Consider the following 144,179-nt stretch of genomic DNA (forward strand, 5'->3'; position numbering starts at 1 on the left):
AGCATGACAATAGAAGAGGTAAAATCTTCAGTTAACTCAAATAAGAGTCGAATAGGCAATAAGAGTGAATCCTGAAAGCAATTAATTCTAATTAAAGCATGTAGAGGTGAAACTAGTAAATAGGAACCTAATCATATCAAGAACAACTTCATACTCAGTGAATATAAGGACCTAAGAACCCTAAAAGGCCAACTTTCCACAAATAAGTCTGAGCACACACTCGTCACCTCGCGTACACAGACTACAGTCAACATAGAAGACTCAAATCCTAAGGGAAAATCCCCCACATAAGGATAGGCAAGATACTTACCTCAAAGAAGACAAACCGATACTCAAAAATAAACTTCTCAGGTGACATGACCTCCGGACGGCTCAATTCTAATCAAAATAACTTCAAGCATAATAACACTCCTAAGAAACTATTACGGATCATAAAGCTTCAATTTTTATTAAAATCTAAAAATCGATCCAAAAGTCGACCCCCGGGCCCGTACCTCGGAAGCCGAAAAATTTTACAAAACCCAAACACCCATTCTAATATGAGTCCAACCATACAAAAATTATCAAATTTCGATACCATTTCGTCCCTCAAATCATGATTTTTCATTTTGGAAATTTTCTTCATAAACCACCATTTTCCTCAACTCAAAACACAAATTAAATGATAAAAATAAATATAAAATCATGAAAAATATAAAATTCTAGGTGAAGAACACTTACCCAATCAATTTTATTAAAAAGCCCACAAAGAATCACTCAAAATCGAGCTCCACAAGTAAAGATATGATAAAAATGGCCTAACCCTCGGAATAGAGAACTTCTATTCTGCCCAGGTGTTTATGCATCGCGAATCCGGAAGAGCAATCGCGTTCGCAAAGAAGGAAAATTGAAACTGCCCAATTGTGCTTCGCGAACATGACAACACGTTCGCAAACGCGGAGAGGAAAAATCTGATGGCCCAGCGACTGCTCTTCGCGAATGCGTGAAGTAGTACGCGAACGCGAAGAATGAAATGACATAGCTATGCGAACGCGTAAGAGACACGCGAATGCAAAGAGAAAAATGATCACTAGTGCTCAAGGCCTGGTTTTCACTTCGTGAATGCGTGATAGGGAATGCGAACACGAAGAAAGGGGAGAGTAGCCAAAGCCATTGGAATTTTTATTTTATACATTGGAAAAATACGTTTTGTTATTAATAGACTAGGAAGGTGGCAGAACTTCGCAAACGCGAGAGGATGACTGTGAATGTGAAGAGGAAATATTTCACCCTCCAAAATAACACTATGCAAACGCGAAGGAAAGGACGTGAACGTGATGAAGGAAACCAGATGACAGATAGCAGCAGTTCAAAATAGGAGGAAATGACCCGTAGCCCATCCGAAACACACCCGAGGCCCCCGAGACCCCGTCTAAACACACAAACAAGTTCCATAACCTAACACGGACTCGCTCGGGGTCTCAAATCACATCAAACAATTCCAAAAATACAAATCGCACCATGAATCGAACTTAAGAACTTTCAAATCTTCCAACTTCTAAAACTCACGCCGAAACCTATCAAATCAATCCGGAATGACGTCAAATTTTGCAGGCAAGTCCCAAATAACATAACGAAGTTGTTCCAACTCTCAGAATTGCATTCCGATCCAGATATCAAAAAGTCCACTTCCGGTCCAAATCTCTAAAAATTTAACTTTCGCCATTTCATGCCTAAATCAGCTACAAACCTCAAATTCACATTTCGGGCATGCTCCTAAGTCCAAAATCACCCAACGGAGCTAACGAAACTCCATTCCAGAGTCATCTTCACACAGTTCCGATTACGGTCAAAATCCTAAGATTTAAGCTTCTGTTTTAGGGACCAAGTATCCCAAATCACTCCAAATCATCCGGTAACTGAATTCAACCATGCACGCAAGTCAATACACATAATACGAAGCTTCTCAAGGTCTTATGCCGTCGATCGGGACTTAAATTCTCAAAACAACTGGCTGGGTCATTACAGTAACTATTCAGGACATGACAACATCCTTTTTAGTAACTGAAGTAAAGCAACGCTAGTATGAGGATCCCATGTTAGCTCACTATAGGGATACAACCCTCAGAAGGAGAAGACACCATTTGAGATTATAGGAGATGGAGTCCTTAGATATCGAGGACGATTATGTGTCCCTATTGTTGCAGGGCTACGCCAGCAGGTTATGGGACAGACTCGCTATTCTCGTTATTCTGTCCATCCATGAACAACAAAGATGTATCATGATATCAGGGAAATATATTGGTGGGACAGAATGATAAAGGATATAGCGGATTTTGTTGCTCAGTGCCCTAATTGTCAGCATGTTACGATTGAGCATCAAAAACCCGGTGGATTATTGCAGGCTATGGGATTCTGACTTGGGAGTGGGAAGTAATTAATATAGATTTCATCGTAGTCTTACGTCGTACCTAGCGTAAGTTCGATTCTATATGGATGATTGTTGATAGACTTACAAAATCAGCCCATTTTCTGCTCGTTAGGACTACATATTCCGCAGACGATTATGCAAGGCTTTATATTAAGGAGATAGTATAACTTCACTGTGTCCCTATATCTATTATCTCGGATACAGGTGCTCAGTTTACAGCTAATTTTTGGAGGTCCTTTCAAAAAGGATTGGGGACTCAGGTAAGTCTTAGTACAACATTTCATCCCTAGACAGACGGACATGCTGAGCATACTATTCAGACACTTGAGGATATGTTACGGGCTTGTGTGATAGACTTCAAGGGTAGCTGGGATGATCATCTTCCGCTTATTGAGTTCGCGTATAATAATAGCTATCATTCCAGTATTCAGATGACTCCATACGAAGCTCTTTGTGGATGGAAGTGTAGGTCGCCTATACGATAATTTGATGTTAGGGAAACTAAGTTAGTAGGACCAGAGTTCGTACAACAGTCAATCGAGAAGAGTAAGCTTATATAGGAAAGGCTATTAGCAACTCAAAGCCGTCAGAAGTTGTAACACCTCAGAAAATTTTGAAGTATTTCAGTGTATAGCCCCGTAAATTTCGCAAGTGAATTCAAGGTTCATAGTGCCAAAGTAGGCTTATGTGTTTGAGGATGGTATAAAATCTTCGCGGCGAGCTTGTGATCCATGGTTCGGACTTTTTGGGTTGAACAATGCACCGAAAAGTAAAGGAAATTTTTTGGCGGAAAAGCGTGTTTATGCGGTCCATTATGCGACCGCATAATCACTCTGCGGGCCGCATAATGGCCGCAGAAGTGAGCAGGAGAAGGGCCAGTCTAGGAGCAATTATGCGGTCAGATTTGCGACCACATAATTGTTATGCGGTGCATTATGCGATCTCATAACAGTTATGCGGACCGCACAGTGACCGCATACACGGACAGATTTTTGATCATTTGGGTCTGTAATTATGCGACCAATATGTGCTCCGCATATCCATTATGCGTCCGTAGCTCCATTTTTGGGTTTTTAAAACCCGACCCTACTTCGTTAAATACACGTTTGGGGTTATTTTTTAGCACAAATCTGATGCTTTAGAGAGAAGGGAGAGTGTTATAGAGAGAGAGAGAAGAAAACCCTAGCCTAATTATTCATCAAGTCTTGCTCAAATCTTGGAAGATTAACAAGGAAAACCCACAAGTTCTTCATCTAAGAGGTAAGGTTCCATACCCTAGTTTTCAATTTTGAATTTGGGTAGAAAATGGTTGATTAGGAGTATGATTCATGGGTATGAGATTATTATTTATACATGCATGTACCAATAAGAATTGTGGGAAGATTGTTTAGCTGAAATAAGTAAGGATTGGGTTGTGGAGTGAAGGGAATCTTGTAGAAGAACCTTGTGATTAAATTTGCACACCTAGTGTCTGATAAAATGCTCAAATGAACTGAGACCATGAATATCTTCCTAATTGTGGTTCAATTTTGTTATGTCTCAAAATAGATCGGGATTACTAAGAATTACGGATCATTCTAGAGTTAAGGAAGCTCGATTGAGGTATGTTGGCTAAACTCTCTCTTGGAATTGAATTTCATAATGTTTCCGTAAGTTTCTAAGTATGGGTTACCTATTAAAAGGTTATGGCTTTGAGTCATGTTTCAATGAAAGATAGTATGCCAAATTGTGTGAGAAAATCTCAATATTCTTAAGACTCTTAATTGCTCATATGTGTACCTTAAGTCTTGATTTGGAAATGTCTTGTTGTTGATAATCTATAAAGATGGTTGGGAGTGAAATAGGTTAATTGGGGATATAGAGTGTGGCCAGCGTGCCAAGAATTTATGTTATGATTGTGTCTAGTAGTGCAAATGATTTGAGAAGACGCGATAAAGAATATGAAATGATCCTCGACTCAATTGTTTAAAAATGACTTCGAAGATAGAATTACCTAAAAGCTTTTGTACTCAATTCATGCCCATTAGTGGTTGCTTTAACTAATGCTTTGATTTATAAATATATCCAGTATGATTAGATTTCTATATACTCATGTGTTGAAATTGTACAATGTTATTTCTGGGGATGGTTGATGTTGGGAATTGAACTAGAAATGTTGGTACTTGGAAATTATGTATTTCATTAATTCTATAAACTCGTAATGTTTTAGAAATTATGAATAAAGCTGCTAATGGGAATGAAAAGGAAGTTGTTAATAAAATATTTTTAGTGATTGATTAATGGAGTACATCTCATCTTTATTCATGGATGAGTTTGGGTAGAAGGAAGTCTAATAGGCTTGCTCGGTCAGGTTCTCTCGGTTGAGCACTGGTCGCGCTCCCTGAGTTTGGGGTGTGACAGAAGTCTTATGCGGATAATCGACGACGAGACTTGGAGTTTCAGGTTGATGATTGGGTATTCCTAAATGTATCACTGATGAAAGGCGTTTTGAGGTTCGGTAAGAATGGAAACTTAGCCCTCGGTACATTGGACCATATAAGATCATACGCAAGGTAGGCAGGTAGCATATGAGTTAGACTTACCTTCTGACTTGGAGTCTGTACATCCAGTCTTTCATGTGTCTATGCTTCGTAAATGTGTCGGAGATCCTTCTAGAGTCATGTCAGTTGATGATGTTCAGGTCACAGAGCAGCTATCATATGAGGAAACTCCCATTGCTATACAGTCTAGACAGGTTTGGAGATTGAGGACTAAAGACGTAGCTTCGGTGAAAGTACTTTGGAGAAACAACAATGTGGAAGAAATGACTTGGGAAGCTGAAGAGGACGTGAAGTCTAGGTATCCTCGCTTGTTTCCTCTTCCAGAGGAGGATCTGACTGATACATCATAGCCTTAAGGTACGAGTATGGATTCTTGTGTTAATTATATTCATTGGTCGTGTGAGGCCATTGTCGTGATTGATGATTGTGGCAATATGTGGCATTGAATTATTGAGTTTTCTATAGGAAGGGTTGATAGTAGTACTGTTACAAAGGCAACTCTGCCAAAATTTATATAGATCCCGGGGAGTTAAACATTCGAGGACGAATGTTTCTAAGTGGGGAAGGATGTTACATTTCGCGTTTTCGTACGTTAAAGTTTTGTCGTAAGTTAATCGACGTAGGCTCGAGAATGAGATTTATTTTTGAGGTTATAAGTATTTATGCTATTTATAACATGTGGTAAGTAAGTACCGTGAAGATTAGAGGGTAAACGAATCAAAGAAAATGAGTTTTGTTGAAGGTTGTCAATTTGGGATAAAATACGGTTCGAGCTATAATACTCGGTATTTATGGACTAGTAGTGTCATACAAGGTACCACATGACCATTAGTAAGGTGTATAAGGTACGTTAAATGTGAGTAGTATTTTAACTAATTTGGGATATTTCTTAATTATATGAAAAATTAGGTAATTATTGATTTTTTGTGGGGGATTAACTAATTAATTAGCATCTTTGGATAAGCCTAATGGGACTCAACGTGGCCGCAAAGGCCTTAGGCAAATGTGACTCTTAAATTCATATAATAAGGTGGCACATTTAGAGTGTTATGTGGCTAAGTACCACATGAGTGGGGCCCACACCCACTAAGGTATAAGACCTCTCTAATTCACAAAGAGAGGTGCTTATATCTAATCTACAAGTAACGGATCTTCAGAAAAAAAAATTCATACGAAGTTATACTACGTAATAGCAATGGGATTTGCAATTCTAAGGGATCACGGTATAATCTTTCTCAAGAACATCATACGAATTTTTTCCTACTTCGATCCGCCGTTACGTGTCTTTTTCATGATTAGTATGTGTTAGAGGGATTTTCAAGAGAATCGGTTCAGGTATGTTAAGGCTACCCCTTCTTTCTTTTTGGCATGATTCATACGATACAAACGAAATGAGCAAACGCACAGCTTTCATAAATGACTCTATGCATAGAAGTACTCGGGGTGTCTATGTTCTTGATTTCCCATGTGTCTTATTATTACATATTCTGTTTATTAGTCTCAGAAAAATACGTAGTTGATAAAGTTTATCCGGAGGCATATTGATCTTATAACATTCCGAGAAATCTTATTAACGTATTTTTTATGCATTTTATTCATTTATTCATGTACATTGACCCATGACCAGATGGCGTTATATAGGCGTATATTATATGTATATGGGATTTGGGAAAGGGTTACAGCGTTATATACGCACCACCACCAGATCAGTTGGTATATATTGATGAATTTGCCCACAGAGGCCGAGATGATATGAATGGGATGCCGCCAGAGGCTTGATGATGTTATGTACACATATACCTATGCATGATACAACATTTATATGCACATGCATGAACTTATAAATATTTCAGGATTCACAAAGTTATTTAGACTTACAGGTGGATTCCTTTACTCCATGTTTTTTTATGTCTTTTATGTACTGATTTTCATGCCTTACATACTCGGTACATTATTCGTACTGACGTCCCTTTTTGCCTGGGGACGCTGTGTTTCATGCCCGCATGTGCAGGTAGATAGGATGACGGTCCCCCTTTTTAGGATCTTTGATCAGCGAGAGTTGGTGTGCTCCACTTGATCCGGAGTTGTTACTAGTTTTGGTAATGTCACGTCCCAACCTCGGGAAGCGCGACCGGCGCTCAACCGAAGAAACCCGACCGAGCAAGCCTGTTAAATACTTTTTACCCAATTAACCCATGATCAAGAAAAATTGTAATTTCATTAATTATACAGTAGGAATCTCATTCATACAATCCTAAATCGTTTCATTAGTCATTGTGCCTTTAAGTCTCAAAATACACATTTCTTAAAATCTGAGAGGAACAAGTGATCAACACAACATATACTTGGTTAACATTCCCAACACCCATACACAACCCGCATAGTGTCTACGGAGCCTCTAAAGATACAAAAGAGAGTAAACATGGTGCCGGTAACAAGGCCCCGATTATACCTCAAATAGTGACCATAATATAAACAAAAGGTATAATATATGACCCAGGAATGAAATGGGGCTCACTAAGTCTGCTGAGAAGAGGATGCAGCACTATCTGTGATTAGCACTGCCCGCTATGTAACCACATGCATCCATTTAAAGATGCAGCGCCCCAGGCAAAAGGGACGTTAGTACTGTCGAATAGCACTAGTATGTATAGCTAAACTCCAACTCAATAGAATGAATAATAATACAAGAGGAACAGTCAAAAATTCAATAAGAGCTTTCAAATAATATTAAAACATCAATTTAAAGGTCACATAAGTCTCCCCACACCTAGGGCATGGGGGCCTCCACTGCTGCGGGAATCTCCCTCTTGATCGGCCATGAAGGTGGGGTCCCCTGCTGCCCTGATTGGGCCTGAAGCGACTCCCCTGTTGTTGATTGTTCCCCCTGGAGGTGCACTGGCTGAAGACTGAGCATGAGACTGGGTTGGCCCTAATGACCCTCACCTGAAAGCTGATCTCCCCCCCCACCAAATGACTCCCCAAAGTTGCCCGTGGACCGGGCCTTGTTGGTACCCTCTCTCTCCATTTTGTTCTTCAACTTACGGTTCTTTGTAGCTTGAGCTAATGCTACCATCCTCCCATAGTTCATATCTGAATTTAAGGCAGCTGTAGCGGCCTCATTAATAATCAAGGGGCTTAGGCCCTGCATAAACCGGCGCACTCTAGCCTCCATAGTAGGCAACATGAGAATGGCATATTTTGACAGGCGCGCGAACTAAATGTGATACTCCCACACACTCCTACTCCCTTGCTTAAGATTCTCAGACTTTGCGGCACAGGCTACCCTAGTCTCGGCATGCAATAAATGGTCTATAAAGGCATCAACAAACTCACTCCATCTCACTGGAGAGCTCCCCTCCTCCCGAGAGTCCTCCCACAGCTCAAACCAAGAATAGGCCACCCTTTTCAGGCGGTTGGCGGCCAACTCCACTCCCTCCATCTCTGTAGCATGCATAACCCGGAGAGTCTTATGCATCTCATCAATGAAGTCGCACCTTCAGTAGGTGTAGGAATTGGTGTGGCCTGTGCCGGTGTAGTGGAATCAGGTAGTGTAGCAGTCGGGGATTATTCTCACCCCTCGGGTGTTCACCCGCATCCTCAAATAAAGGGTCAATTTCCACTCCTAAAGCGGCGTTGGCTCCTTGGCAAGTTCTTGCTCTCTTCTTAGGTGCCATATACTGAAAGTTAAAGGAATGCACGAGTTAGAGGAGGAACAATGGCACAATTAGTTTCATCACACGATCCAGAATATCAAAGAAGGGTATTGTTCCTAAATGTCCAAGTAGCCTCCAACTTATAGATGTGGTCGACAACACACCAATAAGAAGGACTCTTCTAGACACGGCTCCGAGACATCCTAGGAAAATTTAAAACCTTAGGCTCTGATACCAAGTTTGTCACACCCCAACCTCGGGAAGCGCGACCGGCGCTCAACCAAGGAAACCCGACCGAGCAAGCCTGTTAGATACTTTCTACCCAATTAACCCATGATCAAGAAAAGTTGTGATTTTATTAATTATACAGTAGGAATCTCATTCATACAATCCTAAATCGTCTCATTAGTCATTGCGCCTTTAAGTCTCAAAATACACATTTCTTAAAGTCTGAGAGAAACAAGTGATCAACACAACATATACTTGTTTAACATTCCTAACACCCATACACAACCCACATAGTGTCTACGGAGCCTCTAAAGATACAAAAGAGAGTAAAGATGGTGCCGGCAATAAGGCCCCGGCTATACCTCAAAAAGTGACCATAATATAAACAAAAGGTATAATACATGACCCCGAAATGAAATGGGGCTCACCGAGTCCACTGAGAAGAGGATGCAACACTATCTGTGATCAACATTGTCTGCTATGTAACCACCTGCATCCATTTAAAGATGCAACGCCCCCAGCAAAAGGGACGTTAGCACCATCGAATAGCACTAGTATGTATAGCTAAATACCAACTCAATAGAATGAATAATAATACAATAGGAACAGTCAAAATTTCAATAAGTGCTTTCAAATAATATTAAAACATCAATTTAAAGGTCATATAATTTTTCAAGTCAACTTCCACGTTATTAGGTTGGGTGATCTTTAGTGCCGATATTCCACAATTCACAATACCTCCGTATTCTTACACAGGGTTCGATCTCGGACCGATCGGCTAGGACATCTCATTTGAGACATTACCATATTTTCATTATAATTTCCAGCATAGTGCCACCATGTGTGCGGCATGGCATCGGATCACGACCCGATCGGCTAGGCCATCTCACCCAAGACGTTACCATTTTCAGTCAACCATCTCACATCATACTTCTTTCATATCTTTCAATTCATTGGCACTAGTGATCACGATTACAAAGTCATTCTTGGCACTTGGCCATACTTCATAATTCCAGGACCCTTTTCCACATTCAATATCATTATCATTTTCAACAATAACCAGGCTTCCCATTCAATTTGGGAATCTTAGGCACACAGAGGCTTTTCATACAAATTGGGCATAACAACCTTTATTTCGATCTTGACATGAAGTCTTAATGTTTCTAACACATATTCCACATTTTTGAACACATCCTCAATAACAATATAACATGATGAAGCATTTAAAATAAATATTGAACTTACATCTTTCAACACAAACACATTAGAAATCGCCAATTCTATAATGATCAAGGGCTTACTCCAATTACATGAACACCGTGGGATTCAATTCTAAGAAGAAGGGGGTTTAGCCAACATACCTCAATTTAGCTTCTTAAAACTCTAAGATGTTCTGGAATATTAGCCACTTCAATCTATTTTAGCAATATAACAAAATTGAATCAAAATTAGGAAGATGAACATGGTTTTAGCTTATCTGAGCATATTATCAAACACTAGGTGTGCCTCAATATTTTAAGCCCTTTTTTGTGGAAGATTCCATCTTTTCCCCACCCACTCTCTACTATTTTTAGCTCACAACCTTCCCACATACTTCAAGGATACATGCATGCAAGACAACAACCCCCACACCCAATAATTTTCTCTCTAATTACCCCATTTTTGCAAAATTTCGAAATTGAGAGCTAGGACATAGATTCTTACCTTTAGGGTGAAGACTCCCTTTGTTAATCCTCAATGATTGAGCAAGAATTGATGGATAATGGTTAAAGGTTGCTCCCCCACTCTAAGAACTCTCCCTATTACTCTAAAATATCAGGAATGTGCTCAAAATGGTCTATGAGGTGTGTTTTAACGGAATAGGGTCGTGTTTAAAAACCCCAAAAATGAAGCTCCAGAATGGGTTATGCGGTCGCATATGCGACTGCATAATGGTTATACGGTCCGTGAAATGACCGCAAAAATGGGGGGCTAGAACAGGAAAAGAACTGACCTGGTCTGTGCCTACTATGCGGGCCGTAGACTTGTTCTGCGGTCGCATAATGCACCGCAGAACAGTTCTGTGGTTGCATAGTGCACCGCAGAACCTCCCTCCGAAAAATCCCAAGGCGGTATATGACGACAAGAATGCGGTACGTGAAATGGTTATGCGGTCGCATAATGGCCGCGAAATTAGGCATTAAAAATGCCCCAAAAATCTGCCCCACTCTGCGACCAGTCTGCGGTCCGCAAAGTGGTTCTGCGGCCGCAGAATGGGCCGCAGAAATGCATACTTCTGCCCAATATTTTCCTTCAACTCCCAGCGCACTGATCAATCCAAAAGGTTCGAACTACTATTATTAACCTCTACGCCTACTTTGGCATCATGGAACTCGGGTTTTTAGGAAAACTTTAACGGGGCCTTATAGGTACACTATTTTTGGTATGTACATATGGGAACGACGGGGCCCCGTCCCGTCCTTTATACAGTTGTACACTCTATTAGAGATCTGTAGACAGTCATGTATAGTTGGATAGTATGTGGCCTTGTCGGCTTCCAGTTTTGGATATATAGTTGTCTATAGCATCCTTGTCGGCTCGCCCTACTATATTCCGTATATATATATATATATATATATATATATATATATATATATATATGTCTTTTGGGCATGTTTTCCTCACATACGTTATTCAGCAGTTTATTGACAGATGTTATTCCATGACCTACCCGTAAATCATGTTTATTTATATCGTAGATGCATGCTTAGGGGTGTTTGACAGGTAGGACTCGGGCACTCATCATGGCCCATCGGTTTGGGTCATGACAAAAGGTCGGTCAAACACCATCTCCAAGAAGACATGGCCGAATCAAGAGATGAAGAGTTCTTCTAGACCTCAAGAAGACAAGGATAAAGGTAAATTTGAGAACAAAAAGGGAGGTAAAACCTTTAACCCTAAACCTTTTACACCTTCTAGTTCTATTCAATGTCATAAATGTAAAGGAAGGGGACATATGATGCATGAATGTCCAAGTAGAAGAAACATCATACTTAGAGAAGATGGAGGATATTAGAGTTAAAAACGTGAGGGAGAAGAACAGGGAGATGTGAGTAATGATGATGATATAGAACTACCTAATGATGGCATGATTGGAGTAGTTAGGAGGATTATGACTATCAATTTGGGAAGCAATAGTGAAGAACAAAGGGAGAATATATTCCATACTAGGTGTGGGATAAAGGGGAAAACTTGTTCTATGATCATTGATAGTGGTAGTTGTGCTAATGGGATGAGTTCATACTTTGTGAAAAAATTGGGACTTGCATGCATGAAACACCCTACTCCCTATAGAATCAAATGGTTAAATGATAGTGGTGAAGTAAAGGTAAACAAATAATGCATGATTTCATTCAATGTTGGTAGAATTGAGGATGATATTCTTTGTGACATAATTCCTATGCAAGCTTGTCATATCTTACCGGGTCGTCCTGGTAGTATGATAGGAATATTTTTCACGATGGAAGGAAGAATAGATATTCTCTGGAGCTAAATGGCAGAAAATTTACTCTTGCACCTTTATCTCCTTCTCAAGTGTTTGAAGATCAAAAGAGATTAAGGGAAATAATGGGAAAACCAAGGGGAGGGATAAAAAGTGAGCTTGAGGAAAAAGAAAAGAAAGGAGGCCAAGAGTTAGAAAAAATAGAGATGGTCGAGAGAAAGAGAGAGAGGGCATCAATTTAAGAGAAGAGATAAAAAGGGTTTGAATGAAAAAATAGAAAGTCTTGGTGAGAGGAAAGAGGCTAAGGAAAGGAAAAACGAGAGTTTCTATATAAAAGCCAAAGAGTGTTTAAATGCAAGAAAAGAGGGGTTGCCCATAATACTACTTACTTACAAAGAAGCTTTGATTAATTCTGAGTTACTAACTTCTTCTTTGCCAAGTAGTATTTCTTCTCTTTTGCAGGATTTTGAAGATGTCTTTCCTGAAGATATTCCTAATGGATTGCCACCTTTGTGTGGAATAGAGCATCAAATTGATTTTGTGCCTGGATCACAAATTCCAAATAGGCCTGCTTATAGGAGTAATCCTGAAGAGACAAAAGAGCTTCAAAGTCAAGTTGATGAGTTGCTTGAGAAAGGCTTTGTGAGAGAGAGCATGAGCCCTTGCTCTATTCCCGTCCTACTGGTACCAAAAATGGATGGAACTTGGAGGATGTGCGTGGATTGTAGAGCAATCAACAAGATAATGGTAAAGTATCGCCATCATATTCCTCGTCTTGATGACATATTGGATCAATTACATGGATCCAAAATCTTTTCAAAAATTGATCTAAAAAGTGGTTATCATCAGATTCGAATGAATCCTGGAGATGAATGGAAAACTGCTTTTAAGACCAAATATGGGCTTTATGAGTGGTTAGTTATGCCTTTTGGTTTGACTAATGCACCTAGCACTTTCATGAGATTAATGAATTATATCTTTACGGATTTTTATGGAAAATTTGTTGTGGTGTACTTCGATGATATCTTGATCTTTTCTAACACTTTAAAAGAGCATGCAGAACACCTAAAACAAGTTTTTGAAGTTCTTAGAAACCAACTTTTATTTGCTAATCTTAAAAAGTGTACCTTTTTTGTGGATCGTGTGATTTTCTTGGGATTTGTGGTTAGTTCTAAAGGAGTTGAGGTTGATGTATAGAAAATCAAAGTAATAAAATAATGGCCTAAACCTAAGAGTGTAACTGAAGTTAGGAGTTTTCATTGACTTGCTTGTTTTTATAGGAGGTTTGTGAGAGACTTTAGCACCATTACTTCTCCTTTAACTGAAGTTATTGAAAAGGATAAGAATTTTACATGGGGAAAAGAACAAGATGATGCTTTTAACTTTTTGAAATAAAAGTTATGTTCTGCTCCATTGTTACAATTGCCTAATTTTTCTAAATCTTTTAAAACTGAATGTGATGCTTCTAGCAAAGGAATAGGTGTTATTTTGATGCAAGATTCTAAACCTATTGCCTACTTTAGTGAGAAGTTGAGTGGAGCCACATTGAACTATTCCACTTATGACAAAGATCTATATGCTTTGGTAAGGGATTTAGGCACATGGGAACATTACTTGTGGCCGAGAGAGTTTGTTATTAAAACTGACCATGAATCCTTGAAATACTTGAAGAGTCAAGGTAAGCTTAGTAGGAGACATGCTAAGTGGGTTGAATTCATTGAAACATTCCCTTATTTAATTTCTTACAAACAAGGAAAAGAGAATGTTGTTATTGATGCACTTACAAGAAGGTATGTCTTAGTTTCTACTCGGAATTCTAAATTGATGGATTTTGATCAAATCAATGGGACTTTATGCTAATGATGTTGATTTTGGCAAGATTTATGCAGACTGTAAGTTGGGTCCTTTTGAGAGGTTTAATCTCCAAGATGGGTTTCTCTTTAAGGAAAATAAGTTGTGTATCCTTAATTGCTCTTTACGTGAAGTATTAAGGGATGCACATTGCGGAGGGCTTATGGGTCACTTTGGAGCCCCAAAGACACTAGACATACTTGCTGAAAATTTCTTTTGGCGTATATTTTGGGGGAAGTTAGGCACTAAATTGTTCTTTTCTACTTCTTGTTACCCACAAACTGATGGACAAACTGAAATAGTTAATAGAACATTAGGAAACATGTTGAGGGCTGATTTGAAAGATAAATTAACTTCTTGGGAAGACCACTTACCTATGACTGAATTTGCTTACAATAGAACAATCCATTCGTCTATAGGTATGTCCCCTTTTGAGGTTGTTTATGGTTTTATTCCCCTTACTCCCCTTGGTTTATTATCATTACCTACTAATGATATTGCTAGTCTTGATGGTAGGGCAAAGGCTGAGATGATGAAAAAAATCTATGAACAAATAAGGCTTGCAATTGAGAAGAAAAATAAGCAAACTTCCTTGAGAAAGAATAAGGGTCGAAAACAAGTTGTTTTTAAACCTGGAGATTTAGTTTGGGTTCATTTTAGAAAAGAGAGATTTTATTTCAAAAGGAAGTCAAAGTTGCATCCTAGAGGAGATGACCCATTTTAAGTCCTTGAAAATATTGGAGACAATGCTTATAAGCTAGACCTTCTTGGTGAGTTTCAAGTAAGTGCTATATTCAATGTTGTTGACTTGTCTTTGTTTGATGTAGGACCAAATTCGGGGACGAATTCTCTTCAAGAAGAGGGGAATGATAGCATCAAGGATAAGGATAGAGTTTTGGAAGATCCAAGAAGGCCATTTACAAGATCTCAAGCTAAAGAGTTACAGACAAAGGTTGCTGGACTACAATGGAAAATAAAGAAGCTTTTAACTTGTGGAGGACGAGCTCAAGCCCAAAGAAGATGAATTGTACAAGTTTTACAATTATTTGGTGGCCCAAATTGAAGTCCAAGAGGAGAAATATTGGGTCTCGAACTCGGTCCTTGAAATCTAGAAAAAGGGCACCCAGAAGAGCTCAAAAATGAGCTTAAAAGAGGTCCAAAAGGGGGTGTTTGAAAAGGAGCCCAATTGGAGTCCAAACCAATGGCTCAAACTAGTAATTTTAAGGCCCAAATTTGCCCCAAAGGGATTTGGCCTCCCCCTACCTAATATTGTGACTTTTCTTATTTCTTAGCAACCATCTTACCTAATTTTAATGACTTTTGTTACCCCTTAGCAGTCCCCTACCTAAATTTGATGACTTTTGTTACCCCTTAGCAACCCCTACCTAATTTTAAGAACTTTTACTCCTATAAATAAGGAGTTCTTCTCATTCATTGAGGCACTTCATTATTGATTAAGAATATCATACTTTGAGAGTTCTTTTGAACCTTTGTTACTTATGCTTTGAGATTTATCTTTCAACCTTTACTTGTTCATAGTTCAAGGTAGTAAGATTACTTCTCTATTGTGATATCTTAGATTCCTTTGTGGTATTTTTAGAAGGCGATTAAAACTAGTTATTGATTGTTGTCTCAAGTTACTCGTAAAGCGGTCAAGATCCGAATCTATTATTTTGATTTGTTTTTAAGTAAAGGCGTTTGATTTCTTCAATAAATCAAGACGTTATTGCTTGGTCTTGTCAAGGTTATAGAACTTGTGTTCTTGGAAGTTCCTGGAATTCTTTCCTTGAATTTTCCCATAACCTTTATTTTTTGCACTTCAATTCTAGTTGGTCAATTCCTTATTATTATTGCTTCCGCATTTACTTCTCAAATTCTTACTCTAGTGTGGATTCACGAACTTATTGTTATCACCTTGGAGAAGGTGAAATTGATTTAGGAGCAGCCTTTTACAGCGCGTCCAGGCAAAAGAGTTATGCTGACAGGAAGGTTTGTAATGTGTTGTTCATGGTGGGTGAGAGAGTTTTGCTCAGAGTTTCGCCCATGCAGGGTTTGATGAGATTCGGAAAGAAGGGGAAGTTGAGCCCTCAGTATATTGGTCCATTTGAGGTTTTGGAGAGGGTTGGTGAGGTGGATTACCGACTTGCTTTGCTACCCAGCTTTTCGGGAGTCCATCCAGTGTTTCATGTTTCCATGCTTGGAAAGTATTATGAGGATTCGTCACTTGTATTGGTTTTAGGCTCGGTGCAGTTGGACAAGGATTTGACTATGATGAGGAGCTAGTCGCCATTTTGATAGGGAAGTTCGCAAGCTGAGGTTGAAGAATATTGCATTGGTGAAGGTTTAGTGGAGGGGTCAACCGTTCGAGAAGGAGACTTAGGGGATCGAGTATGATATGCGGAGCATATATCCTCACCTTTTTGGCATTTCATGAATAACTCTAAACCCATTCGAGGACAAACATTTCTTGAAGGAGGGGAGAATGTAATGAAATAGCCGGTCTTATTGTGAATTTTAGCCCGTTTCCCCTATTTGATGCTCCCGTATGTGTATTTGTTGTTATGTGACTTGCGGTGAAGGTTGGCATGGGTTCGGGGAAGTTTTTGAGTGAATCAGAATATTTAGTTCCATACTTGGAGGCTTACGTTTTAAGAGTTGACCGAGGTTTGAATTTTGTGTAAATAACCTTGGAATGGTATTTTTATGGTTCTAATAAGTTCGTATGGAAATTTTGGACTTAGTCTTACGTCCTGATTGGGATTTGGTTATTTTGGGCGAAAGTTCACAATTTGAAGGTTTGGAAGGTTCATAGGTTGACCGGGAGTTGACTTTATTGATATTGGGTTTGTATTGTTGTTATGTGAGATTGAATAGGTTTGTTATTTCATTTGGGACTTGTGCGTAAAATATGAGATCATTCCGAGTTGATTAGACGTGGTTCGGGACGTGTTTTGGAAAGTTGAAAGTTGATTAGTTCTTTAGGCTTGAATCGAGGTGCGATTCCTGATTTTCATGTCATTTGTTTTGTGATTTTAGACCTCGAGTAGGTCCATGTTGTATTTTGGGACTGATTGGTGTGCTTGGACGGGGTCTCGAGTGTGTTTTGGATGAGTTTCGGATCTTTTCCATGTTGTTTGGCAGTTCTTGTCTATTATTTGCACACCTACAATGTATTGGGCGCAAGTGCGAGTTCACAGATGCAATGCATGGCTGGGGGAGGCTAAGTCCACAGATGCGGTGATGGGAGCGCATATGTGCTTGCGCAGAAGTGGATGCACAGAAGAGATAAGGAGTTTGCAGAAGCAGATGGATGAGAGTTAAGTGACTTATGCATCTACGATGGGTTTTTCGCATATGTAGTACCGCAGAAGCGGGATTTTTTTCTGCAAATATGGAAATTGCTGGGCAGAGTATATTTTTTGAGGGTTTGGTTATTTTGCATTATTTGGAGTTTTAGAGCATGGCTAGAGGCAATGTTTGGGGGGGTTTTCACTACAACTTGAAGGGTAAGTAATATCTACTTGATTTTGATGTTAGATCTTGTTTCCGAATGGATTATTACACCTAGATTATGTGATTTAAAGGAGAAATTTGGGGGGGAGGGGGGGTTCTATTGTTTTTGGACAGCGAAAAGTGGTGATTTGGGGGTCGATTTGAGGTCAGATTTGGATGAAACACATATATATGGCTCATATTGGAGTGGGTTTTCGGGATTTATGAGTTTTGTCGGGTTCTAGGGTGCAGACCCCAAGTTGACTTTTAAGTTTACTTTGTGTATTGTATCAAGATCAAAGCTTTATTGTTTAGATTTGTTTCCTATGGCCTTATTTAATGTTGTTGACTTGTTTTCGGCTAGATTCGAGCCGTTCCGAGGTCGATTGTCGCGGGAAGGGATTTCTAGAGTATTGATTTGCTTGCGTGAGGTAAGTATCTTACCTAAACATGGTTTAGGCACTAGTTTCCTGATTTATTAGTGATGGCTATGTGTTATGGGTGGCACACATGTGAGAGGTTTAGCCTATGTGCGTGCACCAGGGTTTTTTTTTTCACGCTCAGTGTAGTGCTTAGGCTATGTTATGCCTTGAATTGATTGCTAAGCTTCATGCTATCATGCTTATTATGTTTGTACCCCTTTGCAAGTTAATTGAATCATGTTAGAGGTTTTTCGTTGGTTAATCTCCTGTTCAAACATGTTATTTGTTATTTTTGTGGCGTAATCGGTTAATTTGAACTATGGTAGTACACTCTGACATGCCTACACCTTATCATGTCACTTATATCAGTCCATGAGTATGTAATTTGATAAACATTTTTTATGTACATGTATTCTTTTATATGCTTTTCTGTGTGATATGGACTGGGTTGATAGTACATGAGTGATTCGTGTGAATCTGGGTTATGATAGAATGTGAGTGGTCCGTGCGGTTATTAAATAATATATTGCACATGAGTTGTTTGTGCAGCGTGTGGATAAGGATACATCCCCCTAGGGTTACCCTCTCATGTTTCTCTCTTTATGGTTTACACGCGGGATGAGGAAAAGTGATCGGAGTTTGGTTATTACATTTCTTCTCTACTTACAATTCCCTTGGTGTATACATGTTTTATTCGTGTGTCTTCTCTATATGCTAGATCTGAAATGTATACATGCCTCGTTGTGCATATCTTCTCTATATGTTATTTTGCTTGATTAGTGAGAGCACGGTACGTATCTTCTCTATATGTCTACATGTGCACCAAGACTTGATAATAGATGCATATCTTCTCTATATGTTGGATAGTTAACTGATAAAGAGCTTGGCACATTATCTCTTATGCACCGAGGTGAATTTATTTTTGTTTTTTGATTTGATGTTATTATTGTGTACTTGTGAAATTTATGAGTTGTGCAGGTTACTAGCAAGTATCATTAATAATTCTTGCCTCTATTACCTCGCCGGTGTTAGTTATGATACTTGCTAAGTACATGGAGTCGGTTGTACTCATACTACACCCTGCATTTAATTGTGCAGATCTGGGTGTTGGACCGAGCCGAGAGCCGCTGTGATTGTTCTTGTGAGTTGCCGAGAGACGAGGTAGAGCTGCATTTTGACCGCAGTCTTTGGCGTCCCTTTCCATTTTGGTGGACTCGCAAGTCATCCCTAGGAAAGGAAGTTTTTAAGTACCTTGGGTCTATTATACAGGGAGATGGGGAGATTGATGAAGATGTCACATATCGTATTGGGGCGGGATGGATGAAATGGAGACTCGCGTTCGGTATTTTTTGAGATAAGAAGGTGCCACCAAAACTTAAAGGTAAGTTCTACTGAGTGGTGGTCAGACCGACTATGTTGCATGGGGCTGAGTGTTATCCAGTCAAGATGCCCATGTACAGAAGATGAAGGTAGCAGAGATGAGGATATTGAGATGGATGTGCGGACACACCAGGTTAGATAGGATTAGGAATGAGGTTATTCGCAACAAGGTGGGTGTGGCCTCTATTGAGGACAAGATGCAGGAAATGAGGCTTAGGTGGTTTGGACAAGTGAGGAGGAGGAGCACAGACTCCCCGGTGAGGAGGTGTGAGAGGTTGACATTGGAGGGCCTACGGAGAGGTAGAGGTAGGCCGAAGAAGAAGTGGGGAGAGGTGATTAGGCAAGACATGGCATAGGTTCAGCTGACCGAGGACATGTCCCTTGATAGGAAGGTGTGGAGGTCGAGGATTAGGGTAGTAGGGTAGGTGGTCTAGATTGTTCATACCGGTAGTATTAGTACGCATTCTCGCATTCTGTTGGTAGTAGGTTTCTATGACTATCCGTCATTTTCTTTTATTTTGGTCATCTTATTATCTTGTTGTTTTTATGCTGCTTTTACATGGCTTTTTGGTGTTGTCCCTTCTTGTCTATTTTTTCATTATCGTGGTGCTTATACTTTTCTGATCCGAGGGTCTATTGAAAATAGCCTCTCTATCTTCACAAAGTAGGTCTGTGTACACACTACCCTCCCCAGACCCCACGGTGTGGAATAATACTGGGTATGTTGTTGTTGTTGTATATTTTATTGATTATTTCTTGAACATATGCATACATCCTTAGGGATAGAGATGTTGATATAGATTGATATGATTATGGCATATTGGTACATTATGAGGGGATTGATATTTGATATTGTTATGGCAATTGTAATATTAATATGGTATGGCACGATAAATTTTCGTATGGCCCTTGGATATGGATGCGTCCCTCCAGAGTGAGGTAATTACCCATATTTGTCACGACCCAAACCGATGGGCCGCGATGGGTACCCGGTACCTTACTCAACCGAGTACCAACGTAACGTATATTTCCTATCATACTATCATAGGTATATGCGTACATAACATCATCAAGCCTCTGAGGGCATCCCATCATATAATCTCGGCCACTGTGGGCAAAATCATCAACATATACCAGTTGATCAGGTGGTGGGGCGTATATAACGTCGTAACCTTTTCCCATATTCCATATACATATAATATACGTGTATATAACGCCATCTGGTCATGGGTCAATGTACATATATAAATGAATAAAATGCATAAGAAATACGTTAATAAGATTTCTCAGAATGTTATAAGATCAACATGTCCTCGGATAAACTTTATCAACTACGTATTTTTCTGAGACCCATGAACAGTAGATATAATAATAACTCACATGGGAAATCAAGAACATAGGCACCCCCAGTACTTCTATGAATAGAGTCATTTATGAAAGTTGTGCTTTTGCTCGTTTTATTTGTATCATATGAATCATGCCAAAAAGAAAGAAGGGATAGCCTTAACATACCTGAGCCGATTCTCTTGACAATTTCTCTAACACACGTCTTTGCAAAAAATACATTACGGCGGATCGAAGTAGGGAAGAAATTCGTATGATATTCTTGAGAAAGATTGTACCGTATTCCCTTAGAATTGCAAATCTCGTTGCTATTATGTAATATAATCTCGTATGGATTTTGTGGCTTTCATCCGTTACTTTGCAAACATATGCATTTCCCTTTAATGAATTATGGAGGCCTTTTATCAATGTGGGTATGGGCCCCACTTGATAAGGATTACCTTGCCAACCTTTCCTAGAAGTGCCACCTAGCCATCTAAGCTAAGGAGTCATTGTTTGATCTTAACAATTAGACTCCTTGCTGCCACGTTGATGATGTTCCCACCCCAATAATTAACCACCAATTTCTTAATTATCTTGATAATCTCCCACCAAAAATTATTAATGGGAAATGCATATGTTTGCAAAGTAACGGATGAAAGCCACAGAATTCATACGAGATTATATTACGTAATAGCAATGAGATTTGCAATTCTAAGGGAGTACGGTACAATCTTTCTCAAGAACATCATACGGATTTTTCCCTACTTCGATCCGTCATTATGTGTTTTTCACAAAGACGTGTGTTAGAGGAATTGTCAAGAGAATCGGCTCAGGTATGTTAAGGCTATACCTTCTTTCTTTTTGGAATGATTCATACGATACAAACAAAACGAGCAAAAGCACAGCTTTCATAAATGACTCTATTCATAGAAGTACTACGAGTGCCTATGTTCTTGATTCCCCATGTGAGTTATTATTATATCTTCTGTTTATGGGTCTCAGAAAAATGCATAGCTGATAAAGTTTATCCGAGGACATGTTGATCTTATAACATTCCGAGAAATCATATTAACGTATTTCTTATGCATTTCATTCATTTATACATGTACATTGACCCATGACCAGATGGCATTATATACGCGTATATTATATGTATATGGGATATAGGAAAAGGTTATGGCGTTATATACGCACCACCACCTGATCAGCTGGTATATGTTGATGGTTTTTCCCACAGTGGCCGAGATGATATGATGGGATGCCCTCAGAGGTATGTACGCATATACCTATGATAGTATGATACGAAATATACAGTACGTTGGTACTCGGTTGAGTAAGGTACCGGGTGCCCGTCGCGGCCCATCGGTTTGGGTCGTGACAAAAGTGGTATCAGAACAGTTCTGTCCTAGGAAGTCTACAAGTTGTGTCTAGTAGAGTCTTGTTTATGGGTGTGTTGTGCACCACATTTATAAGCAGCAGGCTATAGGGCATTTAGGACTGTCACTCTTTATTCTTACTCTAGATCGTGTGGTAGAGCTCGGTTGTAAGAATTCAACCTATTAAACTCTATTTTATTCGTAATACAACAATACCTACATCCAGAAAGACAGTTGGTAAGAGATTGCATGTGGATGTGGAAGAGTTGAGTCAGAGGAACTCGATTTTGCATGATGCTTATGATGAGTAAATGTAAGGATCATCGATGATGTGAAAAGACGTCAAAGATGAAGAGGTAAAACATCTATAGGTAGATCGTCGTAGCTCTAAATCTTATTACTCCCCTAAATGGGGGAATATGGAGTGATGTGGCATTAAATTAGAATTTAGTTGTTTTAGTAACTATGGAATGGTAAAGGAAGAATGAAATAAAAATGAGAAAGGGATGAGATTGCACTTATTCAAATCCTACACACATGCTATGATTCCAGAACATTATGCAAACACGACGTCAAGGAGGGGAAGTAAGGGTTCCTGCCCGAGATGTTATGTACACCTATACCTATGCATGATACGATATTTATACGGACGTGCATGACATTATAAATGTTTCAGGATTCACAAAGTTATTTAGACTCACAGGTAGAATTCTTTACTCCATGTTTCATCTATGTCTTTATGTACTGATTTTCATGCCTTGCATAACAACAACAACAAACCCAGTATGATCCTAACATGTGGGGTCTGGGGAGGGTAGCCTGTACGCAGACCTTACCCCTACCTAATGCAGGTAGAGAGGCTATTTCGAATAGACCTTCGGCTCATGAAGGGGAAGAAGAAGAAGAGGAAAGCAAGGAAGGAAGAAAGATAGAAGAGAAAAGAAAAAGGGAGAGAGAAAAGATAAGTAGTACCAAATAATAGCAATAGGGAATACAATACCTGAGGCGAACAAAACCACATAACATAATAAAGATCTAAGAATATGAATGGACATGCATGCTACTAAGACTATCGGTGAACAACTAAAAACTACCCACTAACCTTCTACCTTAATCCTCGACCTTCACACCCTCCTATCAAGAGTCATGTCCTCAGTGAGCTGAAGCAGTGCCATGTCCTGTATAATCACCTCTCCCCATTACTTCTTAGTCCTACCTCGACCTCTTCTCAAACTCTCCATGTCCAACCTCTCACACCTCTTGACAGGAGCATCAATGCTTCTTCTCTTAACATGTACGAACCATCTCAGCCTCGACTCCCACATCTTGTCCTCCACGGAGGCTACTCCCACTCTATCCCGGATAGCTTCATTCTTAATCCTATCTCTCCTGGTACACCCACACATCCATCTCAACATACTCATCTCTACTACTTTTATCTTCTGCACGTGGAAGTTCTTGACTGGCCAACACTCAGCCCCATACAACATAGCTAGTCGAACCACCACTCGATAAAACTTACCCTTAAGTCTTGGCGGCACATTCTTATCACATAAAACACTAGAAGCGAGCCTCCACTTCATCCATCCCGCTTCGATGCGATGTGCGACATATTTGTCAATCTCCCCGTTACCCTGGATAATAGACCCAAGATACTTAAAACTCGCTCTCTTGGGGATAACTTGAGCATCAAGCTTAACCTCTACGTCTGCATCATAGGTCCCATCACTGAATTTGCACTCCAAGTATTTTGTCTTGGTTCTACTCAGTTTGAAACTTTAGACTCCAAGGTCTGTCTCCAAACCTCCAACCTCGCATTAACTCCTCTTCGTGTCTCGTCAATCAACACTATATCATCGGCAAATAGTATGCACCAAGGTACCTCCCCTTGGATGTGTCGTGACAGTACATCCATCGCCAAGGCAAATAAAAAAGGGCTAAGAGCCGATCCTTGGTGCAACCCCATCACCACAGGGAAATGCTCTGAGTCACCACCCACAGTCCTCACCTGAGTCTTAGCATCATCATACATATCCTTAATCACCCTAATGTACGCTACCGGAACGCCACTAACCTCCAAACACCTCCACAGTACCTCCATCGGGACTTTATCGTACATTTTCTCAAGGTCAATAAACACCATATGCAAATCCTTCTTCCTCTCCCTGTACTGCTCCACTAATCTCCTTACCAGATGAATACATTCCGTAGTCGAATGCCCCGGCATGAATCCAAACTGATTCTCAGAAATAGACATGCACCTCCTCACCCTGGCCTCAACCACCCTCTCCCAAACCTTCATAGTGTGACTCAACAACTTGATACCCCTATAATTGTTGCAATTTTGGATATCGCCCTTGTTCTTGTAAAGCGGAACCATCGTACTCCGCCTCCATTCTTCGGGCATCTTCTTCGTCTTAAAAATAACATTAAATAACCCAGTGAGCCACTCCGAACCTGCCTGCCCCACGCTCTTCCAGAATTCCACTAGGATTTTGTCTGGCCCCGTCGCTCTGCCCCTGCATATCTTACGCATCGCCCCTTCCACCTCCTCTACCGTAATCCGCCTATAGTACCCAAAATCCCACCGACTCTCAAAGTGCTCCAACTCACCCAGCACAATGCTTCTATCCCCCTCCTCGTTCAATAGTTTATGGAAGTATGTCTGCCATCTTCTCCTAATAAGTGCCTCGTCCATCAACATTTTGCCATCCTCGTCCTTGATGCACTTGACTTGGTCTAAGTCGCGGGTTTTCCTCTCCCTCACCTTGGCCAATAGGTACAACTTCTTGTCCCCGCCTCTGCCCCCGAGCTCATCATACAAACGAGCAAATATCGCATTCTTAGCCGTCGTAACTTCTAACTTTGCCTCTTTCTTTGCCTTTCTATAACACTCCTGATAAGTCCTTTTTTCCACCTCATTTGTACTCTCCACTAGCTTCAAATAAGTAGCTTTCTTAGCTTCCACTTTACCTTGAACCTCTCCATTCCACCACCAGTCCCCTTTATGACCCCCAGGAGAGCCCTTCGTGACCCCTAAAACCTCTCTAGCAGCTACCCTAATGCAATTCGCAGTCTTGAACCACATACTAGACGCGTCCCCCCTATCGTCCAGGCCCTCATAGCCAATAATTTCTCCCCTAACTATTGAGCTTTGTCCTTTGTCAAGTTACCCCACTTGATCTTAGGTTTCCTGCACCCCGCCCTCTTTCTTCTACTCCTCTTGATCTCCAGGTCTATAACTAGGAGCCTATGTAGGGTCGTGAGGTGCTCACTTGGGATGACCTTGCAGTCAGTGCACAGACCTTTATTGTATTTCCTGCAGAGAAGATAATCAATCTAAGTCTTGCCCATTGAATTCCGAAAAGTGACCAGGTGCTCTTCCCTCTTCGGAAAACTCGAGTTAGCTATAACCAAATCAAAAGCTCTAGCAAAATCCAACAGTGAATTACCTCCCTCATTCCTATCCCCAAAATCGAACCCGCCATGCACATCATCATATCCCTTAGCACTAGCCTCAATATGGCTATTGAAATATATGCCAATGAACAACTTCTCTGTGTGCAGGATACTACGTACCATCTCGTCCAAATCCTCCCAGAATTGCTTCTTGACCTCCTGGTCCAAACCTACCTGAGGAGCATATGCACTAATCACGTTTACAGTAAACCCACCAACTACCAGCTTAATACTCATCAACCTATCATTTACCCTCCTAACCACGACCACGAGGTCCTTGAGGTCCCCAGCTTAATACTCATCAACCTATCATGCCTTGCATACTCGGTACATTATTCGTACTGACGTCCCTTTTCCCTGGGGATGCTGCGTTTCATGCCCGCAGGTGCAGGTTGACAGGCTGATGGACCCCCTTTTTAGGATCTTTGATCAGCGAGAGTTGGTGTGCTCCACTTGATCCGGAGCTGTTACTAGTTTTGGTACGCTGTTTTGATATGTAGATATGGGTATGACGGGTCCCAGTCCCGTCCTTTATACAGTTGTACACTCTATTAGAGGTCTGTAGACAATTATGTATAGTTGGATAGTATGTGGCCTTGTCGGCTTCCAGTCTTGGATATGTAGTTGTCCATAGTAGCCTTGCCGGCTCGCCCTACTACTTTCCGCATGTATATATATATATATATATATATATATATATATATATATGTGTGTGTGTATTTTGGACATGTTTCCCTCACTTATGTCATTCACATAATTCAATAGTTTATTGATAGATTTTATTCATGACCTACCCTTAATTCATGTTTATATCTTAGACGCATACTTAGGGGTGATCGATAGGTAGGACTCGGGCACTCGTCATGGCCCATCGGTTTGGGTCGTGAAAATGTTACATTGGGCTCTATGAGTACAGATGATATGTGTATCATGTTGAGCACGTGATATACATATAAATATTCATTGAGTCTCGAACATACATGATCATCCTAGACTCATGTAGAAATATTCATATAGCTGCTACTTGGTGCATATCATCTTTATATGCGTTTTGGTTATCTTGTTTGAGAAGTATGTTTATCTTCTCTATGATTTTACACCTCGTTGGTATATCCGTTTCTCCTGGATATTTTCTGTGACTTCATGTTAATATGGACTATCCAGGTTGAGAAAGTGAGTATCATGATTTTGTCAAAATCTCGCCACTACTTCTTTGAGATTAGACTTGATACTTACTCAGTATACGTTTTTATACTCATATTACACTTTTAAATATTTTTGTGCAGACTTTGGCATTGGCTCCAGTGGATTTCAAGAAAGTGCCTAATAGCTAACTTAGGAGACTAAAGGTAGTGTTGCGTGATCGACCACAGTCCTTTGAAGTCACCTTCTTTAGATTATCATATTGTTATCTTATTCAAGACAATATCTCTATATCATGACTAAGTTGTATTTAATCTTAGAGGCTTATAATTTTGTATTACCGAATTTAAACTATAGTTGGATTTTTCGCCTTTGGTATTGTTGGATTTAAACGTATTTATGCTTTATCTCTATTATGTCAGTAGATTGTCCTTTATTGTCTTATTTTGGTTAGTTGTTATTGTTGGTTTATCTAACTAGTTGGGGTTATGTGCCATCATGACCATTGTTGGAATTTTGGATCGTGATAAAGTTTGGTATCAGAGTTCTAGGTTCATAGGTTCTACGGGTCATGAGCATGTCTAGTAGATTCTTGCGAATCGGTATGAAGACGCCTATACTTATCTTCGAGAGGCTATAGGATATTTAGGAAACTCCAATTTCTTCTTTCTCTATCGTACAATTTTATTTCATCCTAAAGTTTGAGTCTTTACTCTTCTATTCTCCTACAGATTGTGAGAACATGTGTGTCAACAGCAGCTGAGCAGGAGCCAATGCCCCAGGTTGTAGCTGCTACTCAAGGTACAGGCTGGGGCAGAGGTAGGTCTAGAGCCCAAACTAGGGCACATGCAGCAACACCTAGAGATGGAGCACCTGCAACTATTTATGCTCGTACTAAAGCAGTTTCTAAGGAGCTGATAAGTGGGGATTTTGACTACTTATTAACGCCTTTTAGCTTTAGTTTTAGTCTAAAAGCATTGAATTGTGTTCCCGAAACTAATGAAATTATGCAAAATTGTAGGAATGCTGAAAGTTGGACTTTCGAGATTAAATCCGACTCAAAAAGGAGTAGTCTGAAGCACAAGGCAATAAAGGCCGCAGAAGCACAAATGTGCGGTCCGCAGAAGGAATTCGGCGGCCGCAAACAAAGAGAAAAAATCTAGCAGACATTTGCGCAAAGTGCGGACCGCACATGGATTGTGCGGCCGCAAAGCTGGGCTAGGAGTCGAAGATCAGAGAATATGGAAAAAGACCAAGTCCAGGAGACTGTGAATTGCGGACTGCACAAGAATTGTGCGGCCGCAAGCCTGAATCTGCGGGCCGCTGAAGAGTTGCCTTGCAGCCGCAGTCCACAAATGTGCGGTCACAGACGAATGCCTTGCGGCCGCAGTTCAGAAATGTGCAGCCGCAGTTCAGAAATATGCAGCCGCAGAACTCCAGCTCCTGCCAAATGAAGAAATTTGCGGACTGCACATGGAATTATGCGGCCGCAGAACCTCCCGAGGGGCATTTTTGTCCGAGATTTTTTGTCTTGTATAAATAGACGAGTTTCACAAAATTAGGTCAAGTTTGAACCTCTGAAGTTGTTGTAGCCGCTTTTCTTTACTATTTTAGGAAGTTTTACTTTGCTTTGGTGTGTTTACAATATATTTAATCATTTTAAGCTTCCATTATGAGTTTAATTAGTTTTTCTCCCTTATTTTCTTCAAACCCCATTATGAGTAGCTAGATTTTTACTAGGGTTGTGACCCAACCCTCGAGTGTAAACCTTATGGGTATCTAATTTAGTGCTTGTTATGATTGGGTGTTGATTATTTAGCCTAGATCATGCTTCACTTTTAGAATTAATGGTTGCAAATATTGATTCATGCCTATTTGACTTAGTATATACTTGAGAAAGAGAGACCTAGTCTAGAATAACTTAGCTAACAAGGAATTGGGTCAATCGAGAGATTGATTAACCCAATTAAAGGGTTCAACCTAGAGATAGTAATAACCCGACTTGAGCTTTTATCAATTGTTTTGGGTGATACCCATTTGATCTTGAGAAAGCCAAAGTGGGCAAAACCACTCTCTGACCGAGAGGTAATGAGTGGGTAATTTAGAATTGATAGTTATAATATACCCTAATCAACAAAATAAGCATTAAAGTCTTTATCCCATTAAACAAACACCTAGGTCAAGGTCATAACCCTAGGCTTTTTATCCATTTAGAAAAACCGTATAAACAACTATCTCTAGTCTTCTCTCTTTATTTTTGCAATCATTAGAGTAAAATTAGAAATAGAAAACAAATCCTTATTGTGGAAGTGCAATCTAGATAATCCAATTGCTCAAATCGAAATATATACCCCTAACTCCCATCTTAGCTCCTTGTGGATTTAACCCCGACTCTTAGTTGGGTTTCTATTATTGCATATTGTGGATTTGACCCCGACTCTTAGTTGGGTTTCTATTATTGCATACGACCGTTTCATATGTCTTTCGAGGTATGCTTTGGATGTGATTAATTTTTGGCACCATTGCCGGGGAGTTAAAAATGGTGTTATCTATATATTTGGGTGTGTTTTTGGATTATCTTCTTTTCCTTCCGTGTTACTAACTTGTTTGAGAAATCGTAGGTACAACCATGGCAAACAATGAGCTCGAAAATATTGCTTCGGGGGATGTGGACGTCGAGGATGAGCAAATTGATGAGGTTCCTCTTGAACCTCAAGTCAATAGAAAAGGTCGAGTGCCTCATGACAATGTCCCCGCTCCACCCTAACCTCCACCACGAGCGGCTCCACACCGGGTGTTACCCAATAAAGGATATGCTAGTGCAATAGTCCCTCCCCGTATTAGGGCGGGCAACTTTCAAATCACCAATGTGATGCTCACTTTGCTAAAGCAACGAGGTTTCTTCACCGGTGCTCCAAGTCAAAATGCATACAAAAATTTGAAGAGGTTTGTGGACACTTGTTGGGGGAGAAAACAAACAAATGTCTCTGAGGATGCATTGAAGCTAAGGCTTTTTCCCTTCTCTCTATGGGGGAAAGCTTTAGATTGGTTGGAACGTTTGCCGAACCATTCCATTCACACTTAGGATGAGTTGGCGGAAAAGCTTATTTCTAAGTTCTTCTCTCCGGGGCACATGGCTACACTTCGGGATGAGATTTTGGCATTCAAGCAAGAGTCAAATGAACCACTTCACGAGATATAAGAATGCTATAGAATAATGGTTAAGGAATGTCCCAACAACGATATGATGGAGAATATGATTCAACAAACTTTCTATCGTGGGATCAACACAACCAACCAATATGTAGTGAATCAACTTGCCGGAAGAAACTTTATGACTATGCCTTATGCGGAGGCGTGTGATATTTTAGATGAAATGGAAGAAACATCATCGGCATGGCAGTCCCGGGCTAATGTTCCTTAAGGTGATCCCAGCATAATCCACCTTCACAAAGAGTTGCATGACCATGGGCAAGCCATTGTCAAATTGACTACCACCATGAATCAATTAGCAAAGGCTTAACTTCAACAAATGCAAAATCCTAAGTAAGTCACCATGGAGGGAATGAACATGATGGTGAATAAAAGAAGGACCAAGGGTCCACAAGTACAACATCGAGTGGAGAATTATGTGCAAGAGGATAATGGTTTTGATCAAGAGATTTCTTACAATGAACAATAAGAGGAGGTGCAATATGTGAACAACTTTCAAGGGCAACAAAACAACTTTCAAGGCCTAAACCAACAACAATGGTGACTTCAAAACAATCAAAGAAATTGGAATTCTAACAACCAAGGAAATTGGAGTGGTGGAAACAATCATGGGAATTGGCATAACAACAACAATCAAGGAAATTGGCGGAGGCGTGTGAGATTTTAGATGAAATGGCGGAAACATCATCGGCATGGAAGTCCCGGGCTAATGTTCCACAAGGTGATCCCAACGTGATCCACCTTCACAAAGAGTTGCATGACCATGGGCAAGCCATTATCAAATTGACTACCACCATGAATCAATTAGCAAAGGCTCAACTTCAACAAGTGCAAAATCCTAAGCAAGTCAATGCCATGGAGAGAATGAACATGATGGTGAACAAAAGAAGGACCAAGGGTCCATAAGTGCAACATCGAATGGAGAATTATGTGCAAGAGGATAGTGGTTTTGATCAAGAGATTTCTTACAATGAACAATAAGAGGAGGTGTAATATGTGAACAACTTTCAAGGGCAACAAAACAACTTTCAAGGCCCAAACCAACAATAATGGCGACATCAAAACAATCAAAGAAATTAGAATTCTAACAACCAAGGAAATTGGAGTGGTGGAAAAAATCTAGGGAATTGGCAAAAAAAAAAACAATCAAGGAAATTGGAGTGACAATAATCAAGGAAATTGGGGGGGGGGGGGACAATCAAGGCGGATGGAACAATAATCAAGGCAATCAGGGGTCAGGTTTTCAAAGGCTCCCAATGTATCAACAACCGAGCAACCTGCCTCCTTATCTTTTCCATGGTTATAGTTCTTCAAACAATGAGATAGGGCATATTGAGAACATGTTCAAGCAAATTATGGAAAAGAATGTCGATTCGGATGCCCAACTTGACTCACACAACACATCGATCCGCAACTTAGAAGTTCAAATGGGGCAAATCTCTCAAGCTCTAAATTCTCATCCTAAGTGGGCACTACCAAGTGACACAGTGGTAAAACCAAAGGGTGAAAACAACACGGGACATGCCATGATCGTTACTACAAGAAATGGAAGAGGTGGGAATGCACCCACCTCAGGTCAAAAGCAACTTGTGGATGATGAGCAATTGGTACAAGAAGAAGAGGTCCCGAACAATGTGGTGCAATCAAATGATGAAGTTCGGATTGATATTGATGATAGTATGGAAGAGACTCAAGATGAGGTGAACCCATCGAGGAATCACATTATTGACATACCGGAGCCGGTAGTGTAAAAGGCTAAGGCACCATTGCCTAAGCCTCCACCTCCATACCCTCAAAGACTTGCAAAACAAAATAGTGAGAATTAATTCAAAAGGTTCATCCAAATGATGAAGAGTCTCTCAATCAATGTGCCATTAGTTGAAGTTTTGGAACAAATGCCCAGTTATGCAAAGTTTATGAAGGATTTCATAACGAAGAAGTGGTCAATAAATTTTGAAACTATCAAAGTCACTCATCAAGTGAGTGAAATTGTGCATTCAATGGCTCCTAAGTTGGAGTATCCCGATGCTTTCACGATTCCTTGTACAATTGGAAGTGCCGAGTTTGCTAAAGCTCTTTGTGATCTTAGGGCAAGTATCAATTTGATACCCTATTCGATTTTCAAGACCTTGGGAATCTAGAACCACCTCTATGAGATTGCAAATGGCCGATTGTACCATGAAGACACTTTTGGGAGTGATTGAAGATGTCTTGGTTCATGTTGATAAATTCATTCTTCCGGCGAATTTTGTCATTCTAGATTGTGAAGTTGATTATGAGGTGTAGATTATTCTTGGAAGACCTTTCCTTGCTACGGGGAAGGCTCTTTGTGATATTGAAGCCAAAGAACTCACCTTCCGGGTGAGTAATGAAAACGTGGCATTCCATGTGTGTAAGTCCATGCGGCAACCAAATAGCAACGAAGTGTGCTCTTTTGTAGACTTGGTGACCGGTGTTATTGTTGATGATACAAGTGCCACAATCAATGTTGGTGATATGTTGGAGGCCGTTTTGCTCAACTTTGATGATGACGAGATGGATGGCTTCATGGAATTTGTGAACTCCTTGAAAGGAATAGGTTCGTACAATTATGCACCCCGGAAACTATCTTTGGATCTTGAAAATAGGACAACTGCTCCCACAAAGCCTTCCATTGAAGAGCCTCCTACGTTGGAGTTGAAGCCATTGCCTCCACATCTTCGGTATAACTTTCTTGGCCCTTATTCTACTTTACCGGTTATTCTTTCCTCTTGTTTAACTAACATGCAGGTAGATTCTACATTGGCGGTGCTACATAAGAGGAAGAAGGCTATTGGGTGGACATTGGCGGATATTCGAGGGATAAGCCCCGCATTTTGCATGCACAAGATCAACTTGGAGGAAGGCACCAAACTATCTATTGAACATCAAAGGAGACTCAATGAGGCTATGCAAGAAGTTGTCAAAAAGGAGATTATCAAGTAGTTGGATGCCGGGGTTGTCTACCCCATTTCCGATAGTTCATGGACTTCTCCAGTTCAATGTGTCCCGAAGAAGGGGGCATGACGTTGGTCACCAATGACAAGAATGATTTGATTCCTACAAGAACGGAGACCGGTTGGAGAGTGTGTATGGACTATCGCAAGCTCAACAAAGTCACTAGGAAGGATCATTTCTCACTTCCTTTCTTATATCAAATGCTTGATAGATTAGCCGGTCGTGCTTTCTATTGCTTTCTTGATGGATATTCGAGCTACAACCAAATCCTTATTGCTCCGGAGGATCAAGAGAAAACAACCTTTACATGTCCCTACGGTACTTTTACCTTCAAGCGAATGCCATTTGGTTTGTGCAATGCACCGGCGACTTTTCAAAGGTGTATGACGGCTATCTTTACGGACATGATGGAGGACAACCTTGAAGTTTTCATGGATGACTTCTCGGTGGTTGGAGATTCTTTTGATGATCGTCTTGCAAATTTAGATAAAGTGTTGGCAAGATGTGAAGAAATAAATTTGGTGCTCAATTGGGAGAAGTGTCATTTCATGATCGAGCTAGGCATTGTCCTTGGCCACAAAATATCAAATAATAGAGTTGAAGTTGACAAGGCAAAGATTGAGTTGATTTCTAAACTTCCACCTCCAACTTCGATGAAGGGTGTGCGGAGTTTCTTAGGCCACGTAGAGTTTTACCGGCGTTTCATCAAAGACTTCTCTAAGGTGGTAAACCCGGTGTGCAACCTTCTTGAGAAATATGCTAAGTTTAACTTCAATGATAATTGCATGAGAGCCTTCGAATTATTAAAGTTCAATTTGACAACTACTTTCATCATCACCGCTCAAAATTGGAGTGTCCCTTTTGAACTCATATGTGATGCAAGTGACGTAGCGGTTGGGGCTGTTTTGGGGCAACGCATCAACAAGAATTTTCATCCGGTCTACTATGCAAGTAAGACCATGAATGGTGCCCAAGTCAACTATACCGTTACGGAGAAAGAGCTCCTTTCCATTGTGTTTGCAATTGAGAAGTTCCGCTCGTTCTTGATGGGTGAAAAAGTTATTGTCCACACGGATCATGCGGCACCTCATTATCTTATGAGCAAGAAAGATTCCAAAGCTCAGTTGATGAGGTGGATTCTTTTTTTGCAAGAGTTTGATATTGACATCCAAGATAGAAAAGGAAGTGAAAATCAAGTGGCAGACCATTTGTCTCATTTGGAGGAGGAGGGGAGGACGCATGATGGCCTTGAAATCAATGACTCCTTCTCTGATGAGAAAATCTTGGCTATTTCAATGAAAGAGGTGTCATGGTTCACGGATCTCGCAAATTTTTTTGTGTGTGGAATCATCCCGGATGAGTTCTCTTCAAACCAAAGGAAGAAGCTTATACGGGATTATGGCTGTCTAACTGGATAGGACGGGACGAGACCAAATAAACGGGACGGGATGGAATGACATTTAGCCGGGACGGGCCTAAATATGACGAAACGGTAGGCCCATCCCATCCCGCTAACAAACGGGATGGGACGGGATGGGACGAGACGGTTTTGCGGGCCTTAAGTGGGCCGTTTTAAAAAAAACAAATTAATTATTTAAGCATTAAGTTTGGCAACGGCTAGTTTTTTGACAATGACTAAATTTTTAAAGTTTGCAACACCTAGTTTTTTGACTTTATGTTTTGTAAGCGAAACTTTGGGAATTCATTTGTAACATTTCCCTTGGACGAACTAAACAGCTCTCTCGAGTTTTTCTCTCCGTCATCAAAGATCTTCAAGGTAAGCTTCTTCCAAGAATTAAACATGGTTATTCCCCCCATTGATTTCATGATTTTAACATCAATTCATCTGCGGATTATTGCAAATCGAAGAGGTTAATCCAAGAGAACTAAGTGAAGAGAGTTCTAGGGTTCGGCAGCCAAGATAAGGCTTCTCTTCCACCTTCATGTACGAGCTCATGTGAGTGTTTTAGTATGTTTTAAGATAAGAACTCACGGGATGATGATCGGAAGCTGTGAGTCCAAGATTTGTTATTTGTTTGAGATGAGTAAGGGGTTGTTTTATGTGTTATGAAGAACGGGAGGTATTATTTAGCTTTGTATGGAGTTTGTTTGTTGTGTGAGCTAGGAGAGGGTTGGGTGTGGAGAACGCCAATGAGTTCTAAGTCTCGAGAACTCGTCGCTCTCCGAGTGTTTGACGAATTGTTTGTATAATTAAAGCATGATGTTGGGTTGTTATTGTTGATTCCAGTCCTCGTCTTTAACGTTCTATGTAGGTTGAAGCTTATAACAGATGGATCGATTCTTTGTAGTTGAGCTAAAGGTTGAGAATCAAGGTATGTAAGGCTAAACATCTCAATTTTGGAATATCTATCGGTTTCCTAGATATAGAGTTCCATATGTTTGATGTGATCTCCCTAAGGATATAGATTTATTCATATGTGAATTGATAGTCATTCGTACATGTTACACCTTAGAATTTCAAGAAATTCTATGTTAGCTCTTTATGCTAGAACTCGAAGTACAAGAGCGTTATAAGATGTCCAGTTCCTACGGGACTGGTGATGGTGTAGTTCCACCCATAAGCTTGAATGAGTTCTTTTATATGCTTCTTGAAGCTATACTACAAATGTTGAAATATTAATTTAGCCTTTAGGCTTGAACAAGATCACTCATATGCCTCTCGAGATTATGTCGCTTACGGATCGAAAGATAGTCATGTCTGAGTGTTTTAAATAAGAAAGGTCTAAACGTATATAAGTATCCTCCCAGTTGTACCAGTTTCTTATGGCCTTCATGGCCTAGCAGTTTCAGAAGCTCTTCTACGAGTTCGCGTACGTTTATATACGTTCTCAAGTGCCTCTAGAGTATATCAGTTTCAAAATGTCTTTTTACGACTTTATGTACTTCTATTGATGTTCTAAAGCTCCAAGTTTCAATAAGTTCTGTGAGTTTTCTGTAATATTTCGTATGTCTAGATATCAGTTAATTTCACGTTCCTCTACAAAGGATTTTCATAATATTTCCCTAAATAGGGGATTTACTTATGTTAAGTAAGTAAATCCCCTATTTTTACAGATACTTCAAGCTAGTGAGCCTTTGATATTTTGGCTATTGAGCCACACATACGATTTTAATAGGTCAGTGAGCCACATATATGTATAGTTTTATAGAAAGGGGGCAGTGAGCCATATATACATACTATTTTCACATAGGCTAGCGAGCCATGTGCATACTATTTTCACAGCTTTACAGAAAGAGCCATAGTGCCATAGTTTATAAATGTTTTGGGAGCACTCTTAGAAACTGAGAAGGTTTGAGCAAGTAAGTCCCATTCTTGAAGCTACACATTGCAGGTGTAGGACTATGATCGCCACAAAGGTCGGGTGATTAGTTAGTCTCCCTTGATTGGGACCAGAAATTCTCCCTTGTTTGGGATTGATCAAATACTACATCATACGTACATATACGTCGAACCACGCGACAATCGTGGTGAGACGGTCTAGAGGATCGAATGCCATGATGTATACATGGTGACTATATATGTCAGTAACTAGGATCTCCCACAGAAAGATATACATATGTTCAAAAGAGTTTTTGTTACAAATATTTACTGCATATTTCCGTACAGTTTCATTTTATCCTATTTCAGACTGATGCTATTTAAGAACTGTTTCATGCTATGTATCACACTGCTTTTCAAAGCTATGACTTATATTTAAGTTAAAATGCCTCTCAGATAGATTCCTCTGATTAGAGTGAGAAGATGTTCCTCAATAATTGTTCATCAATTCTTGCTCAAATTTTGGAAGATTAAGAAGGGAAACTCACTAGGTCTTCATCCTAGAGGTAAGATTTTACATCCTAATCCTCAATTTCGAATTTTGTCTAGAAATGGGTAATTAGCAAGATGATTTTTGGGCATGAGAGTTGTTTATTTTACATGCATGCGTTATCAAAGGATGTAGGAAGATTGTTGAGCTAAAAATGGTAAAGATTAGGTTGTGGGATGATGGAATCCTCCATAAAAGGACCTTGAAACCTTAATACACACCTAGTGTTTGATAAATTGCTCAAATGAGCTAGAACCATGGACATCTTCTTAATTTTTGTTCAATTTGTTATATTTTTAAAATAGATTAAAGTTGCTAAGAATTCCGGAATATTTTAGAGTTTAAGTAAGCTCCATTGAGGTATGTTGGCTAAACTCTTCTTTAGAGTTGGGATCCCCATTATCCCTGTAAGTTCCAAGATGTTGATTTCAAATCGAGTATTCCGATAAGTTTTGTGATAGAGATATATGTTCAATTCGTGTTTCAAATGCTCTTATCATATTGTATTATAAATTGAAGATGTGTTCCAAACTATGGATTGTGTATCTACGTGTTATGGTTTTCAAGTCGTGATTTATGTGAAAAATTATTATGCCAAATTGTGTAGAGATTGTGATTGGGGGTTATATCTCCACCCGCATCTATTGGGGTGAGGCGACAGGGCCGCATTGTGTATGATTTTGATAATGTCGTTACACCTCCACCCGCATATATTGGGGTGAGGCGGCAGGGCCGCTTTGTGTATGATTTTGGTGTTGTTGTTACACCTCCACCCGCATGTATTGGGGTGAGGCGACAGGGCCGCTTTGTGTATGATTTAGTATTATTGTTGCACCACCACCCACATCTATATAGTGGGGTGAGGCGGTATAGCCGCTTTGTGTAAGTATTGGTATCGTTGCTGCATTTCCACCCGCATATATTGGGGTGAGGCGGCATAGCCGCTTTGTGTAGGTTTTTGGTATTGTTGTCATACCTCCACCTGCATACATTGGGGTGAGGCGGCAGGGCCGCTTGGGTAGAGTTTTGGTATTGTGCTTACACCTGCATCTGCATACGTTGGGGTGAGGCGACGGAACCGCTTTGTGTGAAGTAGGTTACAGGGGATCTCTTTTTAAATTCTATAAATGTTAATGGTAACTCTTGCCTTATCAAAAAAAATGGTAACTCTTGATAAGTTTGCTTTGGTTTAGCGGCTATCTGTGCTATTCTATTGTCACCCTGGTTCATTATATTCATATTGTATTTCCAAATTCTTAAATTGGTGTTTGGTTTTCATACTAGTACTATTCGACGGTACTAACGTCCCTTTTTGTCGGGGGCGTTGCATCTTTAATGGATGCAAGTGGTTTTGCAGTAAGAGACATTGATCAGTGATAGCGGTGCACCCTCTTCCCAGCTGACTTGGTGAGCCCCACTTCATTTCGGGGTCATATATCTTTTGTTGTTTGTGTATTTTGTTTGAGGTATAGTCGGGGCCTCGTTGCCGGCATTATCATAGTACTCTTCTTTATCTATAGAGGCTTCGTAGACATAGTGTGGTTTGTGTATTGGTGTTGGGGAAGTCAAACTATGTCATGTTGTGGTTGTATTACTTATTCCATTTGAGACTTTAAAAATGATGAAAACTATTGGTAATGAATTGGAATTGTAGACATGATCACGTTTTTGTCTAATTAATGGAAATATGTTTTATCTCCATTCGTGGATGAGTTTGGGTAGAAGGAAATCTAACAGGCTTGCTCGGTCGGGGTCCCTCGGTTGAGCGTCGGTCGCGCTCCTCGGTTTTGGGGCGTGACATAGTGTCACGACCCAAAATCCAACTAGTAGTGATGGCACCTAACCCAACTCATTACAATTAACAACAATCCGATTCAATGAGATTTACTAAGAAATGTAATGATAATATAACTGAACTTCTATACAAACAATTCCCAAGGACTGGTATGTACAAATCATGAGCTTCTAAGATTTAGAGTTTATAAAGCTGGTATGAAATAAATATATCATGTATTTGAAATATATATGAACAGATTAATAATTCTAAATTAATAATTCTAAAGCTACCAAGAACAAGAGGCAGCTATGATCGGAACACAGGTACATCTTCAATGCCAGCTCCCGCCATGCACATCAACATCAACATCCAAAAAATCTGCACGCAAGGTGCATAAGTGTAGTATGAGTATAATCGACCTCATGTACTCAATAAGTAACAAGCCTAACCTTAGGTTGAAAGTAGTGACGAGCTGGGACAAATGTCCGAGACCAACACCAACAGCCAGTAACAACTCATAACAATATAACTAAAGCAGTACAAGTAATAACTCAAAAATATAATGCTCAGCTCGTTCACAGTTCCGAAAAATAGGCATGCTTTTTAAGTATAACAGTAAAACCCAAATCTTTTACCGAAATTACCAAAATATGAGTAATTTTGAAAAACTATGATTTTTCCTAAAAACTTTCAACATGTAAGATGTTTCATTATCAAATAGCATGAGGAAAGTACATCTCTATGCCAACATGTCAATGTGTATGTGAAGTCATGAATGACGCAATACCGTACAGCATGAGGAAAATGCATCTCTATGCCTGCATGTCAAGTGTGCATGTCGAATGCAATGCAACTCAGTGATAAAACCATATGTATACTCTCAGAGTATCAATTCACTCATTCCTCACAGTCACTCATTTCTCACAGTCACTCAGTCCTCACAATCACTCAGTCATCCCAATCACTCGGTACTCTCTCTCGACACTCGCACTCAGTAGGTACATGCGCTCAATGTGGGTATGTAGACTCCGAAGTGGCAGATCCAGCCCAAGCACTATAATAAGCCAATCATGGCATGAATCAATAAAGCCTGGTGCGTCATGCAACCCGATCCCATAAAAATCACTCACAAACAGGACCTCGTCCTTATTCAGTCATCAATCTCTCCAGTCTATCGGGCTCAAAATGTCATGAAAATCAACCCAAAAATGATGATATGATGTATCAATAAATAGCAACATAGACTGAGATATGATATGCAAATGAATGAGTATGGCTGAGTATGTAGCTGCAATTTAAGCAAATAACTCCATAGCAGATATGACCTCAGTGGGTCCCAACAGAGTAAGCATATAGTCTAAACATGATTTCTAACATGGATCACAACTCAATTACTCTAACATGTAGAAATATCATGGATAAAGACAAGATTAGGTAACTACACAGTACCACAAAAACAACCGAGTCATAATTCACACGGTGCACGCCCACACGCCCGTAACCTAGCATGTGCGTCACCTCAACACCAAACACATAACACGCATATTCAGGGATTAGGTTCCATCACGACTAGTTGGATTTTGGGTCGTGACACGATCGCAACACAATCAGTGCTAACGCGAAGGAGAAACCAGCCTCAGCCCAGCTCAGCCCAAATCACTACGCGAACGCGTGCACACTTGCGCGAACGCGATATTCACTTTGCAGCAACATACGCGAATGCGATGAACAACTTCTCCCTAGCCATCAAACAAATCTACCCGATCGCGATTAACTCTGCGCGATCGCAGACAAGGAAACCAGATGCTCAGCAGAACCAACAACGCAAAAATGAAGGAAAATGATTCGAATTCGATCCAAAACACGCCTGAGCCCCTCGGGACCACGTCCGAACATCCCAACAAGTCCCATATCATAATACGGACTTACTCGAGGCCTCAAATCACGCATAACAACATCAAAATAACGAATCACACCTCGAATCGAACTTAATGAACTTTGAATTTTTTCAACTTCCAAAATTCGTGCCGAAACATATCAAATCTACTCGGAATGAACTCACATTTTGCACACAAGTCCCAAATGACGTAACGAAGCTACTCCAATTCCTGGAACTACAATCCAGATCCGATATCCTCAAAGTCAACTCTCGGTCAAACTTATGAACTTTCCAAACCTTCAAATTTTCAACTTTCGCCAATTAGTGCCGAAACCTTTTAGAAACATTCAAATGCAAATCCGGGCATACGCTCGAGTCCAAAATCACCATCCGGACCTACGGAGCCGTCAAAACTCAAATCCAAGGTCAAATACTAAAAAGTCGAACTTGGTTAACTCTTCCAACTTAAAGCTTCAATCATGAAATTCATTCTTTCAAATCGATTCCGAATGACCTGAAAACCAAAATCGACGATTCACACAAGTCATAATACATCATATAGAGTTATTCATGCCCTCAAACTACCGAGCAAAGTGCAAATGCTCAAAACGACCAGTCGGGTCGTTATAGATAGTTAAAAATTAAAGCTCCAAAAGAGTTGACTTTTTTACTATTTATTTAAGGTAAAATTTAAATGATTCAAAGTCCTAATTTTTAGGTATATAATTCAAATTAGGAAAGATTTAATAACCAAATTTCAATAGATTTCCAAGTCCTAATTATTAGGAAAATAATTAAATGATTACTTTGTCTGGTGTAAAATTTATTTTTAAAGGGTAAAAAATACGAACAATATTTTGCTAAGAGGTTTCGTGCTTTTAATATAGTATACGGTCAAATCTCTCTATAATAACATCTGTATATAACAACACTTCTCTATAAAAGCCAAGCTTTTTCGGAACCAATTTTTATGTTATGTTATAATATATATTCTCTATAACATCAATTCGCTATAACATCCAAAAATATTCGGAACAAATAATCCTGTTGTAGAGAGGTTTGACTGTAGATAGATATAGATATAGATATAAATATAGATAATATAGATATAGATTCGTGATCGCTACTAAAAATAACATATAGCGGGGCAGTTTACCTGAAATCATCGCCCCATACCCGTCCCGCTGCCGTCAGCCCGAACAGTTGCGAGAGAAATTGAAATCGTTCAAATCCCCCAAAATTCCCCTCTCCCCCTTTTTATTTTACCACTTCACTTCTCTTCCCCAAAACTCACCCCTACCCCACCGGAAACATCACTTCTACGTGGCTCAGCCTCTCTCCGAAAGCCGCAGATTTCCCTCCTATTGGATTTAGGACAATCACTAATGATTCGGAACTTGTACGATTCTTAGGTTTTGATTAAATCTTAGGTAAATCGCTATTGTTTCACTGCCCTAAATCCAATGAATTCCAATAAAAGGTTTATAAAATATGTATATTACGATATATTAACATCACTTATGTGATTTTACTGATTATAATATTTGTTGACCATTTTTTGGTATCTGATTTCTGTGTTTTTCTTTTTGATGTGTGATATCTGAAGAAGCTATTTGTTAGTTAAAGTTAAAGAAGATGGCGAAGGTTGCTGCTGCGGGTCCAGTACATCCATCAAATGCACTTAAGTTTGGTGGGGGTGGTGGTTCTAAGGTCACTACCACCACATTGAAACGAAAAACTCCATCTGAGTTACGCGTGAGTACCTCTTTTCCCGATTTATTTTTAATCAGCTTTTTAAATATGAAAGTAGAATTCTTTATGGCTATATATGTAATTTAAATGAGATGAACATAAGAATGGGAGATTATGTGATTACTTTGTGGGTGAAGAGAGCATTTGTTAGTTAGGCCTTGTATGTAAAAACTCACTCACTTGTCCATCAATTGGGCCTTGTATGAGATGATTATCTTTATGTATTTAGAAATAATTTAACTTTAAACTTTTCATTTTACCTTTAATGAGATAGTTAGCCACACAAATATTTATGCCTTGTTTTAGTTCACAAGTTTCAAAAGTATGTCTTTAAACTTTGTGCCTAGTCAAACTTAGTAACCTCTTTACCTGTATTAAAACCAAGATTTTAACTTATATTCACTTACAATATAAAAAGTTTTTTACATTATAGTGTAAACAATTTTTTACATTGTACTTTAACCTACCTATTATAGCAAGTTATTTACTTTATTTTCAAGCTACCAGACTAGACTTATTGTGGATAGTCACATGTTGTAGTCATCATAACCTAATTATGTAAAACAGTTTTACATTATCCATGTAAGTGCACAAAAGTTAAACTCTAAAAATTATTTCATTCCTCCATTGCACTATCCATATCAGTGCATAGGACGCACAAGTTTCTTTTTGCTTTTATTTTGAAAGAAACTCTTACAATATAATTGAAATTAAACGTATTGGTTAATTTACAATTAAAATTTGACAAAAAACTATCTTTTTTTTTTTAATTTTGTAAGTAGAACAAATCTCTCACTGTGGGCATCCATGAACATCTTTCTCTACAACCACCAAACACCACACCCTTGTAGCTGTGAGCACTGACAATACCTGAGGCCTGATGCACCACAATTGAAGGATATTTGGAGAAGTAGTTGAATGAATGTTACTTCTCCAATCTGTACTTGCTTTCAAAAGCAATCCTGCAAACATCCATATCTCTGTTTAGATCATATAGTTTGTGAGAAGTTGCTGGAAGGAGATGGGTTCATCTCCAGCCATTACAATGGAGAATAAGGCTGCCTGCATTTGACTTATTGGTGCAGCTATAACAGGGATTGTGCATGTCATCTGAGATTGTTTATGTGTGTCCAGGGAGGGATAAAGGAATAGAGGGGTGGTAAGAGAAAATGGTTCGGCAGCATAATTTGATGGGGAATATCTTCTGGTTTGTGTACATGTGTTAGCTGAGGGAGGATGAAGAAGTTAGAGTTGAGTATTGTTTCCAGAATTGTTTTCAGAAAGTCAATCAAAGAGTGTAAACATATAGGTTTAGCTAGCAAATCAAAGAAAAGGAAAATATAAATGGTCGCTTAAATGATTGAACATTACTTTAATTTGGTGTGCATTCAAACTATTGATAAATGGTTACCTTTTCCTTCCAATTTTAAGCCTGAACTGGAGTGCAATGAAAGTTGAGTAATGGCTTTGGGGTGGTGGTATTCTTACATCAAGTAGGTTCTACTTTCAAAGCATGACTAACTTTCTCTTCTCGTGGTATGATCAATTGAGATGCTCACTGAATAATCGTGTAGTGCTAGATGCAAAAGAATGTGTCTTAGCTCATGCCATGTTATCATTTCCCGTCTGATATTGTGCACATACATGCAATATTTATGTTAGTCATGTGAAGCTGGTGTGATTTTACATGTATTGCCTTTTTTAAAGTTCTTTTATTTGTTAATACAAATGGTATATATGGAGGTACGTATTGGCTTTCAACATACGTGAATGACTATTATAGTAAAAGCTCGCTGGGGGCATGCTTAGCTCTGAAGCGTGCAGCATAGGTCCTTGGTGGCTTTGCTTATACGGCACATTGGTGCGGGCACGAGGACGTTAAGGCGTGTGCCTCATCGCCCATAGGCTTTGTCTTGAAGAGTGCACACTAGGCAGTAAATATAATTGCCAAGTGAATTTTATTTGTTAAGGAAGCGATATAAATGAATATGTTGGTGATTAAGAATAATATAAGAAAGTTAGTATAGATAGTTAGTCATGAAATGTGACTTAGAAAATTTAAATTGCATCTTTGTAGATCTAGTAAACCTTGGCGCTTTTCTTCACTTTTGCCTTTGACACACTGAATATGACAGGGAGAGCAATTGAAGAGAAAGGAAACTACGCAACTTGTGGATGAATCCTCAGCCCCAATTGGTGGCTCTATGAGGTAATTTTTGTTTCCATTTCTCTTATAACTTTTTAAGTGCAACTAACAAAGTCCATCCACTTGTTTGAAAGAAATGGTGTTTTCCCGGGCAAGAGATCTGATGTATCGAAGAACCCAAGATATGTTGATACTCGTGTGGATGAGCTATTTCCTGTCAGAAAAAACAGCATCAGGCTAAATTTGATTTCGAGGAAAGAAAATGTTAGTTTACTTATTGTCGCGATACTTTTATTTGGAATCTATGTAATTCAACAAATGCTTCGACCGACTTCTTTTTGTGTTTTCCCTCACTAGTTAAGTATCTTTATTTCTTCTCGCTGGCAGGAAAGTTTTCCAGCAGAGCAAAGTGGTAGTATTACAAAATCTTCTGCGCCTTCAGCATTTCCTGCTGAGAATCAACAGCAATTTAAATGGTAATTATGTAGAATAGTATTAAATATTTGTAGGAATGTATTGTCTGTTGTATCTTCTTTCTGCTCATTTAATGATTTTTTCGTATATTGTCATTAAAAGCCCAGAATATTTTTTTGCTTCAACTGTAACTGGAAAAGATTGTGCAACCAAAACTTGTAGCACAAGTCAAAGGTGCAATGAAAATACCTTCCGCAGCGTCACTGAGCTGTCACTGGGTGGTGTAGATGCACATGGCTTGCCTACTATTGATATGGTACTTACTATTGCCAGCATCTATCCTCTTTAATTGCTCTGTATACATTTTTTTTTTCACCGCTCTTTATACTTTGATAAAGCTAAGGATTAACCTTTTATTTCTATTGATAGGATAAAGCCTTAAGAGGACTGGCTACCCATGAGCATCAAGTTGCTTCTGCTAAAATTGCTGAATCCTCTGAACCAGATGGTGGTTTAAGGTCAAAAATTTTCTCCTCAGAACTCCAAGTCCCATGTAAGATGACCCCGTTGGATCTGACGATGAAAACTAATATACGAGTTGTGTCTGCATCTTCCATCAACTGGTGAGTGATGACTTGATTGATTTAGTTATATAATGAGTCATTTTAATATCGATGCATGTCTACCTTTATTTGTTGGAAAAACTGTCTATATGCATTCCTTAGTTGAACTCATGAAATGTTGAGCTCCTGTTACAACTTATAAGGAATCTGTTTTCTCTTGGTTTTAGCACGGAAGAATTTGTGCGTCTCTGGAAGTTTATTTTACCACCAATAAGGCAAGATGTTTTGAAATACCCACAGTCCTGCACTATTTGGATCTGGAGTTATAGAGCTTGTTTATGATATTGCTCTAAGTGTTTTAGGTTTATAATGCAGTATCTGATGTATACAATTTCTTTCCTGAGAGTTGCAAGTTCTCTTAAGTTATCACATGCTTAAGTAATACTTGATGGCATGTCACATAACTAAACCAAGTGGCATAACCATTTAACAAGTGAGAGATATACATAACATTTTCTCTGACCAAGTGACCATGCCATGAACTGTGTCTCAAAAAAAAAGACAAGTGTTGCCGCATGTCTTATTACTTTGAATTGTGTTCCTCGGTGTTGTGTTTTTAAGGTTAATTGTGTCTCGTATAATCCTGTAGGTTTCATAGGTTGATCAATTGTGGCACCAGCAATGTGGTGGCGAGGTTTACATCCTCGAATTGTTCCACGAGTCAAAAAATGACCTGCTTTTCTGAAATGAATTCTGTTTCCCAAGCAGTTAATCATAGGCCATTGCATTCCTGGATGTATCCGCAGTCTCCTCTACCGCCTTCAGTTATATCAGCTTTAACATTGTCTGCTTCAACGGGAGGTATTTGCTGGATTCTTTTGTATAGTCCTACCTTTTGCTTGCTATCTTTCCTCCTGACTGTAGAATTTTGACATTTAATCCTAGGGCAACTGGACTTTTTAAGCGAAAGGCAGCTAGCATGGCAGGATTCCTTTCGAAGTTTATATTACATGCTTCGGAAGAATGTTTGCAGCATCTTCTACGGTAAGAATCATTTTAATTACCACCTTCATGTGCCACTTATAACTGACATACAGTTTTTATTCTCTTTGCATTTCATGAGACTTCACACTTATAAATAGTGGTGATTTAGGGTGGACATCTGCAACTTAGAAAAGGGAGAAATGCAATACATGAATTTTTATGATATTATTACTTGGTTAGGCAATTGGGTCTTACCAGTAGAGTCTCTGATATTGGTCTACAAGGAGTTTTTAACACATAGACATGTACCTATTTTCAGCCTAGTTATGTTGCTTGTCATGATGGAGAAACTATTTGAAGTGATTACGGCAGGTTCTGTTTTACACGGAAGCCATGGTTCTACTATCTATTTTTCCCTCCTTTTTCATATGTATTTTCCATTGTTATGTGTTAATGATCATTGTTTAACTTTATTGGTTTTTGGTACTTGTGATGTTAGTTAACTCCTAGGTCTAAAGGTCTGGTGTCAGCTTCTTGGATTATACATACTTGCCTTTAAGAGCTCTACTCTGAGACAATTTAAGAACACATACAAAAGTTCGCATTGCCATGTCCATTGAAGAACTATCCAATGGATTATACATACTTGCCTGTTGCTTCTTCTATGATTCTATTTATTTGCCTGACTACCCTTCTTTGCTCCCAAAAGTCCAGAAAGGGTAACACCTGAATTAGATTAGATCTCTTTGGATGAGGTGATATAGAATCTAATTAACATAAAATACAAAACAATCTGATTTTAATTTTCTGTTGTAATAACTCTGTAAAACTAAATAAAGATGCAATTGTTTGTGGATACAGTTTCTTGGCAGCTTAAAAGTCATTCCCTTTGTTCCATTTTATATTGCACTCTTTCCTTATTAGCCTGTTCCAAAATGAATGACTTCCGTCGTATAAAATGAAATAGTGGGAATACCTTTTTCCTGCTTCATTGTAGTGATTTGAATTCTATGTATTCATGTTCTCTCTCTGTTTTTAACTTTGCAGTCTGCACTGCTCAATTTGTGGTCATGTTCACCAGTTCTTATTCTGAGGAAAACTGTGTTTGCAATGCATATATATCTCAGTCAACCCGGGGTTTGAGGTCATCACTCAAAGAACATGTAAGATGATGACTTGATGGTACTTCTTATTTTGCTTATTTCTTCATGGTATTCTTCAAGCATAGTTCTTTTGTTATCCAGCTTGTTTTGGCCTATTTGGTTTCTGCTGTTACCCTCCTGCAAAGTGCTGATACAATGCTTTTAGTTTGTGATTGTAAAAGTTGATCCTGGAGCAGCTCGGGGGTGTTCTAATGAGTCACTAAAGTTTCATATACTTGATTAGGTCTAACCTCTGCAATTTAAGCTCCCCAACAACTAGACTAGTTTTAATGATGTAATGATTTGCAAGTATTAGTTTGGATTTGAATAGCATCTTAAATTGCCAGAGGGATAACATTACACAAGTTATGAAAGTTGGTACGTGCTCCGGTGGAGAAGTTCCATATGTTAGTCCATAAATAGGAGCCGTAAGGTGTTAAAGACAATATAGCCCCAGGACTTTAAGTGAGAAGCGAATGCATGGTGCGTAAATATTGCGTCACGTAACTTCTATCTGTTGAAAATGTGTTAAAAAGATAGGAAATAAGTTTTTTTTTCCTTTTCTAAAAGCATGAAGCTGACATTCTAGCTCAGTATATTACTACAGTATAACAGGTGACAAAAGTTGGTGCCAAGTCTTTAGGAGCAAGATAGAATAACTGATGAGTAGAGTGAATACAAAGATGGACTCTTTGGCTTTCCACAGCCATTTGAGTCAAGCAAATAAAGTTGGGCAAAACTATTTGAAATTGAAGTTGGAAAATAAATTATTGGACATACAAGTCCAGAGCACAACTTCAACTGTTTCTTTTTTGAAACTGGCCAAGCTCAAAGAGAGTGCTTGTGAGTTACAAGATCTAAGACCCCCCATAGAAAAAGAAAAAGAAGAGATTGTGACTGTACAAAAAAGAAAATCTACTCCTGCAGAGAGTTTATGAACTCTAACATGCTGTCTTCATCTTGAGTGTTGCGCCAAAAAGCCAAAAACCACAAAAAATTAATGATTTGAGTTGTCTTTTTAGAAGGTACTTCTTGTACAAAAGTGCGACATTGAACTTCCATATACTTGCATAAAAAAGAAGGATGATTAGGAAACACTATCAGCTATTAACAGTAAAGAAGGATGATTAGGATTTGACTCCTGGTTTCATTGTCTCGTGTATATGCTATTTGGCTTCTTTATGTTGAACAGGTGATGATTTTCTAATACCACTTAAGTGGTGATGCTAAAGTGCTGAATGGACATGCATTTTAACCGTGTGATTATGCATTTTGTTGCATATGTAATTTGTTAAGCTGATTATGTGTTGCAATCTTTTGTGGGTGGTAGGATGTTTCTTTTTCTATGCCGCTTTGCCACTCAAAATTGGAGGAACTTAGTACAGAAGAGCTGCTTGAGCTTTCAGAGATTGAGAAACAAAATCTGGGCCAGGTAAATTTGTCATGTAGTTGAGACTCACGTGGAAAAATAAATCCAGGAGAGAAATTTGCTTACAAATCTTTGTATTAATGATGTCAGATTCTTTGACTGACTTGTCAATGACTAGTCTGATGCTTGATTCCACGGCTTGAACCCGTGACCTATAGGTCACACGGAGACAACTTGACCGTTGCTCCGAGGCTTCCCTTCAATTGTCCAAAGTATTGAGTATTTGTTTCATGTTATGTCTGAGTTTCCTTTGCCTTAATGAACTTAACTTTCTCAATGTGGAAATTTGGAGTAATTATAATGATGTATAAAATTACTTTACTGCTTGCTGAAGAACTGTCATGGTGTATTCAATAGTGGATTATTCAGTTTCCCCTTTTACCATGCAAAACTTTTTTATTGTTGAGGTATGTCGACTACTTCCTTTAACAGCTTAAACTGCCAGTGACGAGACACTTTTATAGTTCACAACATTGTCCCCCCGCCCCACCCAAATATTTTTTGATTTTTTTTCCTTGGGCCACACACATGGAAATATTTCATTTATAGGTGATGGTAGGCTGAACTAAGGACCTTTGCTTGCTTAATATGTTTTAGTGTGTGAATAACCTGGTTTAAAAGCTTAAGTTGTAGAGGGGACATCCTTATTTATTTGTTGGTTTATAATAATTTTTTTTCCAACTGGTGAGTTTAATGTTTTATGCAGACTAGGCGGCGGGGTGCAATGTCTGATGTGGATAATAGGCCCCAATCTCTGCTGGCATTCACTGGAAATAAGAATGTTCATTCTTTATATGATTTTCTACTGAACTATAGGTAAGCTCATAGTTAATAAAATAGTTTAGTTGACTTCATTCCATATCCTCCCTTCCATCATATTATGCCACAGTTTTGATATTCAATTGCATATGATCTTCTCTAAACTATATAGCATTTTGTCAAATTTTCAGATATTTCTTAACTTCTCTAACTGGTGTGGACGTCCCTGTGTTGTATTCACCTATCCCATTTGAGAATGCCGCATTCACTGCCCCTGAGGTTGGTTTAAGACTTATGCATAATCTTGTTTCTTCAATTTGATTGTCCGAATAGTTGGGTTCAAGCCATGACCTTTGGGGTCGTTCTTATGGAGATGAGATAGTACACGACTATAAGACGAGTGTAGTATGAGTAGTAAGCAAATACATGGATTGTAACCGGATATACATTTGCAGTTGTGTGTTTGCTTGATTGTGATGAAGACTTTAACTGAGGGCTCAATATAACACTGTTCTGGGTTTGCCCTTCAATGAACATTTTCTTCCTCCCAATCTTCACCCAAGATTGGAGTCTCTCACCTTATATCCAAAGGATAATTTCGACATTTAGGGGCTTGTGCAGTGGGATAACAATCCCAATTTGGTTAACCGATCAAAAAAGAAAGATAACAATCTCAATATGCACTTTTTTTAAAATTTTAATTTTGTAAATAGTAACTCCCATATTAACAATTTCATATTCCCTAAGATATTAAAATGAACACACGTTATCATTTGTTGTATTGTTGATAAATCTATCTTCTTTATCTTATGCTTATAGATAATGTGTAGCCACTTTATTCAACAGGAATACTGTAAACGAAATTTTTTTTATCATGCCAATGATTGTGCCTGCACTTGCCTCAGTGTGGCTTTATGCTTCATAAGCTGTCTTCCTCTGTTAGGTGTTTAAACATAAGCTATCAGATTCGTGGCACTCCCCTAAAACTAGTAATAATAAATGGGTTTGTGAAATACAAAACAAATATCTTATTTTGAACTTGGAAAAAAATAGAGCACGACATTCTATTCTAGAGTTCAGAATTTGCCCGGGGCCAATGGCAAAGGGACGACGATATCCATTCCCCATTTCATGAACGACCACGGGGATAGGACTGAATGAAGTTGTTCTCCGGGCTGATGGATCATCGGTGCAAACCTTTGACATTTTTTACATTTTCGAACAAACTCCTTAGTGTCTTTTTCCATGCTATCCCAGTAGTATCCTGCTCTAATGATTTTGTGAATCAGTAATTCGGCGCCGGAGTGGTTCCCACAAGTGCCTTCATGGACCTCTCGTAGAATATAATCGGTGTTTCCTGGTCCTAACCATACTGCCAATGGTCCATCGAATGTCCTTCTGTATAATGTTCCATCTTCAGCCAATGTGAATCGAGCAACTTTGGTTCGTAGGGCTCTCGACTCTTTAGGGTCCTATGGGAGCTTTCCGTTCTTCAAGTATTCAATATATTTATTCCTCCAATCCCAGGTTAAGCTTGTAGAGTTTATCTCGGCATGACCTTCCTCGATCACGGATCTCGAGAGTTGAACGACAGTCCCCGAGATGATCTCATCTTCCTCAACCGATGACCCTAAACTTGCAAGTGCATCAGCCTCACTGTTTTGTTCTCGAGGTACATGCTGTAAAGTCCATTCCTTGAAACGGTGCAAGGTTACCTGCAGCTTGTTCAAATACCTTTGCATTCTATCCTCTCGAACTTCGAAGGTTTTGTTTACTTGGTTCACCACCAATAAAGAATCACACTTGGCTTCAATGACTTCTGCTCCCAAGCTTTTAGCTAGCTCGAGACCTGCAATCATGGCCTCGTACTCGACCTCATTGTTAGTCAACCTAGAAGTTTTGATAGATTGCCTAATAGTGCTACCCTTGGGCGGCTTCAAAACGATGCTTAGCCCGGACCCCTTCACATTCGAAGCACCGTCTGTGAAAAGGGTCCATACCCCCGATGATGTACCCAAGTTTAACAAGAGTTCCTTTTCGACTTCGAGTACGAGGGTTGGCGTGAAATCGGCCACGAAGTCCGCTAAAATTTGAGACTTGATGGCCGTCCGAGGTTGATATTCGATATCGTACCCACTGAGTTCGACGGCCTATTTGGCCAATCGGCCCGATAGTTCGGGCTTGTGTAAAATATTACGAAGTGGGTAAGTGGTTAATATGCATATGGGGTGACATTGAAAGTATGGTCATAATTTTCTAGAGGCGCTTATCAGTGTAAGTGCCAATTTCTCTAAATGTGGATATCTAGTTTGTGCTTCTCCTAAGGTTCGACTTACATAATAAACGGGAAATTGCGTACATTGCTCTTCTCGAACTAGGACACCACTTACCGCGATTTCCGATACTGCCAAGTACAAGTAACGTTTCTCATCTGCCTTTGGAGTGTGAAGCAGTGGTGGGCTCGATAGGTATCACTTCAATTCCTCTAATGCTTGTTGGCATTCCGGGGTCCAGGAGAAATCGTTCTTCTTTTTGAGTAGAGAGAAAAATCTGTGGCTTGGATCCGATGACCTCGAAATGAATCGGCCTAAGGCATCTATCCATCCAGTTAGCCTCTGCACGGCTTTTACACTGTCCACGACGGTGATGTCTTCGATGGCCTTGATTTTATCGGGGTTGATCTCGATCCCCCGATTCGATACCATGAAGCCAAGGAACTTGCCCGAACCGACCGGATATGCAGCTAAAGAAAATTTGAGGGCTACACCTGCTGACCTGTAGTATAACAGCAGCACATTTTTCTAATAGTGGAGGCTTAAAGTAAATAAGTTACTGCGCTTCATTAAGTGCCACTCCCGATGTGGGGCTTATTGTATCATATCAATTTCCAGTAAGATACACCCATGATATGTCCAGGATGCCCTATTCTGTTAGTTTCTTTATTTTTCAATTTATGTTGGATACAAGTACCGTGAGAAAAGATGCTTGCTGCAGAACAAAGCATCACTTGTCTAAGTGTTTTGACTGTGAATATAGATATCATATACTATTTTCTTTGGCTAAATAAATGGATGAACTATATCTATGCTTCTTGTACATAAGATATTTAATTGAAGGTGGCATGTCGCAGTCTGCTTGATATTTGAATGTTTGTTAAATTTGATCTGTTCGTTCATAGTTGAGACCTTAAATCTGTTTTAATCTTTGAGGCAGTTGAGTTTAACCAAAGATTTGCTGAATAAAACACGCAAAGACTTGCTCTTACTTTGTGATACATGCACACATCTACCTATGTTTTTTTTATAATAGAGAGGCTAGGCTCGAGGCACGTTCACAAAGCATTATCTGCATCTGCTGTCAGTAATGTTTTTTTATAAAAGATAATTTCTCAATATACTGAGTCTTAAGCTGATTATTACTTATTACGCTACAAAAAATAATCTCTAAATATCTTTAGTCGAGAGCTTGTTATTGCATTATCAATGTGTTCTGTCTTAAGCTGGTTATAGTGTTATCCAGAATGCAAATAGATATCACTATACCTACTTTGCAGGTCAGATGCAAGGAGGTCAGGAGAATTGATCAGGTAGCTTTTCAAGGAATGGAGTCAAATGTGCCTTGTGAGCATAATCAACAACCATCTTCTGGGATGTGCTATAGTGTTGAAATTAAGGGTCGATACCTTGCCCCATGGGTAACCTCTGCCATATGTGATACTTTCAGCTCTAACAGCACAAGTTTTGAGGCTAGGTATACCGTCTACAAAACACTGTTCGCATGGATTATCTAGAATATATTGTTGCATATAGTGTATTAAAACATGTTCTTTTACTGGTTGGAAGGGGATATTCCTTGGGGTGGTAAGATGTCCCAAGAGAGGTGAATGCTATCGGCAGATGATGCCCCTAAAGTAAGTTTGTAAGATGTTCTAAGAGAAGTGAAACGCTATCAGTAGATGATGCCCCTAAATAGGTGGAAGTGTTATGCTAAGTTGATAGACACCAAAAAAACTAAAACCGGCAAGCTCATGGTGGTTAAGTGTTGAGCTATCTCTGGATTCAGATGCCGTGCCTTTGTAAAACATTGCTTTGTAAACAAAATTGTCAGATATACATAAGAGCATCTATGATCTTAATCATCAACGTACAGCTGATTGGACCCCAGGATTAATTTGTTAAATTTTCATAGCTTACTGAAGATGCTTGCTCAAGGCTTTCATGCATGAGTCATGACCATCATCCTTCAGTGTGGCCTTACAACGTGGCATCACTAGTTTAGCTTTTAGTAAATTGTCCTTAGTTTTCCTTGTGCTAAGCAGGATTTATCACATGTTCAGTAATTGGAGTCCCCAAATTGATGATAATGTTGTCATGGGTAGGTCAAAACTATCACCAATCGATAGAACTCGAAAAACAAAACCTACCAAATAGTAGAGGGTAGTTAATATGGTTTTTTTTGCTTGTGCATATCTAAATGGAGATGGTTTGGATCTTTGTTTTTCTTAATTCTGCAAATTGTTCTGAATTAACTAAGTTGAGAGAAGTCTTGCATCAACAAGTTCTTTTTGCTTTTCCTCCTTTACTAGCTGTTCTCCATAGGAGGTTGCTGTTGGATTTGTTTTTTGGAGGGTGGGGGGGTTGAAGATCCCGAAAAGTCCTGCTTTGTATTCCTTATTAAAAAAAGTGCTTCTTTATGTTGCATATTTCCAAGAACTTCCAGACTAATATTTTACTTGGGCCGTGGATTTGGTCTAGTGTCTTCAATATAGTGCAAGTTAGAAGATACTCAGAACTGGAGGGTTATTGAGAATTCACCAACACTCATATTTTGGAACATGAAAAACCTTGAATGCCAACATTTCATACTTGGTATTTTGGTTACAAAAGATCCACCGAAAGAACTTTGAAACTTAAATGTTTCAATGTCAAAATCCTACTGGGAGAAATCCTTCAGTAATATGAAAAAACCTGCTAGTATGAAGATAGGTCTACTGTAGTGTCCAAATACTTGGACCATCCAACTTTTGTATTTGTATTCTGTTCAGAAGTTTTAATTTATCTTACTAATGCTGTTTTATTTTATTTATTTACTTATGTATTCTTTTTTTTTCCTCCGTGGTATTTTTTGGCTTTGCAGTTTTATCACAGAACCTACTTCGGTTGGCTTGAATACTTGTCTCAGTGTTAGCGGGAAATGTTCTGATCCACAAGTTTCAGCAACTGAAGCGTTGGATAACGGTAGCCTCTGTTTTGGTATCCCAAATACCAAATTGTGTGCCCAGATAAATTCTGCCTTTTTAAAGGGCGTGAAGTACTTTGGCAGTTCCTATACTGCTTTTCTTTCACCTGTTTGACATCCTGTGTTGTGACGTATTCTGGGTAAATTATAAGTGGCATCTGTTTTTGCTGCAATACATCTTTCCGTTTGTAAAGTTCAGTAATTGTTTGTGAGAACTTTATTTTGTCAAATTAATAGGAGGCATGGTTCATCCCTTATTTTTATTTTAAACTAATCTTGCTTTATAGCTGCCTTGAAAGCTAATACAGCGCATAATTTGCAAAAGGCTGATGATTAATGCAACTACAAACTTTATGTATGCAGTTGCCATTAAAAGTTCATAGTTGTCCGTGTTGATTATGGTGATTGGGTATTGCTGAACTGCAGTGCATTGCAGTTGATGGCATTTACTATGCCGTTGTCTCTTGCAAACTTTGCTTAGCCCCCCCCCCCCCCGAATTTTGCTTAGTTCCTCCATCCCTTTCCCTTTTTCATTTCACTGACCCCCAACCCTGAGAGATCCAACAATCATTAGGACTGAATAGCCCTTCCATTTCCTTTGTTTTTGCTCACCTAGTAGATTGAGGGGTGGACAAGTGTACAAAGAAAGGATGTAGTATCTTTTATTTGAATAAGTTCCTGAATCATGTGTCCGTATTGTACATTTTCCTCATTCTATTTTATGAGTTTGCGAGTTATAAGCTTGTAATGCCTGGTTCGAACCAATCTTTAGTTGTTCCATGCGCAATGAAAGTAAGATTTTTCTTATTGTCATGTAACTAATTGTAGCTGCTGCACTATATTTTTCTAAAAATCTAGTTTAATGTGATTTTGGTTTGAAGCCATTCACTGGAAGTGTTTTCCTTCCTTTATTGCTCTTAATTATGCGGAAATTTAAAACATGAATATTCTCATGTAATTATCAACTGAGTATCAATTAACGAAAGAAATTTAGAAGTCTGCATTCGTGATTTTTCTTTTCTGGCATTCGTGAACTTGAATGTTCAGAAATTGTGAAGCATTCTTTCGGATTAACGCTGCAACTTGTACATATACGTTAATGATTTTGGGTTTGCCAGTCTCTATCCTAGACTATATCTAAGTTGTTGTGTCTGAGCCGTTCATAGCCAATAGTATCACAGCGACAGCAACTTCGGAATGTCTTTTGCATTGGATCAAAGGGAGTAATATCTAAGTTGTTGTGTCTGAGCCGTTCATAGCCAATAGTATCACAGCGACAGCAACTTCGGAATGTCTTTTGCATTGGATCAAAGGGACTATATTACTCCCTTTGATCCCTATTTACTAGTCACTTCAACATTTTGAAGGTTTCTTTTGGTTTTACTCCTAGTGGACTAATAAGGATTTCACTTGACCCCTCCCCCTCCCAATTGGTGGCTAAAAAAGGTAACAAACGAATAACTCTCAAATGGGCTTCCCAAATTGAAAGTTGTACTTCTCTCCCTTCCAGAATTATCCACAATTTCAGTAACAGGATTACCTGTTCAGGTTTTGCAGTTACACGTTATTAAACTATCTTGGCCAATATAAGAATCTTGGCCAAGATTCTATGAAAAGAAACACGCTTCAATTAGGAAAACAAATGGAAAAATTGCACTCATATTCGAATTAATCAATCAACTATGTCCCAATCACAAAACAAAGCATTCATTTCTGATTGAGACCCTACAAAAAAAATATTCACAAATCTACAATATACAGAAGTAAACTACCTAAAGTGAAATTCCAACAGACCAGGAGATCTAAAAGCCATATGGGTAAGGAACACCTATAATTGTGCCGACTGTTTCAGCAAGATGCATTCAATTCCAACAATCAAGTGAAAAGAACTTGCACGAAGTAATCCAGTATTCAAATTAGCAGCAGCAAGGCATATACGGCGAGGGAAAATGAACATCCAAAAACAACTAATCTTGACTAAAATCGATTCTGCATTCATGCCAATGAGTACAAGAGATTCGGAAGTCGATGTGGACCAATGGGATTGGTGTTACACCTGCGTACTTGAAAGACATCTCCATTGGCCAACACTAGGTCCCTTGTCTAAAAGCATTAGCAAGCCCGCATTGTTGGCTGACAAACCAAACAAGCACCTAAACAAGCAGCATGATGATTTCAGTGCCAATTATCTAGCTCAAACTGGAACTTCTAGCAGGCAAAATTAGAAACAGATTTTGCTTTCAAAAGAGTACAATATGAGCAATAAGATAAAATAGTAGTACTAGCTTTCTAATGATCAACTCACTTGGATCGGCGAGCTTTCTTTCTCCACAAGACGAAGGATATTATCCACTGAACAGGATAAAACAGAAACTATATCAGCAATTATATAGCAGAACGCATGACACAGGAGAGCCAAAAACAAACCAAGGGGAATTAGAGGGTAGGGAGCAAAGTGTGGCAAAATTTAATAGCAAAGCGCAATATTAGCTTTTCAAACCCTTCTCCATTCCGCACAGAAAGAAAAAGAAGAAAGATAAGCATAAACAAAGTTCACGGAAATAAAAATAGAATACAAAAGTGTACACAGGTTAGCTATGATCTTCTGACCCAAAACATTTACTCTCCTTAGAATCAGTAAAACACAATGCTCATCCAAAATAACCAGTGAGACGAGCTGCGAGTCAAACATACAAGTCGACATGGATCAAACAAGTAGGTTCGATAAAAGAGCTGCCTGTCATAAAGCATCTATCTCAGTGATCTCAAATTGAGATCAAATGTAATCTCGACGGCAGATTTCATAGAGGACTCCTAACAAGTTGCTGGATCGAAGTAGTACATTATACATCTGCCCCCCCAGCAGCGGAGGGGGTAAGTAGTTCCGCTCAAAATTTGTGTTCGCACTGAGCTCTTCTTGGATAGGCTCAATATCTTACTTAAACATAAGCTCTAGAGGTTGATCTCCGTTCCAAAAAGTTAAAAAGTTTATCCAAATAAATAAACCAAAGGGTTCTTAAATAGACCAACTATGAGTCTCACTAATTCTAACCAACCAAATAAAGCCAAAATATATCCCACCAGCTCATGCCAAATGGAAGTAATGCAAGGAATATTATCAACCCAACTCTAGATTTTCCCACAGTTCATGCTCAGCAGAAAAATATTTATCTCATCATTCTATTTCTTGGAAAACTGTCACTGTGAGTTTGCTCACATTTTCGGCCCCAAGACTAGATAAAGGAGGAGAGTTACGGTAGGTTGAAGCCAGGGGCGGATCTAGGATTTTTATAATATGGGTGCACCACTAAAAAAAGGAGAAAAAAGGAAATATTAAGTGGGATTTGATCCTTGGTCCTCTAGGTAAATAACTCAACATTCAACCAAGTGCACCATTTAGCCTCTTTGGAGCATGGGTGCCAGCAGATAATATTAGAACAATTCTAAAACATATGTACAAAAAATACCTACTTTGACGGAAAGACCATGGGTTCACGTGCCCCATGTATTTGCCTATAAATCCGCCCCTGGTTGAAGCCGACGTTAAACTAATCTATTTATGATGAACCCTCACAATATTGAATACGGCCTAAAGGGAGTGACATCAATAGTAACCATTCGGATAGTCGACTCTAACTAGCTTGGGTTGGGATTGAGGCATAGTGGTTATATTCTATGTTCAGAAAGGCTCATCCTATTACACACATAAACTGCAGAATAGGTGAATAACCAAATTTTGTGAGAGTTTGCACTCTTCCGAAGCCTCACCCAGTAGGAAACAACCAAATGGCAAGACACAGAGAATAGTCAGAGCATCAGTAAACCGAAAAAGATAACTGTCCTTGATTGAAGTACAGGAGTGAACATTCGCTAAAATATGCCAAAAACAAAGTATTCCCTCCATCCCATTTATGTGAAGGTGTTTCACGGAATATAAAGTTTAAGAAATAAAGGGACTTTTGACCATGGATAGGAAGGTGTGGAGGTTGAGAATTAGGGTAGAGGGTTAGGTAGTGGAGCTTTGTCTTTGTTTTGTTACAGTAGCTTTTGTACACCACTTAGTGTCTTTATGTATTTTCGCCTTTTTGGACTTTTGTTATTACTTGTGGTTGCCTTCGCTTCGGTTTTAACTGTACTAGCTAGTGATAGTTGTGTGTTTTCGCCTGTTTTTCCGATTGGTTTGCTTGTCATTGATCCTTCCCTTAATCTTCTCTAAGCCGAGGGTCTACCGGAAACAACCTCCTTGCCTTTTAAAGGTAGGGGTAAGGTCTGCGTACACACTACCCTCCCCAGACCCCACTTGTGGGAATACACTGGATTTGTTGTTGTTGGACTTTTGACACAAGCTAATTAAACGCAAAGTATCAAAAATTGTCCTTACGATATAATTAAATGAGTTGTGAGAATTCCATGTCTTTTCATTTTCTCTATCCTAGTAACAGAATGATCTTTTATATAAGTAGGTCCAAACAAGTCATGTCATTAAGGGTAAAATTAGAATGCTAACTTTTAATAGTTTCAATACAGAGAAAGCTATCATTCTTTTTTGAAAAGACTACAATAAAAGTGTCGCGTAAAATGAAACATACGGAGTATGATAAATAACAATTTATCGATTGGTATTCCTAGCCTGGTAGCCCATGTCATAATAATAAGTAAATTAGGCTATTATACATTAAAAATGCTTAACATCATATACAGGGACAATATTTTGGCATTTCTTTTTCTTTTTTTATCATGTAAGAAATAGCAAACAAAATTGGTAAAACTGAGATGAAGTGAGGTGAGAAGACTTATGGTAAAAATATCTGTTAACATGGGACTGTAACCTAAATAGCTGAGATGTAGTGGTTCAAAGCAATGGAAACTAAGGAAGATAAAAAAGAAGAGGTAACGTCTGGCAAACTGGCTCAGCATACAGGAAAATGGAGATCCCGAACATTTCTAGGAACCTAATCAGTATCCTTCCTATTTAGACCATGATAGGAAATCATCATTACTGATATCATATGCATCAAACATATGCCACCTTAATAATAATAACATCTTCCACACGTATAACAATTTATGAGCTTCCAAATATAATAGTTCGAATTGAAATTGTTGATGTAATCAGTGAAATGGCCTCCTTTCCTTTTTTTAATAACAGAGAAATCCCGAGCGCCAGTGACGCACGAACTCGATGGATAATGGGCCTGCTTCTCTACCCTTCACTTAGATACCAGACTTTTGTCTACAGAAGTGTTCGAACACGTGATGCACACATAACCCACACATCACACACTGCATTCTTACCATTAGAGTAAAGCCTTTGGGGCAATGATATGGCCTCCTTTCAGCTTAACATAAGATATTACAGTTTTATTCCAGAAAATGATCAGGAAAAGACTTTTCAAAGTATCATGATACAACAGTTGCTCCTACTGTGCTTGCAATCATCTAGAATAGTGCTTTTAAGTTTTAACATAGGACACATATCATATGCAACACATACTTTGATATGTGAAAATGAATTTATTGAGCACAAAAAATGAATAATCACAAGTAACATGGTACCTTGAATATTGAAATGAATGAAAAGCTTGTGACTACAGATGTCTTCCTCACAGGCGTCCTCCTTGCTGGAGACATTTCTTTGCACAACTGCTGAGCAATTTCTTTAAGCAATATCAGCTGTGCTTTATCAGTCCGCATAGAAACGATAGCCTGCCTCATTGATTCCCGATCAGCCTCGAGGGCCTGCAGCCTAAGGTACAGCTTCGTGACCTCAGGATCTCCAAAATCAGTATGATTCAGCGAATTTCTTGGGGTATGCCCATCACCTATTCCTGCAGAAGCCTTGGGCTCTGAGGTACCATTATATCCAGAACCCTGATGTATAGAGTCAATTGTATACACTCTGTCGTTCATTTCACCTCCAACTTCAGATGACTCGTCCACCTTCCTAAAGTTCGCATACTCCTCTGTTTGCGAATTTTCTGCTTTTCTAACACTTCCACCGAACTTCGGAGAACTTGAGATAAAATCAGAGCTTATTTCTTTATTTGTTACAGGAGGGAATTGAGCGACTATTGCTTTTTCAAGGACATCGTTATTAAATACTTCCCCATCAGTCTGACTACTTGGCATCAATTCTAACTGATTGATCCTCTGATCCAAATCTCGCAATTGATCACATGATCGTGGGGTCTCTCCGAATGCATATTTCTCAACGTCCACAACCTCATTATCCACCTCTGTGTACACTTGGTTCTCATTAATAGTGCATTTCAAGGGAGGGTAATCATACAAAGAAATTTCAAAACGCTCATCGATGCCCTCACTGACACTATCATTTCGGCCATAACGAACCTTCTCTTTCTCACCATCATCCTCAACCTCAGACTCCAAGAGCCCATAACTCAACATCCTATGCTTATACATTTGCACCTCACAAGTCAACGACTGGATCGTCTCCTCCCTCTTATACAACAAATCCTCCAACGCCATTATCTCCTGCTGATTATGCGCCATTTTCTCCTCCGTGAACATCTTGAACTGCCTAAACTCCATTTGTGACTCGGCCTTTTCCCTTTGCAACCTCAAGATCATCGACATGGCTTCGTTAGCAGCGGAGGAAGCCGCATTCCTCTCTTCCTCCAACTCGACACTCAATTCTTGAATCGTCTCCTGTTGGCTACCAACCATTTCCCTAAGAGCAACACACTCGTTCTCCATTTCTATACGAGCTGTTTGAGGCAAAATCAAACCCGGGATTACAAATTTCTTCTCAATTTCATCATATTCGTCCAATTTTCGCTTCACTGTCCGAATCCAAGTCCCCGAAAAGGACCCGTTTGTTATAGAACAATTACACTCGCATTCACAACATTTGACCTCACTGGTTGACGGGGTCGCATTTTCAGAATCCATAGACTAACACACATCCAATAAAAACTCCTTTAAACCCTAAATCGGGAAATATCCCAAAAATTTGTACAACGAAAAATATCACGAAAATCCCTCCCTTCCAAATATATAAATGTGTACGATTTGCCCTTTTCCCTCAAATACGAAATCCTGTAAAAAAGAAAATGATTGAAAATCAAATTAAATCAGAGTTAGAAAAATTACCGTAATTAAAGAGAAGGGAGAGTAAATTTAGGGAACCTGGAATTGGAAATAGAAAAAGGAACTGAAGCTGAGAAAACGGAGCTCAATTATTCCCGGGAAAGTTAAAAAGATTTTCACGGAAAAAAGAGGGAAATGGAAAATACCGGGAGAGAATTTGGGAACCCTAGTTCTAGTTTTCTGTTTCTTGTTTGGTTTGGTTGCTCGGTGTTTCGTGAACGAAATGATCTGTTTTCTGAATTTTCTTTTTTTACTTTTCTATTCTTTTCAGTTTCTTTTAAGATATTTAGCAGTGTTTTAAAAGGCGTGGGCGTAATGCGAAACGTTTTACATATGTCTCGGCGGGACGTAAGCCCCATAGGTATTTAATTTTTAATATTTTATAAAATAATATAATGACAGTTAATATTTATAAACAGGTAAAATTACATAAAAATTGAAGAAAACTATATATATGTGTGCTCCATCCCCACAAAAAACTAATCAAAACAATCTATTATATATACTCCATTCTCACAAAAAACTAATCAAAACAATCTATTATACGTTACTTACAAGCACAAGTAATTTGAGTCTAAAAGAATAAAGTTTTCTATATGGAGGAACAAAAAAGATGATTAACCTGCAATTTGAACTTTGAATTTGCTGCTATGAAGAAAAATGTAGTTCTCTTTGTATTTGTAAAAAAAATTAAAAATTCGTTGCTTTTGAGAGACATTAGCAGACTAGCGGACAAGATAAAAATTTGGGAAAACTATGAATTAGGGCTTAAATCAATAAAAAAGGTCTTTACTTTTGAGTTCCTTTTAAAACCTTTTGAGTAATTATCAAACTGGCTTTTGAGAATTTGGGTATTATATAAAGGACTAATTCAACAATTTTTGTTTTAATTTGAAAAAGTCTCTAGGGCTTACTCCTTACTAAAAACGCGCCCCGAACGCCCGGATGTACGCCCCGAACGCCTGGGCGTACGCCCCAAATTGCGGGGCGTACGCCTCTTGAGACTTTCGCCCCACACCATCGCCCCGGGGCATTTTTGGTACGCCTCACCCCGGGGCTCGCCCCATAAACGCCTTTTAAAACAGAGATATTTAGAGAGGGAAAGGAGAAGGGAGTGAAATTGGACAAATTCTGGCGACAGCGCGGGGAAGTAGGCAGTTAGCCACTAATTAAATTGTATTTACTCTTAGGTGACTGTTTAAAATATATTTATTCTTTAATCATATCTTAATAAATTTTTATCCGTCTGGATGAAAATACCCCTGTGCTAGATATGGTGTCCTTAACTTCATGAGTGATATGTAAATATTAAGGATAAAGTGTCCTGAATTAGCACCTTCTGTTTTAAACTTTAGGGAATCTTGTCCTTAACTTTATATGTGCAATGTAAATGTTAAGGACATGGTGTCCTTAACTTCATGAGTGCTGTGTAAATATTAAGGACAAAGTGTTCTGTATTTGCTCCTTCTGTTGTTAAACTTTAGGATATCATGTCTTTAACTTCATATGTGCAGTATAAATGTTAAGGACAAAGTGTCCTTAACTTCATGAGTGTTGTGTAAATATTAAGGACACGGTGTCCTTAACTTCATGAGTATTGTATAAATATTAAGGACAAAGTGTCCTGTATTTGCACATTCTATTGTTAAATTTTAGGATATCATGACATTAACTTCATGAGTGCTGTGTAAAAATTAAGGACAAAATGTCCTTAATATTTACACAACACTTATGAAGTTAAGGAAATTATGTTCTTAATATTTACACAACACTAATGAAAAAAAGGATAAAACTATTTTTTTGTATTAATTTTAATAAAATAATAGCTATTTTTGCTCAACATTAAAAATACTACATAAAAACTAAATACCACATTAAAAGGGACTACCCCACGCCACGACAGCGTGGGACTGGGCGTAGGGGCTGCTAAGGAATACTATTTGTCAATTTGGTTCCCAATATTCTTTTTCTTTGATTTGTACCCATTTTGAATTCAATCTCCAGTCTTTTTTTTCCTCTTCCTATAATCGATCATCTTGTGTTTTTAGGTAAAATCAAAATTTAATAATAGATAATCTTCATTACAAGTTTGATATACTATTCCAAAAAATAAAATAATAAGCTATTATAACATGTTAACTTGAATTAGTAGTGTAATTGTTTTTTTAATATCATTAGTGTTTACTACTTAAATCTTTCTTTTTATACTATTTGAATGATATATCATAGTCGTGGTTTAGAGGATGAGGTGGAGTCTCGAAAGAATGAAGTCTATTAATGTTGAAGTGCAATATATAAAGAGCAATGTGTGATAAAGAATAGGGATGGGCATATTTCGGTCCGAACCGAAAAAATTGATCGAACCGAAAATATTTTTATTTTGGTTTCGGTTATTCGGTTTAGTTAGACATCTCATAAATCTCAACTGTTGATCATCTTTGATAGCAATCAAGCTAGAAACTACGAGAATGCTGTTTAAATTCAATCCCTGTAGATACGATATTATACTATACTATATTTGATTAGCGAGTAGAATTTAAGTGTGTGTTTTGCGCTCATCAATTTTTGGCGCCGTTGCTGAGGATTGGCAATCAATAGTGTTTGAAATAGTTTGTAGTGCTAATTCAGGAATTTATTCTTTTTATTTGTATTTTTTTTACGTTTGGTGTTATTTGACTGTGCGCATGTTACAGGTTCAGATTGGTGCATGACTAGAGCTTCTGCGAAAGAAATGCTACCATACGAGACCGAGATAGAAAAACAACTGCGACAACTGAGGAAGAAAATAAATCTCACCGAGATGGTAGAAAAGGTTGGGCAATCCTCAACCAAAGAAACTATGGCTGGAAACGGTGATGATAATGTAGATCTGGCTGTGAGAGAAGCAGTCCAACGACGCGAACAAGCTGCACGGGATGCTGATAAAGCAGCTATTAGAGATGCACTGATTATCTATGAAGAACAGAGGGGTCGGAGAATTGCTCAAAATCAACCCTTGGCTGTAGACCAGTTCGGAAATATAGCTCGCGGGCCTCGAAGATCACTTGGCGATTATGCTAGACCGGTCTACAATCAAGTATTGTTAAGTGTTAGACCACCTCCAATTGCAGCAAACAATTTTGAGTTGAAGCAAGGGTTGATTCAAACCCTTCAGAATTGTTGTGTCTTCAGAGGGAAGCCAAAAAAAGATCCAAATACACATCTAATGGACTTCGAGGAGATTATGAATACCTTTCAATACAATGGGGTGTCACAAGATACAGTGTACTTAAAGGCATTCCCCTTTCACTTAAAGATGATGCAAAACAGTGGCTTCAAAGCTTGCCCATGGGATCGATCAGAACATGGGAGGAGATGACCAGAAAATTCCTTGATAAATATTTCTCCTCAGCTAAGACAGGCAAGACTAGAAGAGAAATCCATAACTTCTGCCAGAAAGAGACTAAAACTATTTTTGAAGCATGGGAGAGGTTTAAGGAGATTGTTTGAAAGTGTCAACATAGTAGAATTGAACTCTGGATGCAACTCCAGGACTTTTGGGATGGATTGACACCAGCCTCGCGTAGAACATTGAGCAATTCAGGTGAAGTCCCTTTGATGAAGAAGACTCCAGAAGAGATAGTTACAATTCTTGATGGGTTATCTGAAGATGCAAATCAGTGGCCCTCTGAGAGTGCTGAAAGAAGAAGATCAACTGGTGTTCACCAAGTTGATGCTAATACATCCGTGCAGGTATATCTTGATTCTATGGCTAAAGCAATGCAGAAGCTGACCTTAGCCACGGTACAAAGTGAGCCTCATACAGTTTGTGATATATGTGGAAGAGGACACCCTACTCATGGGTGTCAAGCCTTAATTGAGGAAGTGAATGCTGTGGAGAACTATAACTTTAATGCAATGGGTCAGAAGCACCCTGGTTTTTCATGGAGTTCATTTCGGGGTACTGCTATAACGACCCGATCGGTCGTTTTGAGCATTTGCACATCGCTTGGTAGCTTACGGGTGTGAGTAGCTCCGTATGATGTATTTTGATTTGTGTGAATCGTCGATTTTGGCTTTCAGGTTATTCATGACTGATTTGGAAGAATGAATCTCAACTAGGGTTTGACCTCGGATTGGAATTTTGAGGGTTCCGTTAGCCCCGTTGGGTGATTTTGGACTTAGGAGCGCATCCGGATTGTAATTTGGAGGTCCGTGGTTGAATTTGGCTCGAAATGGCGAAAGTTAAAATTTTGGAAAGTAAGACCGCGAGTGAACTTTTTGATATCGGGGTCGGATTCCGATGCTGGAAATAGGAATAGCTTCATTAAATTGGGACTCTGTTGCACCATGTGAATTGGGACTCTGTTGCTTCCATGGCACTGTATAGTGGTCCTACTTTGTTGATATCCTTGTTTTCACCATGGAAATATGATGGTCACAGAAGCGACGAAGGGGTCGCAGGAGCGAAATAGTGCTGGGTGAGGAAGGCCGTAGAAGCAGAGATTTGGGCGCATATGCGGATGCGCATGTGCGAGGTGATGGAGCGCAGGAGCGAGGTATTTCGCATGTGCGGATGGTGGCTCGCACCTGCGATGTCGCAGAAGTGGATATGTTGTCCGCTGGTGCGAGGGTCGAGTCCTCAGCTGATTTCGTAGAAGCGGAGGTTATGTCGCAGAAGTGACGCCGCAGAAACGACTAACATGCCGCAGGTGCGAAAATGCTGCCAGAAGCTATAAATCGAGGTTTTGGTTCTTTCTTCATATTTTTAGATGTGGGACTCGGATTGAGGCGATTGTTGGAGCAATTTTCATCACAAGGATTGGGGTAAGTGTTCTCTACTCGGTTTTGGTTATATTTCATAAATCTACCTTCGTTTTTGGTAATTGGATTGTGAATTTTAAAGAGGAAATTTGGGGTTTTGGCCTAAAGTTTCATAATATGAATTTTTGAGTTTTGAACATTGAATTGGAGTCGGAATTGAGTGAAACTAGTATGGTTGGACTCGTAAATTGAATGGGTTGTTGAATTTAGTAAATTTTGTCAGGTTCTGATGTGCGGGCCCGGGTTGGGCTTTTGGACGATTTTGGGCTTTTGATTCAAGATTTGATCTTTTCGATCGGGATTGGTTCCTTTAGCATTGTTTGATGTATTTAAGTTATTTTTGGTAAATTTCGAGCCGTTCAGAGGTCGGAACGTGCGGGATGGCATCTTTGGAGCATCGCTTGGCTTGCTCGGCATTGGTATTGGTTTGTTCGAGGTAAGTAACTCTTCTAATCTTAGTGCTGAGGGTATGAAACCCCAAAATGCATGTTATGTGATTGGTATTGAGGTGAAGCAAATGCTAGGTGACAGGCGTGTGGGCGTGCACCATGTGAATGGGACTCTGTTTCTTCCATGGCACTGTATAGTGGTCCTACTTTGTTGATATCCGTATTTTCACCATGTGATAAAGTAGTTAAGCTGTCAATCATGCTAGATATCATGTTTAGGCATTATGCCGATATTGTTTGGACCCATAGTGGTCGTTTTTTACTGTCATCTCACTAATTTCATTGATATTTTATACTCAGTCATAATCATGCATTTATAGTGAGAGAGAATGCATTTATACTCAGTCATTATCCGTGCGATTCGAGATATTGATATTATGGCACGTGAGTTGTCCGTGCAACACATGAGTTGTCCGTGCAAATTATAGTGCTTGGGCTGAAAGAAGCCCCTCCGGAGTCTACATAGTCGACTATAAATATGGATCGGCTGCACGTCGCAGCAGGTATTGTACAACGCTGAGTGATTGAGTGTGCTGAGCATAGTGAGAGAGAATGCGAGACAGTGAGATTGAGTACTCTGAGAGTGTGAGTACACGAGCTCATCATCGAGATGCATTGTATTTGACATACGTACTTGTGATACATGCATAGAGGTATATTTCCTTCTGCTACCCAGTTGTGGGGACATTTATGATCTTACCTGTATCTTGACATGTAGGCATAGAGAAGTACTTTCCTCATGCTATCAGAAAATGAAACATCTTACTTATTGTTAAAAGGATTTTGGAAAAAATCACAGTTTTCAAACTTACTCGTATTTTGACTTTTTCGGTAAAAGATTTGGGTTTTCACTGAGATACTTAAAATAAATGCCTACTTTTCTCGAACTATGAACAAATTGAGCCTTTTATTTCTGAGATACTCTTTTGTTACTTGTACTATGCTGTTATGAACTGTTGTGGAATATTGGTGTTGGACCCGACCTTTTTGTTAGCTCGTCACTACTTTCAACCTATGGTTAGGTTTGTTACTTATTGAGTACATGGGATAGGTTGTACTCATACTACACTTTTGCACCTTGCGTGCAGATGTTGGCTGCTGATGTTGCTGTGTTTGATGGGAGCTGGATTGAAGATGTACCTGCATCCCAGTTATAGCTGCCTCTTGTTCGTGGTAGCTTTAGATCTGTAAAACCCCATTTATATACTTTTCAAACAGACGATATACTTATTTAATTTCAGCTTTGTAAATTCTATTCTTAGAAGCTCATGATTTGTACTACCAGTTCTTGGGGAATGTATCAAATTTAGATAATTTCTTACTTAATTGCTTTATTAATTGTTATTGGAATTGGTTAGTGGTTAATGGGCTTACATAGCGGATTGGGTTAGGTGCCATCATGACTAGTGGTTTTGGGGTTGTGATAAGTTGGTATCAGAGCTCTAGGTTCATAGGTTCTACAAGTCATGAGCAAGTGTCTAGTAGAGTCTTGCGGATCGGTATGATGACGTCCATACCTATCTTCGAGAGGCTACATGACATTTAGGATATACTTCCCATCTTTCTTTCTTGATCGTGCGGCATTGATTCAGCTTGAAGCGTAACTCTTTGAATTCCTTCCACGCATTCGTATGCGCATGTGAGCGCCCGGTATCAGTTGTGCATCGGTGGATTGTGATTCTATGAACGAGGTTCGAGATGTGTATTCGATGTTTTGGTGATGGGCCAGTCTGGAGGACTTGAGGCCATGGTTAGACCACAACTTAAGCTCGGTAGCTTCAGTGGTAACTTGTATATTTGGACTCATATGTCCGGTAATGCCCCTACGAGTGAAATATTTGGCTCGATGAGCGGTGAAATGGCTATGTGGTGAGTATGATGTGACTGCAAGATGTGTTCGGATTTTTCGAATGTGACGAGAAGAGTTTACTTGAGAGGTAGCAAAGACTATTGGGTATTTGATTTCTGTCTTGATATGGCGTATGGTCTCGAGTTATGGGTGTGTTGTGGGATCTCTCATGTTGTTTAGTCGTGGGGTGAAGTAGATTCTCTTGTTTTGTTAATGAGTTCGGAATCGAGAAGATTAAGTGATTGCTTAGTAGTTGTGGCTGTGAAAGGGTATAAAGAGATGTCAGTTTGAGGTTGAGCAGGTGAGTTATAACATTCGAGGTAATCTACGGATGTGTGATTTTTTTTATAATGTTGTGTAGAGGCGTTCTTTTCTACCAGTTGGGTATATTTGTGCGATTTGAGTTTGGATCGGTTGTAACAGTTGACCTGACTATCACGAGGATGAATTCGAGATTTGTAGACGATTTTCGGTATTATATGGTTTGTGTTACATGAGCTTACGAAGGATTTAGTTGAATTTTAGTGTGGAATTCTGGCAGTAATAGAGTATGGGTGTCGTGATGTTATCGACTATTTTGTTCTATGGCTTTGAGCCAAGTGGGGGAGTCTGCTATCGACGAGTTGATTGCACATTTGTGTGTTGTATTGGTTTCGGTTCGAGGTATACTGGTGAATCAGTTATGACTTGCAGAGGTCGAGATCGAGGATGACTCGGGTAGAGGAATTTCTGGATGCAGGTTGTATTGCACTCTATGGGTATATGGGAATCATAAAATAATTGAGTGGTTATTTGCGAAGGATGTAGTGTACATGGAGTAGGAATTTGCTCGATTGCTTAAGAGTGTGGGCTACTCCCTTGGGTGTTGGTGTACTAATGGGGCACATGTCGTTCGGTCCGTTTGGTCGGTTCAATTGAGATTTGGGTAGAGTGGATGAATCTCGAGAATAGTTCTAATGGATTCAAGATTTATATGTAGCGGTTTGGAATTTTCAAGATCTGTATTTGGCTAGAAAATTGAGATTTACATCGGATGGTGTCGAGACTTGTGTCATTTTTATACCATTGTAAATTATGCATTTCTGCGTCAAGAAGGTGAAGGAAACAGTTTTAGGTTCACATAAGGTCTCTTTAGAGTGGGTGCCGCGGTTGTGGCGCTTTCGGGTGCTTAAGAGGGAAGTCAACAACTTATGGGGCTTAGGGCTTTGTGGTTTTATACTAGGGTCTCTTGTGTGGTGAATTTTGGTTAAGGATCGTGGTGTTCCAGCAAGGAGAAGTATCAATTTGAATGCAATTGGAAGGGGCTTGGAGAAATAGGACAGCGTTGTAGTAGGTTGGATCAGCACAGTAATGGATATAATCGGTTCTTTGGGTACTTATGATGTGGCTAGTCTCCACAGGTGTTTCGTGGCAATGCTCTTGGGTTCTGGCGACCTGCGTGGCTGGGTAAGTTAGAGAGATTCAGTTTTGATAGCTTGGTTGTGTCAAATGGGGAGTTCTTAATGTGTTTTACCATGGTTTGAGGAGTATATTTCCTACCGGCGTGAGGAAATATTGCGTATTGGGATTTTCTCCGTGATGAGATCAAATGGAAGGTTTTTGACCGATCGGGTATGTATTCTGCTTGTGACTCAGAGTTGATAATGATGCGGTGTGTTGTGTGGGATTGATATTTGCATGTGCCCTCACAGGTTAGTTTGGAAGAGAATGATATAAATTCGTAGGCAGCATGGACGGTTTCAGATGACTAGGTAAATGATATTACTAATCGGTATGGCCTGATGAGAGTATACATTTTAGAAGGGGCAATGTGTTTTGATTTATGGATACTTCATTGGTACTGCGGCACTCTTCTGGTTGATCGACTGCTGATATTCAAATTTTGCTATATGGCATAGAAAAATTTTAGAAGTATTCCTCGTGGGATGATCGTGTATGAGAGATGTGTAGACATTTGGGCGGTGGAGATAGAATCAGAAATGGTGATTCGTGTGTTCTATGGATTTGGAGACTGGAAGTTCTCAGGAGCAGACTGTTTCATGGTTGTGGACTGTGAAGTCATGGCCGAAGCTAGCCAGATGATAGTATGTGTTATGATTAAGTCATTGTGAGCTTTCGGAGGGTTATTTATCCATGCATGGGTGCCCGGAGTTGATTTGGGAATCCATTGGTAGGCCCAATTAGGATGTGTATTCTACACCGAGCCGGATTGGTTGGCTCCATACTGCTATTATTGAGGGATGTGCCATTCGGTTGTTGTTGATCTTATTTGTGTTCTGATATGTTTGGTGAGTTACTCTTCTATGCTACAAGGAGTTATGATTCGTTGGTTTTAGGCACACATGGTGCGGTTCTATTGTGGTCTTATAGCATAATTTGAGCGAGATGAGTAGTTGGGTATTGCATGATTGAGGGCGTATTGGTTATGTTCTTTCGAGTTTTGTGTGGCATTGTGTCATCTGCTTCTCCGTGGTTATGGTAATGCACCTTGGGTACTTGATGTCAGATTGCGCGTGGTTATTGATTTTGAGCATAGTGGTAGAGGTATTTCATATGGATCAGTGTTTGGATGGGGTCGCGCATTGCGGCAGAGTTATGTTGAGATATGATCCTTGGTGTTAGATTCGTGTGTTATGGTTCTACGGTGTGTGATGGGTTCTTAGCATTGCGTCGGGGTGGTACCCGTCGAGCTTGCGGGACGGTTCTCTTATTTGAGTCATTTTCGTGATTGAGTACATCTGAAATGTTGCTTATTGGTGCACAGATTGCACGAGTTGTGGCTTTAGATAGTATTGGTGTGGCATGTTAGTAGAGTAGCTGGTATTTGATAAGATGAAGTCGTCGGATCTAAGATGGATGCTATCAGATTTGATTGTGGTATATTTGGAAGGATAATATCGAAAGTCGGCTCAGAAATTTGCTATGGTTCTTGTCAAAGGAGAGGGAGCTCCATGACTGGTGGATCTAATGAATGGTTACGAGTTTCTGCATGTTTCTTTCATCATCGGTAGTGTACGAAGGTTTTAGAATGGAGTCTTGTTTGGTATGAGGTTTATTACCGGTATTGGGTGGTTTTGAGCAGCTGCTGTGATTAGAAATCATTGCTTCGAGCATTTGAGCTATGTGGTATTTGAGTTATGGTTACGGCTTTTGGTACAGCTTGTTCAGAATTATACAGTGTGTAGGTTGCTGGATTCAGATCTATAAGAAATTTTGGATGCTGGAAATTAGATTCTAAGGCTTGTGGGCTAGGTTGAATTGAGAAATTTCTGTTATGTTGTGTTATTGGACCTGTATGGGATAGGGTGACGTGCGATCACCCCCGGGTATGTGCATGGCAAGGTTATACGGCGGTTTGATGGCTTTGAGAACAACTATGGACACGTTCGAGGACGAACGTATGTTTAAGTGGGGGAGAATGAAACGACCCGACCGGTTGTTTTGAGCATTTGCACTTCGCTCGGTAGCTTACGGGCGTGAGTAGCTCCGTATGATATATTTTGATTTGTGTGAATAGCCGATTTTGGTTTTCAGGTTATTCGGGACTGATTTGGAAGAATGATTCTCAACTAGGGAGCTTTAAATTTGGAAGAGTTTACCAAGTTTAACTTTTAGCATTTGACCTCGGATTGGAATTTTGATGGTTCTGTTAGCTTTGTTGGGTGATTTTGGACTTAGGAGCACGTTCGGATTGTGATTTGGAGGTCTGTGGTTGAATTTGGCTCGAAATGGCGAAAGTTGAAATTTTGGAAAGTTTGACCGGGAGTGAACTTTTTGATATCGGGGTTGGATTCCAATTCCTGAAATTAGAATAGCTTCGTTATGTTATTTGGGACTTATGAGCAAAATTTGAAGTCATTCTGGATTGATTTGCTATGTTTTGGCACGAGTTATTGAATTTGAAAGTTCAAAGTTCATAGATTTCGATTTGAGGTGCGATTCGTCGTTTCGATGTTGTTATGCATGATTTGAGGCCTCGAGTAGGTCCGTGTTATGTTATTGGACTTGTTGGTATATTCGGACGGGGTCCCGAGTGGCTCAGATGAGTTTTGGGCGAGGTTCAGATCATTTTACTTCATGTAGCTATTGCTAGTTCTGGTGTGACCGCACCTGCGGCTGGTTTGCACAGGTGCGATGGTCGCAAAAGCGACGAAGGGGTCACAGGAGCGGAAATAGTGCTGGGTGAGGAAGATCGCAGAAACGGAGATTTGGGTGCATATGCGGATGCGCAGGTGCGAGGTGATAAAGCACATGAGCAGGGTATTTCGCAGGTGCGGATGGTGGCTAGCACCTGCGATGTCGCAGAAGCAGATATGTTGTCCGCAGGTGCCAGGGTCGAGTCCTCAGCTGATTCTGCAGAAGCGGAGGTTATGTCGCAGAAGCGGCTAACGTGCCGGGTGCGAAAATGCTGGCAGAAGCTATAAATGGTGGTTTTGGTTCTTTCTTCATATATTTAGATGTGGGACTCAGATTGAGGCGATTGTTGGAGCAATTTGCATCACAAGGATTGGGGTAAGTGTTCTCTACTCGGTTTTGGTTATATTTCATGAATGTACCTTCGTTTTTGGTAATTGGACTGTGAATTTTAAAGAGGAAATTGGGGGTTTTGGCCTAAAGTTTCATAATATGAATTTTAGAGTTTTGAACATCGAATTGGTGTCGGATTTGAGTGAAACTAGTATGGTTGAACTCGTAATTGAATGGGTTGTTGAATTTTGTAAATTTTGTCGGGTTCTGAGGTACAAGCTCGGGTTGGGCTTTTGGATGATTTTGGGCTTTTGATTCAAGATTTGATCTTTTCGATCGGGATTGGTTCCTTTAGCATTGTTTGATGTATTTAAGTTATTTTTGGTTAGTTTCGAGTCCTTCGGAGGTCGAAACGCGTGGGATGGCATCTTTGGAGCATCGCTTGGTTTGGTCGGCATTGGTATTGGCTTGTTCGAGGTAAGTAACTCTTCTAATCTTAGTGCTGAGGGTATGAAACCCCAAAATGCATGTTATGTGATTGGTATTGAGGTGACACACATGCTAGGTGACGGGCGTGTGGGCGTGCACCATGTGAATTGGGACTCTGTTGCTTCCATGGCATTGTATAGTGGTCCTACTTTGTTGATATCCATGTTTTCACCATGGAATAAAGTAGTTAAGCTGTCAATCATGCTAGATATCATGTTTAGACATTATGCCGATATTGTTTGGACCCATAGTGGTCGTTTCTTACTATCATCTCACTGATTTTGTTGATATTTCGTACTCAGTCATAATCATGCATTTATATCATATCTCAGTCTCAGTTATTTATTGATACATCATATCATTGTTCTCCGGCTAGTTTCATGATATTGTGAGCCCGTGAGTGAGATTGGAGAGATTGATGACTGAGTGAGACCGGGGGCCTGTTTGTGAGGATGTTGATATTATAGCACATGAGTTGTCCGTGCGGCACATGAGTTGTCCGTGCAATTCCAAATGTTGATATTATAGCACGTGAGTTGTCCGTGCGATTCCAGATATTGATATTATGGCACGTGAGTTATCCGTGCAAATTATAGTGCTTGGGCTGAAAGGAGCCCTTTCGGAGTCTGCACTCCCCTAATGAGCGTAGTCGACTATAAATATGGATCGGCTGCACGCCGCAGCAGGTATTGTACAACACTGAGTGATTGAGTGTGCTGAGCATAGTGAGAGAGAATGCGAGACAGTGAGATTGAGTAGTCTGAGAGTGTGAGTACATGAGCTCATCATCGAGATGCATTGCATTTGACATACGTACTTGTGATACATGCATAGAGGTACATTTCCTTCTGCTACCCAGTTGTGGGGACATTTATGATTTTACCTGTATCTTGACATGTAGGCATAGAGAAGTACTTTCCTCATGCTATCAGAAAATGAAACATCTTACTTATTGTTGAAAGGATTTTGGGAAAAATCACAGTTTTCAAACTTACTCGTATTTTGACTTTTTCGGTAAAAGATTTGGGTTTTCACTGAGATACTTAAAATAAATGCCTACTTTTCTCGAACTATGAACAAATTGAGCCTTTTATTTCTGAGATACTCTTTTGTTACTTGTACTATGCTGTTATGAACTGTTGTGGAATATTGATGTTGGACCCGACCTTTTTGTTAGCTCGTCACTACTTTCAACCTAAGGTTAGGTTTGTTACTTATTGAGTACATGGGGTAGGTTATACTCATACTACACTTCTGCACCTTGCATGCAGATGTTGGCTGCTGATGTTGCTGTGTTCGATGGGAGCTGGATTGAAGATGTACCTGCGTCCCAGTTATAACTGCCTCTTGTTCGTGGTAGCTTTAGATCTGTAAAACCCCATTTATGTACTTTTCAAACAGAAGATGTATTTATTTAATTTCAGCTTTGAAAATTCTATTCTTAGAAGCTCATGATTTGTACTACCAGTTCTTGGGGAATGTATCTGATTCAAATAATGTCTTACTTAATTGCTTTATTAATTGTTATTGGTATTGGTTAATGGTTAATTAGCTTACCTAGCGGGTTGGGTTAGGTGCTATCACGACTAGTGGTTTTGGGGTCGTGACAACTGCAAATGCATGGCAACAAAACAACCCTAGATTCTAAGGACAAGGAGCTCCTGGTTTTATGAATTAGCCGAGGCAGCAGTTTGAGCCTCAACAGCGTAATCAACCTGGTTTAGAAGATCTCATGAAGGCCTTCATTGTGAAAACTGACGAAAGATTTGAAGTACAAGGGGCAACAATTCAAAATTTAGAGAAGCAAGTGGGACAGATTGCAACAATATTATCTGAGAGGGTTCCAGGAACTCTCCATGCTGATACTGAAAAAAATCCCAAAGAAACAGTGAATGCTGTAACCTTGAGAAGTGGGCAAGTGTTGAAAGACCCCACCCCGATCCAAAAAGATGTGAAACTTGAAAAAGAAAGTGGGGAGCAGCTGAAAAGTAATGATGACAAGAAGAAGAAAGTCCTGATGAAAGTTGAGAAAAAGAAGAAGGAAGAAAAATCGAGAAAGGAGGAACATGAGGAGAGGAAGCATATGCCTGCGCTACCTTTCCCTCAAAGGCTATGTAGAGAAAAGATGGACAAGCAGTCTGAGAGATTTCTGGATGTGCTGAAACAAGTTCATGTAAACTTGCCATTCACAGAAGTGATCTCACAAATGCCTTCTTATGCTAGGTTCTTGAAAGAGATCCTTACAAAGAAGAGGAAAATAGAGGAGACTTCAGTGATCAAGCTCACAGAGCATTGCAGTGCGATATTGCAAAATAAACTCCCACAAAAGTGTGGAGATCCAGGGAGTTTTACTATACCTTGCTCATTAGGAACTATAAATTTTGATAAGTATTTATGTGATTCTGGTGGCTCAATTAATTTAATGCCTCTATCTATTTACAGGAAACTGGAGAAGGAGATTGGAGAGATAAGGTCTATACCAATATCATTGCAGCTGGCAGACCAAACGACTTTAATTCCCGAGGGGATAGTGGAAGATGTGTTCGTTCGGGTGGATAAGTTCGTATTTCGGGTGGATTTTATAGTGGTGAATATGCAGGAAAACAAGGAGGTTCTCCTCATACTAGGAAGACCATTCTTAGCAACGGGAAGAGAGATATTATATATATATATATATAAGAAAAAACTCATGCTTAGAGTGGGTGAGGAGACTCTGACTTTCAAGATGGATGTAGAAAAGGGGGTGCAAAAAGAAAAAATAGTTACAAGTGCTGAGTGGAAAGTGAAGGGCTCGAAAGAGAAGGCTGCAGTGAGCGATAAAGATAAGTGTGGGGTGTACCCCAAAAAGGCTGAGAAGAAGTTGTCTATATGGATGTGTGCATTAGTTCGGGCGCGAGGAATGAAGTCCGACTTTGATTCAGACCCCGACTAGATGTTGAGGGAAGTTTCTTTTACCTTATGCTTTTAATTGTGTGTCATGGAGACATTCCATAACTTAAAGCGTGGGGTGGGGGATATTTGTATGTGTGTATGTATATATATGTGTTAGTTGTAGTAGTTGGAGATAGAAAATTGAAAAAAAACATAAATTTTTTAAAATTTTCAATTTTTCCAGACGATGGATATCAGCGACAGGTTTCTTGAGGGATTAAAATCTAAGAAAAAAAGACAAAAAAGATTTTCTTTTGTAGGTAGTATAGCAAGTCCCCCTTGGTTTTTCATTATGCCGCAGTTCTTTTCCAAGGATTTTGTTTGAACCGGGTGTAGTTAGTTTTTATTTTTGTTAGGAGTAGGAAATCTTGTGCTATGGTTTGAATGGAAAGAGCATATCTCTTAACTTTATTATGCCTTGAGAATAGTGAGTGCTTTAGTTGTGACTCTTAGGATCAGTTTTGACTCTTGTATAAGTGCCTTAAATTGTATGATCTTAACTTTGCTCAACTACTTTGACTAGAGTGTCTTGATGATTCTGATCTTGAGTGAGTTATGTGCCATGTGTGTATGAGGTTTTGTATTACTATGTGTATTGCATTTGATGTCTAGAACTTACCCCGTGTGTTTGCAAAGAGAAATAGTAGTTTGATTCAATCTTGGAAGTGATATAGGCATTTTTTTGTTGAGCTAGTTATATGCTATTACCCACCTAATTGTTATGTATCGTAGTTAACCCCTTTGAGCTTGTAATCCTGTTCCTTTGGCAACCACATTACAAGCCTTACCCATTTGTTTGAATTGACCATATATTTGAACCTTTTACCTCTCGTGAACACTTGAATTGGTTATGAACTTTGTAAAAGTTAAAGTGTGGGGTGGTTGGTTTGGCTTTTGAGTGGAACTATGGAAATAGGAGAAAGGTGCATTGTTTTGAAAAAGTAAAAGCCACTTGAATTGAAAACGAAAAGGAAAATAATAGTTATATTGTTGTGAAAAATATTTCTTGATAGTGGTAACTCTTGAATCTTGATGTATTTGTGCTTAAAGAAGTAGGGAGTTGATGCATATTGATGCGAAGGTGGAGTTATGGTTTGACATAAGTGTGGGGTTTTGAACGGTTAATTATGTATTAAAGTACTTAGGGAGATGTAGTCACTCTTATATCTAAATGTATCCTACCCGTCCCGCAACCTACATTACAACAAAATAAAGTCCTACTTGATCCTTGACTGAATGAGCTCAATTAGTAGAGTAGTAAACTATGGGCAAGCCTATGGTATATCTTTTATGGCACATGAATGTTGTTTTTGAGAGTAAGCGAATTCTTTCTATCTTGAGTTCTTAATTGTTCTTAAATTTTATTGTGTATGGAACTACTCTCTATTGTTGTGTGAGGACACTTGATTCATGAAGAAAAGGTAATGTCGTTGACCTCTGTGTTAGAGTAAGTGAGCGGGTTGTGAAAAATGTGTGGTGCTTTTGAGTCAAATCTTGAGGCTAGAATGTTATGGTATTATGCTTAATTTGTTTTAAATAGTCTTGGTATGATGAGTTATGAGAGTTGCTTATAAGGTCGTGTCTATATGAAGTATAGTTTGATTGCTCGAGGACGAGCAATGGTTTAAGTGTGGGGTGTTGATGGTAGGCTATCATCACGTGTTTTAGTCGCTTATTGCACTATAATTCACTGTACTTTACTTGTGTTTGAGCTTTAATTGGTAGTGTTTTGCACTTATTGTGTGTTTTATGCCTTGTAGGAGTGATTCCGAGTTATGTAGATGTTGTGGAGCTAATTCGAGTTATTTTGAGCTTTGAAGTCTGAGTAAAAGCCCAAGGGATTAAGTCGGGATCGTGTTCGGGGGTCGAGGACCAAGTATGGACATCAAAAATCAAAGTTTGATCTGCACTCTGAGAAAACCCCATAGTCGCGATGCGTGGGGAAGCGCGAGGTGCACCGCGGCTGCCCAAATCCTACTGCCTGTCAATTATTGAGCTCTCTGGATTTCCCCACTAATGCCCCACATGGCGCGTCACCCCTTGCGGCGCGCCTGTGGAAATTTTACAGAGTAAAATTCCTATTTCAGCTAGGAAAATGTGGTTTCGTCTGGGTCCAACCCTACTTCGTATAAATACATGGTAAAAGGTTATTTTCTGGACTTTCAACATATATTCGACCTAAGGAGGCTAAGGAGGATTTGGAAGAAAACGAGCACAAGGATTTCATCATTCCTTCCTCACTCAAAACCTGAGTTTGGATCGAATTTATATTTTCCTATACTTTAATTATATTTATGATGAATTTCTCCATGTCTATGGAGTAGTTACCTTTAGGGTTTGATGGATTTGGTGTATTGATGATTGTTTGTGGAATATAGCTCTAATTTTATGTATTGAAGCGTTTTTGGATGATTTAACTGTTGCATCTATATTCACTTGTTCATGTAATCGAGAGAGGCATATCTTGTGATATCTTTGAATTATATTATTGGTTGAGTTCATAGATTCTTCTAAGTAATCGAAAGAGGCTAGTTGAATCATTGATTAAACCTAGTTAGGAGAATAATTAGAAAAGGTTTTCCTAAAGACTAATCCACTAAGCATTCTTGCATATTTTCACGTGCTTAAATTGGTTCATCTCGTGAGGTTAAGACTTAATCGAGAGAGAAGTTTAGCTGAACGTTTGAACTAATAATTGGGTGAATTCAAAAGACTCACTTGAATATTAAAAGTGAATTATCCAGAGTTAGGTCCCAAACAGTTATCTTACACCTAACTTATCAACCCCTATTTTCTCCCATTGATAACCTTCTTTGCTTATTCCTTGTTTCGATTTTCGTTAGTCAATAGTTATAGATTGTTAGTTAATTTTAGTTAGACATCTCATAAATCTCAACTATTGATCTTCTTGGATAGCAATCAAGCTAGAAACTACGAGAATACTGTTTAAATCCAATCCCTGTGGATACGATATTATACTATACTATATTTGATTAGCGAACAGAATTTAAGTGTGTGTTTTGCGCTCATCAGTCGCGATCCCAGACCTTGGGGAGTTGATGCTTCACGTTCACATTTGTAGGTTGCGATCGCGTAGTGCTTGTGTCAGGGTGGAGATGTCAGGTGCTGTGGACTTCGCGTTCGTGAGTAGGCATCGCATTCATGTAGGATTAGGGGGATGAAGAATCGCGAACACATCTAGGTTGTCACATTCACGTATGGGTTTCTGGAGGATGCTGTTTATTTGTGCTTCGCGATCGCGTAGTAGGTCTCGCGATCGCGAAGGAGGCCTCTTTGCAGACTTAAATAATTCCATTTCGAGAGTTTTAGTTGTTTTATCATATTTTGAGATTGGAAGCTCGATTTTGGGCGATTTTTGAGGGAAATTACATGAATTGGATTGGGGTAAGTATTCTTGACTCGGATTTGGTATTTATTCATGATTCCATCTTTGGTTTTAGTATTTGAATGATGAATCTAAGTGAAGAAATTAGGGATTTTGGTAAAATGTTCTAAAATAAAAAATGAGGATTTGATTTGGATGAAACTTGTATGGGTGGACTCGTAATCGAATGGGTATTCAAAATTTGTGACTTTTGTCGGGTTTCAGGAGGCGGGCCCGGGTTGACGTTTTGGTTAACTCTTTAATTTTTGTTAAAGATCGGAGCTTTATTCATTGGAATCGATTTTCTCTAGCCGTGTTTGATATTATTGAATTGTTTTTGGATAGATTTGACCCGTTTAGAGACTGATTCGAGAGGTAAGGGATTTTATTGATTTGGGCTTATTTGAGGTATGTATCTTGCCTTACCTTATGAGAGGGAATACCTCTTAGGAGTTAACCTCAACTGCTTATTCGTGTTATGTGAAAAACGACGTGTACATGAGGTGACGAGCATGTACACTGGTGCTATGTGTGGTTTATGACTGAATTGGATCTTAGGCTATTAATATGCCTTAATTTTATAATGTAACTTATATGAAACATGCTTATACCACTAGGTAATTACATGATCATGACCACTACACTTGACTTAGCCATAGTCATGCTTTATTTGTTGAACACCCCTCCATACTTTTGTGCTACTGTCATGTCCACTTGCACTTTGTTGATAAGTTGTGAGCTTATATCTTGATAAAATTATGTTATTATTATTTTAAGTTATTGTGGCATATGTGGTCATGTTGTACGGATTGATTGTTGTTGTGTGCATAGTATAAGGGTGGCTATTGTAATATTGTCAGGGTGGAGCGATACAGGTGGCTATTGTGATATTGTCAGGGGGAGTGATACGGGTGGCTATTGTGATATATTCAGGGGGGGAGCGATACGGGTGGCTGTTGTGATATTGTCAGGGAGGAGTGATACAGGTGGCTATTGTGATATTGTGAGGGCAGAGCAATACAGATGACTATTGTGATATTATTAGGGCGGAGCGATACGGGTGGCTATTGTGATATTGTCAGGGCGGAGCTGTGATATTGTCAGGGCGGAGCGATACAGGTGGTTATTGTGATATTGTCAGGGCGGAGCGATACGGGTGACTATTGTGGTATTGTCATGGTGGAGCGATACATGTGGCTATTATGATATTGTTAGGGCGGAGCGATATGGGTGACTATTGTGATATTGTCAGGGTAGAGCGATACGGATGGCTATTGTGATATTGTCAGGGAGGAGTGATATGGGTGACTATTGTGGTATTGTCAAGGCAGAGCGATACGGGTGGCTATCGTGAGATTGTCCGGGCGGACAAATACGCATGGCTATTGTTGTTGTAACTGAATTGTGGGTACGATGTGCTATTTGTGTGTGTTTCTTTGTGATGACTTGTTGTTGAAACTGAGCTTTAACTTGTATTGAACTGTTATCACTTATTCTGATGAGGTTATTGATATTGTTTTTCTGCTATACTTTTGTTGTCACTCTTTGATTTATTGCACAGATTATTTTGACTAGTGAGTATCACATGACTTGAACCTCGTCCACCACTTCACCTAGGTTAGTCTTGATACTTATTGGATACCGACCGTGGTGTACTCATACTACACTTCTGCATATTTTTGTTCAGATACATGTGTTGGAGGTAGCGGTCCAGGCAGTGAGAGCTTCATTGATCGTGAGGATTCAAGGTAGAGCTGCTTTGATCATCACAGTCCCTTGGAGTCCTTTTCTTATATTTATACTGTCGATTCTCTATCGGAACAATATTTTATAGTGAGATATATCTATGTATTCAGTTAGAGCTCGTGACTCTTTACTACCAAGTTATGGGGATATGTTTTGATTATCGCCGTTTTGACTTGTATTACCTTTATTTCCGCATTTATGTTAAACTCTATTTTATTATTTCATGCTTTTATTGAGTTAGATGTTGATTAGTGATCGACTTACCTAGTTTTACAGACTAGGTGCCATCACCACCCCTACGGTGGGATTTGGGTCGTGAGAAATGCGGGGCTATTGTGAGTAGTATTATACATGTCCATTGAAACCGGTTCCAATCCCAAAAATTCATTTAATTTTGCGACAGAAACATCAACTAAACATTTTTGACCCACAAAATGCTACCCTCTTTTGTGTAGCTCTAGTTGGTATAGAGTTCCCGAATGATATTCAAAGTCACTTTGCCTTGGAGATGCAGATGTGGTCCCCCCTTTCTCTTATCTCTGAGGTTTTCAAGTAGCTCACGATCAAGTAACTCTAATGGGCGGATATGGAGTGGTTGCTCTGAGAGATACGACTTTAATGTTGGACTCTTCTTGTACGAGTACTTAGCTACCTTAGACACAAATGTGCCATCCCGCGTATCCTCAGGAACTTTCTTATACTTAGAGACATCCCTTCTTCCTTTCCGGACTAATTCCATCAGTAGCTTTCTTTTATGACCTTCTTCTTCTCTCTCTGGTATATTCTTTAGTATGTATGAACTCTAACCCATAGTTATAGCTGATTTACTTGCCTCTAGAGCATTTGACACAACTACTTTCACTTCCCTAGCACTAGTTGTGCCTCAACCTCTTCCTCATCCCTTTCAAATTCATCAAACAAATGCCTATATGGATTTGAATTTTCTTGAGTGCTCTTTTTCCTGTGGTATTGAACTGGTATGGGGACTTTTAGTTTCTTTCCTCTGGTAGTGTCCCATTCCTCTTTTATTGGATCATAATCTAAGTCATCACAACTTGAATCTTGAGCCACTTCTTTGCTCTTGGTATTCTTGCTTGGTTTGCCCATTGTCGTGCCTAATTCCTTCAAACAAAGGTATGATCAATCCATCTCCTTTTCAGCTAGGCAAATTGTCAAAGCAGAGTTCTTATTACAACCCCAAAATGGTCAATGACTAATTAATAATATGCCTACATTTTGTACGAACATTCAACTCATAACCTGTTAGCACCAATACTTAGCTCTCAGTAGTTTCAAGTAGATAACAGGACCCCACACTTATTTCAGATTACAGATGCATCTAATTAACATGTATGGAGGAAGTATAGTAGCACACAAGCAATCAATCACTCATGTAAGGCATTATGCAGTTGTGTTCAGTTTGAGCTTTTATGAAACTTTAAGCTGTAGTCCTATAATAAATTCTAAAACTCAATTCATGGATGAACTTAGCATTAGTCGTGCTTACAAACTCCAATTGAATAAACACAGCAATTCACAAGCTCTTTAAGTACCCTATGTAACTTGGCTAAGCAGTGTGGCATTCATACACAATAAAGGGCAGCCCGATTCACTAAGCTCCCGCTATGTGCGGGGTCCGGGGAAGGGCCGGACCACAAGGGTCTATTGTACGCAGCTTTACCCTGCATTTTTGCAAGAGACTGTTTCATACACAATATTAGCTAATATTTGACGCCCATGTGTGCCTATTTTAGTTGTTGAAATTTGCATTCGCGTGAGCTGACCAAAATCCTCTAACACCTACCTACGCCCTATATGTGTTCCATACTAATTTCTATTGACTTCACCAGCTTGCTAATTCATGTCTTAGACAATGCACCGAACACATAGCATGCAGAAATTTTACATAGCTAATTGAGAGAATTAGGTGATTGAGATACAGGGGCGGCCCTTACTAAAGCAGGTAAATCAACACTTTAGGCCCCATATTTGTGGAGACCCCATTTTTTGTAATACCTGAAAGGCTATATATAAGTTTTAAAAAAAGTTAAATGAAGTGAAAATATTTGATTTCTTTCTTTAACATATATAGAGAATAAGAATTTGCAACTGCTATGATTTTTGTCAAGGAAATTGCATTTGAAATGAATATCAAATCCGAATTTCGTAAGAAACGTGTGATATATAGGAATAAACAATTTGATGAGAATGTTGATAATGAAATCGTGTGATATATAGGAATAAACAATTTGATGAGAATGTTGATAATGAAATCTCAAAATCTCCCGAAGAGCCTTTTAGAATTGATTACTTTTATACGTAGTAGAAAAGACTATTTTTTCACTTCAAATAGATTTAAACAATTCGAAGCATATGCAAATATTTTTGATTTTCTATTTAGCTGTAAAAAACTGAGATCGCTTGATGATGAAAATTTTAAAAAATATTGCCTTAATCTTGAATGTTCCTTAAAGCATAATAATCAATCACTCATGTAATAGGACCCCACACTTATTTCAGATTACAGATTGCATCTAATTAACATGTATGGAGGAAGTATAGTAGCACACAAGCAATCAATCACTCATGTAAGGCATTATGCAGTTGTGTTCAGTTTGAGCTTTTATGAAACTTTAAGCTGTAGTCCTATAATAAATTCTAAAACTCAATTCATGGATGAACTTAGCATTAGTCGTGCTTACAACCTCCAATTGAATAAACACATCAATTCACAAGCTCTTTTAGTACCCTATGTAACTTGGGCGCTATAACGATCCGACCGGTCATTTTGAGAATGAGTAATCCGTTCGGGGGTTTGAAACTTTGAGTACCTTCACTTGATGTATTATTTGATATTTTATGCATATATTTTCTATATACAATAGTTGACGGATTATTTGATATTTCATGTACATCCTCTCTATATGCAAGGGTTGGCAGATTATTTGATATTTCAGGTATATCTTCTCCATACGCAATCCTTAATGATTTAATGATGTTAGGTGCATATCTTCTTGTCACGATCCCAATCCCACCAAGGGGTTGTGATGACACCTAGCCTCTAAGACTTGGTAGGCCAATCACGCAATGATACAAAACATTGAAATAATATGTAATAATTTTGAAATTCTAATACAAACGGGCGGAATTAAGTTTCAACAAAGCCAAACCATGAGTACATAAGTCAACTTCCCAAAACCAGGTAATACCGATGTCATGAGCTCTAAACAGAATACATAGCGAGTCTCAATAAGTACAATACTGCTTGAAAGTAAATACAACAATATAAAAATAAGAGAAGGGGATTCCAAGGGTTTGCGGCATCCATGCAACACTACTTTTAATCACTCTCGATCCGGCACAAGCACACTCACGAGGTCCACTACCTCCGACACCTGGCTCTGCATATAGATGTGCAGAAGTATAGTATGGGTATACCACAATCGGTACCTAGTAAGTATCAAGACTAACCTCGGTGAAGTAGTAACGAGGTTCAAGTCTTGTGATACTCACAAGTCAAGAACTTGTGTTCTCTCTCTCTCTCTCTCTCTCTCTCTCTCTCTCTCTCTATATATATATATATATATATATATATATATATATATATATATATATATATATATATAACTGACAACAAAGATATATATAACATAGTACAATACCAACAATCTCATTAAAGCATGTGATAACAACTCAACATAAGAAAATTAATTTTTGACAAACAAATCATCAAATAGAAACAGAGGCATATGTCACCTCATACTCCCTATTTTGTTAAAAATAACAATATCTACCCTTATCGCTCCGTAACAACAATGTCCACCCTTATCGCTCCGTAATAACAATATCCACCCTTATTACTCTGTTATAATAATATCCACCCTTATCGCTGCATACCCCCGATACAATACGGTAAAACCTCGTGCAAACACCCAATCAATCCGCCCAACATGTCCACATGTATCATAATTACAATAATTCAAGAGAACGAATTTTTATCAAGAGGAATAACCTCATAAATCAACAAAAAAGTGCACAAGGACATGAAAATAATAAAACATGGATGAGGGCTCAACATAGAAAGCATGACTACGGCTAAATCAATTTGGCAATAATTCCACTAATGCCCAACTAGGCCAATTTAAAATTATAATCCTAAAACATGATTTATAGAATGGAAAGGTAAACTCACGTACTTATACAAGAATTACACATGTATCTTATAGAGCACACAATTAAATTAAAGGCATAATATAATCCTAGAGTCAAATTCAGTCATTTTCATACATAACACCCGCATATACGCTCATCACGTCGCATATATATTGAAGCACACATATTTCAATTAGGTAAACAAAATCCAAGCCTAAGGGTTATTTCCTCACAAAAGATTAGACAAAATACATAATTCATACAAGCCAAATCAGTACTGTAAAAATGTCTTACCACGCGAATCGACCTCCAAACTGCTCAAATCTAGCCAAAAATAACTTAATAATATCAAACAAAGCCATAGGAAATAACCCTAAACAATAAGCTTCGGTCTTTTACAAATACAGAAAGTCAACCAAAAAGTCAACCCATGCCCGCACCCCAAAATCCGACAAAACATACAAATCTTAAACATCCATTCCAATACGAGTCCAAATAAACAAGTTTCATCCAAATTCGATTTCAAATCGGCTCCCAAATCCCCAATTTACATTTTCCAAAACAGAGTAAAACCCCCCCCAAAATTCTCATCTAAATTACATAATCTTGGTGTAATAATCCATGGGGAAACAAGATATAATACAAAACTCAAGTAGAAATCACTTACCCTCTTTCCTTGTGTGAAAATCCTCTCCAGAAATCGCCCCTCTCCAAGTCTAGGGCTCAAAATATGAGAAAATGGGACTAATTCCAGAATTGGCTCTAACAATATTAGCTGCGGATGTCGCATTTGAGACCAGTGCTTCGCAAATGAGAACCTCACAAATGCAAACATGGCCCCTGAGCTGCAGTCTTCGCAAATGCGACCATGTAGCTCGCAAATGTGACACAACATCGCAAATACGATGTCCCCTTTGCAAATGCGGATGTCGCCATTGCGACAACAACTTTGCATCCTTCTAAGCCAAACATCGCATTCGCAAATGTGAGCAGACCCTCGCAAATGCGAGGTCTGCAGCACTAGCAAAAATCTGAACTTCTCACAAAATCATTCCAACTTATCCGAAACTCACCCGAGCCCCTTGGGCCCCGCTCCAATCAGCCCACACAAGTATATAAACCACATACGAACTCGCTCGCAAGCTCAAAATATCAAAATAACATCCAATGCCACAAATTGAACGCCAAAACGCATCATGCAAACCTTGAAACTCAAGAACTTCTATATTCACAACTAATCGTCCAATTCCTACTAAACCAACTCGGAATGAGACCAAACTTTGCATCCAATTTACAAATGACAAAACAGACCTACTCCAAGTCCTGGAATAACAATCCGAACCCGATTGCCTCAAATTAAACTCATGGTCAACTTATGAAATTTCTATACCTTCAAATTGCTAACTTTCGGCAAAGAGAGCCGAATTATCTTAGGAACCTCCAAATTCAATTCGGACATACGCCTACGTACAAATCACAATACGAATCTATTGGAACAATCCAAACACGAATCCGAGGTCGTCTACACAAAAGTCAAACTTTGGTCAACTCTTATAACTTAAGCTTCCAACAGAGGAACTAAGTGTTCCAATTCACTTCAATACCTTCCCGAAACCAAACCAACCATCCACGCAAGTCATAAAACAACAACTAAGCATATAGAAAATATCAAATGGGGGAACGAGGCTCAAATGCACAAAATGACCATCTGAGTTACATTCTCCCCTTCATAAATAAACATTCATCCTCGAACGGGTTTAAAGTCATACCTGAAGTGACAAAAAGATGAGGATATCTACTCTACATATCGTGCTCAGTCTCCCAAGTCGCCTCCTCGATTGGTTGACCTCTCCATTGCACCTTCACCGATGCAATATCTTTAGACCTAAGCTTTCGAACATGCCAATCCTAAATGCCATTGCCTCCTCCTCATAAGTCATATTTCCATCCAACTGCACTGTGTTGAAGTCAAAAACATGTCATGATACTTCCGAAGCATAGAAACATGGAATACCGGATGAACTCCCGAAAGAGTAGGAGTCAAGGCAAGTCTATAAGCAACCTCGCCAACTCTCTCCAACGCCTTGAAAGGGCCAATAACCTCGGGCTTAACTTCCCTTTCTTCTCAAACCTCATCACACCCTTCATGAGTGAAACTCTAAGAAGAACTTTCTCGCCTTCCATGAAAGACACGTCACAAAACTTCCGATCCGCATAACTCTTCTACCTGGACTAGGCTATGCAAAACCTCTCCTAAATCAAATTAACCTTCTCCAAAGCATCACGGACCAAGTTTGTGCCCAATAACCTATCCTTGTTGGGCTCGAACCAACCAACCAGAGAACGGTACCCCTCTTATATAAGGTCTCATACGATGCCATTTGGATACTCGACTGGTAGGTGTTGTGCTAGGCAAACTTTGCTAGAGGTAGAAACTGGTCCCACTGAACTCCAAAATCAATAGTGCACTCCCTCAACATATCCTCCAAGATCTGAATAGTCCGCTTGGACTGCCCATCCATCTGAGGGTGAAATACAGTACCCGAATTCAATTGCATGCCTAACTCACGCTGAAGCGCCCTCCAAAAGTGAGAAGTAAACTGAGTGCCACGTCCAGATGATAGAAACATGGTACACTTTTCAGGCGAACAATCTCCCTGATATAAATCTTAGCCAACTGCTCCGAAGAGTAGGAAGTCATGACCGGAATGAAATGTGTTGACTTGGTCAACTGCTCCATAATGACCCAAATGGCATCAAACTTCATCAAGGTCCATGGTATCCCTACCACAAAGTCCATAGTAATGCGCTCCCACTTCCACTCTAGTATATCAATCTTCTAAAGAAAACCACTAGATTTGTGGTGCTCATACTTGACCTGTTAGTAGTTCAAACACAGAAACATTCCCAAAAACGTACTTCTTTATCCTCCTCCACCAGTGATGCTGTTTCAAGTCCCGATACATCTTTGTACCGCCTGGATGAATAAAATACCGATTGTGAGCCTCCTCAAGAATCAAATCTCTCAAGCCATCCATATTAGGAACACAGATCTGACTGAATAGCCTCAATACCCCACCATCACTAATAGTCACCTTCTTAGAATCACCGTGCTGCACTGTGTCCTTAAGGACAAGCAAGTGGGGATCATTATACTGACGGGCCTTAATGCACTCTAACAAGGACGACCGAGATACAATACAAGCAAGGACTCTACTTGGCTCCAAAATATCCAACCTCACCAACCAACATCTGGACATCCATAACTAAAGGCCTCTCCCTAACTGGAATAAAATCAAGACTCCCCATACTCTATGCCTTCCTACTTACAGCATTCGCAACCACATTAGCCTTTCCCGGATGGTAGAGGATAATGATATCACAATCCGTCAATAGCTCCAACCATCTTCACTGCCTCATATTCAAATATTTTTGTATAAATATATGTTGGAGACTCCAATGATCCATATACACCTCACAAGACACGCCATATAAATAATGCCTTCAAATCTTGCGCTGCTAACTCCAAATCATGCACCGGATTCTTCTTCTGAGGCTTCAACTGATGCGAAGCATAGGAAATTACCCTACCATCCTGCATCAACACACAATCGAGGCCAACACTCGAAGCATCACAATAGACCGTATAGGACCCCGATCCTGAAGGCAAAACCAAACCTGGTGCTATAGTCAAAGGTCTTGAGCTTCTGAAAGCGCTCCTTGCATTCATCAATCCATTTGAGCGGAGCGCCCTTTTAGTCAACTTGGTCAATGTAGCGGTACAAGGTCTTGGCTAACTCTGAACTGTCTCAATCTTCTTCGGATCTACCTTGATCCTATCATTGACACCACGTGGCCTAAGAATGCCATTGAATCTAAACAAAACTCACATTTGGAGAAGGTATATCACTTCTTCTCCTTCAAAATATGAACCAAAATCCTCAAATGCTGCTCGCGCTTCTCCCTACTACGGGAATACACCAATATATCATTAATGAACACAACGATGAATGAATCCAGATAAGGCTAAAACACGATGTTCATCAAATGCATAAAAGCTACTGGGGCATTAGTCAGCCCAAAAGACATCACCAAGAACTTATAATGCACATAACGAATCCTGAAGGCTGTCTTATGAATGTCCGAAGCCTTGATCTTCAAATAGTGGTAACTCGATCCCAAATCAATCTTCGAGAACACCCTATCACCCTGAAGCTGGTCAAACAAATTATCAATGCGAGGTATACTTAATCATGATGGTAGACTTGTTCAATTGCTTGTAGTCAATGCACATCCTTATAGAACCATTTTTCTTCTTCACAAATAGAATCGATGCACCCCAAGGTGACACACTCGGCCTGATGAAGCCTTTATCTAGCAATTCCTACAACTGTTCCTTCGATTCCCTCAACTCTACTGGAGCCATGCGATACAGTGGAATAAATATATGCTGAGTGCACGGTTCCAAGTCAATACCAAAATCGATATCTCTATCAGATGGTATGCCCAGTAGGTCTGTAGCGAACACACTAGGAATATCCCTCACCACGGGGACTGAATCAACCATGGGTGCATCAACATTCACATCCCTAACAAAAGGTAAGTACGCCAAGCACCTTTTTTCAACCATCCATTGAGCCTTCAGAAAAGAAACCACCCTACTAGGAATGTGACCCAAGGAACCTTTCCTTTTCAACCACGGCAAACTCGACATAGCCAATGTCATAGTCATAGCGTGACAATCAAGAATACCATGGTATGAAGATAACCAATCCATACCCAAAATACCATAAAAATCCATCATATTCAGTAACAAAAGATCCACCCTAGTCTCATAGCTCCTAATAGAAACCACACAAGAACGATAGACACAATGCACCACAACAGAATCCCCAACAGGTGTAGACATATAAACAAGAGCAGCTAGGGAATCATGAGTCATATCCAAATATGAAACAATGCAGGATGACATATACGAATAAGTAGAACCCGGATCAAATAAAATTGAAGCATCTATATGACAGACATGAACAATACCTGTAATGATTGCGTTTGATGTGACTACCTCAGTCTTGCTAGGAAAAGCATAACAATGGGCATCGCTTCCCCTTCTAGGATGACATCTACCCTCCCGTACCCCACCTCTAGCTGGCTGTGCAGGTAGTGTAGCATCTAGAGCAAGAATCATAGCCTGAGTACCATGCTGAGGTATAAGCGTTCGAAGCCTAGGATAATCTATCACCATGTGTCTAGTATCACCACACTTAAAACAACCCCTCTGCGGATGTGGCTACTAGAACTGAGTTTGGCACGGACGAACCACTGTAGGAACCTCATGCAGGAGGTGTACTGAAGGATGACTATGCGGTACTAGTGCTATGAAATCTACGGGAGCAATACATGAAACCTAAAGTGCGGACTGAACTGGCCGACTTACAAAGCCTCTACCATGGCGGGCATTGGCCACATAGTAGAAGCCACTAAATCCTTCAGCACCACGAGGCTTCTTAGCCTCTCTATCCTCCCTCTCTCGCCCGCATATACACTCTAACCTCTTAACAATCTCCACAACCTGATGAAATGTAGTCTTAGTCTCTATCTCCCCTGCCATCCCAAACCTAAGGCTATAGGTGAGTCACTCAAAAAATCTATGGACTCTCTCACTCAGTGGAAACCAAATGACCATGGAGGGATAACTCTATAAACCTGTTAGCATACTCAAGCATAGTCATACCCCCTAGCACAAATACTCAAACTCACTATGTAACTCGTCCCTGTGGGTCTGTGGAATAAACTCCCTCAAGAAAAGATTAGAGAATTATGACCATGTAAGTGGTGATGTGCCAATTGGCCTACTTGCCTCATATGTCTGCCACCATCTGTATGCCGGCCTCGTCAACTGAAAAGTAGTAAAGTCAACTCCGCTCGACTTCACCAAACCCAAGGTAATATGATAGCACTAATCTAAGAAATCCTAAGCATCCTCAGAAGCCCCCTCCACTGAATTAGGGAGGCTGAATCTCTAAAACTTCTCCAACATTTTCTATCCCTCTGCAAACATTACTGGCTCTATCTCATGCTGAAATGCAATTGTTGGCTGCACCGGCATGACCCCCCGGTGTCTGATTAATATGAGCCAGCTGCTTTGGTATACGTGTAGTGGGAGTCTGGTCTCCTCCCCTAGCCTATAGTAGATGTTGCAACCGAAATTCAACCCTGCCGGGGCGAAGCTCTCGAACATACTCATAAAATGAGCCAAAGTCTCTTGAAGTCCAGGGGTGGCAGTAGTCCCCTCAGGTGCTCTAGCTGCAGTATATGTCCCACCTCGGCCTCTACTTCGGCTGCAGTCACTCGCGGCTCTAACAGGGAGCGCTGGTGCCTGCCCAGCTAATCCGATGGAACGTGTCTTCACCATCTGTGCGATAATAGAAGAGTAAAGATTCAAATTTTTGGAAAAACAAAATCCGCACAATAAAGAATAAAGAATGAACCTAGGGCTCTAATACTAATTAATCATGACCCAAATCCCACCAAGGGGTCGTGATGACACCTCGCCTCTAAAACTAGATAAGCCAATCACACAATGATACAAAGCATCAAAATAAGATGTAATAACTTTGAAATTCTAATACAAGCGGTAGAATAAAGTTTCAATAAAGCCAAAACATGGGTACTAAGTCAACTTCCCAAAACCAGGTAATACCGATGTCATTAGCGCTAAACAGAATACATAGCAAGTCTCAATAAGTAAAATATTGTTTGAAAGTAAATACAACAATATAAAAATAAGAAAAGGGGACACCAAGGTTCTGCGGTGTCCATGCAACACTACCTTGAATCCTCTCGATCCAACACATGCTCACTCATGAGGTCCGCTACCTACGTCATCTGGATCTGCACAAAGATGTGCATAAGTGTAGCATGAGTACATCACAATCGGTACCCAGTAAGTATCAAGACTATCCTCGATGAAGTAGTGACGAGATTCAAGTCATGTGATACTCACTAGTCAAGAACTTGCGCAATATATATATATATATATATATATATATATATATATATATATATATATATATATATATATATATATATATAAAACTGGCAACAAAAATATATATAACATAGTACAATACCAACAATCTCGTTAAAGCATGTGATAACAACTCAACGTACGAAGATCCATTTTTGACAAACAATTCATCAAATGGAAAAAGAGGCATATGCCACCTCGTACTCCCTATTTCGTCACAATAACTATATCCACCCTTATCGCTCTGTAACAACAATGTCCACCCCTACCGCTTCGTAATAACAATATCTAACCTTATCACTCCGTAATAATAATATCCCCTCTTATCGCTCTGCACTCCGACACAATAAAAATATCAATTACTATTGCATGGCAAAATCTCGTGCCAACACCTAATCAGTCCACCCAACATGTCCACATATGTCATAATCACAACAATTCAAGACAACAAATTTTCATCAAGAGGAATAAACTCATAACTCAACAAGAAATTGCACAAGGACATAAAAATAATAAAATGCGAATGGGGGCTCAACGTAGAAAGCACGACTATGGCTAATTCAATTTAGCAATAATTCCAACAATGCCCAACTTGGCCAATTAGAAAATTATAATCCTAATACATGATCTCTCGTATGAAAATAAATGCTCACGTAGTCATACAAAAATTACACATTTATCTTAGAGAGCACACAATCAAAACAAAGGCATAGTAAAAGCCTAGAGTCTAATCCGGTCATTTATCATACATAGCAGCCGCATATATGCTTGTCACCTCGCCTATACGTTGCAATGCACAAGGTCCAAATGCAAGGGTTATTACCTCACATGAGATTAGGAAATATAAATACCTCAAACAAGCCAAATCAAAACTCTAAAAATACCTTCCAATGCAAATCGACTTCCGAACGACTCGAATCTAGCCAAAAAAAACTCAATAAGATCAAACAGAGCCATAGGAAACAACCCCAAACAATAAAGATTTGATCTTTATACAAATACACAAAGTCAACTAAAAATTCAACCTAGGCCTGCACCCTAGAACTTGACAAGACTCATAAATCCCGAACAGGAACACCCATTCTAATACGAGTCCAAATATACATGTTTTATCCAAATCCAACTTCAAATTAACTCCCAAACCCCCCAAAATTCTCATCCAAATTCCATTGGGAATAATCTAGGTGTAAAAATTCATGGGGAAACAAGATATAATATAAAAATCAAGTAGAAATCGCCCACCCTATTGCCTTGTGTGAAAAGCTTCTCCAAAAATTGCCCCTCTCCAAGTCTAGGGCTCCAAATATGAGAACCTCGCAAATGCCAAGAAGGGCTCGCAAAGGTAAATATGGCCCCGAGCTACAGTCTTCGCAAATGCAACCATGGACCTCGGAAATGCAAACTCATTTAATGCGATGCCCCCTCGCAAACTCGAAGCTGGACTTCTGAGCCAAATATCACAAATGCGATGAGCGGTCTGCAAATGTAGACTTCTCAAATGCGAGCAGACCGTCAGAAATGTGAGGTCTACAGTACCAGCAAAAATCTGAACTTCTCCCAAAATCATTCCAACTCATCCGAAATTCACGTGAGCCCCTACTCCAATCATCCACACAAGTGTATAACCACCTGCGAACTCGCTCGCAAGCTCAAAACATAAAAAATACATCCAATACCACGAATTGAATGCCAAAATGCATCATGCAAGCCTTGAAACCCAAAAGCTTCAATATTCACAACTAATCATCCGATTCCTACTTAACCTACTTGGAATGAGACCAAACTTTACATAAAAAAACCTACTCCAAGTGCCGGAACAACAATCTGAACCCGATAGCTTCAAAGTTAACTCATAGTCAAACTTATGAAAATTTTAAATCTTCAAATTGCTAACTTTGGCATAAAAGAGACGAATCATCCTAGGGATCTCCCAATCCAAATTCAAATCCGGACATATGCCTAAGTCCAAAATCACCATACAAATATATTGGAACCATCCAAACCTGAATCCAAGATTGTCTATACAAATGTCAAACCTTGGTCAACTCTAATAACTTAAGCTTCCAACAAAAGAACTAAGTGTTCCAATTCACTCCAACACCTTCCTAGAATCAAACAAACCATCACCGCAAGTCATAAAACTATGACTAAGCATATGTGAAATTTCAAATGGGCAAATGGGGCTCAAATACATAAAACGACCGATCGGGTCGTCGCACTTCTCTACTTGCTGAGCTATTAAACTGGTATGGTACCTGTGCATATATTCTCTGTATGAAAATATTGATGTGTTAACTGAAATCTAATGCGCATCTTCTTATATGCGAAACTGCTATAAGTCTCATGCATATCTTCTCTATGTGCACTGATTGGTTGTACCTGCATTTCATGCTTAAAAATTTGATATTGTTGCTAGGTACATATATATGTTATTGAGATGTACATGTTATGTAAAGTGAGTTTCCTTGACCTAAGACCTCGTCACTACTTCACTGAGGCTAGTTAGGATACTTATTGAGTACATGGAATTGATTGTACTCATACTACAGTTCTGCACCTTGCATGCAGATCTTGTAGCTGAGCTGCTGTGGATGATGGAGGCTAGCATTAAAGATGTACCTGCATTTTGGATATAGCTATCACTTGTTCTTGGTAGTTTAGGATTGTGATTATATTCATGTATATTCCAAACAGATGTTGTATTTATTTTTGTACTAGTTTTGTAATCAACAAATCATAGTGGCTCATGACATGTACTACCGATCCTTCGGAGGTTGTATGAAAATTCAGCTAATACATTCATTGTTGTTGATGACCTTTCACTTGAGCTATATTATTCATTGCTTTATCTAACATTTTTGGATTAGGTGTCATCACGACTACGTGAGATTTTGGGCCGTGACAGGCGTGTAGAGTAGCGCGAGAGACATGTGATGCGGGGGAGGGGAGGGGGAAGGAGGGGGGACAAACATTCTATCCAGCCAATTTAAGCAAATCAGATTCTCTCGCCATGTTTCATGCGAGGCACGCTAGGTCGTGCAGACGATTACTACAATTTCGCTGCTTCATTTCTAGCCAAAGATCTAAAACACTTTTCTGCAAAATTCATTAAAGCTGAATTCTAAAGTAACCTATATATCGCTGTTACCCCCAACAACTTTCTCCAAGTTCTACACTCCTACATAAACTAATCCCTACAAAATTAAGACAAGATTAAAACAAAAATCACGAACTACTCTAAATTCAAAAATAAAGGAAGAAAAATTAGTAAACTATAAAAGCGAACTAAAACGCTCCTATTGCCTCACAAGAAGTGCCTTATTTAACATCATGGCACAAAGATACCAAGATTCAGACATCAGATATGTCTACTAAAGTTTTGTGACGATCAATGTCACCACCCCAATAATGCTTTACTCTTTGCACATTAACCAATAGTTTCTCATCTGAACCTAGAGCTTGAAACGCAACCACCCCATGCAACATAACACGAACCATATCAAATGGACCGATCATCTAGGTTTTACCTTTCCAGGGAACAACTTTAGCCTGTAATTGAGCAAGAGTACTAATTGGCTCTGCTAGAACTTACGATGTTGGATATACTCATCGCGCCACCTCTTGGTCTTTTCTTTGTATAACTTGGAGTTTTTATACGTGTGCAAACAAAACTCATCAAGCTCATTAAGTTATAACTACCTTTTCTCACCAGCTAAGTCCAAATCAAGATTTAGCTTTTTAACCGCCAAATAGGCCTTGTGTTCAAGATCAACTAGCAAGTGACATGCCTTCCCATAGACCAACTCGTACTATGAAGAACTAATAGGAGTTTTATATGCAGTCTAATTTGACCATAGGGCGTCATCAAGCTTGATGGATCAATCCTTCCTATTTATACTAACAGTTTTCTCCAAAATATGCTTCACTTCCCTGTTCGACACCTCAACTTGTCCACTAATTTATGGATGGTAGGCGGTTGTGACCTTGTGCTTAACCCCCTATTTTTCTAGAACATTATTCAACAACTTATTAAAAAAATAGGTGCCTACATCACTTATCAAAGCCCGTGGGGTCTTGGATTGTGTAAAAATATGCTTTTCCACAAAGTTACATCGTTAGTAGGAAGAGCAACGACCTCCACCCACTTATACATATCGTCGACTGCCAGCAAGATATACCTATTTTGATTCGAGTATGTGAATGGTACCATGAAGTCAATCCCCCATAGATCAAATATCTCTACCTAAAGAATGCCTTGCAAAGGCATTTCATAAATTCTCGTAATTATCCCAGTTCTTTGGCATCTATCACACCTCTTCACAAAAGTGTGTGCATCTTTGAACAGTTTTGGCTAATAGAAATCCGATTGTAATACCTTTGTAGCTGTTCTATCACTACTATGATGACTGCCATTAGGTGATGCATGGAAGCCAGGCAAAATAGCTTCTATCTCCTTCTCGGGAATACACCTTCTCACCAATTAATTTGCATAATGCTTATACAAAAATATGGATCATCCCATAAATACAACTTCACATCATGTAGAAACTTTCTTCTTAGAGTCAGGTGTCAAGTCTGGTGGCATCACTCTGCTTGCAATAAAGTTCACATAGTCTGCATACCACAGGGGTTTATCACATGTGATGTCCAACAATTGCACATTTGGAAAGCTCTCCTTTATCAAAATCCCCTCAGCTACATGATCTCGATTTTCTAACCTAGACAAGTGATTAACCACTTTTTTATCTATTCCATTTCAATCTTGATTCTCTAAATCAAAATCCTACAAGAGAAGAATCCAATGTATTAAACTTGTCTTAGAATCTTTCTTTTCAAAAAAATACCCGATAGCTGCATACTTAATTGAGGTAAATATCTTGCCTAACCTTGTGTGGGAAATTACCCCTTAGGATTTGGTCTAATTTGTATATTTTTTGTGTTATGTTGAACGACGTGAACTTGAGATGACGAGTGTGTACACAGGCATATATAGTTTATGGCCAGATTAGACCTTATGATATTAATATGCCTTGAATTGGGGTGGTTTGCTATATAAAACATGCTTTATTGTTGAATACCCCCGCACTCTTATGTTATTGTAATCTCCTTGTGCATGTTGTTGTTGAGCTATGAGCCTATATTTTGATGTGACTTTGTGTTTTTTTTTGTTTTGTGATATTGTAGCGCATGTTGACATGTTGTGTGGGTTGATTGATGTTGTGTGGAGTATAAGGGTTGTGAGATGCGCATGCGGTGACATAAAGGAGGCGTTTCATGGTGATGCGCATGCGGCAAGATAAGGGTGGCTTATACGCGTGCGATGATAAAAGAGAGACATTTTATTGTGATATGCATGCGGCGACATAAGGGTGGCGTTGTTGATATTGCTATGTGATATTTCGGGGTTTTCTCTTGATGTTGTTCATGTATTGAACGGGGTTGATGTTTTGATTACTTACTTGTTCTCTTAAATATTTCCACCTTGTGTTTTTATGGGTTGCTGGTTAATTTGATATGCTATCACATGCCCCACTCCCATTTGATATTTTGGTTAGTAAAGAAGGGTTATTTCACATTGAGTTATTATTACACGCTCCTGGAGGTGATGATATTTATTATGGTATGCATTATGCTGTCAGTTTTCTCTTGATAACTTGCACATGCTATTTAACTAGTGAGTATCATGACTTGAACCTTGTCACTACTCTATCGAGGTTAGTCTTGATACTTACTGGTACTTACTGTGGTGTACTCATACTAAGCTTCTGCACATTCTTTGTGCAAATCCAAGTACTTCGGATCGAGCTGATTGTTAGGAGGGGTGCTAGAGCTGGTTGGAGACTTCAAGGTATCCCTGTTGTTCCTTTCGTAGGCCTCAGAGTCACCCTTTTACTTTATTTTTTAATATTGTTTACGTATTCAAAATAGTGTTGTACTCTTTGTTGTACCCTATTTTGCACATGTCAAAATAAAATACAACTAGTGGTTCTTCTGAAGTTGATAAAAAAGAGCCGCCACTTAATATTTAAGGTAGATTAGGATACCTATAAGTCAGTGAAAATTATTACCCTAATGGTCTACTAACCGGTGAGATTTGGGTAAGAGTTCTAGTTATTCTAAGGAAAAAGTGTTAGGCATCCCTTAAAATCTACCTGAGGTAGCTCCTTAACCTTAGGCTAGGTTTGGGGAAAGAAATGTCTATATTATGGTTGATTAGTGGTTAAAATTGCTAAGTAAGGTTTATGAAAAACATTTTAAGTCTCGTTTGAAAACTTATTTTTTGGGAAAAGATGGTGTATTTCCTCTTAAACGAGTAATATTTATTTGTGAAACTTATAGAACAAGAGATTACCTTAAGAAATATGTTTTTGGTTGAAGCGGATATACCTTGTTTGTTTTACAAGACTACTTTAGTACATGGCCTTTTGTATTTTCAAACTCGTTTGTTGTTTCCTTTAAACACGGTTATATGTGATTGCTTTTATTTTTTTGGAACAGTTCTTGTATGGGCTCGAGTTCCAAATGAACTCAGCAAGCCAAAATCGAACATGCACACAAAAGAACAAGAAAATAATTAGTGGATATCAATACGATAAAATCATAACAAATAAATAATAACAAAGGGGCTAAGGAACATAGTAAAGCCCAATGATTTGTATTAACCCTATGAGCATTAATTAAAGTCAGTGACCAAAGGTTTAGAGTAAACCTCATTTTATGGATGAATTCCCCTATGGGCCCCTGGCACTTCATCATTCACGAGCATCTTATGGACCCCAAGCAGTGCTTGTTCCAGAGAGGGGTACCTCAACCACAAACCAATCTCACACCCAAATACCCTTGATCATCAATTCTTGCTATTCCTCAAAGGCTTAGACATAAATAAAGTGTCAACTTAGCAGTTTCACATTATTAGAATTAAATACGAAGGTTCATGATAAACCTTTCAGAGGTTCGGACACACAGAATGTCACGACCTAAAATTCCACTAGTCATGATGCCACCTAACCCAACTCGCTAGGTAAGCTAGTTAATAATAAGCCAATTCAAATGAGATTCATTAAGAGAAGAAATGGTAATATAGCTGAACTATTACACAAAGTATTCCCAAGGACTGGTAGTGCAAATCATGAGCTTCTAAGACTTAGAATTTACAAAGCTGGTATGAAATAAAATACATCTTCTGTTTGAAATGTACATAAACAGATTTTCATAAGTCTAAAGCTACCATGCGCAAGAGGTAGCTAAAACCGGAACACAGGTACGTCTTCAATGCCGGCTCCTACAATACACAGCAACATCAACATCCAAAATCTACACGCAATTACCCCATGTACTCAATAAGTAACAAACCTAACCTTAGGTTGAAAATAGTGACGAGCTGGGAGAAGGAGCAGAGTCCAACACCAATAGCCAACAACAGTTCATAACAACATAATAAAAGTGATAAAAGAAGTAACTCAGAGATATATTGCTCAGCTCGTTCACAGTTCCGAAAAATAAGCATGCTTTTCAAGTATATCAGTGAAAACCCAAATCTTTTACCGAAATCACCAAAATATGAGCAAGTTTGTAAAACTTTGATTTTTCCAAAACTTTCAACAGTTTAAATGTTTCATTTTCAAATGGCCTGAGGAAAATACATCCCTATGCCTACATGTAAATGTGTATGTGAAGTCATGAATGACACAATATCGTACATCATGAGGAAAATGTATCTCTATGCGTGTATGTTAAGTGTGCATGTCGAATGCAATGCAACATAGTGATAAAATCATATGCATACTCTCAGAGTATCAATTCTTTCAATCCTGCTAGTCACTCAGTCCTCCCAGTTACTCAGTCCTCACAGTCACTCAGTCCCCAGTCACTCAGCCCTCCCAATCACTCGGTACTCGCTCTCGGCACTCGCGCTCGCACTTAGTAGGTACTTGTGCTCACTGTAGGTGTGCAGACTTCGGAGGGGCAGATCTAGCCCAAGAGCTATAATAAGTCAATCATGGCATGAATCAATAATACCTTCTGCGGCGTGCAGCCCGATCCCATCATAAATCAATAATACCTGCTGTGGCGTGCAGCCCGATCCCATCAATATTCTCACCATCAGGCCCTCGGCCTCACTCAGTCATCAATCTCTCCAGTCTCTCGGGCTCACAATGTCATAAAAATCAGCCCAAATGATGATGTGATGTATCAATAAATAATAACAGAGACTGAGATATTATATGCAAATGAATGCGTATGACTGAGTATGTAATTGCAATGTAAGCAAATAACTCAACATCAGAAATGACCTTAGTGGGTCCTAACAGGATAAGCATATAACCTAGATATGATTTCTAACATGGATCACAGCTCAATGACTCTAGCACATAGAGATCAAATAAGATTAGGTAACTACACAGTACCACCAAAGTAACCAAGTCACAATTTACACGGTGCACGCCTACACGCCCATCACCTAGCATGTGCATCACCTTAACACCAAACACATATCACGTATATTCAGGGGTTCATACACTCATCACCAATTTTAGAAGTGTTACTTACCTAGAACAAGCCAAATCCAACATTGAGCAAGCCAAACAATACTCCAGAAATGCCATCCCATGCGTACTGACCTCTGAACGACTCGAAACTAACCAAAAGCAACTCAAATACATCAAATAATGCCTAAGGAGACAATTCCAAATGATAAAGGTTGAATCTTTAATCAAAAGCCCAAAGTCAACCAAAAGTCAAACCCAATCCGTGCCTCAGAACTCGATGAAACTCACAAAATCCGACAACCCATTCAATTACGAGTCCAACCATACTAGTTTCACTCAAATCCGACTCCAAATCGATGCTCAAAACTCAAAAATTCATTCTATGAAACTTTAAACAAAAACCCCTAATTTCTCTTTTGAAATCATCAACCAACTGCCAAAAATGAAGATAGACTCGTGAAATATAAACAAAACCGAGTGTATAACACTTACCCCTATCCACGTGATGAAAATCGCTTCCATAATAGTCCAAATCCGAGGCCTATACCTCAATATATGGTAAATATGGACAACCCTCGATTTATTGTTTCTGCCCAGCACTGTTCGCACCTGTGATACATTAGCCGCTTCTGCGGCGTCTCTTTTGCGACCAAAATAATGCTTCTGTGGAGGAGCACTTGAGGCCTACCTTCGCACATGCAGTACAAACTCCGCTTCTGCGCACACGCAGGTGCGAGTCCAAATTGCGCTTCTGCGCTACTATTCACTTCCGCGCCCAAACTCACCGCATATGTGCCTTCACAGATGCGAAGACACCTTCGCTTCTGCAGACTCCTGCTCCCAGCAACACTCCTTATTTTGCGATTCCACTGCCACTTTTGTGGCTCCGCACCTGCGCCCATAGCTCCGCAGGTGCGGTCACACCAGAAGCCCTACCAAACCAGCCTAGCCAAAACTGATCCAAACGAACCGAACCTCGTCCGAAATTCCTCCGAGCCACTCGGGACCCCATTCGGATATACTAACAAGTTCCATATCATAACACAAACTTACTCGAGGCCTCAAATCACACATAACAACATCGAAACAATGAATCGCACCTCGAATCAAACTCAATGAACTTTGAATCTTTCAACTTCAAAAACTCGTGCCGAAACATATCAAATCAACCCGGAATGAGCTCAAATTTTGCACACAAGTTCCAAATGACATAACGAATCTATTCAAATTCCCGGAACCAAACTCTAAACCCGATATCATTAAAGTCAACTCTTGGTTAAACTTATAAACTTTCCAAATCTTCGAATTTGCAACTTCCGCCAATTTGTGCCGAAACCTTCTTAAAACATCCAAATGTAAATCTGGGCATACGCCCGAGTCCAAAATTACCATACGAACCTAACGGAACCTTCAAAACTCCAATCCGAGGTCAAATTCATGAAAGTCAAACTTGGTCAACTCTTCTAAGTTAAATCTTCAAACATGATTCTTCCAAATCAAACTACAGATCACATACCCGGGAGTGGTCCCACGTTACCCTAATCCATATAAGCCCGACGACACAACTTAACTGAAGATCCTTAATTCAACCTTAGCCTATAAACTTGGAACCCAATTTCCAACATCCGAAATTCCTTACAAGACCCGAATCTCGCACCTACACCCTATATAAGTCTGAACAAGCTGTATCAAGTCATATCCATAACCCAAGATGTAATCATATGATATACCACCTAACTCAGACGCTCACAACAATAGCTTTTGACCACAGTAGCTATTCAAAACACACCCGGTACAGGTAACAAACCTCATATCAAACAAAACCTCGCTCTAAAACCTTCGTACACTATCGATGATGAAAGAAACACGTAGAAACTCATAGCCTCTCATCAGATCAACAAGTGACGGAGCCCTCTCTCGTCCGACAAGAACCAAAGCCAAATCTTAAGCCGACTTCCAATTTTATTCCTCCATACATATTGTAATCAAATCCGATAGTACCTATTCTTGGTCCAATGACCTCATCTCATCAAACAGAACCATTCTAGTGACATGCCACACCAATACAACCTAAAGCCACAAGCCGTGCAATCTGTGCACCAATAAGCAACAATTCAAATGCACCCAAAAATGGAAAATGACTCAAATGAGAGAACCGTCCCGCAAGCTCAACAAGTACCACCACAACGCAATGCTAAGAACCCATCACATATAGTAGAACCAAAACACACGAATCTATCACAAAGGATCATATCCCATCATAACCCAGCTGCAATACGTGACCTATCCAAATACCAATCCATACGAGATACCTCGAGCCCCAATGCTCAAAATCAACAACCATAAGCAATTCGACACCAAGTACACAAGTGCATGACCATAACCATGGAGAAGCGAATAACACTTTATACCACAGCCCGAAAAGAACATAACCAAGGCACAATCAACCATTCAACACCCTAATAACCATCGCTTTAATTTTGCTACACGACCCAAACAGTCCGGCACCATGTGTGCATATGACCAACAAATCATAACCCCTCATAGCATTGAAGAGTACTGCATAGAACATACCAGATACAAATGAGATCAACTCTAACCGAATGGCACATCCCTCAATAATAGCAGTACAAAGAAAACCAATCCAACCCGGTGTAGAATACACATCCTCATTGGGCCTACCAATGGGCCCCAAATCAACTCTGGTCATCCACAGATAGATAAATAACCCTCCAAAAGTCCACAATGACCTAACCATGACACATACTATCATCTGGCTAGCTTTGGCCGCATTTTCACAGTTCACAACCATGAAATAGTCTGCTTCTGAGAACTCCCAGTCTCCAAATCCATAGAACACATGAATCACCATATCTAATCCCAACTCCACCGCCCGAATATCTAACACATCTCTCATATACAATCATCCCACCAGGAATGCTTCTATAATTCTTCCGTGCCATATAGCAAAATCTGAATATCAGCAATCGATCAACTAGGCGAGTACCGCAATACCAATGATACATTCTTAAGTCAAAACTCAGTGCACCTTCTAAAATACGCACCCTTCTCAGGCAATACCAAGTGGTAATATCATTAATGTAGTCATTTGAAACCGTCCATGTTGCTTAAGAATTTATGACCTTCCCTTCAAAACTAAACCGTGACCTTGCACACGCAAATCTCAATCCACACAACACACCGCATCTATCATGCCTTCATATGAAAAGTACGAGAATATCATAATCAACCCTGAGTCACTAGCAGAATACATACCCGGTCAGTCGGAAACCTTCCATTTGATCTCATCCAGTAGAAAATCACAATACACAACATGCTCCTCAAGCCTGTAGGATATATCCATCTCAAACCGTGGTAGAAAGCATCGAGAACTCTTCAAAACTCATTTGCACATAACCAAACCATCAGAACTGAATCTCTCTAACTCAACCAAGCCACGCTGGTCGCCAAACGTAAGAGTATTACCACAAAACACCTGTAGAGACTCACCACGTCACAAGTCCCCAAAGAACTGATCATATTCATTGTTGTGCTGATCCAACCTACTACCAAGCTGTCATATTTCTCCGAGTTCCTTCCAAATTACCCTCAAGGTGACACTTCTCCTTGCCAGAACACCACGATCCTTAACCAAAACTCCCCCCACGAGATCCTAGCATAAAACCACACTTCCCTAAGGCCCATAAGCCACCATATTCCCTCTTAAGCACCCCAAAAGTACTACAACCGAGACAGCCATGACAACCACTCTGAAGAGACCTTTTGTGAATTCTAGATCCGTTTCCTTCACCTCCCTGACACTGAAATGTAGAATACATAATGATATAGAAATACCGCGACTCTCGACACCTTCCAATGCAAATCTTAGATTCTAGCCATATACAAATCCGCAAAATTCTCAATTGCTACATATAAATCTTGGATCCATTAGAATCTTCTCGAGAGTCATCCACTCTGCTCAAATCTCAATTGCACCAACCAAACGGGCCGAACGACCTATGCCTCATTAGCATGACAACACCCAAAGAAATAATCCACACCTTTAAGCAACCGAGCAATTTCCTACTCCATGCGCACTACATCCTTCACGAATAACAACTTAATCATTCCATGATTCCCATATACCCATAAAGTGTAACATAACCCATATCAAGAAATTCCTTTACTCGAGTCATCCTCGATCTCAACCTCCGCAAGTCACATCTGATTCACAAGTATGCCTAAAACCGAAACCAGTACAACACATAACTATGTAATCAAATTGTCGATAGCAGACTCCCCCACTTGGCTCAAAGCCATAGAACAAAACACTCGATAACTCATAATACCCGTACCCTACTACTACCATAATCCCGCACCGAAATTCAACTCAATCCTTCATAAGCTCATGTAACACAAACCATCTAAAACCTCAAATCACCTGTAAATATCACATTCATCCTCATGACGGTTATGTCAACTTTCTCAACTAATCCAAACTCAAATTGCAACACCTATAATCCACTGGTAGAAAAGAAAGCCTCCACACTACATCATAAGGATCACACTTCTCCAGACAATATCATAAGGATCATACATCCGTAGATTACCGCACAAGTGATAACATACCCTCTTAGCCTCAAACTGACATCTCTCTATACCCTTTCACAGCCACAACTACGACGCAATCACTTAATCTTCCCGAGTCCGAACTCATCAACAAGACATGAAAATCTACTTCGTTCCTTAATTAAACAACATGAAAGATCCGTCAACACACTCATAACTCGAGACTATACCTCATATCAAGATGGGAATCAAGCACCCAATAGTCCCTTTTACATGTCAAGCAAACTCTTCTCGTCACATTCAAACCTTTTGAACACATACCGTAGTCACATCATACTCATCATATAGCTATCCAACCATTCATCGAGACACAAAGTCCACTCATAGGGACACTACTGGACATATAAGTCCAAAAACACGTACTCACACAACTAAAATTCCCGTTCTCAAGCTACAGTCAAAACTCGGCCTCAAGTCCTCCAGACTGGCCCATCATCAGCACACCAAAATCACATCTTGCACCTCATCCATAGAATCACAAGCCTTCGATGCACAGCTGATATCGAGCGCTCACATGCGCATGCGAGTGCATGGAAGTAATTCAAAGAGTTACGCTTCAAGATAAATCAATGTCGCATGATAAGGAAAGAAAGATAGGAAGTTTATCCTAAATGCCCTATAGCCTCTCGAAGATAGGTACGGACGTCATCATACCGATCCGCAAAACTCTACCAGATACTTGCTCATGACTCGTAGAACCTATGAATCTAGAGCTCTGATACCAACTTGTCACGACCCAAAATCCCACTAGTCGTGATGGCACCTAAACCAACCCGCTAGGTAAGCCAGTTAATAGTAAGCCAATTCAAATGAGATTCATTAAGAAATGAAAAGGTAATACAGTTGAACTATCATAAAAGGAATTCCAAGGACTGGTAGTACAAATCATGAGCTTCTAAGACTTAGAATTTACAAAGCTGGTATGAAATAAAATACATCTTCTGTTTCAAATGCACATAAATAGATTTTCATAAGTCTAAAGCTACCATGATCAAGAGGCAGCTAAAACTGGAACGCATGTACATCTTCAATGCTGGCTCCTGCAATACACAACAACATCAGCATTCAAAATCTGCACGCAAGGTGCAGAAGTGTAGTATGCGTACAACCGACCGCATGTACTCAATAAGTAAGAAACCTAACCTTAGGTTGAAAGTAGTGAGGAGCTGGGACAAGGAGCAGAGTTTAACACCAATAGCCAACAACAGTTCATAACAACATAATAAAAGTGATAAAAGAAGTAACTTATAGATATATTGCTCAGCTCGTTCACAGTTCTGAAAAATAGGCATGCTTTTCAAGTATATTAGTGAAAACCCAAATATTTTAACCAAATCACCAAAATAGGAGTAAGTTTGTAAAATTGTGATTTTTCCCAAAACTTTCAACCGGTAAATGTTTCATTTTCAAATGGCATGAGGGAAATACATCCCTATTCCTACATGTCAATCTGTATATGAAGTCATGAATGTTACAATATCGTACACCATGAGGAAAATGCATCTCTATGCCTGTATGTCAAGTATGCATGTCGAATGCAATACAACTTAGTGATAAAACCATATGCATACTCTCAGAGTATCAATTCACTCAGTCCTCCCAGTCACTCAGTCCTCCCAATCACTCGGTAGTTGCTCTCGGCACTCACGCTCACTGTGGGTGTGCAGACTCCGGAGGGGCAGATCTAGCCCAAGCACTATAATAATCCAATCATGGCATGAATAAATAATACCTGTTGCGGCGTGCAGCCCGATCCCATCATAAATCAATAATACTTGCTGCGGCGTGCAGCCCGATCCCATAAATATCCTCACCATCAGTCCCTATGCCTCACTCAGTCATCAATCTCTCCAGTCTCTCGGGCTCACAATGTCATGAAAATCAGCCCAAATGATGATGTGATGTATCAATAAATGATAATAGAGACTGAGATATGATAAGCAAATGAATGCGTATGATTGAGTATGTAATTGCAATGAAAGCAAATAACTCAACAGTAGAAATGACCTTAGTGGGTCCCAACAGGATAAGCATATAGCCTAGATATTGCTTCAAACATGGATCACATATCAATGACTTTAGCACGTAGAGATTTCTTAGATACAAATAAGATTAGGTAACTACACAGTACCACATAAGTAACTGAGTCACAATTCACATAGTGCACGCCCACATGCCTGTCATCTAGCATGTATGTCACCTTAACACCAAACACATATCACGTATATTCAGGAGTTCATACCCTCAACATCACGTTTAGAAAGCCAAACGATACTCCAAAAATGCCATCCCATGCGTACCGACCTCTGAACAGCTCGAAACTAACCAAAAGCAACTCAAATACATCAAATAATGCATATTGAGACAATTCCAAATGATAAAGGTCGAATCTTTAATCAAAAGTCCAAAGTCAACCAAAAGTCAAACCTGGGCCCCTACCTTGGAACCCGATGAAACTCACAAAATCCGATAACCCATTCAATTACGAGTCCAACCATATTGGTTTCACTCATATTTAATTCCAAATCGATGATTAAAACTCAAAAATTCATTCTATGAAACTTTAGACAAAAACCCTTAATTTCTCATTTGAAATCATCAACCAATTACCAAAAATGAAGATAGATTCATGAAATATAAACCAAACCGAGTGTAGAACACTTACCCCAATCCACGTGATGAAAAACGCCTCCAAAATTGCCTAAATCCGAGGCCTATAGCTCAATATATGGTAAAAATGGACAAACCTCGATTTATAGTTTCTGCCCAGCACTGTTCGCACTTGCGACACATTAGCTGCTTCTGCGGCGTTGCGTTTTCAAACAAAATCACGCTTCTGTGGAGGAGCACTTGAGGCCTGCCTTCGCACCTACGGTACAAACTCCGCTTCTGCACACACGCAGGTGCGAGTCTAAATTGCATTTGTGCACTACTATTCGCTTCTGCGCCCAAACTCATCGCATCTGCGTCTTCGCAGATGTGAAGAAACCTCCTCTTCTGCGGACTCCTGCTCCCAGTAGCACTCCCGATTCTGCGATTCCCCTGCCACTTTTGTGGCTCCGCACCTGCGCCCATAGCTCTGCAGATGCGGTCACACCAGATGCCCTGCCAAACAAGCCTAGCCAAAAATGATCCAAACAAATCGAACCTCGTCCGATACTCCTCCGAGACACCCGGGACCCCGTACGAATATACTAACAACTCCTGTATCATAACACAGATTTACTCGAGGCCTCAAATCACACATAACAACATCAAACGACGAATCGCACCTCTAATCAAATTCAATGAACTTTGAATCTTTCAACTTCTAAAACTCGTGCCGAAACATATCAAATCAATCCAGAATGAGCTAAAATTTTGCACACAAGTCCCAAATGATATAATGAAGCTATTCAAATTCACGGTCAAACTTATGAACTTTTTAAACCTTCAAATTTTTAACTTTCGCCAATTAGTGCCGAAACCTTCTAGAAACATCCAAATGTAAATCCGGGCATACACTCGAGTCCAAAATCACCATACGGACCTAACGGACCCATCACAACTGCAATCCGAGGTCAAATTCATGAAAGTCAAACTTGGTCAACTCTTCCAACTTGAGAACACATAGCCACATTAGACATTGCAACTATCATCAGAGAATAATCAGCTAGGAACTAACATTTTTATTAGAGTAATAAGTATAAAGACATGTCACCTCATATGGACTATTATAATGCTAACAGTACCAAGGGCCCGTGTCACAATATGTGCAGAATACCTAAGAGGATCATTACTAGGATACAATCAAACAGAAGTTGTAAGGTGCAGATGGATAATTAGATGTTACCAATAGACGTGTCCCATTTACAATCTTAAGGTCATGGATGTCATGTTAAGAAGTCTAAAGTATCAGTCATTGACAAAGATAAACATGTATACTTATTCTGTTATCCTCCTTAAAGGTCCAAAATTTCACATCCTTTCCTACGCATGATTCAGATCACTCGAGTGGTTGCAGAACAATATAATAGCTTTTAGAGCAGTTCTAATGCATAGGCGCACAAACAAGGCTTCTTTTATTAAACACTCATGCTAACAACATCAATCAGAGTTCCCAAACATCACACTAAACATCTAGGTCAACAGAGATATCAACATGAATAGGAGAGGCTAGCTTTTAGTCTTCATTTAGCCTAATGAACATGTCATGTGACAACATGTAGTCTATTAGATTTTCAAACTACCATATCCAAATAACTTCAAATTCATAATCAAGCTCTTCTATAAACAGTGATATCAACAGACATGTGATAGCAAACAATGACATTCATTTTAATTCGCAAGGGTAATGCAAACAGATCACAATAAGTCAACACCTTAGATATGGGAACTGATTTACTAGAAAGGTATGCCAATAAAGTTTAACACATGATTTTTATATATGCAGGTTATCATGATGGGCTATTATGAATCATTCTATCAGAATAACATAGCAATATGATCAAGTCTAGAGTTATTTTGGCAAGTAGATTAACATGAGAAACATGAACATGTCCCTTAATCAGAATCATTCATTAAGCTAATACAGTGCAACATAACATCATATGAAGGTTAAGATTGCACATGGTTGCAGGTATAAAATCTTAGAAAACAATACCGTGATTCAAGCATAAAATTTCCTCAAGCTAAGAGCATAGAAAGGTTCATGAATATAACTTACCAACAAGAACAACATGACAGATGTAACAAAAGTGTAGGTGTCGATAAGAATTATTCAATCAACACAACAATAAGGGTTTCATGTAGCTACTATCACAAAGCTCAGACAGTTATGAGATAGCAAATATTAACACTCACTATAGGGCTAATACCAACAAATTATACCCAGATATGAGAGCAAATTTTCTAATATACCAACAAGGTTCATCATATGATTTCCTTTATTTAAAATCATCATAAGAAATGTACAGAAATTATTTTATCATAGTAGCATGAACAAGCTATCAATTAGAGTCAAACAGATCAATATGAGAGTATGAATAGTGGTGAAAATCATTTTGTTGAACTGAAACAATGCAGCATAACATCACAAACATATGGATCAGGATAGCACAGTGCAACAGATATGAAGTCTTAACAGGACATCAGGAGAATCTTAAGAACATGACTCAATTGACTTAACTAACATGGTAGTGTATATATGATTATACCTAACTAACAGAGATAGGTCACACACCAACACAAGGTCAAATTCAACCAATCATGAAGTCTTAACAGGGTTTATCTCTAAGGATAAGAACAATGCATAAACATCTTAACTAACTAAGCCATAAGAGTTAAAGTTCAATAACCATCACAAATTAAATAACATCACAAAGACAATATAACCATCAGGAAGTATCACTAACCTTAGAAGAAACAGAATAACGTGAATAGCAAGACATAGTGAAAGCCATATATTAGCATGCACACCAGGTGATTATCAAGTAATTAGCGTAAACATAGAACTACATAATTAATTTAGGGAAAATAAAAAAGAGGGGGTCAGTTAACACTGACCTTCTATAGAGCAGCAAACCAAGTAAAGAATGTTAACAATTATCTAAGAACCCCAAACTTACAATGATCAACTCACAGTAGTTGACAGTAATGAAAGAAAGAAGGAGAAATTCGATAAGTGCTACTGGAACTTAGCAGAAAGTTTGAATTTTAATGTTCTACTTCACTTTCAGTGTATTTTTTCGGTGTTGTTAGGTGAGAACATTTAAAGCCCTATTTATAATGGCAAGTCACTAGGGTTCCGTTTGAGTTCAATGGATAGCGGAGAATGACGATTGACAGATGGTGATGATAGCATGAAAGGGTGAAAATCAGAAGAAAAGAGGGAAATTTATGGGGATTTCACCTTAGCATGAAGAGAGGAGGAGGCCGACCGTTGACCAGTAGCGGAAAATTGATCAAAGCCCCATGTCCAGAGGTCACTGCATTTGACCTCTAGACAATAAATTATGATAATGAGGTCGAAGACATGGTCATGCATGCTCCGATTTGGAAGAACGGCGTATGGAGTATTGAAATCTCAGGTTGCACTTTTAGGTATAGGGTTTTTGGGGTTCGTGATTTGAATTGTAGTGATGAAAGGTGAAAGGAATTAGAAGGATTCGTGGTTTGCAGGGACAAAAGGGATGATTTGGGTTTGATTCGAGTGACCTTGCACAAATTTATGCAAGATTTTGGAGATTGATGGGTCTGATGACTTGAGAGAAAATGGATAGAAAGGGGAAATGAGGGGCAACGGGTATGTAGGAGAATGATTAGGGTTAGTGGGGGTGTCTTTGGTTAATATTGAGAGATGAGAGATGAGCCGTTGGATCATTTGATCAATGTGACGACCCGACCGGTCGTTTTATGTATTTTAGCCCCGTTTTCCCTTTTTAAGCTTACTGTATGTGTATTTGTGGTCTTATGACTTGCGGGGATGATTGGTTTTATTTCGGGGAAGTTTGGAATAATTTGGACCCTTTGATTCTTGATTTAGAAGCTTAAATTGGAAATGTTGACCTAGGTTTGAATTTTGTGAAAACTGTCACGCCCCAAACTCGGGGAGCGCGACCAGCGCTCAACCGAGAGAACCCGGTCGAACAAGCCTATTAGATTTCCTTCTATCCAAACTCATCCATGAATAAAGAGGAGATGTACTCCATTAATCAATCACTAAAAAGATTTTATTAACAACTTCCTTTTCATTCCCATTAGCAACTTCATTCATAATTTCCAAAACATTACAAGTTTATTGAATTAATGAAAAACATAATTTCCAAATACGAGCATTTCTAGTTCAATTCCCAACATCAACCATAACCCACAACATGTCTACGGAGCCTCTAAGTACAATAGAAGAGTAATATGAAAATGCCGGCAACAAGGTCCCGGCTATACCTCAAAATACAGTACATGAGAAACAAAATATACATGACCCCAAAATGAAGTGGGGATCACCAAATCAGCTGAAAAGAGTGTACTGCTACCACTGATCAATGTCGCCTGCCGAAGAACCACCTGCATCCATTAAAGATGCAGCGCCCCCGGCAAAAGGGACGTTAGTACTGTCGAATAGCACTAGTATGTATAGCTAAAAATCCTCTTTCAAAATAGAATGCCCATATAAGAAAAGGCAACACATAGAAACAGCAAGTCACAATCAACAATATCCAAATGTCCAGTTAAAACATAATAATTTTCAAAATACGAACTTCATATATAATTTTTGGTTGGGAGATCATTAGTACCGATATATCATCGTCTTTGTTAGCATGGAGTCCGATCACGCCCGATCGGCTAGGCCATCTCCTCACGAACAATGTGGTTTGACATGTGATGCGAAAGAAAGTTGTTACCAATAGTAGTACCACTATATGCGCAATATGGCGTATGATCTCCACCCGATCAGCTAGGCCGCCTTCCCACATATGCCGTGTGGGTTGACTTTTCCATTCCACAAAGGTTCCAGTTTCATCCCAATTAAGGGGAATAATATCACAATTTCCCAAAGGTTCCAATTTCATCCCAAATAAGGGGAATAATCTCAATCCACCCCTACACCGGCACGTGTAGTTTCAGATGTGGGCCTTATGACCCACCCTTCCTCAGTTTTGCTAATGATGCTCCCAAAAATATTTTTTTTATTTGATTTGCAAACAGAAATATCATAAATATCACTGTACTCACCTCAACATCTTTCACATTGTTTAAATTCTCATTAGTATTCCCAGTTATTCACAACGACAATATTTCCTTGGCTCATTAGGCCATTCACAAGATTCTTTATTCCTGGCATGATGGCCGTATTTCATATTCCACACTTTCACCTCTTTCAATTTCAAAGGTCACCATTAAGTATCAACATATAGGATATTTCAGAAATCATATACTTCAAATCCATTTGAAATGGAAACTTCAAACACAAATAGTTTCTTCCCAAAGAATGGGGCATACCATCCAACAATAGAAACACACATGAAAATCATAAACAATCAATACACTATTTATTCTTACAATGCTCTTCCCTAGCAATGACAATGTACTCTCAACACATGAGTATATAGAACTCGAATCACACTAGATATATTTATAAAGCAAAGAATTAGTTAAAGCAACCACTAATGGGCATGAATTGAGTACAAAAGCTTTTAGGTAATTCTATCTTCGAAGTCATTTTTAAACAATTGAGTCAATGCTCATTTCATATTCTTTATCGCATCTTCTCAAATCATTTACACTACTATACATAATCATAACTTAAATTCTTGGCACGTTGGCCACACTCTATATCCCCAATTAACTTATTTCATTTCCAACCATATTTATAGATTATCAACAATAAGACATTTCCAAATCAAGACTTTAGGTACACATATGAGTAATTAAGAGTCTTAAGAATATTAATATTTTCTCACACAATTTGGAATACTTTCTTTCATTGAAACACGACTCAAAGCCATAACCTTTTAATATGCAACCCATACTTTGAAACTTACGGAAACATTATGAAATTCAATTCCAAGAGAGAAAGTTTAGCCAACATACCTTAATTGAGCTTCCTTAACTCTAGAATGATTCGGAATTCTTAGCAATCCCGATCTATTTTGAGACATAGCAAAATTGAACCATAATTAGGAAGATATTCATGGTCTCAGCTCATTTGAGCATTTTATCAGATACTAGGTGTGCAAATTTAACCACAAGGTTCTTCTACAAGATTTTCTTCACTCCACAACCCAATACTTACTTATTTCAGCTAAACAATCTTCCCACAATTCTTATTGGTACATGCATGTATAGATAATAATCTCATACCCATGAATCATACTCCTAATCAACCATCTTCTACCCAAATTCGAAATTGAAAACTAGGGTATGGAACCTTACCTCTTAGATGAAGAACTTGTGGGTTTTCCTTGTTAATCTTCCAAGATTTGAGCAAGACTTGATGAATAATTAGCCTAGGGTTTTCTCTCTCTAAAACACTCTCCCTTCTCTCTAAAACATTAGAATATTTGCTCAAAAATGACCCTTTGCATGTATTTAACGAAGTAGGGTCGGGTTTTAAAATCCAAAAAATGGAGCTCCGGAACGGTTCTGCGGTCGCATATGCGACCGCATAATGGATATGCGGACCGCATATCGGTCGCATAATTACAGACCAAAATGATCAAAAATCTATCCGTGTATGCGGTCACTATGCAGTCAGTATAACTGTTATGCGATCGCATAATGCACCGCATAACAGTTATGCGGTTGCATAATGGACCGCAGAAATGCATTTTTTTGCCAAAAATTTTTCTTTACTTTCCGGTGCATTCTACAATCCTCAAACACGTAAGCCTAGTACGGCACCATGAAACATTATTTTCTTTGCAAATTTTACCGGGCTTTACACTTAAATACTTCACAATTTTCTAGGGTGTTACAAAAATGACCCTGGAAAGGTGTTTCGATGACTCTGATAGGTTCGGATTGTGATTTTGGACTTGGGCGTATGACCGAAAATGAATTCGGAGGTCCCTAGGTTGATTTGATTTATTTTGACGAAAGTTGGTAATTTGAAGGTTTATAAATTCCTTAGATTTGACTGTAGGTTGATTTTATGGCTATCGGGTTTGGATTTCAATTTTGGGACCTGGAATAGGTCCGACTTGCTATTTAGAACTTGTATGCAAAATTTGGTGTAGTTTAGAGTTGGTTTGATATGAATCGGATGTTTGGTTGCAATTCTAGTGATTCTTGAGTTTCCTTTTGAATCTCATGCGTCTTGACGTCCGATTCATGGTTCCAGATGTTATTTTGATATTTTGATCATGCGAGCGAGTTCCTATGATAGTTTTAGACTTGTATGGATGCTTGGTGTGGAGCCCCGAGGGCTCGGATGCGTTTCAAACGTGTTTTGAATTGGTTTGAACTCATTCCAGGTTGCTGGTGTGGTGGTGCTCCAGTTATTGCAATTGCGAGCACCAACATCGCAATTGCGAATATGGCAAGGGGGTCTCAGGTATCTCATTCGCGATACCTTGATCACATTTGCGAAGATAGGTTTGGGCTGGATAAGGTCGCATTTGCGACCATTTGGTCATATTTGCAAAGGTGGCTGACTTTGTGTTTGTGAAGTCAGTGTTGCATTTGTGACATTTACCTTGGCTGTCAGGTGCCGCATTTGTGAGGGTTTGCAATTGCGATCCTAGGGTCGCAATTGCAACTTCTTCACCTGAACAAAAGGGCTGGAAAAATGGGACTTAGTCTCATTTTCATATTTTAGAACCCTAGACTCAGTAGAAGGCAATTGTGAGGAGGGATTTTCACCTACAACTATTGGGTAAGTGATTTTGATCAATTTTAAATTATATTAGATGATTAGTTGTGATATTTATCCTTTAATTCATGGAATTTGAAGAGTAATTTTGGGGAATTTTGTCTATGTTTTAAAAAATAAAAATTTTAGATTTGAGAGTCGAATTGGACTCGGATTTGAAAACAAAACACATAAATAGACTCATGGGGTTATGGATAGTTGAGATCTACCCTTGGACCCGGGTTTTGACTAGGCGGACCTAGGGTTGACTTTTGGGGAAATGTGTATAGATCTTAGCTTTATTAATCGAAATTGGTTTCTCTTGCATTATTTGATGATATTAAGTCATTTTTGGTTAGATTTAAGCCGCGCAGAGGCGATTTAAGGGAAAAGCCATTTTTGAGTGTTGATTTGGCCTAGTTAAGGTAAGTATATTGCCTAATTTTGTGTGGGGGAAACTACCCCCTATGATTGGGTTTGATTGTACTATTTAAGTTATGTGAAAGACGTGTACATGAGGTGACGAGTGTGTACATGAGCTTATATGTGAAAATTGACCGGTTTGAACTCTTAGGCTACTTTAAGCATTTAATTGAAGTTGTTATTATTTGTTCTATCTTTCGTTGTCAAGTTTATTCTTACATGCTTTATTTGAAGTTGTAATTACATGTTCTATTTTCCATTGTCGAGGTTACTCTTATATGCATTTATTAGTAGTTGTTAGTACATGCTATCATTTCCATTGTTGAGTTATTTTGTTGAGTTATTTTGTTGAGCTTATGTTATGCATTTGGATTTGAAGTTGCCATTTCATGAAAATACCTTCATTGTTGAGTTATTGAAGTTGTAGTCATTGAGAGCTATTAACACGTTTGTGGTTGAAGTTGTTGATTATTCGAATATTTTTCCTTGTGGAGCTATTCCCATTTGATTTTGTTGTTATTGAGATTCTTGTGTACATTGTGGTTGAGCCATGGGCTATGTGTAGTGGTGACATTAGTATTGTTGATTTTGGCAATGTTGTGGCATATGAGCATGTGTGGTGCGAGTTGATGATTGTGTTGTGATATTTATGTGCATGCGAAGGTATAAGGGTGGTGTATTGATGCGCATGCAGCGTGATAAGGTGGAATTTATGTGTGTGTTACTAGTAAGGGAATTACATGAAGCCACGCTGCGAGATAAGGGGGCTAAAGCGCAAGAAGCTATTTCGGAAAAAATATTTATAAAAATAAATGCAAGGCTCACGCGGCAATATAAGGAATATTGTGATTGTGACTTGTGAAATGTGAATATAAGGTGTGGTAGCTCGGTGTGATACTTGTTGTACATTCTATATTGGAAAGTCTTGTTGATTTGCATGGTTATTGTTTGTTCTTACCTTAATCCATTAGTATTTTGATTGTAATTGGTTACTTGTTTGTATCATATGTACACTCTTTGTTGTTATTTGTTGCTTTTATTTCCGTTGTTAGCCTTGTATCGATAAATTGCTTTATTGTCATTTATTGATTTTACTTCACCATTGTTAAATTATATTAATATTATGCACATGCTTTTATGTCAAGTAGGTGTCTCGACTTGACCTCGTCACTACTCTATCGAGGTTAATCTTGATACTTATTGGCTACCGTTGTGGTATATTCATGCTACGCATCTGCATATTTCTTTGCAGATCCAGGTACTTCTGCTCATGTCGTATGCTAGTGAGTTCTTTAGGGGTATTGTATTTAGGGGTTCCTAGTGTACTTCTTTAGAGATCATGACTTCTGTACCACCGGTTTTGGGAATTATATGACTGTTATTCCATTTTGGTTGTATTATGATAGTTATAAGTTTAATTTAACATCTTAATCATTCTTTCTGCTAAATTCTCAATATGTGTTAGACTTACCTAGTCTTGGAGACTAGGTGCCATCATGACTTCCTAGGGTGGGATTTTGGGTTCGTGACAAATTGGTATCAGAGCTCTAGTTTCATAGGAGTACGAGTCATAAGCACGTTTTGTAGAGTCTTGAAAATCGGTACAGAGACGTCTGTACTTATCTTTGAGAGGCTACAAAACTATTAGGAAATCCCACTTCTTTCATTCCTTATAGTGCATATTTGTTGATTTCGAAATTCTGAGCCTTTGTCTTACTATTATCTCGCAGATGGTGAGGACACGCACTGCTGGATCAGATGAGCAGATGCCCGCGCCCCCTGCTAGAGCCGCAAGAGGACAGAGCCGAGGTAGAGGCCGAGGAAGGGAACGTGCTGCAGCTAGATCACCGGCCTGAGCAATGTCTGAGGAGCCACCAGTAGCTCTGGTTATGGGCCAGGAACCCGAGGCGCTTGTTGTTACCCCTGGACTCCAGGAGACCTTGGCGCATTTCTTGAGTATGTTTGGTACTTTAGCTCAGGCGCCCTTGATCCCAGTTGCACCAACTATATCTCAGCCTGGGGAAGGAGCCTAGACTCCCACAACCTGTACTCTAGAGCAGTGAGTCCATGTTGATCAGGTTCCAAGAGTTATGCTAGCACAATCCGTTATTCTGGTTCAGCTTGAGGTCAGGCCAGAGGCAAAAAAAGATGAGCAGAGGAGACTTGAAAGGTTCAAGAAGTATGATCCTCCTACTTTTAGTGGCGGTGTTACATGAGGATACACATGGCTTTCTAGACAAGTGCCACTTTATTCTCCGCACCATGGGCACTGTGGAGCTGAGAGGAGTTGCCTTTTCTACATTAGCTGTCAGGGGTCATATAGGTGGTGGCGGGCTTATGAGGAAGGTAGGCCAGTTGATGCAGTGCCACTCACTTGGTCTGAGTTTTCAAATATGTTTTTGAGGAGGTTTGTTCCCTAGACCATCCGGGATGAGCGGTGCACAAAGTTCGAGTAGATGTGTCAGGGGACAAAGACGGTGTGGGAGTATGCCATCAGGTTTAGTAAGTTGTCCCTTCATGTACCTGCTTTGGTTTGTACAGCTAGAGAGCGAGTACGTAGATTTTTCGAGGGTCTCAGTTATGGTTTTAGATTCAGTACGGCTCGGTAGTTGGTCCATTTCAGCGTGTTGTGGAGATCGCTTAGAGGATGGATTGTATGTGTGGCCAGGATAGGGAGGATAGGAAGGCCAAGAGGACACGAGATTCTAAAGGATTTAGTAGTGTCAGCGCTGCAATTTCAGCTTGTCATGGTAGAGGTTATATGAGTGGACCAGTTCATTTAGCACTTCCAGATACTCGTAGTGCCCCCGCTATGCCGAGGTCTTAGGTCAATTATTTGGCACAACCACTTTTTGGTGCACCTCCTACATTGGGTGCCTTCAGCGGTCAGTCTAGCCGACCGGGTGAGACTCAGTTTTTGTAGCCACGCCCACAGAGAGGTTGTTTCAAGTGTGGTGATACTAGGCATATGGTGAGGGACTGTCCCAGAGGCTACACATGCTCCATGGATTCCAAAGGGTCTACAAGGTTCACAAATTATGGTTGCTACTCCAATTGCTGCTCTACTTGTACCGCCAACTAGTGGTGGAGTTCAGGCGGGTAGAGGTAGTCCTACAGGGGGAGACCAGGCCCGTTCCTATGCTTTTTTAGGTAGGGCTGAGGCTGTTGCGTCGGATGGTGTCATCATAGGTACTTTTACGGTCTTTCATAGGGATGCATAAGTTTTATTTGAGATGGGTTCCACTTATTTGTATGTGTCATATTAATTTGCTCCATATTTGGATATATCTCATGATTCTTTGAGTGCCCCTGTATATGTGCCTATGCCTGTGGGAGATTCTATTATTGTAAATCGTGTTTATCGGTCGTGTTTTATCACTATTGAGGGTTATGAGACTAGAGTTGACCTTATGTTACTCAGTATGGTAGAATTAGACATGATATTGGGTATGGATTGCTTGTTTCCCTATCAAGCTATTCTAGACTGTTACGCCAAGACAGTGACATTAGCCATACCACGTTGTCATGGCTGGAGTGGAGGGGTGCATTGGATTATATTCCTAGCAGGGTGGTGTCCTTTCTAAAGGCACATCGAATGGTTGAGAAGGGGTATGAGTCAGTTCCAGTAGTGAGAGATTTCCCAAATGTGTTTCCAGCTGACCTACCAAGCATGCCGCCCTATAGAGATATCAATTTTGGTATTGACCTGGTGCTGGGCACTCAGCCCATTTCTATTCCACGATATCGTATGGCACCAATGGAGTTGAAGGAATTAAAGAAATAGCTTCAGGAGTTTCTTGATAAGGTTTTTATCCGACCGAGTGTCTCGCCATGGGGTGCTCTAATTCTATTCGTGAAGAAGAAAGATAACTCTTTGAGGATGTGGATTGATTATAAGCAGCTGAACAAAGTTAAGTCAAGAACAAGTACCCACTACTGCATATTGATGATCTGTTCGACTAACTTCAGGGTGCTCAGGTAGTCTCGAAGATTGACTTGAGGTTAGGGTATCATCAGCTGAAGATTCGGGATTCAGATATTCCGAAGATGGCCTTTGATACTCGCTATAGTCACTCTGCATTTTTGGTGATATCTTTTGGACTGACCAATGCCCCAACAATATTTATGCACTTGGTGAATAGTGTATTGTAGCCCCATTCCCCTATTTATTACTTATTCTATGTTCGCTTGTGGTTACATGACTTGTCGGGGTGGTTGGTTTGGTTTCGGGAATGTTTCGGAGTGAATTGGGACACTTAGACCCAAGGTTGAAGGCTTAAATTGAAACAGTTGATCGGAGTTTGACTTTTGTATAGATGACTCCGAAATGGTTCTTTGATTGTTCCAATATCTTCGTATGGTGATTTTGGACTTAGGCGTATGTCTGGATATTGATTTGGAGGTTCGTAGGTCGTTTTGGCTTGAATTGTCAAAAGTTGGAAAGTTGAAGGTTTGGAAGGTGGAGAGGTTTGACCGAGAGTTGACTTTGTTGATACCAGGTTCGAAATTTGGTTTCAGGTGTTGGAATAGGTCTGTTGTGTCATTTGAGACTAGTGTGCAAAATTTGAGGTCATTCGGAGTTGATTTGATATGATTCAACATTAGTTTTAGAAGTTGGAAATTCATCAGTTTCATTAGGCTTGAATCGATGTGCGGTTTGTGGTTTTGGTGTTGTTTGATGTGATTTGAGGCTTTGAGCGAGTTTGTATTGTGTTTTAGAACTTGTCGGTATGTTTGGATGGGGTCCCGGGGGACCTCAGGTGAGTTTCAGATGGTTAACAGATCAATTCTTGGACTTAAGGCATTGCTAAAGGTGTAAAGTATCTGGTGCTTTCATACCTGCGGTGGGTATGGCCGCAGATGAGGCGCCGCAAGTGCGGAGATTTCTTTGCAGATGTGAGGTAAGGGGAGACTAGTGAAGATCGCAGGTGCGAAGGAGGACCGCATCTGCGAGTCCACAGATGTGGATATCTGGTCACAGATGCAGAGTATCGTGGGCTGAGCTTGCACCGCAGATGCGGAAGGACTCCGAAGGTGCGGACCCATAGAAGCGGGAGCTTGGCCGCAGAAGCGGTAGGTCAGGAGCTTAGGTGAAATGCGTAGATGCGCGATTTGGACCGCAAAAGAGAAAATGAGTCGCAAGTGCGAGATTGCTGGGCAGTTTATTAGAATCAGGGGTTTTCATTGTCTTCTTTTTTTTGAAGTTGTGGGACTCGACCTAAGGCGATTTTTGGAGTATTTCTCATCCCAATTGAAGAGGTAAGTGATGTTTATTCGATTTTGGTATTAGATGTTGAATACCCATTGATTATTATACCTAATATTCATGAATCTAAGATAGAATTTGGGGATTTTTGGACTATGTTCTTGGAGAGTGAAATTTGAGGATTTAAGGGTCGATTTGTGGTTGGAATTAGATGATTTTGGTATAGTTGAACTCGTAATTGGATGGGTGTTCGAAATTTGTTAATTTTATTGTGTTTCGAGGTGCGAGCCCGGGGTTGACTTTTTGGTTTGACTTTTTTATTTGAGTTATGGATCTTAGCTTTATCATTTGGAATCATTTCTCATGGCTTTTATTGATGGTTTTGCATTGCTTTGATTAGATTCAGATCATCCATAGGTCGATACGCACGGGAAGGGCTTGTTGGCAGAGTGATTTGGCTTTCCTGAGGTAAGTATCTTACCTAAACTTAGTTGAGGCGCTAGTTGCCTGAATTATTTGTGATAGCTACATGCTATGTGTGCACATATGTGTGGGGTTTGAGCCGATGTACGAGCACTGGGTTATTTATCCATGCTCGGGGTAGTGCTTAGGATATGATATGCCTAGAGTTCACTGTTAAGATTTAAGCTATAATGTTTCTCATATTTGTAACCTTGCTGTGAACTATTTGAGCCATGTTTGAGGCTACAAAGAGGCTAAATCCCTGAATGAACTTGATAAATGCTATTTCTGTTATGAAATTGTCGATTTGAGATATGATAGCACACTTTTCACATGCCTACACTTTAGCATGTCATTTATACCAGTCCACGAACATGAGATCTATTATTCAATCATCATATAAATGTATTCTTGTTTATTTGCTCCTATGTGATATGATTGGACTGGATGCATATGACTCCGCCGGGCAAATTATGTTGTTATGAATGTGATCACGCTGGATGGATCGTATTGTTTTTCCTATGACCATGCCAGGCGGATTGTGTTATGTATATGACCACGCTAGGCGGATATGTTATATTGAGCATGTGACCATGCCGAGCAAATTATGATATTGAGCCTGTGACCACACCAGGCGGATTATGATATTGAGCATGTGATCACGCCGGGCTGGTAGCACGTTGAATTGGTTGTGCTTGTATGTGGATATGGATCCATCCCGCTAGGGTCACCCTCTCATGTGTCTCTCTTGATGGTGTACACATGGATATTAAGGAAAACTGATCAGTGGTTTGGTACGGATATGGAAAGGTTGAGGAAATCTGGCCAGTGTTTGTTTGGATTTTGTATTTCATCTTTACTTGCAAATTTCCGTGGTTAATTACCCGATTCATGTGCATACCATCTTTATATGCCGTCTCTTTAACTGAACAGTGAACTTGAGAAATTGCACACACACACATAGAGGGTTCTTTATGTACTTTAAGACTTGATTTCATTATTGTTCTGTACATGTCAAACTGATGAAACTGTACAGGTTATAACAAGTATCATTTATAATTCTTGCTTCTTTTACCTCTCCGAGGTTAGTTACGATACTTATTAAGTACATTGGATCGATTGTACTCATACTACACTCTGCACTTAATTGTGCAGATCCAGGTGTGGGGACCAGTTATCAGGAGTAGATTCGCTTGTTCAACTGAAATTCGAGAGGCGAGGTAGAGTTGCCTTCTTGGCTGCAGTTTTGACTTGTCTTTTCTTATGTACTGTTGTTTCAGTTCAGACAATTTTTAGACTTGTATTCTGATGTAAATCTCACGACTGTGTATTTACCAGTTTCTGGGGGATTTACCTTGTATTAGCAGTATATTGTTATATTGAGATTTCAGATTTATGCTATTTCTATAATTTTCGTTCTTTTGGTTCTTTATTGTTATGTTTCGGCTTGCCTAGCCGGTGGGTGCCATCATGAAGGGTTGGAATTTTGGGTCATGACATGTATTCCATCCATATCTTGATTCCTTCATCATCATGTTCATTGATGACATATTGGTGTATTCTCGTAGCTGGAGGATCAAGAGCAACACTTGAAGATCGTACTCCATACCTTGAGGGAGAAGAAGTTGTATGATAAATTCACCAAGTGTGAGTTTTGGCTCGATTCGGTGGCATTTTTGGGCCATGTGGTGTCTAGTGAGGGGATTAAGGTGGATCCAAAAAAGGTAAAGGTAGTTCAGAGTTAGCCCAGACCGTCTTCTGCTACTGAGATCTAGAGTTTTCTAGGCTTGGCTGTTATTATCTCCGTTTCATAGAGGTTTTTCATCCACCGAAACTCCTTTGACCAGATTGACTAAGAGGGGTGCCACATTCAGGTGATCCGGCGAATGTGAGGAGAGATTTCAAAAGCTCAAGACTGCCTTGACCACAACTCCAATTCTGGTTTTGCCTTCAGCATCGGGTTCTTATACATTTTATTGTGATGCTTCGCGGATTGGAATTGGGTGTGTATTGATGCATGAAGGTAGAGTGATTGCTTATGCTTCGCGTCTGTTGAAGCCCCATGAGAAGAACTACCCAGTACATGATTTAGAGTTGGCAGCCATTGTTCATGCATTGAAGATTTGGAGGCACTATCTCTGCGGCGTGTCTTGTGAGGTATTTACAGATCACATGAGTCTACATCACTTGTTTAAGTAAAAGGATCTGAACTTGAGGCAGCGGAGGTGGTTAGAGATATTAAAAGGACTATGATATCACCATTCTATATCATCTCAGGAAGGCCAATGTCATTGCTGATGACTTGAGTAGGAAGGCCAAGAGCATGGGGAGTCTTGCTTATATACCAATTGGAGAGTGACAGTTAGCATTGGATGTTCAAGTGATATTTTATACTTCAATACCACACAAAAGGGGGGAGGGGTGATTTGTGTGGTGTCTAATTTTTTGCGTGCACAGATTATAGAAGGACCTGGTTCTTCTAAGAGTTTCTTACACTATAGTTGCGAAATAATAAATGCAAAAAGTAAAAAACACAAGTATTTTTACGTGGAAAATAGCCGGCTCAAAAGGTGAAAAAATCACGACCTATTTCCCAGTAGGATTTTCTCCAAAACTTCACTACAACTCTGAGCCAAATCAACAATGTTTACAAACTCTTGTAACTTAAGGATTACCTCTAACCCTTGTAGCAACTAGCCAAAGGCTATTGCGACTGCTTCAAGTTAACTCTAACTTAAACAATACAACTCAAAGTACCTAGTACAAATGCTTCTAATAAAAGATAAAAGGTACAACTCAAAAGCCCTACTACGATTGAACTAGAATAAAAGATAGACACATGGAACTGGTTCTCTATCTGGTTCATGTAGCTCGAGGTTCGCACAATTGAAACACACATAAATTGCTTGCAAAATGCCTTGCTATATTGCTCTCAATTCTTGCTTAACTTCTGCGTTTGTGTGGCACCTGTAAAAGAGAACACCACTGATATTTATAGAGTTAGTAGAATAAGAAATAACTAGAGTTCTAATGCTTTACTCTTCCTTGGTGGAAGAGTTCTAGTTATCTTCAACTTCTAACTCCTCCCTTATCTATGATAGAGTTCTCTTCAAGTAAGGAGTCCTGCTCCTTATCAATTATGCAACATTTTCGTTCAAGGAATATTAGATATAACCATTTATGCTTATCCCTTTTACGTGCATGCCTTGTGCTTGGATCTTCCCGTGCCATTTATACACAGTGTATGGACCTGGTTCATGCATGTGTTCCTTTGTCAATCATAAAAACAAAACTTACTCAGGCCAACAAATTTTCCCTTTTTAATGATGACAAACTATGTGCTTTTCATAAGAATGAAACTTATTTCAACTCAGCACAACATCAATCACAATGTTAGAACACTTTCCATTTCGAAGGCACCAATCATCAAGGACTATGTTCATTTGGTTATAAACATCACAGTCCAAAGCAAAAGCACAACCTATCTTCCCCCTTTTGGCATCATCAAAAAGTTGCATAATTAAGTTATATAACCAGATTTTAGTATATCTTACTCATGGCCATTTAGGATACTTCAAATGCAATCATGGATTCAATTTTCTCTTATCAATCTAAGGATATTAATCATCTAAGAAATATCAACAAATAGTTAGAGCAAAAGAAGTGATTATCTTTGATAAGATTCATCCACAAAGCATAAAGAGAAACAATAGTACTGAAACATGAGCAAAAAGACATTAAAAAACATTCCACTCGGGTCACTGGTTACAAACTAGGCTAAGGGTTTAAGATTCGGAAGGACCAGGTTCTTGGTTTCTGGCCTGAAGCAGCTTCAACATGTCTTGAAGAATGCCTTCATTCCTCTCTTTTCCCTTTACAAGCTCAGACCTGAGAGCATCCCTCTCAGTTTCTACTTCAGCTAGCCTCTTCTTCAGCCTCTCAAACTCAACATCCTTAGCTCCACTCTCCTGCTCTAAAGCTCTCACTTTGTTATTCATGGGCACCCTCTTGGATGAACCAGGTTCTTTGGGGGTAGTAAGGACTTCATAGTCACAGTCAGTCAAAGTGTTGGCCCCAAAGTAATCTTTACTTGTGCTAACATCCCATTTCTCGAGGGGAACCTTAAAGTGAGCAAGCACATCAGTGAGTATGAACCCATAGGTTATGGCATGATTTTTAGTGCCAGGAACCACCCTATTGGATTATAATTCCCGGCCAGTTGATCTGCCTCCCACTATCCAATCACTCCATAAGGACCGGGTCCATAAAGGTAGCAATGTGCCTCCTCTCCTACCTGGGCAGAACTACTTTGTTGACAAATTCAAATAGCACCTTGTGGGAGGCTTCATTTCTCTTATAAACAGCCCTGGGCTGTAGCTCTAAGTCCTTGTCAGCAAATTTCTTGGTGATGGCAAGTGATGTAGGTAGATTCTCTAGACTTGGTCACTTTAACTTTTTATAGTCATTGTAGCCTTCAACATGTATCCTTAGAATCTTCCCTAGCTCTTTATCATCAAAGCTCACATTCACTCCTTTTACCATACTCTTTACCCTTCCATTCTCTATCTCATAATTTGCAAGGAATTCCATAATTTCAACTCGGGCTAACCACCCTTCCAATTGAAGGACCATGTTCTTCTAGCCTTGAATCTCAAACTTCTCTAACAGCAACACCATTCCCTCCTCTTCCAAGTCTTTGAGGAGCCTCCCCAGAATTGTTCTTTTTCCAAACTTAACAAACTTGTCCTTTTATTCACCAGTCTCCTCTTCTTCTTCACTCTCTTCTTCCACTATTTGCACTTTTTTTGATTTCGTGGCAGACCTGGTTCTTTTTTCCAAGGCAGAGCTTTCTGTATCAACAGACTTTGCAGGGGACGTCTTCTTAGAAGTCTTTCACTTATTAGCATTTTGAGTCACAAACTCCACTTCCTCTGCCTCATCCTTATCATGAAGGACCTGGTCCATCTCCTAAATTTCAATGGTTTCACTTGGTTCACCCATCTTTTTCTTTCCTTTTGCAGCAACTTTCTTTTTATTCTCAGCTAAGGCCTTTTCTAGGCCAACCTCACTCTGCTTCCTCTGACTCCTTGTAGTTCTCCCTTTTGTGGGAGGAGTATCTATAGGGATAGAGATGCAACCTTTCTCTTCTTGCCTCCCATAGCAATTCCAGTGATTTTAACTCCTAAACTTTTCTTCTTCTTTGGATTGTAGCTATCAGACACATTTTTTCAGTAGGTCTTGGAGGGGTTCCTTCATAGATGGAACAGGTTCTTGGAACTTTTTTCTCAGTCTAACCAGCCCCTCCGCTGCACTAGCATCTCCAAACCCACTTCCTCCTTCGTTTCTTATATCTTCTCCTGCCTCAACAATCTCCTCACTCCACAATACCAAAGCCCATGTTTCTTCAGTCAAACCAACAGGAGTGGTTGAAGATTCAACCACTCCTTCTTCTCCTTTTCCCCTCACATCTCCCGTTACACCCTCACTCACTTTTTCTTTTCCCTTTTTATTTTTATCACCTATTTTTGTAGACTCAAACTCTACACCAGCTATAGTACAAACTAGAACAAACCTTTTGTCAAGGTTTTCAACCACTTCTGTAACAATATCAGAAGAAATTCTTAGCCTAGAAGTTACCAATTCTGTTTCAGATGAAATAGGTTATTCCCCCTCAGTTACAGACTTGAAGGACTCATATGATTTTTGTGTTTTCTATGCTTGGTTTACTTTCAAATGCTCATTTAGTTTCTTGATTTGTTCACTACCAATGACAGTTTTACAAGCAAGCATCTTGACACGTCCTTTCTTAGGCGTTTGGGTGGTTGAAGGTGTCAGTGATGGTTTTTTTAGGTGGTGAAGAAGGGTTCTCAGTCATCTTGGGATTTTCAGATGGGTTCACCATTTGATGAGTGTAGAAGAGATGAGGGAAAGTTGAGAGAATTTGGAGTCTTGAATTTTTAAAGATTAGGAGTGAAGAAATGGGTAAGGTCCAATCAATTTAAAGAGGGAAGAGTTGGAGTGTGTAAAAGATGCATTTTGGAGTTCAGAAGTCTAATCATCATGGGAGTGTCAGTTTGAATAAACGTTGGACTCTTCCCCAAACATTTAGGCAATTATGGCATGTAGGGTTTGTTTGGTGAAACTGGTTCGTTTGTAACATATTGGTTCAAAAACACGTTGGGATTGAGTGGGACTCCTTTCAGATCATGATCCAAATACAATTATTTCAAAATATACGGAGGGAAGAATACATACCTTATAATTTTGATGAACCAGGTTCTTCATTGAATGTTCTCTTGTGTAAGACTGAATTTTTCCAAGAAAATAAGGGTAATATTATTAGAGATCAGTGAGATATTTTAGCACATGGCACAAGAGTATACTAATGAAAGTATGGGACTGAGTAATATCTAATCTAATTGTTTGCAAAATTCCCAAATTATCTAACAATTATTGAGTTAGAACTGGCTCCTTTTAGGTGATCTTAATCATCCCTACTTTAACATGTTCCTTTCAAAGTGATATCTTCTTAGAGCTTTTGTGAAGTTGTCAACTATTTTCTTGTCAGTATCACAAAATTTCACAGTTGATCAAACCCTTCTCATGGTTGTCCCTCAAAAATTGATGCCTAACATCTATGTGCTTAGTTCTTTTGTGATGAACCAGTTTCTTGGTCATACTAATTGCACTAGTGTTGTCAAAAAATGGAGATACAACCTAAAATGCTCTTTCTATCCACAAGAAAACTTGCATAATCAACATCAACATATCCCATTAAGTTAAAATTACTACCTTTTGGATACCACAGGCAAAGATCAATAGTGCCTTTTAGGTATCTCAAGATCCTCTTGACAACTGTCAAGTAAGACTCATTTGGATTTGCTTGGAATCTAGCACAAAGGCCTACACTGAAAAATAATGTCAAGTCTACGCGCAGTGGGATATAACAAAGAGCCAATCATTCCCCTATACATCTTCTGATCAACAGATGAACCGGGTTCATCCAAATCTAATTTCGTGGCTGTTGCTATAAGTGTGTCAATTTCTTTGGAATCTTCCATTTAGAACCTTTTAAGAAAATATTTCACATACTTTTGCTGATGGATCATAGTTCCATTTGAATTTTGTTTAATTTGTAAGCCTAAAAAGAAATTAAGCTCACCCATCATACTCATTTTAAATTCACTCCCCATTAGCTTAGCAAATTCTTTACTTAATCTTTCTGTGATTTCCCCAAAGATTATATCATCAACATATATATGAACTACCAAGAGATATTTACCTTTTTCATTCAAGAATAAAGTATTATTAATTTTACCTCTTTTGTAGCCATGCTCAAGCAAGAATTTAGAAAATCTTTTATACCATGATCTTGGAGAATTCTTGAGTGCATAGAGTGCCTTGTCAAGCTTATACATATGATCAGGACATTCCCTGCTTTCAAAGCCAGGAGGTTGCTTGACAAACACTTCTTCCTTTAGATAGCCGTTGAGGAAGGCACTCTTGACATCCATCTTATGGAGTGTGAATTCCATATAAGCAGCAAAGGCTATAAGGAGTCTAATTGCTTGCAATCTTGCCACTGGAGCAAAAGACTCATCATAGTCTATGCCCTCATCTTGACTATATCCTTCAACCACCAATCTTGCCTTGTTCCTTGTAACTGTTCCATCTTCATCAAGATTGTTTCTGAAGACCCATTTAGTTCCAAGCACTGTTCTTTCCTTTGGTTTTGGTACCAGATGCAAAACTTGACTTCGCTCAAATTGGTTGAGTTCATCCTTCATTGCATTCACCCAGTCTGCATGCTGTGAAGCCTTAGAAACATTTTTAGGTTCAATAAGAGATAAGAAATCATAAAAAGCACAGAGGTTCTTTAAAGAAGATCTGGTTTTGATTCCAAAGGTTGAATCAGTGATTATGTTCCCAATGGTATGAGAACTTTGATACTTGTAAGGCTTCACAACCAACTGGTTTCCCCTAGATTTTCCTTCAATGTTTTGTTGCTTAGGAACAAGTTCATGGACAACTTCCTTCAAGGTTTGAGGATCAGTTCCTCTCTATTCAGTTCCCCCTGTCAGGTTGCCGTGGGTGGAAAGACCTGTTCCATCACCTGTTCATTGCTAGGATGCAGCTTCAAGATGGGATGTGGTTTCATTTGAGTTTCTTACTAGCCCAATTGCTTCATCATCTTGTTCCTACCTCTCAGAAAAAATGTTAGTTTCATAAAAAACATGTACACTTTCTCTACACACATAATTCTTTTGTTATAAATCTTATAAGCTTTACTATGTGAAGAATATCCCAAGAATACTCCCACATCACTTCTGGGATCAAACTTACCTGGGAGTCTTTACCATTAATTTTCACAAAGCACTTGTATCCCAATGCCCTAAGGTGGAATATATTTGGCTTTCTCCCTTTATGTAACTCATAGAGAGTCTTCTCAACAAGAGGTCTAGTCATGCACCTATTTATGATGTAGCATGCAGTGTTCACAGCTTCTGCCCAGAAGCTATGAGGCAATTTACTAGCAAGTAGCATAGTCCTAGTCATTTTCTCCAATATCCAATTCTTTCTTTCAACTACTCCATTTTGTTGTGGTGTTCTAGGAGCAGAAAAATTATGATCTATGCCATGCTCATCACAAAATTCAAAAAATTTAGCATTCTCAAATTTAGTACCATGATCAGATCTGATTGATGCAAGTTGATTACCTAGTTGTTTCTGAGTTTTTCTAACAAATAAAGTGAACATTTCAAATGCTTCTTCTTTAGATATTAAAATCAGTGTCCAAGTAAACCTAGAGTAATCATCAACAAGCACCATAACATATCTCTTACCATCTTTGTTCATTGTCCTCATTAGTCCACACAGATCCATATGGATTCAATCAACCTGGTAGTACTTACCATTTTCTTGATTTTAAAAGAGGATCTTACCTGCTTCCCCCTTTCACAATCCTCACAAACTTTGTCTTTCTTGAACTTAATATTAGGCAGCTCTATCACTAAGTCCTTGGAGACTAGTTTGTTGAGTTGACTCAGACTTGCATGTCCAAGTCTCTTGTGCCAAAGGAGGGGATCATTGTGCAACATACTTAAGCAAGTGAGTTCATTATCTGAAAGTGTGGACAGATCCACCACATATGTGTTATTCACTCTTTTTCCCTGCAAAACTATCTTGTCAGTGGTAAGATTTATCTCAAAGCAATTTATAGAGGTGAAAGCTACCATGTTACCTCTATCATACAATTGTGATACACTTATTAGGTTGTATTTCTGTCCATCTATCAAGTAGACATTCTCGATAGAGTGAGATTCAGAATTACCTACCTTTCCAACCCCAATGATCTCACCTTTCTTTCCATTTCCAAAGGAGACATTACCTCCTTTAAGGTCCTCAAGTGAAAGGAACTGGTTCTTCCTTCCTGTCATGTGCTTTGAGCATCCACTATCCATGTACCATATTTGATTGCTCTCCTTCACTTGGACCTGCAAAAGGAAATCAGGTGTTAGTCTTAGGAACCCAAACTAGTTTGGGTCCCTTTTTTAGGCAAAAGGATAAATCAAATTCTTTTTAGCCCAACTTCGCAGCCTATTCTTCCGTAGAACAAAATTTTTGTTATTTTGACTTACTTTTCTTATGCAGTGCATTCACTCTTATAGTGACCAGTGTTACCACAATGTGTGCAAATTTTGTTCTCAGGGAGTGTGTGGTACTTGCTTTTGGGATCCCACTTAGGTGTTGAGTTCCCAAAGGCAAGTACCTTTCTGTTGCTACTATGGTGTTCTTGTAGCCCTGTAAGTGCATCAGAGGACCTGTTCCATTCACATGTCCTATCCAGAATTCAAGTCCTCTTTCAATGTCCTCACTAGTTCATCCCTTTTATACAACTCATATTTTACCCTTCCTAGATCCCTTTCTAGTGAGAGTTGTGTGTCACTAGCTATCATTTTAACTGTTCCTAACTTTAGCTTTAGATTTTCAAATCTAAGTTCTAAAATAGATGAGTCAAGTGCATGAACCTGGTTCTTCAACACAACATTTTCATTTTCAGTTTCACAAGCCCTAAGTTCCAAGTTTTTGCACTTTGCTTGCAAAATGACACCACTCCTTTGAAAACTGTTCCTTTTCATTATTCACATCCTTAGACTCATCAGCTAAATCCAGCAGTAATCATTCTTTAGACAAAAACTTAATCTTATCTTTTAATTGAAAGATACTTACCTCAGGTTCTTCATCATATTCTCCAATAGCCATTAGAGCTTGTTCATCATCATCATCATCATCATCCGAGCTCTCATCTGAACTATCTCCCCAAGCAATAACCATTGCCTTAGTTGATCCTTTGTTGTTGCATTTCTTGGGATGAACCTGTTCCTTCTTCCTGTTCCTTCGTTCAACTCTTTCCCTTATCTATTCGATCTCCCACAAAGGACAATTATTGATCATGTGATTAGTCTTTCTACACTTGTAGCATCCATCATTAGCCCGCTTCTCTAGAGCTCTTGCCTTGCTATAGTTTGCACTTCTTGAAGGACCCTTTCCTCTCCTTAGTTACTTCTTGAAGTCAAGGTAATCATTGTCATTTCATCATCTTCCACGTCAGAACCTTCAGTATTTCTGAGTGCCAGGCTCCTTTCCTTCTTAGGCACATCCATTTTCATGGTTTGTCTTCTAAGTTCATAAGCAGTAAGATTTCCAATCAATTCATCCAAAGGATGTGTGGCAATATTCTTTGATTCCTGAATGGCAGTGATCTTGCTTTCCCAAGTGATTGGCAAGATCCTAGTAAGTATCTTCTCAACCCTCTCATCTTCAGGGATAATCCTTCCAAGAGATCTTAGTTCATTTGTCAATGTAGTGAACCATGTGTCCATCTCCTGAATGGTTTCTCCATCTTTCATAGAAATGTTTTCATAATGAGAGTATAATAGAGTTCCTCTTGATCTCTTCACCTGAGTTGTTCCTTCATGGGCCACTTGCAATGTGTCCTAAATTTGCTTAGCAGTGGAGCAACCTTGGATTCTGCTGTACTCATCTGGACCAAGTCCACAGACAAGCCATTTCTTGACTTTGACATTCTTTTCCCACTTCTTCAAATCCTTAGCATTGGAATCAGCTTATGTCTTTGGCACATCTACTCCTTAAGCATTTTTCTTCAAGGTGGACAGTGTACCATCAGTAATTATGTCCCATAGCTCGTAGTTCTCAGCCTGTATGTGATCTCTCATCCTTGTCTTCTACCAAGAGTAGTACTGGCCATTGAAGAGTGGTGGCTTAGCAGTGGATTGCCCTTCCCAATTTCCAGGTGGTGCACTCATCTTGATCTTCTCCTAAGGTGTTATACTATTCAAGGATAACCTGGCTCTGATACCAATTGATATTTTATACTTCAATACCACACAAGAGGGTGGTGATTTGTGTGGTGTCCAATTTCTATGAGTTCCTTACACTATAGTTGCTGAATAATAAATGCAAAAAGTAAAGAACACAAGTATTTTTACGTGGAAAACATCCGTCTCAAAAGGTAAAAAAAACTACGACCTACTTCCCAATAGGATTTTCTCCAAAACTTCACTATAACTCTCAGCCAAAACAACAATGTTTACAAACTCTCTTAAACCTAAGGATTACCTCTAACCCTTGTAGCAACCAGCCACAGGCTATTGCGACTGCTTAAAGTTAACTCTAACTTGAATAATGCAACTCAAAGTACCTAGTACAAATGCTTCTAATAAAAGTTGAAAGGTACAACTCAAAAGCCCTACTACAATTAAACTAGAATAAAATATAGACATATAGAACTGGTTCTTCTATCTGGTTTGTGTAGCTCCAGGTTCGCACACTTGAAACACGCAGGAATTGCTTGCAAAATGCCTTGCTATTTTGCTCTCAATTCTTGCTTAACTTCTGCGTTTGTGCGTCACCTGTAAAGAGAACACCACTGATATTTATTGAGTTAGTAGAATAAGAAATAACTAGAGTGCTAATGCTTTACTCTTCCTTGGTGGAAGAGTTCTAGTTATCTTCAGCTTCTAACTCCTCCCTTATCTAGGATATAGTTCTCTTCAAGTAAGGAGTCCTGCTCCTTATCAATTATGCAAACCTTTCGTTCAATAAATATTAGATATAACCACTTATGCTTATGCCCTTCACATGTATGCCTTGTTCTTGAATCTGCTCGTGCCATGTGTACACTGTGTATGAACCTGGTTCATACATGTGTTCCTTTGTCAATCATCAAAGCAAAACTTACTCAGGCTAACATCAAGCTTTGGCCAATCGGCTCATGAGATTAGATGTTTCGGAGCCCAACCGGGTTCTTGCTTGCATGGTTTCTCGGTCTTCTTTGTATGAGCGCATCGAGGCATGTTAGTATGATGATCCCCATCTACTTGTCCTTAAGAATACAGTGCAGTAGAGTGATGCCAAGGAGGTTTCTATTGGAGATGATGGGGTGTTACGGATGCATGGCCGGATTTGTGTACCCAATGTGGATGGGTTGTATGAGTTGATTCTTAAGGAGGCCCATAGTTCGCGGTATTCCATTCATCCAGGGTGTGCCGTGAAGATGTACCAGGATTCGAGGCAGTATTACTGGTGGAGAAGAATGAAGAAATATATAATGGAGCATGTGGCTCGGTGTTTGAACTGTCATCAGGTGAAGTACGAGCAACAGAGGCCGAGTGGTTTGCTTCAGAGACTTGATATTCCGTTGTAGAAGTGGGAGTGTATCACCATGGATTTCGTTGTTGGACTTTCATGAACCTTGAGGAAATTTGACGATGTGTGGGTAATTGTGGACAGACTGACCAAGTCTGCACACTTCATTTCGGTGGTTACTACCTACACCTTTAGGGCAGCTGGCTTAGATCTTTATTCATGAGATTGTTCATCTTCATGGTGTGCCGGTTTTTATTATCTTCGATCGAGGAACACTGTTCACATTACATTTTTGGAGAGTTATGCATTGTGAGTTAGGCACGTAGGTCGAGCTGAGCACGACATTTCATCCCAGACGGACGGGTAGCCCGGGCTCTCTATTCAGATCTTGGAAGACATGCTACGTGCTTGTGTTATGGATTTCAAGGTTCATGGGATTAGTTCCTACCGCTCGTAAAGTTTGCTTGCAACAACTACCAATCGAGTATTCAGATGTCCTTACATGAGAGGCGGTATCGTGCTCCATTTGGTTGGTTTGAGCCGGGGGAGGTTAAGTTGTTGGGCACTAATTTGGTTTGGGATGCCTTGGCGAAAGTCAAGTTGATTTAGGATTGGCTTCATACAACACAGTCTAGGAAAAAGAGTTATGCTAATCGGAAGGCTCGTGATGTAGCATTCATGGAGGGACAGAGAGTTATGCTCAGAGTTTCACCCATGAAGGGTGTAATGAGGTTCGGGAAGAATAAAAATTTAAGCCCTAGGTATATTGGTCCCTTTGTGATCCTTGAGAGGGTTTGTGAGGTGGCTTACAGACTTACATTGCCACCTAGCTTATCCAGAGTTCACCCGGTGTTACATGTTTCCATGTTTCGGAAGTATTTTGGTGATTCATCACATGTGCTAGATTTCAGCTCAGTCCAATTGGACAAGGATTTGATTTATGTTAAGGAGCCCATGGTCATCTTGGACAGGCATGTCCGGAAGTTGAGGTCAAAGAACATTGCTTCAGTGATTGTTCAATGGATAGGTCAAATGGTAGAGAAGGCGACCTGGGAGATTGAGCATGACATGCAGAGTCATTATCCTCACCTTTCTTGCACTTTAGGTATGTCCCTATGCATGTTTGATGACGAATGTTTGTTTTAAGAGGGGGAGAATGTAAAGACCCGATTGGTTGTTTTGTGTATTTGATCCCCGTTTTCCCTTTTGAAGCCTCCCATATGTGTATTTATGGTTTTATGACTTGCGGGGATGATTGGTTTCATTTCGGGGATATTTTGGAATGATTAGGACCCTTTGGTTCTTGGTTTAGAAGCTTAAGTTGGAAATGCTAACATAGGTTTGACTTTTGTGAAAACAACCACTGAATGGTATTTGATCGCTTTGATAGGTTACTATCGTGATTTTGGACTTGGGCGTATGCGCGAAATTGATTTCGGAGGTCCCTAGGTTGATTTGACTTATTTTGCCGAAAGCTGGCAATTTGAAATTTAGAAAGTCCTTAGGCTTGACCGTAGGTTGACTTTACGGCTCTCGGGTTCAGATTTAGGTTTTGGGACATGGAATAGGTTCGTCTTGCTATTTGGAACTTGTCATTTTATGTAATTCGGAGTTGGTTTGATAGGAATCAAACGCTTGGTTGCAATTCTAGTAATTCATGAGTTTCCTTTTAAATTTCATGCATTTTGATATCTGGTTCGTGGTTACAGATGTTATTATGGTGTTTTGCTCATGCGAGCGAGTTCCTATGATATTTTTAGACTTTTGTGGATGTTTGGTGTGGAGCCTCTAGGGTTTGGGTGAGTTTTGGATGTGTTTCGGATTGGTTTGAACTCATTCCAGGTTGCTAGTGTGTTGGTGCTCAAGATATCGCAATTGCGAGCACCAGCATCGCAATTGCGAACATGGCAGGGGGTCTCAGGTGTCGCATTTTTGATACCTTGATTGCATTTGCGAAGATAGGCTTGGGCTGGGTAAGGTCCCATTTGCGACCATTTGGTCGCATTTGCGAAGGTGGTTGACAACGCATTAGGGTCGCATTTGCGACATTTTCTTGGGATGTCAGGCACCGCATTTGCGAGTCCTTTTTTGCATTTGCGAGTTCGCAATTGCGACTTTTGCACCTGAACAAAAGGCCTGGAAAAATGGGACTTAGTCTCATTTTTACATTTTATAACCCTAGACTTGGTAGGAGGTGATTTTGAGGAGGGATTTTCACCTATAACTATTAGGTAAATAATTTTGATCAATTTTCAATTATATTACATGATTATTTGTTAGATTTAACCTTTAATTCATGGAATTTGAGAGAAATTTGGGGAATTTTGTCTATGTTTTGAAAAATAAAATTTTGCAATTTGAGAGTCGAATTGGCCTCGGATTTAAAAACAAAACACATATATAGACTCGTAGGGTTATGAGTAGTTGAGATCTACCCTTGGACTCGAGTTTTGACCGGACGAGCCCGGGGTTGACTTTTGGGAAAATGTGTAAAGATCTTAGCTTTATTAATCAAAATTAGTTTCTCTTGCATTGTTTGATGGTATTAAGTTATTTTTGGTTAGATTTGAGCCGTGCAGAGTAAAAGTTTAAGGGAAAAGCCATTTTGAGTGTTGATTTGGCCTAGGTGAGTAAGGATCTTGCCTGATTTTGTTTGGGGAAAACTACCCCTAGGATTGGGTTTGATTGCACTATTTGAATTATGTGTAAGACGTGTACATGAGGTGATGAGTGTGTACACGGGCTTATATGTGAAAATTGACCGGATTTAGACTCTTAGGTTAGTTATATGCATTTAATTGAAGTTGTTATTATTTGTTTTATCTTTTGTTGTCAAGTTTATTCTTACATGCTTTAATTGAAGTTGTAATTACATGTTTTATTTTCCATTGTCGAGGTTACTCTTATATGCATTTATTAGTAATTGTTAGTACATGCTATCCTTTCCATTGTTGAGTTATTTTCATGCATTCAGTCGTAGTTTCTATTTCATGCGATCTCTTTTGTTGTTGATCTTATGTTATGCATTTGAATTTGAAGTTGCCATTTCATGAAAATACCTTCATTGTTGAGTTATTGAAGTTGTAGTTGTTGAGAGCTGTTAACACGTTTGTGGTTGAAATTGTTGATTAATGGAATATTTTTCCTTATGGAGCTATTTTCCATTTTATTTTGTTGTTATTGAGATTCTTGTACATATTGCGGTTGAGCCATGGGCTATGTGTTGTGGTGATATTGGTATTGTTGATTTTAATAATGTTGTGGCATATGGGTACGTGTGGTGCGAGTTGATTATTGTGTTGTGATATTGATGCGCATTCGGCGGTATAAGGGTGGTGTATTGATGCACATGCGGCAAGATAAGGTGGGATTTATGTGTGTGTTGCTAGTAAGGGAATTACTTGAAGCCACGTTGCGAGATAAAGGGGCTAAAGTGCGTGGAGCTATTTCGGACAAAATATTTTTAAAAATAAACACAAAGCTCACGTGGCGATATAAGGAAGAATGTGATTCTGACTTGTGAAATGTGAATATGAGGTGTGGTACCTCGGTGTGATTCTTGTTGTATATTCTATGTTGGAAAGACATGTTGATTTGAACAGTTATTATGTGTTCCATACCTCGTTCCATTTGTATTTTGATTGTAATTATTTACTTTTTGTCTTTATCATATGTACACTCTTTGTTGTTATTTGTTGCTTTTATTTCCGTTGTTAGCCTTGTAACGATAAATTGCTTTATTGTCACTTTTTGCTTTTACTTCCCCGTTGTTAGATTATATTAATATTCTGCACATGCTTCATGTCTTGTAGGTGTCTCGACCTGACCTCGTCACTACTTTACCGAGGTTAGACTTGATATTTACTGGGTACCGTTGTGGTGTACTCATGCTACACATCTGCATATTTTGTGCAGATCCAGGTACTTCTGCTCGTGCCGTATTCTAGTGAGTTGATTCAGATGTTGCAGAAACTTCAAGGTATACCTGCTTGACGTTCGCTGGCTTCAGAGTCACCTTCTGCTATTTTCTTTACTCTTGTTATCTTCATATCGAAAAAGTATTGTATTTAGGGATTCCTAGTGTACTTCTTTACAGCTTAAGCCTCTGTACCACCGGTTTCGGGAATTATATGACTGTTGTTCCATTTTGGTTTTATTATGATAGTTACGAGTTTAATTTAACATCTTAGTCATTCTTTCTACTAAAGACTAGGTGCCATCAGATTTTCTATGGTGAGATTTTGGGGTCGTGACACTACTCTGGATGTTCTATGGTTGAAAATGGATAAAAAAGTTTATTGTGGAAAATGATGGCTGTTGGATTTTTGTGATCCAACGGTTGATATTAGATCCAGAATAATTGTAAAAGTAAAAAAGGAAAATGGGGATTAATCGTGGACCTATGAAGGATTGGATAAACGGTCCAGGTCTCTTTGTGTTTCTTATGTGAGTGCTGGCATGGAATGACGTGGCACACTGCCATTGGTTTAGAGATGATGGCACGGATTGTCGGCTTGGACATAGGGGGTGGGTTCCGGACCGTGTCAAGCATATTGGGCCTGTGTTTATTGGGCCAAATAAGATTGAATGAAATTTAAATTGTAGCCACATTGAGTTTAATTAAACAATTACAATTACAACCTTATTGAGGTTTTAACCCCTTTTATAATTAAAATAATTAGACTTAATTAATCCTATTAAATGTAATAAAATATACTTATCAAATATATTATTAGTTACTGTAATTAATTATCAAAATTAATTATAACACTTTATTACACCCCATATTTTCGTACGTGGAAGTACGCCATAAGTAAATTGATAAAAGCTCGGAAATGAGAAGTTACCTCCCGTATTTTCGTACGTTAAAGTTTCGTCGTAAGTTAATCGATGTAAGTTCGGGAATGAGATTATTTTGAGATTATAAGCATTATGCTATTTCAAATAAGTGATGAGTAAATTTGTGAAGGTGAGAGGGTAAGCAAATCGAAAAAAAATGAATTTCATTGAAGATTGTCAATTTGGGATAAATACAATCCGAGTTAAAATGCCCGATATTTATGGACTTGTGCCATACAAGGTGCCACACGACCATGATAGTAAATGTATAAAGTGTGTTAAAAGTGAATAGTATTTTAAGTAATTTAAGATAAATCTTAATTATGTGGGTAATTGGCTTATTATTGGTTAATGGGAGATTAACTAATTGATTAAGGAATTGGTGGGTGATTAAGGCTTTTGGATAAGCCCCAACGTGGCAGCCCACTATGCCCAAATAAGTGACTCATATACTATATAGCAAGGTGTCACATTGTTAGAGCATACAACAAGATTTCACATTCTCTTTAGCTTTCTGATCAAGATTTTCATTATGATATTCACTTCCCTCAACACATGCAAGCTAATGTTTGCTTATCCCCTTAAGATTAGAAGACACAAGCATCACGTTTCAGAAATATTGCATACGTGATTTGACAATGGTAGGAGTTGGTATATTATCAAAATCGTATATAATTTCATACAAATTACATACGTGATTTGCTACAATCAAATCTCATACAAGACTACTTAATACTTAGCAACGTGAGATTTTGCGATTCTAAAGAAGTACGGTGTAATCTTTCTCAAGAATATCATACAGATTTTTTCCTACTTCGATCCGTCGTTATGTGTTTTCGCAAAAGACGTGTGTTAGAGGAATTGTCCAGAGAATCGGTTCAGGTATGTTAAGGCTATCCCTTCTTTCCTTTTGGCATGGTCCAAGTGATACAAATAAAATGAGAAAAATACGCAACTTTCATAAATGACTCTATTCATAGAAATAGTAGGGGTGTCTATATTCTTAATTCCCCATGTGTCTTATTATTCTATCATCTGTTCATGGGTCTCAGAAAGTACGTAAGTTGATAAAGTTTATTTCATGACATTAATCAAAGGCATAATGGTCCTATGACGTTCCGAGAGATTTTATTGACGTATTTCATATACATTTCATTCATTTATACATATACATTGACCCATGACCAGATGGCGTTATATACGCGTATATTATATGTATATGGGATATGGAAAAATGTTACGGCGTTATATACGCACCACCACCTGATCAGCTGGTATACGTTGATGATTTGCCCACAGTGGCCGAGATGATATGATGAGATGCCCTCAGAGGCTTGATGATGTTATGAATGCATATACCTATGCGTGTTATGATATTTATACGCATATGCATGACATGATAAATATGAAATAATTCACAGAGTTATTCAGACTTACATGTTGAGTCTTTTACTCCATGTTTCTCTCATGTCTATTACTTACTGATTTTATTCCTTACATACTCAGTACATTATTTGTACTGACGTCCCTTTTGCCTGGGGACGCTGCTTTTCATGCCCGCAGATCCCGATATACAGGTCGAGAGTCCTTCAAGTAGGCTATCAGCTCAGCGGAAGATGTTGGTTCTCTCCATTTGCTACGGAGTTTCCTATTTGGTGAGTATGCATTGGACATGTATTGTTTGGTATGGCGGGGCCCAGTCCCGATCTTTATGATATTTATGTACTCTTAGAGGCTTGTAGACAGACGTCATGTATACAGATACTTGTATGGCCTTGTCGACCTATATTTTGAGTTTACAATTGATCATGTTGGCCTTATAGGCCCGTATGTCACGTATGTAAGTTTCTATATCAGGTTTAGTCATTCTATGTCAAGTATTATCTCATGTTTATTCTACTTATCTCATAACAGCCTCTCCGGCTCATTTACCTATGATAGTATGATACGAAAGATACGTTACGTTGGTACTCGGATGAGTAAGGTACGGGGTGCCCGTCGCGGCCCATCGGTTTGGGTTGTGACAAACTTCATCTATTAAATTGTAAAAACTTGTTTCGGCTTGTCACGACCCATAATCTCAACCTCAGGGCCGTGATGGCGCCTAACATTCCACTTGCTAGGCAAGATATTGTTAGCTAATTACTTAACCAGTTTTAACAATTTAAATCAAAACATTAATAATAAGAAACTGTGATAGTCTGAAATAGACATGATAAATACCATGTAGCATAGTCTAAACATATCCCAGAAATCTAGAGTCACGAATACATGAGCATCTAGAGTACTACAAATAAAGTCTGAACAAAATACAACTGTTTGAAATAAGGTAAACATTAAAGACAGAATGGAAGGGGAATTCAGGGACTGCGAATGCCAGCAGCTCTACCTCAAGTCTCCTGCTGATAGCCGGTCCGGACAAGATCTTCTCTACACACCGCTGGGACTAACACTGGTATGCACAAGAAGAAGTGTAGCATGAGTAAAACCGACCCCATGTACTCTGTATATGTCGAGCCTAACCTCGACGAAGTAGTGATGAGACTATTACAAAACACTCACAATAAACCTGTACGGATAATAATAACAGAACACAGAAATAAAATTAAAGCAATAAACTCATATAGCCGAACCCGTAGGTCAACTACCAGAGGGCCCCAAAATAACATAATCTCATATCACAATACTGAGAATAAACTCTACAGCCACATACAACACATCAAATCCGTTGCGGGTGCAACCCGCTCCCAACAATTAACATGATACCATGATCCGATTTCAATTATCATATAATATCATAATCTATTCATATCATATTATGTCCTTATCTCTTCATATCATATCATTTCTTATTCCGTTGCGGCGTGCAACCCGATCCCTCAATATCAATCTATCAACATAAACAACTCTACACTAATATTTCTGTAATATCGATACAAAGAGAAATGAAACATGCAAAACAATAAGAAACTACCAAAACAGACAGAAAATAACCAATACTTCGAAATCCCAACCCTTGTAAAAACAATAATACCAAAATAGCTAGATGACTCACATAAACAGAGTAACAAAATAAAGTACTTCAAGTAATGTAAGAACGGTAAAAGAAAGTAGAACAAGAGATAACGAAAAATATACATTTTATACAATTAGAAGCATGTAGCAGGTAAGCAGATATTGGGTGAGAAATGTACAAATCGAGACAAGTAACAATTAAACAACAATAATAGGTAAGACATGGATAACAAATAAGAACATGTCACAACTAAAGCATGTAGCAAGAGGTAACATAGAATAAAAGAAGACATGGAAGTAAATAGCTCAATCCCACATGCATTAATCCCATGACGGCGCATATACACTCGTCAACTCGCATATACGTCTTTCCCCCCACATAATTCACATAACAAGTAGACCAACAAGTCCTAATTCTCTCAAGTCAAGGTTAGGCACAACACTTACCTATTTCCTTAATCAAATCAACACTCAACCATGGCCTTTCCTTTAGAATTAGCCTCTAAACCAGTCAAATCTAGCCAAATATGGTTCAAATAATTCAAAATAAACTTTAGAAACTACCCATGAATGAAAAAGATTCAATCTTTAATAAATTTAGAAAACATCAACATAAGTCAACCCCAGGCTTGCTTGCTCAAATCATGAGATTCGGACAAAAACCCGATTACTCATTCACCCCAAGCCCAATTATATGATTTGTTTCGAAATCCAACCTCAATTTGAGGTCTAAATCTCAATTTTGTTAAATCCCTAAATTATACCCAAATCCCTAATTTTTATCATGAAATTCATAGATGAAAGATTAAAAATGAATGGGTGGTTATGGAAATACATCAA

General features: G+C 39.3%; 6 protein-coding genes, 1 long non-coding RNA gene and 1 other non-coding gene across 27 annotated transcripts; 3 read left to right on the plus strand and 5 right to left on the minus strand.

The window, feature by feature from the left end:
• Nucleotides 1-11,875: 11,875 nt before the first annotated feature.
• On the plus strand, nt 11,876-15,190 carry LOC138909340 (uncharacterized). Its single transcript, XM_070200534.1, has 7 exons — nt 11,876-11,922; nt 12,087-12,201; nt 12,778-13,062; nt 13,596-13,598; nt 13,714-13,993; nt 14,205-14,815; nt 14,924-15,190. The coding sequence occupies exons 1-7, from the start codon at nt 11,876-11,878 to the stop codon at nt 15,188-15,190; spliced, it is 1,608 nt and encodes a 535-aa protein (XP_070056635.1).
• A 10,311-nt stretch (nt 15,191-25,501) lies between these two features.
• Nucleotides 25,502-25,858, minus strand: LOC108948130 (uncharacterized). Its single transcript, XM_018776856.1, has one exon. It carries the CDS (start codon nt 25,856-25,858, stop codon nt 25,502-25,504), a length of 357 nt encoding a protein of 118 aa, XP_018632372.1.
• Nucleotides 25,859-34,623: 8,765 nt separating this feature from the next.
• LOC104103543 (uncharacterized) lies at nt 34,624-55,123 on the plus strand. 19 transcript variants are annotated; one of them, XM_070191275.1, is made up of 19 exons: nt 34,624-34,730; nt 34,823-34,910; nt 35,227-35,286; nt 36,690-36,799; nt 38,130-38,190; nt 42,046-42,194; nt 44,327-44,400; nt 44,472-44,601; nt 44,725-44,813; nt 44,914-45,067; nt 45,181-45,374; nt 45,964-46,175; nt 46,260-46,358; nt 47,346-47,461; nt 48,771-48,872; nt 49,576-49,685; nt 49,820-49,907; nt 53,182-53,378; nt 54,765-55,123. In XM_070191275.1, the coding sequence occupies exons 6-19, from the start codon at nt 42,075-42,077 to the stop codon at nt 54,979-54,981; spliced, it is 1,902 nt and encodes a 633-aa protein (XP_070047376.1). In that variant the 5' UTR covers nt 34,624-34,730; nt 34,823-34,910; nt 35,227-35,286; nt 36,690-36,799; nt 38,130-38,190; nt 42,046-42,074; the 3' UTR covers nt 54,982-55,123. The 19 variants fall into 19 exon arrangements, with proteins under 19 accessions (XP_070047376.1, XP_070047401.1, XP_070047396.1 ...); XM_070191300.1 differs by having other exon boundaries at nt 42,049-42,194; XM_070191295.1 differs by having other exon boundaries at nt 38,141-38,190.
• Nucleotides 55,124-56,509: 1,386 nt separating this feature from the next.
• Nucleotides 56,510-62,228, minus strand: LOC104112225 (myosin-binding protein 7-like). 2 transcript variants are annotated; one of them, XM_033660268.2, is made up of 4 exons: nt 62,016-62,228; nt 60,423-61,925; nt 57,172-57,218; nt 56,510-56,999 (listed from the first exon to the last, which is right to left on the minus strand). In XM_033660268.2, exons 2-4 carry the CDS (start codon nt 61,776-61,778, stop codon nt 56,957-56,959), a joined length of 1,446 nt encoding a protein of 481 aa, XP_033516159.1. In that variant the 5' UTR covers nt 61,779-61,925; nt 62,016-62,228; the 3' UTR covers nt 56,510-56,956. The 2 variants fall into 2 exon arrangements, with proteins under 2 accessions (XP_033516159.1, XP_009620380.1); XM_009622085.3 differs by having other exon boundaries at nt 56,510-57,019; nt 62,016-62,227.
• On the minus strand, nt 57,781-60,416 carry LOC138903383 (uncharacterized). The gene is made up of 2 exons (XR_011412527.1): nt 58,416-60,416; nt 57,781-58,145 (listed from the first exon to the last, which is right to left on the minus strand). It is a non-coding gene; the product is annotated as an uncharacterized lncRNA (long non-coding RNA).
• Nucleotides 62,229-64,815: 2,587 nt separating the features above from the next.
• Nucleotides 64,816-76,965, plus strand: LOC138909353 (uncharacterized). Its single transcript, XM_070200549.1, has 5 exons — nt 64,816-65,052; nt 65,508-65,892; nt 75,458-75,513; nt 75,712-76,361; nt 76,476-76,965. Exons 1-5 carry the CDS (start codon nt 64,816-64,818, stop codon nt 76,963-76,965), a joined length of 1,818 nt encoding a protein of 605 aa, XP_070056650.1.
• On the minus strand, nt 65,380-65,485 carry LOC117280547 (small nucleolar RNA R71). The gene has a single exon (XR_004511078.1). It is a non-coding gene; the product is annotated as a small nucleolar RNA R71 (small nucleolar RNA).
• Nucleotides 76,966-90,631: 13,666 nt separating the features above from the next.
• Nucleotides 90,632-91,492, minus strand: LOC138909358 (uncharacterized). Its single transcript, XM_070200555.1, has one exon. The coding sequence runs from the start codon at nt 91,490-91,492 to the stop codon at nt 90,632-90,634; it is 861 nt and encodes a 286-aa protein (XP_070056656.1).
• Between the last annotated feature and the right edge of the window lie 52,687 nt (nt 91,493-144,179).

Source organism: Nicotiana tomentosiformis, chromosome 1, assembly GCF_000390325.3.
Source record: "Nicotiana tomentosiformis chromosome 1, ASM39032v3, whole genome shotgun sequence".
NCBI classification, from domain to species: domain Eukaryota; kingdom Viridiplantae; phylum Streptophyta; class Magnoliopsida; order Solanales; family Solanaceae; genus Nicotiana; species Nicotiana tomentosiformis.

Excerpts from the sequence above, each read along its gene's own strand:
- LOC138909358 (XM_070200555.1), bottom strand. The coding sequence starts at position 91,492 with ATGGTGATAGATTATCCTAGGCTTCGAACGCTTATACCTCAGCATGGT.
- LOC138909353 (XM_070200549.1), top strand. The coding sequence starts at position 64,816 with ATGGCTGGAAACGGTGATGATAATGTAGATCTGGCTGTGAGAGAAGCA. Across the intron at positions 65,893-75,457 it reads AATGGGTCAGAAGCACCCTG|CTTTGAAAATTCTATTCTTA; the intron begins GTTTTTCATGGA and ends ATTTAATTTCAG. Across the intron at positions 76,362-76,475 it reads CAAAATAAACTCCCACAAAA|GAAACTGGAGAAGGAGATTG; the intron begins GTGTGGAGATCC and ends ATCTATTTACAG.
- LOC108948130 (XM_018776856.1), bottom strand. The coding sequence starts at position 25,858 with ATGAGTATTAAGCTGGTAGTTGGTGGGTTTACTGTAAACGTGATTAGT.
- LOC104103543 (XM_070191275.1), top strand. The coding sequence starts at position 42,075 with ATGGCGAAGGTTGCTGCTGCGGGTCCAGTACATCCATCAAATGCACTT. Across the intron at positions 44,401-44,471 it reads CCAATTGGTGGCTCTATGAG|AAATGGTGTTTTCCCGGGCA; the intron begins GTAATTTTTGTT and ends CTTGTTTGAAAG. Across the intron at positions 48,873-49,575 it reads AGAAACAAAATCTGGGCCAG|ACTAGGCGGCGGGGTGCAAT; the intron begins GTAAATTTGTCA and ends TGTTTTATGCAG.
- LOC104112225 (XM_009622085.3), bottom strand. The coding sequence starts at position 61,778 with ATGGATTCTGAAAATGCGACCCCGTCAACCAGTGAGGTCAAATGTTGT. Across the intron at positions 57,219-60,422 it reads CATTCATTTCAATATTCAAG|TGGATAATATCCTTCGTCTT; the intron begins GTACCATGTTAC and ends TATCCTGTTCAG. Across the intron at positions 57,020-57,171 it reads AAGAAAGCTCGCCGATCCAA|GTGCTTGTTTGGTTTGTCAG; the intron begins GTGAGTTGATCA and ends CTGCTTGTTTAG.
- LOC138909340 (XM_070200534.1), top strand. The coding sequence starts at position 11,876 with ATGGAGGATATTAGAGTTAAAAACGTGAGGGAGAAGAACAGGGAGAT. Across the intron at positions 12,202-12,777 it reads ATGATAGTGGTGAAGTAAAG|GATTTTGAAGATGTCTTTCC; the intron begins GTAAACAAATAA and ends TCTCTTTTGCAG. Across the intron at positions 13,994-14,204 it reads GAAATACTTGAAGAGTCAAG|ACTGTAAGTTGGGTCCTTTT; the intron begins GTAAGCTTAGTA and ends AGATTTATGCAG.